Source organism: Strigops habroptila, chromosome 1 (assembly GCF_004027225.2).
Source record: "Strigops habroptila isolate Jane chromosome 1, bStrHab1.2.pri, whole genome shotgun sequence".
NCBI classification, from domain to species: Eukaryota; Metazoa; Chordata; class Aves; order Psittaciformes; family Psittacidae; genus Strigops; species Strigops habroptila.
The window spans coordinates 20,855,355-20,977,250 of NC_044277.2; the positions used below are offsets into that span (position 1 = coordinate 20,855,355).

Sequence of the window (121,896 nt, forward strand, 5' to 3'; positions counted from 1 at the left end):
TCTTTTCGGAGAGATTTCCTGGTATGGTCCTGCCATTGTTTCTAGCGCTGACCACATTTTACACCTGAGGCATCATCTCCCACTGTAACATCCACCTGTCTCAGCGCTCCCTCTCACTTCTTCTTTACATCATTGTGATCCTCAGTTTTGGGTCCAAAAGCTGTTAGGGGTTGGTAAAAATAAAGAAACTCATCAATTCCTTGACTGCACTGAAACAGCAATGCTGATCACCAGAACAGAAATGACTTTCCAAACACAATTAACTGCTGTGTGTTGGCCATGCTGTTGGCAGAGCGGTGGAGGTTCGTGCAGTGCTGGCCAGAATTGAAGTGACTGTAGCAAACTTTGCTTTTAATCAGTTTCTAAATTGTTTCACCTCAGAGTGTCAGGGCTCTGTTCTAAGGCTGTCTGCTATTAACAATGCCTGCCTGGGGCTGGAGGAGGTTTCCATCACCACCACATTCGCATGATGACAAAAACCACTGAGGAGCTGCAAAATGACAAACCCAGGGGCTGCAGTTCCTTCCCTGGGGCTTTGTCCTCTCCTGCCCCTGCCTTGCTCTTCATCATCACTGCTGTGGTGGCCAAACCCTGCAGCCCCCAGTGCCTTCTCCAGAGGTAACCCCATGCCCCCGGTGTGCTCATCATGCTGCTGAGCACTGCAGAGGCTGCAGCTCGGGGCTGAGATGTTACCAAAGCTCCTTTGAAACTGTCCACAGATACCTGGTCCCTCTGTGCCCATCACAGCACTGCCTTATTAGGATTGACAAAATCCAGCTCCCCTCCAGTGCATCTGCCTTGGGGCTGGGGCCTTTTCTGTTTGTAGCTGATGACTGGAAGAGCTAACTAACACATCTGGGGCTCTGCTGCCCTCTCAGCTCAGGTCACAGGCTTTTTACACTACTCTCTTTTCACCCCAGAAACATTTTACAGGTCTCACAGGTTGAGAAGTTTCACACTGTGTTGGTCAAAGTTTTATGGCCAGGGATTGGAATAGGTAGTCAGTGATTTCTGCCACCAGTAGGATTGTAAGTCTTTCTGGAAACATACTTAAGACAAGGGTTGGCTAGGTGAGATCATTAGACCTTAAAAATGTGTAAGAGACAAGTCCTGGTGGAATTTTCCAGTGATCCTTTGTTAGATCTCTTACTCAGTGCATCCCAGTGCTCATGTTTGCAGAGGGAACGCCCTTGGGGTGACCCTGAGGCAAGGTGGGGTGATGGAACATTTCCTTGTTTGCAGTATAGAGGAAGTGTAACCTGTGGTGGGATGTAAACCTGGAGGCAAAGGGGAAGATGACTTTGGGGGTTTGTTGTCTGCAGTGAGTACCTTTCGTTTCCATCTTACAGACTACTCACTTCTACCTGAAAAGAAATTGAAATCACATAATTGAAGAACTGGTTGCTAACTAGGTGAAGTCTTTATGCTTGTCACCTCTGAAGAAATAAATCTGATTAAAAAAACTAAAGCTGAAATGTTCTGGGACAAATTATATTGTCAAAACTCATATATTCCTTTAGGAGCCATTTTTTAATAACATGGAGTTGAAAATAATTTAAATGAAGGTCTGATTTGTGAGGTGACAGTGAGGATTTGCAGCAGCAGTTTAATCCTGCAAACTAAAAAATGACACTTGCAAAAAGCCCCCAGTCTGAAGCAAGGAAGTATATAAGGAGGACAGATAATGGCTGGGATAAAAATCAGATTTCACATTTGATGACATCTTTAGAATTCTATCTTCTTCAGGAAAGAAGAGACTAATGAGGGCAATAGCAACTGGTACCTCTCTTCTGGCCATTTTAAAGTATTGTTTAGCTTGGAAGCTCTTAAATGAGATATATTACATCTGCCAGAGTAATGTACAATGGATCCTCTGCTGAGGCTTTAAGTGTCTGTGGTCTTCAGTGGAATATTTCTTCAGTTACATGGTCATCAAATTGTTTACAGAGACAAAATGCTACCCAGTCAAAGCAAACACTTTAAACTAGCTTAGCTGTTGTTGAGAGATTTATTTGAAAACATGTAATTTATCACTTGGGGACTGTTTTGTTTTGGGCGATTTAGCATGAACAGCATGATTCCTGATTCAGCAGGAATATCAGTATCAGGATCTCATTTTGGAAAACAGATCAGGTAAAGGGGTAGTCCTCATTTTTAAGCAGAAATTGCAAATATAGTGGAGGTTAATGTGACCAAGTACTGGATGCTGCTCTAAAAATGAGGAATTTGGGCTAAAGATATATCTCATCAGAGCTTTGGGATACATTGAGAGAATTATGTTGTTGTTTCAAGAGTTGCCAAATACTTTTCCAACAAATGCTGAAATTCTCAAGAGCCCTGTTGCACTCTTATAATTTCAAACACTGAAACTGCATATTGCAGAGTTGAAGGTGCCTTCAATCTGATAAGCATCAGCTCTCTGGCTTTGTTTGATCTAAAAATAGCCTGGCTGGGGCCCCAGCACCCATTGCAGTGCTGCTGCATCTCCTTGCTGGAAGGAGGAAGATACACAACAGGGCTCGGAAAGAGGGAAAACCTCTTTCTGCCTAGAAAGTGGACAACATCAACTTGCAGCTCAGCCCTTCTCCCCTCCATAGGGAAATCCAGCACCAGCTTTAGGTCACATCAGTAGTTGGTGTCAGAAGGTGCTTTTTGTGGTATTGCAAGATCCCAGCTTAGTGTTGTGAAGAGTCATTTCCCAAAAGAGGCCTCAGGTTTGAGCAGAAATATAGAAAGTCTTCAGTAATGCATTTCTGATGTGAATGGATAGGGCTGAGGGCAATCCTTCTCACAAGGAGGCTCCCCAGGCACCCTCTGTGGGAGCGCCCAGGTCCCAGCCAGGCTGTGCAACCCCTGGCAGCAGATTCCACAAACATCACTCTGTCCTCTCCTGGGCCATGAGGAATAGTAACAAGCAGAAGGTAACACAAGACATAAGAAATACTTTTCATGGGTGCCTGGAGTCAGAGCAAGGTTTCCTACTGTATTTAAGCTCTATGCCATGAGGAACCCATCACGTGCAACCTGCAGCATTTGCCAAGTAATGTACATATTGATTAGTGAGGAAGACAGCTTCTGGGCTAGGGTGGACTTAACTGAAATGCTGAAACTTTGCTGCATTGATTTATCTTTGCGGGCTAGAAAATATCAGGAACTTTTTTAATGATTTTTCTTGGTTATTACAAGTTTAGTGACAGATCCAACAGTCCCAGTAACAAACCAGGTCACAGATCTCGTAACCTCACAGCAGCTGGTCCACAAGCCTTGCATTTTTTCCCTGTAGGTAAAACACCTGAACTGATTTCCACTATACATTGTGTTCTGACAAGGAGATTTCCATGACCATCGAGTCTTCCTGTGGATGGCTTTTTTTTTTTCAACAAGTCAGATTTTGTTCTCAGATCACTGTTAAAATTGTTGATGATGATGGAAGTTTACATTAAAGCAATTTGCAAAGAACAGCAGCCCGGCTATACGTCAGCATGTGGGTGTCAAGGCATTTATTCCTGATCATATCCTGCCATGTAAGACTTGTGCTTGGGACTGTATCTTCCAACATCTGTGAATGTTGTTTTCCTTGACATCTTCAGTAAGTGGACCAGAACATTGTGTAGACTTAGAAGAAATCTGTATGAAGTAATTTTCCTCCTTGTGTCAGCTTCACTTAAAGCACTGACAAGAGAGAACTTCATTATTATTCCTTTGATGGCAGCTGCTAATGCTGCAATAAAATAATAGTTAAAAAAGAAAGATTAATTACTGTTGTAGTTGTTATCTTGGTGCATGCGAGTTATGACAGAAACCTGGTTTGGAATGCATGCCATTAATTTAATGGCACAGTACAGCACCACTGCTCTTTCCACTGCTATTTCATCCCTGTGAAACTCTCAAAGGTTTTTTCTTCAACTTTTTGGTAATTTAAGATGTCACTACTGTTTTTTTATCTAGTCAGGTGTGTCCTTTTTATTTCCACCAATATGTCTGACAAGACACACACGTAAACAGGTCAATTTGCTTCATGTGTTTCTGCTATGCATTTCAGCTCTGATAGATGCCTGACAGTTGCATAGGTGTGGGCGTACAGCCTCCTGGGCCCTCTGCTAAGTATGAGGCTGGCATGTCTCAGTCACATCGCAAGAGTTGCTCTTGGAATCAGGATGCTTTCCTGTTGAGATGTTTATATTGGTGCTCATGGCATGCTAAGTGCTCATTTTCAATAAAATTTATTTTAATATCATAACTTTTATTATGATACAATGCTTGGAACAGATAATCCCCTTTTTTTTTTTAAATTATATTTGTGGATGATATGGTTGTGTTCCCCCAGTTTATTAAATACATTAATTACAGTTGATGTCATTCAATTATCTCTGCTCTTAAGCTTTTGTCTTTAAAAAGAGCAAACACATCTTCTTCAAGCATTAACTAAATGTGAAACATTTTGCCCCAAAGGATGAGCATCACAAGTCAGGGTTAAATAGGACCAGAGCTGTACAACAAAAACTGTTAAGCACCATAAAAATCATGAATGCCATATACTATCTGCTTTGGGTCAGGACTCTAACAACTCAGAGAAGTTGTGCCTGACCCTCCTGGCAGAGCTGAATTTGTCTCTTGTCACTGAGTTGTCTGCTCTTCATCAGCTGAGAGCCAGTGGGTCTACAGGGTCTATCTACACTTTGAGTTAAAAAGCCACAACCTGCTCTGCCTCATGCAAACAGCCACAGCAGGAGCAGGCTCCTGCCTGATGCACTAGCATGCAGATCCTGCTAAGCGAGGTGTCTATGGCCTGGCCTCTCATAAATGTTATTTTACCAATTTATTGCATTTGGAGGGATATATGAGTCTTGACTGGAGAGATGTGAGGCCCCTTATCACTTCTGTTTGACTTGTTGTGGCAGTAAAGAGCTGAAGCAGTTATCTCCAGGCTGAAATGATTGACTAGAAGTGATTTTTCACCAGGTGACATTTGCAATAATTATATGGTGCTTTACTTGCTTGGGAGGAAATAATCAGCACAACCTTCAAAAGGCTCTGTGGAAAGTGGCTCTTGTAAAAACAATTATTTGAACCTCCTACTATGACTGCTCTCAGTACAGCTAGGAAATGAGGGGAGTGCACTGTGCATACGGTAACTGCCACTGGGTGATCAAAAGACAAGCGGAGCCAGGCAGGAGAAGGGGTAAACTCGAGGGAAATCAGATTTCCCTCTGAAATCCTGCATGTTCTCAGCATCTGCTTCTCTCTACCAGGCTGCAGGTGGTGGAAAAATCAAAACAAGTGGCTGGGGGATCAGCTCTACTGCACAGGCTGGAGCAAGGCTGGAGGTCTGACCCCCTGCTCCAGCCTCTGGGAGAAAGCCTATTGGGTACCACCTCATCCAGGATTCTACAGAGGCACGTGAGACAAGTAATTAGCTTTCTTACCCAAGGGCAGGACTTTCCCCGTGCTCTCCTCATGCTGTGGCCCTGATAAATGACCCATTTTTATAATGGCAAGGCTGGGAAGCTTTCTGTGGAGCTAGGGGTAGGTGACCAGTGCTGGGCCAGCATCTCCCATCATGTCCTGGGACACAGCCTGGTCACTGGGGAGCAGTATCCCCACTATAGCCTGCAGTAATGTGTTGGACCCACTGTGTGTTTCCTCCCTTCTTCCATGCCAGTGACCCTGGGTGCCATGGGACAGCCAAGGTTCCCAGCAGGTGAAGGGGTTGGGGTGGGAGGAAAACTCCTTGAGGTCCCCCGAAGCCTTGCAGCCTCATGGTGCAGCTCAGGACCCTCCTGCCATCCCATGCAGTGCCCGGCATGCAGAGCATGGGGTGTGCTGCTCTGACCCCCAAATAGAGTGTGTGGCAGGCATCTTCCTGCCACCGTGCCCTTCTAGTGCCAGGTTAGCAGGGCCATCGCCATGCCTCAGCCATCAGTTTCCATAGCACAACGTTACTTTCCTGCACTTCAGTGCAGCATTGAAACCTTTCCCTTGCAAGGCAAGTGCTAGGCAGGAGACTACTTTCCTGCAGCTGTCTTCAAGGGCTGTGCTTTTGCAATCATGGCCATGAACCTTTGCTCCATCAGAGCTACAGACCCAGAACAAAGCCTCCAGTGCATCTCCTCTCCCTGTGCTTATGGTGATCCTGGCTGAAAACTAAGCCTAGGTTGTCTGTCGAGGTGCCAGTTTTCCGGGCCACTTGGTTGGAATTTCGATAGGGTGTTGGCTGCCTAAACACCCTGTAAATGACGGATCCTAGGTGACTTTTAATCCTATCTGCTTAACCTGACCACTGTCCCTATGCCTGTTGTGAAAAGCATCCCCATGCCAGGGGTGACTCTTCTGCCTATGGACACAGATATTGCTCCTCAAGTGCTGGGTCCAAAGAGACCTGCTTCAATCGCAGCTAAGCTGCAGTGTACCCCAGCCCAGGTTTCAACTGTCTGAACTCCAAGCTTTTTCACATAGGGTAACATCATCTAAAAATAGCAGCCTATAGCTAACTGATGTATTGAACAGTCTAGCAGAAACAGCTAGCACAAAGTTATCCAATATAAATAATTTTTCTGACATTCCCACACCCACCTTCTTGCTGTCAAGCTGAGACCAGCCTGAAATACTTAAAATGGGACTTTTTTTTCAGTGAAACTGTCCTTATTCTTTTATAATAATAATAATTAAAAAAATCTGAACAGACTTCAAATCAACAAATCATAAATAATCATTCCCAAGCTGAGAGAAAGCTGGGAAAATGGCTCATTTTTGGGTGATCCTGAAAAGGAAGCCAGAAGTCCTGTCTCCTGTTCCAGCCAGCAAAACATGCTGTCTCATCAGAGAAAACTAACTTTTTATTCAAAAAGGAGATGGCTAGACATGTGAGCATGGCACCAGGGCAGTCTGCTGCTGTCCCAGGTTCCTCTGGCCTGCGGGACAGGTCCCAGCCTTTGCCTCCCAGAGGAGGTGCTGGGAAGGCAGCCCATGGTGCATCACTCGACAGGGAGAGGACATCATTTTGCTTCGTCAGCTGTTGGAAAGAGAGCAGACTGCTGCTTTGGGCCACCTCTGGGTTTACACGTGCTGTGGACACCCCTGGTGCTGGCATGGGGCTGTGCAATGCAGCAGGAGCTGCTGCTGGGTCACTGAACTGCGCCCACACCTTGTTTTGCCACACTCAGCCACATCACCATGTCACCCTGGCTAAGGGCAGCTGAGGGGTGCTGGATTAGAGATTTGTCTGAGGCACGTTGTTATTTCCACAGCACCCATCCCTGGAGGCAACCTGGCTCCTGGCTGGGGGAGAGCCAGCCACTCGGGTGTGGAGTTATAGCCACATTTCTGTCTCTTCTTGTCTTCTCAGCCACACTGGGACAAAGTCCTGCACAGTACTGGAGGTCTCTCTGTTTGCTCAGCTCCTTAGAGAGCACTGGCTGTGTTTGCTTATAGCTGCCTTATGCAAACGTTGGCTGCACTCCAGCGGGAGTCCCCGAGCTGAGCCCAGGATGTGCCTTCTTTGTTGCTCAGGATTTCCCCCCCCTTCCTCTGGACTGTGCAGACTTTCTTCCACTTCAGGGTCTGCTTCAGTGAAGAGACCCCGAGGGACAGCAGAGTTGCTTTTACCTGCCCTACAGGTGATGCAAAGCCTATGTTGTTGCCCCCCTGATACCCAGTGTCCCCATTAGTAATCTATTGCCCATTGTTTTCCAAGGGGTGCACCCTTGTAAGGCGATGGATGAGATCTGTGAGCATGCCGATTCTTGGGGTTAAACTCCCCGCGCCTTCTGAACTGGAGCCCAACCATCTGCTGTACAACTGTGGATTGGTCAGAAAGCTGCTGGTGACTCAGTAGGGGAAGCTGAGGCATGGGCGGTCTATTTTTAGCTGTCAGTAAATGTACTAAAGTGGCTTACTGCTGAGTTGAAAAAAGGACGGACAATCCCTGCTTGCCCTATTTAGGGAATAAATGTGAAATACTTACATCCATTTCTAGGGTTTAAATTATAGGTGCTGCTGGGGAAAAGGCTGTTGGAGAGGAGAAATCTTTGGCCATCCTTCTGCATGGCTCAGGACAGCCTTTCCTTTGCTGCTGCAGCAGCAATCCAAAAGGCAACCAGCACGTTTGCAGAAAGACAAGCAGAGGACGAATGTGGGCACTCACCTGGACACATGCTGCAGCTACCCTGTGGTACTCAAGTCTGCTCAGCCCTTCTTGAAAAAGATGCAAATAAGTAATGGGTAGCAATGAGCCCAAGGGAACTGGTAAGCTCTTGTTTTATAAAGGGGAGCAGTAAGAAAAAAACTTATAAAACAAATCTTCTACTTTTATATATAATATATAATAAACCTGTATAAAATAATAATATATGTATACTATATGTCTGTAAAAAAGCTTCTGTTCACCTTTTATCAGAATACAAAAAGATATTGCAGGAAATAGTTTGTAGATTCACAGCCAACAAAGACATTTTACTCACCCAGCAGAGAATTAGCCTGCAGATACAGCAAACATCAAGAGCATAGTAAGGTTGCAAGAAGGATGAGCCATTAATGTGTATGAAAGGACACACAGAGAGATGTTAGTAATTTTTAACAAATCCCATTTCTGCCTGAAATGTCTTCTGTTACTGTCAACAGTAACTCTGGCTGAAAAGGAGAAGAAAAAAGTCACTTTTCTTTGCGTGTGGCCTTGCCTGTGCCACTCTGACACAGTTCCTTCTCTGGTCTTTGTTTGCAAGGCTTCCGCACAAGAGAGAGTGAGGAGCCTTTCAGATGGGGTAAGAGCTGACATCTCGAGGGGGGAAAGTTGGTAGGCATGAAGTGCTGTCCCCACAACTGCCATAAAGCTGCTTTGTGAAATGGGCTGGCCAGGGCTGTTGCTAGGATAAGATTACATGAAGGAGTGACCAGACCAGTATGGGAAATAAGCCAGATGTTAGGAAAGGCAGCAAACAGGTCTTGGTAGGGCACCAGAGTGAGGGTGGCTGGGGCTGAACCAAACTGAGATCTTCCTTCAGCAGGAGCTTGTCTGATGGGAACTGCAGCAGAAACTGGGTGGAGGCATTTGGATTTGGTCTCTGGATTGTTGCTGCCATCGCATCTGTTCTCTAAAAAGAAACTAAGAAAGCCTATTTCACCTCCATCTGTCAGTGGCAGTGGGAAAGGCTGCTTTGCCGCAGGCACTGCTGCTCCTTAAAAGCTTCCAAATGCTCCTCCACTGAGATGTTGCTGAGGTTTATTTCCTTGTGGTGGCTGCGGTCAGAGCAGCGTGATGGGCTCACAGCGGTAGGAGGCAGAGCATCTGTACTGAAACAACTGCAGAACTGTAAAATGAGTCAATACACCTAAAAAAAGAAAGCTGGTGGAGAACGGAAAGGAGGAAGGGCCCCTAAAATTGAAAAGGAAGAGGTTAAATAGCCTTTTGGGTTTTATTCTTTATTTTCTAAACATTAGCAGTGAGCAGTGGAGATCTAGGGGGATCCGTGCAGTGATCAGTATTCGAGGAGGGGGTGTGCTAATGACAAAAAAAGGCACTGTTATGTTCTGGAGCTGTAGGAATGGCCTGCTGGCTCTCCAAGACTATTCACACACAGTCATTTGCAGATCAATTGCTTGTGGCTTTGCCTAGCAGGTACTTGTGACCCAGCCTTGAGAGCGTCCTCACCTGCACTGAGGTGTAAAGAGCTGGTGCTGCCACCCTGTCTGTGCCTGAAGCTGTGTCTGAGGGCAGTGCTGCAGGCAGCTGTGAAACAGCCACTTCCAACCCCATGCTGCACCCTGGGACTTGCACCACTGACATTCAGCGTGGCATCCTCATGCTCACCTGCCTGCCACTGATCACCTGTGTGGCTGGAAGAACAGGGCTTTTTCTGCTGCAGCAGAGGAAGACGCAGACGGAGAAATCACACTTTGTGTTTTCCTTATTCAATTAGTGGTGTAATTTTTCAGTGAGAAACTGAAGACTGAATGTTTAAAATCATACTCTGCATGGGAAGCATTAGAGCTTGCATGGATTTGGTGGGTGAACCACCTGACAATAATCTCTTTAACTTGCTGGGCCAGGAGGAGACATCTCCTGTCACATCTCTTGGAACATCACATGATAAAAAAGTCAATATTAAAGTTCATGTTCTTAACAATATTCCCTGCAGAGAGTCTGTCTGGACTTGTGTTTCCTTGTGGTTGGTCTTTAAGTATGAGATGTTCCTCATGGAGATCTGCAGCTTGTGCTCGGTCTGTGTTTCCAAAGCACCAGCCCAAGACTGGTGAGGTGAGGCATCAGCACCAAGGAACCTTGTGCTGGTGCAAACCCCTATATTTACAGTGCGCTGATTCCTTCTTTTCAGAACCAGCCTTGCCAGTCTTTTCAAAAGAGCCTCTTCTTTCAGGCTGTAAAAGACACTGTGTGTCTGGATGTGAGCTGCTGTGCCAAGCCTGGTGCTCCCGGCTATGCGTGACTGGAGGCAGTAGGGCCAGCGCAGGCTCACAGCACCCAATGTCTATGGTCATCTCAGAGGCATCGCTCCCTTCCCTCCTGCATGTTCTGGGAATTTGGGTCTCAAGGTGTTCGGGGCTGCTTTGCAGCAGACTCTGACTGATCTTCCTGGTGGCTGCCCAAAACAGGATTGTTTGAATGTTTGCATTTTCATGGGCTGGTTTCAATCCTCAGCTCTGACTGTCTATGCTCATTATTTATTGCTGGATCCTGAATCTGAAATAATTTCCTCTTCATTTTGTATTGGAAGAAATTGAACTTTGATAGGAGCAGTGATTCCGGTCGGTGAAGATGGAGGAGATGTTCTCTCCTGCTGCTGCATCTCTCCTGGCTTCGCTCCAGTTTCCATCTGTGCAAAATCAGAGAGAGGACTGTGAAACACCCCAGCACACAGCGGTGGAAATGTCTTCCTTTCTGGGGCTTCGGCAACTTTGGGTGGAAAACTTGGGTAATTCCAGTGCTGGATATTGCACAGTCTGCCTTATCTCTGCTGCAATTTCAGTTTGTGTCTGAGACCTAACAAGATCATCACATTGCCCCTGCAACCTGTCTGAGACCCAACAAGATCATCACATTGCCCCCGCAACCTGTCTTGAGGGGCATTTCTGACTTTGAATCATTCAGTTGTATAATTTGACCCTTCTCTTGTACTTGTCATGAAGTTGCATAGTCCAGGGACTCTTGCACTGTGAGCTTTTCACTGATTTTTTCCTCTTGTTTTTGTTTTGCACAGTTTTACTTATAAAATCCTTCATGAAGCTGCATGCTACTGCAGACAACAATTGTTCTTGTGTGTATGGATGCTGCTTGCCAGGCTACAGAAATTCCCATTGGCTCCAAGCATACCTGTTTAGTATTAAAATAAGGAGTTCGGCTCTTTTTGGCAGTTACCTTGTAGTGGTCTTTACTGTGGAGAAAGGCTCAGTTATGTGACTGCTGACTTTGTAGGCGATGTGTCCCTGTCTTAGACCTGGATGTTCTGTTGCAAAGTGGTTGCTTGTGGATTTGTATTTTACCATTGCCACTTTTTTACCAGTGCTCCACTCTTTAGACATTCATTTCCTTCTATAGTTCTAAAAAGAAGCATTTTATTTATTTTTCTTCTGTTATGTGGGAAAACACTTTTTTGTCTGTCCGACCACTTGCACTTCGAAACGCAAGGTTCTATCTATCTTGGCTGAGCTGGCGTGGCTCATCCCTCAGCTTTAACTGGTGAGAAAGCACAGGGTGTGTTCGCTTTTCCCTGAAAACCATTTTCTGCTCCATAACAAAATTTAAAGGCCAATAAAACGCATTAATAGCCTGCCCGAATGCAGCTGGTGCTGAGGAGAGCTGGGTGCAGTGCAGCCTGCCCCACGGCAGGGCAGCGGGGAGCTTCCTCCCACTCTCTAAAGGCACTGTGTGTGGGATTTGGGGCTGGAAACACTCGATGAGTAACCCAGTGAGCAGCTGATCCTCTGCCTACCAGTGGGATTTCTGCTTGGGAAAGGAGGTAGAGTATCTCCAGGAGTGGGTACAAGCTGCCTTTGCTCTGGCAGCCCCTCCACAGCTCCCACCACAGGGATGGGAAACCAGCAGGGCTGCCTGGAGGGGAGCAGGAGCTGCCTGGGTGAAGCCGGCAGAGAGACAGCATGATTTCAGCCCTCCTGGGGTTTAAAGGAACAGAATTCGACTGGGTTTTTTATTTAGCTGTAGCTGAGCCCCCAGTGCTCCTGGTTGTGCCCATGCTGCAACTAAACAGCCACAAACTGCTTATTAAAGCTGCTCAGTTAGGCGATGGTGGCTTTGTTCCTCACCCCCAGATGGGTTTCTGCAGCCCTGTGAGCCGCCATAAGCGTGCTCGGGTTGTATCTGGACTGGGCTGTGCACAGGGCCACAAATCAGGGGCTGTGGGAAAGAGGGGAGAAATGCCCTCTGGGGAAGAAGTTGGTGTTTGCCTTGTAGCAGAGATGGTGCCCATTGTTTGAGCCTTTCTGCTGAATATGGACTATGGATGAGCACCTTCAGCAGCTTTGGTGTTGCCTGTTCTGGTCTGAACCCTCTTTTGTAGCCCCGTCCTGCCCCCGAATGACCAGAGCTCCTCCCTTCCTGTCGACTGATTTCTTTCCATAAATGTTTACATTCAGATATTAAAGTTGTAGTGAGTGGAAATGTCAGTGCCTTTAATGCTGTCCTCTGGGATGCTGCTGAAGAAATGCTTCAGCCCCTACGCGTCTTCCCCTCCACCACGAGAAAGACCTGCAGTTTTCCCAGGCAGGACTACAGCAGACTCTTAGTGCTTCCTTACTGATTTGTCCTGGCACCAGAGTCTTCCTTATCTTTTTGAACATTCTGTCTTCTCAGGGACCTTCAGGACTCTTGGTTACAAATTTGTTTCAGAAGTATTAATTTGTTCTGATTGTTAAACTGAAAATAGCAAAGCAAAGTTGACTCTCTCATTGTTGCATTTCCTAAGTGCGACTTGCAGGAATAATACCACGGAAAGGCTCATGTGCTCACAGCTGTGACCCAGGCTGGCCAGCTTTCTCAGCCCTGGAGGTGGATGCAATGGGTCTGCAGAGTGGCGCAAGTGAGCAAGCATAGGGCTAAGGACCAAGGTGAGTTTAGCTGCATCAGGAAGGGGACAGAGAGAAGCCCCTGCCTGGCTGGCTGTGGCTGCTGGGCCACCAGCGGGATGGCCCAGGTGCAATGGAGCTGAAAGCAGATACATACTTTGGGAGGAGATCAGCTGCGAAAGCCTGAGCTGTCCTTATACACTCCTTGCAGAAGGGCAGGTCCACTTGAAGGAGTCACAGCTGCTGTCTGTTCTGCAGCTCATAGAGCAAGGTGTTCATCATCACCATAATGAACACCCACATCTCCTGCTCTGCTGGAAGCCCAGGTGCACGGTAGCTCAGCATTCATGTTCACTAAGTGGCAGTCACAATTAATATCCCTCTGTGTAATTACAGCACAGCACCTGGCCATGTCTATGAGGCTGGAGCAGAAGCCAGGCTGGTGGGTGGAGAGTTCCCCAGAGGCCTGATGAACGCAGGGTTGGGCGATGCATTGATTACAGCTGTGTATAAGTGGGTTAAAAATAACTCTCCAACGTTCCGGAGGAATGTGTTTGTTATGGAGTCATTGAAAGGCTGTAGTAAGAGACCCGGGAGCAAGCTGCCACTGGGAGCAAGCCAAGAGACAGAACTTCTGGGCAGGGTGCTCCCTGGAAAGGCAGGCTGGGCTGCTGAGCAAGGAACCTGCTCCTGTTTGTTTGCTCTCTGTGTTCAGGGAAACAAGACTCTGTGTACATTATGTATGATAAATAAACATCCATGCACCAAGGAAATAAGCTTGACTCTCACCATCCATTGTATTGTAGTTGAAGCAACCTGGCAAGACTAATCCTCAGGCGAGATAGAGGTAACAGTATGTTTAAAATGTTAATTAACTACTTCATTACATATCTAATTTTCTGTTTTTAAACAAATTGCTAAGAAGACTTGTTTAACAAATACAGTTACTAGTACATCCTGTTCATCACATGAGATCTCAGCAAAATTGTTAGCTTGGGGGTAACAGCAGAGCTAATCACTAACATGCTCAAAACAGAGCTAAAAAACTGCAAACAAAGAGCATGGCAGGGAATTGAAGTAAGGGACACACGCACCATTATTCTGCAACGAAGACAGTGCTCTGAGGTTTCCACATAGTGATCATAATTAACTTTTCATGACAGTGATGCATTAGGATGAGAGGGGACTTCCATGAGTGTGGGATTCATGCACAGATTCAGGTGAGTGTTTTCCCAAAGGAGTTCCCTAAAATATATCCCCAGTGTGCAATGGATGGAAAGGAAGGAAACAGTGACATTCAGGTTGGTTAGAGCAGAAAACCTGTTTGGCTTCAATGGAAAGGGATTGCGATCCCTTAGGAAGGAACAAACTAGGAGCAAGGGTTATGCTGAGACAAAAAAAGGGATGTAACTGGTGTACAGAAACGGGAGAAACTGTGAAGGCCAAGCCAGAGGGGGTTTTGGTAGAGCACCCATGCAGGATTTTGTAATCTCAGGGCCATGATAAATTCCAGTAAGTATAGACTTAGAAGCATAGAGGAGCAGAAACAGCAGCTGTGTGTGCAATTAAAGGTAATTTAGTCCTAATAGGAGCTAGCTTAGAGGGAGGAGAGTTGGTTCAGATCTGCAGTTTACCCTGCATAATCTGTATTGTATAGGTTCACACCGCTCTGTGTGAAAGATCTGTTTGGGCCTTGGAGGCATTTGTTGTACAAGTGGTTGCTTTTTATTTCAGGTTTGAGTGTTCAGGGGTGGTCACAAGGAAAATAACTTTAACTTGCAAGCAGTAGACATTTGCCTGAGTGTCTCCAAAAGATAAGAGCTCTTCTGGCAAGCACTTGAACACGGGTTTGCAAATGATAATCTCATCCTTTGTCCAGATGCATGCTGCCAATTTGCCTGAAGAGTTACACTGTTGAGGGAATGGCAGAGTCATGCTCCTTCATTGAGATATATATATATATCTCTCACTATATTGACTAGATGCAAGCAAGGTGTCAGGATGTCTGAAGTCCCCATGCTATAAACTGCCCATCCTTCCTGTGGCACCAGCCTGGAGCTTTTATTTAGTCTTGCATATCTAGGCAGCAGATTTGCCCACTGCGATGAGACATGTGGAGGAAAGGGTTTCTCATAGTTACAAGAAAATTATGTTTGTCAAACGGCTTCCAAACCTGCTCTAAGGAGAAGTCAATCTGTAAGGCACATCCTTCCAAAGAAGAGATGATTTCTGAGTCTTGTATGATCAACTAGTACAGAGACATGGCTGTTTCTTCTCAGGTTAAGCCTTGGCTCCTATTTTCTGGAATAAGTGCATACATGGAGGTCTGAGTGCTTCGAACTTGATGACGTCACTTTTTAGGCTATAAATCAGAATTTTTGTCAGCACAGTGAAAACTTTGTTTTGAGAAGAGCCTTTGAGTTGTTTCAGAGCTGTACAAACATTGCAGAAGCATTATTTCATTTTTCTTGTTTCAAAATGCACTTTTTAACATTTGCTGCATCAAAACCAGTTTGAAGTTTAAGACTGCAGTGGGACATGTTTCTCCCTTTCATGGCTTTCTCTACCATCACCCCATAGCTTGGTAGTTGTAGGGGAGCATGAACACAGCCTTGGGGTGTGTTTGCTCCCATGAATAGTGCCGAGCACCCAGCATTATTTAGTGAACAAGAACCCCTGGAGCACCCCTAACCATCTGTCCTCTTCTCCTTGTCCTTGAGCACCCTCAAGAACATGTGGGAAGCATACCCAGGTGAACAGAGAAGCAAAATAGTGCAAGATGTAATTTTAAGAAATGGGTTAGGCAGTCACAGGCTGTTAACCCACCCTGCATCTTCCTACACAATGGCCCTCAGAACCAGCCTGTTGATCACACATGGCACGTTATACAGCACAGCTCTCTCTAACATGAAAATAGTGGTGATAACAGGGAAAAAAGAATAGGAAGGACAAACAGCAAATTTACTTTGAGTGTATCAGTGACTAGGCATGGCATATGTTGGAAGCATTGCAGCAAGATGAGCTTTGAGGAGTTTGAAGGCACATGTGATAGCTGCTGGGTGTGTTTTTCTGGAGTATCCTTCATCTTATTCTTTTTTTAGGGGGGAAAAAAAGTAAAAATGGAAATACAGAGAGATTTTACATTGGCTAAGCAGCATTGTGTTGCTTCAGAACCCTGAAAGGGCTGGAAGAGAAAAACCTGTACAGCAGAAATGTTGCTTGAAAAATAATTCCTTCCATGATATTTCACATAATTTGAATGAATTTTTCCATTGCTGCCTTTAGTTACATAGAGGCCTTTCATACACCCAGGTCGGTTGATCTCTGATAAAATTGCACAAAGGAGGCAGCTCATTAACTCTCATTCTGCGCTGAGCATGTTTTGATGTGCAGATCGCTGACAGCACAAGAAATCCTTTCTGGCTGTGTAGGTAGGGATAATAGCAGTATTGACAGTGTATACCTGCTGCAGGCAAAACAGAGGGGATCCTCCATCACCTTGGCATTTCATCTGAGGAGTAATGACCAGGGAAGGTGAAGAGTGATTGTGGAGCTGCACCTAGTACAAAATGCTCCTGTGACACCCTCTTACCAGAATGATGATACAGTTCCAGTATGTAGTACAGATTCAACACCCATTACAGTGTCTCAAGTCAGAACCTTGATAAAAACAGTAACTTATAAAAATTCCTGCCACTACCAGCTAGTCATTGATTAAAATAATCATACCTTTATAAAGGTTTTCAAGCTCTGTTGGGTACAGAAGGCTTCTCAAACGTTTAATAATTCCAGGCATGAAACAGTTTATCTGAACATTTTACTTCCAACATTGGAAGCTACAAAGAAAGCACTGTTGTGTTAGTGTGGGGAGGCAGACAGCAAAACTGAAATACTTCTGTTATCTAAGCTGGCTGGAATTAAACAGCATAAATGAGAAGAAAGTTACATTTAATGTACAATTTTTATAACTAAAGGATGCTAGACATCCAAGGTGGGATCTTTTAAAAGAGAAATTGTTGGCAGCACTCGTGTGCATGATGGGCATGCAACTTCATGGCTTTGCTTTGATTTCTTTCTCTCTGCTCTGAAATCATAAAGGATCATGGAGAGAGGCAAAATGACTCCATTAGAGTTGAATGCTGGTGTTACTAATAGAACAAAGATAAAAAGCAAACAACACATGCCTTACTATGATGGCTTGGGTGCTTCATCATCTTAGCTACTCCCCTTCTCTTTCCCTAAACTAGGAGAAGATGGTTTCAGGCCCAGTTTAAGGTGGGATCAGTCTTGCCTTTGTAGATAAAAACATGATGGCTGTGTACTGGCATGCAGAGATAGAGGGTGGCTGTGCAGGTTTGGGGTGGCTGTTGCTGTGCCAGAGCTAAACCATCACACCAGATCCACTGAGCCAGCAGAGCCCATGGTTATCCCCTCCTTTCTTCCCCTCAGTGCCCCAAAACCACATGAATACCTGTCCCAGCACTGTGTGTCCTGAGGAGTGCGGTGAGGAGGCACACCTGCAGGCAGCGATCCTGGTGAGTGACATCCCCTATACCAGGGACTCAGTGAGCGCACAGGAACCTCCCCAAGTCCCTGAACATCATGGAGCTGTGACTGGTGACACAGCTCTCCAAACTCAGCATGGGAACAAGCTGCTTTGCTCCTGCTCACAGCTCTTGCCAGTGCCCAGGCACTTGCTCCAGGCTGGCACAGCCCTGACGCACCCACAGCAGCTTGTGGAGATGGGCAGCAATGGTCTGCATCTGCATGGCTCAAGTTCCAGGCTGGATCAGTCCAATAAATTTTGTCTCTCAATAAATGGTGTCTGAAATTAGACCTGAAGAAAGTTCATATTTAATGTCAAGTGGCACTGTTTCATTATGCAGATTCTACAAAGCTGCAGCCAAATCAGTTCAGTGCTTCTTAATTGCTTAATATGATAAGTCGTGGCTTTTGCCAACTGCTTGCCTAATTATGTATTTTATTCATTGTAAACATCAGCTCTGAGAAGATGGAAGGGTGGCTGTGCTGTGTTTCCACAGCTGATCTGATGGGCTGGAGTACAGCAGCCAGCTCTGAAACTATATTTAACTTGCTCTCATTAATGTGACTGAAATGGACTTCCAAGAAGTTATCTTTTATACCACATCTTCAAAATGAGGACCTTCTTCACCATTTCTTCAGGGAAAATGTGTTTCTGAATATATTATAAAAGGTTATTTGTATCATCTCCTGAGGACTTGCATATTTTCACAAAACGTCATTTGGCCTCTTTCTGTGTTTTCAGTCCACTGTTTCATAGGTCAGGCCAGCTTTTGGCAAGACTTGGGAGACTCCTCTCCATCTTAACTCCTGCTGCCTCATCCCAAGATTTTTTTTTGTGTGTGTATTATACTCAGAACCAAGCAATTCTTAAAAACTGGAAAAAATATTGTTTCTGAAGCCACCAAAAGCTAAATTTCAGGTATGAGCAAATTTAACTTTTTTAAGCTGGAAATTAAGGTATAGGTCAAAGGTGGCAGGCACGTGATGGTGCTAAGCGCTGTAGAGCCCAGAAAGGCAGAAGCCCTCTGCCCTTGGGAACTAACAATCTGATGGATGTGAGCAGGGGGTGCTGTCTGTGCAGGGTATACAGGAGGAAACGGCAGGCAGTAGATGGGATAGGCATGATCTTAGCCCATCACCAAACCCACTCCTCATGTGAGGGTAGCTGATCCAGAGCAGCACTGGTGGAAGAATCAGCACCAAGTGTATTCCCACCACTGCCCAGCCACAGGGGGTTTGCTTGCACAACATCAAAAACACTTCCATCCTGCATTGCCTTATAAACAGAACACTGCTTTCATTTATTGAGGTTCATACATATTAATGTTCATATACTGACTGCTCTTTCTGATCTGCTTCAATCAAAAGATAAGCTGAATTTTTTATCTTGTTCTTCTGCAGTAGGAGTTGAATTTTGAAGCAGTATATTTTCCTGCTGTGTTCCAACTACATTTGAATTAAACATGGTCATAATAGTGGAGAAAGCATCAATCTCTATATAATATGCATTTGTACTGAGGGTGGTGTATGATACAGCACTTTAAAGTGATGATCATTAGAAATAACTACTTTGGACATTCTAGTTGAGGAGAAGAGCATTCAAGCTATCCATATTAGCACAGTAAAATATAAATATCTCTTCCTTGTTTATAAACTGCTGAAAATGAAAGTCGTTTAACTTCAGGGGATTTAATATCACTTTAGAATTGTTTTCCCTCTGGTAGCACATAAGATGAACCATGCCTGTTTGAGTTTTGAGATTATGGTTCCCCTTTTGCAGATACAATGTACTTTGTTCAGAGAGAGCAGATTAGAGAAATGAAGACAAGAGGTCCGCTTACAGAAGTACGTATACAAGATGTGATCACAATGGCAGAAATTACTATTAGAGTTGCACATGGCAGTTGAAATACGCTGCACACAATTAGATAAATGGACAATTCCCCTGGCCAGCAGCTGCACGATGGATGTCTGCAGCTCACTGCACTGCAGCTGCACGGGCATCTTTGGTATCCTTTTTGTGCACATTTGTTTCATGTGAACCGAGGCCACACTTCCTGTGCTGAAAACTACTTGAAAATTTATTTCCATAGGAATTCCTAAAGTTATTAGATTTTTTTCTTGTATGTTGTGAGCAATGCCTAGGTACTTCCTGGCTTTTTTCTCCTTTTTCTCCCTTTTTCTGGAGGAGCTGAATAATTCATCATAGAGATTTTAATTTTTTGTTTTAGTAAAACAGTACTTCAAAGCAAGCACTGTCAGGGTTTTGCTCATTGTGGCTCAGATTTATGGAAAAGGCACTGCAAAGTCTCTGGGCTCTTATTTTGGTATGGCCATATCCTCCTCATTTGTAGGTCTACTCTCAGCCTTGTGTTTTCTCAGTATAATCTTTAAAAAAACATCCTCAAATTCAGAGAATTCTGTCAGTACAATCTCTGGATACCTCAACTGAAAAACATCTTCACATTATGGATTTTCATTCTCTGGTCAAAGCAGAAGTTTTTGAAAAGAACAAGGCTATGTATTGGAAATCCATACTGTTTCTTGGCTTTCTTTTTTTGTTGTTGTTGTTTTTCTTTTTTTTATGTTAACCTCATGCAGAATAACTTGGTAAGTTTCATCAAAGTCATCTGAAAATTCTACAATTGAGAAAATTTTGCATTTTTGGAGATATTTTTAACAATAAAACTGCTGATGCAAGATTCAAAAGCTTTACCTTGTTGATCTCAGTCTGAGTTAAAAAGCGAACTGTTCGTAGAAGAAGTTTAAGAGTTTCATAATTCTGAGTTTATAAAGTTGGCAATTGAGTACTTCTCATTAGACCCACGTCAAAAGCAAGTGCATCATCTTCAGAGTGAAGGCATTGGTTGGCATGGATTGAGTTTGAAGTGCTCTTCACTGCTGGTGACCTTTAGTGCTTAAATCTGTCTGACACTTGAGGTTCCCAGTAACCTGCCGTAAACCCATAAACCACTTGGAAAGTGTAAACACAGAGGGTCCCTTGCAAAATGTAAATCTTGTGCTTCTGACAGCACTGGCTGGAGTGAAAGGGTCTAGGGGAGTGAGGGGCTGTGTCCTGCAGATGTGCTGCAGCTCCGCTGACCACACAGGCTCCTGGCAAAGTTTGTAAATTCAGGTGAAGTAGATGGCAAATCTGTTCAGAAAGGCAGGATAAGGATGTGTTAGTTTCACAGCACTTGAGAAATACCTGTGCTGTTGAGGCCTCCAGTTTGAACATGCCATCCTTTCCCAGTGACTTAGGATGACAGAGTGGTCAGCAACCAAACCGGAGCATGGCCACCCTGCCCTGTGGACGACATGCCTCCGAGCAGCCCTAGACTCATGGAGTATGAGCAATTATCAGTAACTTGTTCGCTTCTGAACAGCAGCAGGGTCTTAACCCAGCTTTTCCAGAGAGGTTTCCCTCCTGTTTGCCCATGCCAGTCTAGTACTGCTCTTAATACCTTCAGAAATTAGATCACAGTCTTGGAGCCTGTGTTGTGTAGTTCTTCAAGACAAAGTGTCAGACCCATGAAGAGGTCCGAAATAATCTCTCTGCAGTAGTAAAAAACCATTACTTCTAATTTTGCAGTCTGTAAGTTATGGAATGTTAAGCACACGGCATGCTTTTGGCAGGGAGAGGTTGTTATCTCCAGATCTCTCACAGCGTCTTGGCAAATCCAGACCTGAAGGGGACCACTTCATAGTCACAGGGTAGCTTTGTCTGGTTTTTGGCTCTGATGTTCTCAGGTATGTACAATGCATACTCAGGTACTCAGTGCACATCTCCGATACCCACTCGGTTTTGAGTATTTACTTTTTAAACCGTGCTGTTTAAATACCTGTTTTTTCTCAGAAAGGTTAGTAAATCCTCCTCGCCTCCTGTGTCTTTGGGCGTCACTGGCATTTGTCAGGGGATCTGACAGACTCAAGTGTGTAGCTCTTCAAGGCGCAGAGATATGGCTTTCCACCAAGAGCTATTATTTAGGGCTCAATTAATCTTTTGTCCATGCTTTGCCTTCAGCGGCTGAGTGAAGCTCCTCACAGCATGCACTGTGCCTTGCGGTGGGTTGTTGCAAGGACTGTGCTGGCCTTTGTCTAACACGCCACTTGTCTCACTGTTTCTTGGATTATCTTCTGGCCCGGCGGTTCTTACCCAGCCATAGCTGCCCCCAGGATTTCTCCACCCCAGCAGTGCATATGGTGTTTATATAGGCTCAGAGGGGAACTTTCAGTTGCAAGTGAGTAGGGGTTGACAGGGCCCTTTGTGTCTTCCTTATGCTTTGCATGTGAATTTTGTATTGTTTCCAGACAGAGTGAAGCTCAGTTGTGTGTGGTGTCTGTCTGGAGACCACTACATATTTTTATTTTCTTTCTCTTAGAATTACAAAGTTGAAGAATGGTGTTATGCTCTTTTTAGAAGAAGCTGAGCTGATTTATCTGAGTTCAGTAGCCTTACACAGGCACTGAATGGAGCCCCTTGTGCTTGCAGAGCTGCGGAGGGTTAGATGAAGAGCTGCAGGCTTAAGCCAAAGGCCAGCTGTGACCAACTCAGGTTTTTCTTACTCAAACTCTCCATCTACAACAGCTAAGGATGTTTTTTAATGGGAAACTGCCTTTTTTTTCTGTGAAGTTCATTGGTACTTTTAGGGGATGGCCCTTATGGCCTTAAGGAACAACTGAAGCACATTTTGAGGCAAATACACCTCAGTGAAGTGCCCGCAGTACTGCAGGACATGAGGGAAGATACTTCAAAAATGTAAACTTGGTTTGTTAAATTTTTGTTTGGTGTGGCTCTTACTTTAAGAATTAAAAAAAAAAAAATCAAGGCTATGCGGGTGGTGCTCAAAAATGTATTTCAATAACTTTTAAAGCCTTGTAAATTTTTCCTTGTAGTAGTAGATCCCTCATTTGCATCCAGGCTGGGGTGGAAGCTGGGTTGCCCTGAGCCATGGGTGGCAGCTGAGCAGGTCTGCATGCCACTTGTCAACTGGTGCCACCAGCACAGCCCAGTGCATTGCTTCTCAGGGGAGCGAGGCTGGGGTTTGTGCTCACCTCTTGCATAAGAAGCAAATCAGTTAAATATTTAGTCTTTGTGATTGTGGCAAGCTCTCGAGTTGTTCTCATGAGGTTTTTTATGACCAATTCTGTGTATTAGGCAACATTTAGAAGTGTTTTGATTCGATACAGCAATGATGAGTGTCTTTCCTCATGCAGCATCCACTTATGTCTGAGACAATTAGCTCTTCCCTTACAAGCTGTCAGCCTTCTCTATAGAAATAAATGCCTGAGAGAGAAGGAGGGAGGCAAGGGGCAGAAAAATGTTTACATGGAGATACACACGCTTAGGAGTGCCTTTGAGGCAGGGAAACATGCAATTTTTGAATACCATTCCTTCTGCTCCCTTACTTGTGGCTTGTTTCCTCCTATTTCTGTGAAGCACAGAGCCTAAAATGCAGACTGAAATCAGCAGAATGGGACAGAGAAGCCAAAAATTGAAGAGAAAGTTAGTCCAGCTTGGGATGCCCTTGGGAAATCTGTATGACAGGAAAGCTGATCCTTTCTTTCCTCCCACTTTCTAGTTGCAAACGTTGGCCTCATCCTTCAACTCCTTTATTCTCAGTTTGCCTGACAGACAAAAGAGCAGGTCCTGCTCCCCAAGAAGGTTCTGGCACTCTGGCCAAGCCAGATTTTTGAGGGCTTTGCCTCCAGTTGGGCACTGAGTAGGAGTGCTCAGGAAATGGAATTCCCATCTGGGGTACCTGAGAGAGCACACACGTGGCTGGGAACCAGTCCTGAGCTGAGGGTCAAATAGGATTTCCAATTGTCCTGAGGGCACGTGCATTACCTATGCAGCAACATCCAGGAATGATGCAAAATACAGAATATTGGTAACATATACGTGGTGTGTGCGAAAGAAAATAATGTGCTCCCTGGCTTGGGAGTGGAGGTTTCCAACCTCTGTGGTTGCGTTTGATACTACCAAGAGCTACCCAGGCATAAGATTAAATGATCTCTCTCGCCTCTCAAGTGTTTGTGATTAAAAAAGAGGGCAAGAGGCAAGACAGAGACTCCTGGAGAAGCACACAGAGTAAGGACGTACTTGTGCTTCCAAGGTACCACAGCCTTGTTCTCATGTGTATTCTCAATTCAAGGAGGTGTCTTGGTAAAGGGCGGCTCTGCATGGTCAAGGCTGAAGTTTACTTCTCATTTTGAATCTGATGTGAATGCCTTCCCCTGTCCAAAGAAAACCCTGCTCCCTTGAGAAATCCCATAAATACAAGGAGATATTTACTTTTTCCTGGTGCAAACCCTGCAGCTGGACACAAGATGGAAAAGAATGATGACTTTTCTTACCTTGCCACCATGGGCTTAAGAACCAATGCATTTTGACTCTTAAAGGTCTGGTAAGAGACACTGCCTCTGACTAATCAGGGTGGTCTTCCAGCCATGAGGCTCACTATCCCAGGAGCACCCTGTGGGATGGACATCAGCCTGGTGGGATGAGACATGTCCCTAGGGATGGAGGTGATCCCCTCCACTTGGCTTACCACAGGCAGTAGTGCTAGGGAATGTAGGGAAGGATGCAGCCTAAAACAAACACAAGTTTCCCCAGCACTATCCCCTCTCTTAAACACCAGCACCAGCCCAGGCCCTCGTGAGATGTATGTGATGGACCAAACAAGGCTCTGCCCAGAGGAACCCTTCCCTACCAGGAACTCCTCTCCTCATGTTAAATAGAAGTCCATGAGACCTGTGCAATGCTTTTTGTGTCTGCTGTTGTGGTTCTTTGGTTTCATACTTAAGTGAGCTGACAAATACTTTGACCTGTTTGATTTTTCTGTTTCCTTGCTACAGCACTGTTTTCTCCCTTTTTCAAAGCTCTGGTAATCTTCTGTATTACTTAGTCCCCTGAGCAACTGCTCATTTCATCTCCCAAAGGAAATTAATTTAGCAGTGTTTTCTTAATTCTCACTCTGTGCCCAATAATGTGAATAACATGCACTACTAAAGCCATATGTAATTAGTCCATTGTGCTACTAAACAAAATCTTAGCACTCAGGGTTTTGATAACGTCAGGTAGGAAGGCTTTTGCTACTGTTTTTTTCCGCGCTTCATTTTTTTTGTCATATATGCTCTTTATCTCTTGTACTGTTTGACTGGTAGATAGTTTTCATTTCTAATGAAGAAAATCACTCTGTGAATCTGTGATAACCAAAGGCCTCACATAAGTGAATTTCACTGGGTCATTAAATCATAATAACGCTAACAAAATAAAATAAAAGAAATACAAATATACTCACTGTCAATCATGAGGTAGTGGCTGGTTGGCTGGATATCTTAGCCTCCAAGAGTGCCTCCGTTTTGCTAACAAACCCTTGGGATCTGGCTGATTATTTTAAATGTTCTGATTTTTTCTCTGGAGTTCATAAAAGTGTGCCAGTCATCTTAAAGATATTTACTGGTCACTTTCTGTGTTTGTTCTTTCACTGGTCTGGATTCTGACATCAAGATACTTCTGCACGGATGGTCTAAGGTCTTCTTCTGCAGCCTGCTCCTGCCATTATCCCAGCAAGGGAAAAGGCACTGAGAAGCCTTTGCTGATAAATCCAAAGCCATTTACACTTCCAGAATGGCCTTCTCAGTTCCGAGAGAGAGCAATAACTATTTTAGCTACATGGTCCATTAGCCCAGTTATGGTTATGAACCACACTAAGGATAACAGCTTCAGTTAATAAAATGCACAGTTTGAGCCTCAGGAATATTTCTAAGTAGCGAAAAAAATATGAATATTTATTAGGGGCCAGATTTAGCTCTTCTTAAAAGGAGGAAAAAAAAAAAAAAGGGTTAACTATGTACCTGAGGTAAAACACTGACCTAAATGACAGGTTTTTACCCTGACTTTTTTGCCTTGTGTTTATTTTTCGTTCCCAAACCACAATGAATAAGGAGGATGCTAAACACAGGGCTGCACGCATGGTTTTCAAAGTGCCCTGTGGTATCACACATCGAGCTCCTGCCCTTCTGATCTGCCTGCATCGGGGGGCTTGACCTTGTCTGGTGAACAGCACAGCACTGCCAGCCACTTCAGAAAGGAGGTGTTCAATTGCTAAAGTATTCGTCCTGCTGCAAAAGCAGCCTGCATCCACACTGCCCTTCGGGACAGCATGTTTTAAATTAGTTGTGAGAGGCTAAGCAGGGAGAGGGAAGGGTTCTAGAAAGTTGTGGGCCAGCTGGGCACATTTTCTCTCTCTCCCCTTTGACATCTGGTAGCATTAAGTTTCCATCCCCCGATCAGATATGCCGGCTGGTTAATAAACTCAGGTGCAGGGCAGCAGCTTGCCTGATGAAAATGAGTAATTACATTTCACTTTCCCTGACTGGAATTCTGATTGTCACAGACATGACGAATAGGATTTTGTCTTACTATTGCTTAAAGAAAGCGGTAAGCCCCAGGAAATTATTTAGTATATGGGAAATGTAAACAGGCTTTAAATCATTGGCAAAGATGAGCGATAGCGAATGACTGAGGGAGAGGCATCATAAGAGAAGGTCTGACATTTTATAAATGTCTTGGTGAATAAGCTGGGGGGAAAGGAAGCAAACAGGACACACAGCACTGCATCATGTGGAGGTGCAAGGCATGGAGACCAGCCAGAGGAATGTGGAGAGAACTGGGAAACAAAATCAGACCTGAGATATCTTGGAGGAAGTAATACCACCCTTCCTCTCATCAGCAGAAAGCACAAGTTAACATGAGCCAGATGTTCATGTTAATTTATTAAATAATTTTATTACAACAATCAAATACAGTTGAACAAACCATAGCTGAGTGTTGATATGCCAAGCATGAAGGAATTGCACTGGGTTCTCAGAAAGCACTTTTCAAAAACAAGCGTTTTTTCTTCTTCATGTTTGAGATTTCTAATGTTCAGTTTTGAACTGGCACTGTGGAAAGAAGCAGGACTGAAGGGTAAAAAGGAAGGGGAGTATGGTTGCCATCAACATGAATAGCTGTGCAGCTTTCCCATGCACAACATGCTGCATGTGGTGAAGCCTGTGTTAGCACAAACAAACCCACTCGCTCTGGAGCTATCCAAGCTTGGGCTTTCTGACCACTCGGAGGGCTTGGGCCTTGTGGCCACTTGACTTTGGTGACCAGGAAAGGGCTAACTTTTTAGGAGCTTCTCCTGCACTGGGGACACCCATGGGTGTGCTATGTCAGTCCAGAGTTTGAATCCTGCCTACAGTTAAACCCTGAATCACTGGGAGATCTCCTGTGGGGAGCAGGCAGCATGGGGGCTGGCAAGGAGTTTTGCCCTGCTGGCTGCTAGCTCAGACCTCCTGCCTGCATCAGGGCATTTGCCAATCTCCCGTCACCCTCCCTTCATTAAGTTTGCCTCAGTACATCTGCTGTTATGCTTACAGTATTCCTTTTTTTATCTCAAACAGTATCTTCTCCTTATCTCTTGGCAAGGCAGATGAGGAGTTGTGGGTCAGCGTATTCAGTGCCCTCGTCACTTGTGCCTGGCAGGCAAAATTTCTCTTTACCAACACAAGGAAAAGCCAGCAGTTTGTCTTCTCTCTAGTGCAAGTCTCTTTTTAGAAACCAGTCCTTCTGGTACATATTGGCGGTCCTTCCTCATTGATCTGCCTCTCCTGCCACCCCTCTCTGAATTCCAGGCTTCCTCATCAGCCTGCTCACTTCCTTTGCTGTCCCCATCTCCAGCCACTTTCTTGCATCCCTCTGCCCAGGTGGTGCAAACAGGTCACTTCTCTCCCCTTCCACTCCCTTCATCTGGCCCTTGCTCCTCCTCAGTTGCAGCCATACAGGATCATTCTTCAGGAGCTCTTGTGTCATTGAAAAGATGGCAAAAAGAGACTCCTTGTTCCCATTTTTGGAGCTTGACTCCAGCCCAGTGGGGCTTGGCTGTTCCTGGGGTGCCTGGTTTCCTCAGGGCAGGCAGAAGTGCTCCAAGAGAGGTCACTGATATCTGCATCTGACCAGGATGGGAAGCAGTCAGGAGCAGGCACATGCCCAGATAGGACAGGTTCCCGGGAAAGCTTTAGCTGTTGAGACCTTGCAGCTTTCCCTCAGGATGTGCAAGTGTGGTTTTTCAGGCACCATGGGTTTGCAGCTCTGCATAGGTGGGAAGCAGCCCAGATCTGATGGGGTTGGTGTCAGCCCCTGCAGCAGGGCAGGAGGGGCAAGATTACTTGGAAAAGGGAAGTCACTTGTGAATGTTCAAGCTGAGTTAGGCACATGAAATGATACGAGAGGGTTTTCTACTCATTAATAACATTATTCTTCCAACTTCAGTTATAATGGCTCCATGATGCCTCCAAGACATTTCTCTGAGTTTCCTCTGCCAGAAAAAACATTGCTGATAAAATATCAGACTGTGTGGGGGAGCACTTCAAAAATATCTATGTAAGGACAGAAACAAAGTAATTCAGTCAAGAAAAGAACTTTCTTTACCTTTTATCATTGGGTAGATGGAGGTAGCTGGCAAGGTGTGTGTGCGGGTGTGCAGGGGCAATGAATGTGACTGAGGGAACTGGAACAGTTACAAAGAGGTTTGGAAAAGACGCAATTAAGAATCAGTTGCATTTCTGCAACCTGTGTGTGCTTCCTGTGCTAGGGCAGACAAGAACCCTTTATCACTGTGCCCTTCCAAGTAGGGGTCAGGTCTGCTTGACTAGAATAGTTCTGGAAATGCAGAATTCTTCTGAAATGTACTATGCATTCAGGAAGCAACCACAGTCAGCAGAGCTCCAGAGATATGTTGCAAAAGTCCTGCAGAACTTAATTCTTCTGAAGACATTTGTCATTATTTGGTATTAATATATGTCTTAAAGAGCTTTTTGAGTATCCTGTTAAGTTACCAAAATACAGAAATGAGGGATGAGTAGATAAAAAATGTTGATGATCAATGCTATGGGAAAGTCAAATGTACTAAAATACTCTCAGCTGAAATGCATCATCCAAAATTCTTACCAGTTTGAGCTCTGCTGAATGACCCTATGTAATGATTTTTTTTAATCACTCCTTGCATGTTGAGCTATAAATTAGTATTTTTTCTGGAGCCATCATGCAAACCTCACAGTAAATAGAAATTGCAATACATCAGGATAACAGGCAGCAGCTAGAACACCACACTGCACATTGCCTGGTTTTGAAGGAAAACTCCTGCAACCCAGGTTTTGAGGGGAGGTTTAAGAATTTCTGCATATTAGGTTAATTATTTTGAATCACATGCTGCTCCACTTTTCTGAGGAGCTCTTGTGGGAATAGAGTAGACTGCACTTGGCTTTTTGTCGTGGTTTAAGCTAAAGTGAGTTGTTGCTCTGAATGACTTGTGCCTGCCACACCAGACAGTCAAGGGTTTTCAGCTTTAATGACTCTGGGAAGGGGAGCATGGCACAGCTCTCCAGGGTCTGCTCGTCAGTCTGCAGCTGGTGTAGAGATGACAACCCAAGGGGCTTGGGGCTGTGTACGTCAGTACACAAATAAGCCATTAAAGCTGTGACAAAAGATGTTTGTGCTCCAAATGTACTTACGCTTTTTGGGTTTAGTACATCATATCTGTCTCCTTCAAAACAAGAATAGTCCTGAAGCTACACGCAAGGGAGGAAGGTTTGTTCATCTTCTTCTGGGAAACCACTTGAATGTTTGTATACATGAGAACAGCTAATACAGAGCAAAGCAATCATTCTCCAGAAGGACTGAAAGCCGGTAGTTCCTGTTATGGGTACCAGATGTGCCCTGAGTGTTTCTGTGTAAAACCAGCCATCAGTCCAGGGCTGCATCACCGCTTTGCCTTTGCAAACAGACCTAAATCTGTGGGTCCAGCTGGCTGTGTCTTCCACCACGTGAATTCAGAAGACAGAAGAAGAGAAAGTCTCACCTGTAAAGGGGTTTCTGCCTTGCTCTGGGCTATTTTACCCTTCTGATAGCTCCCTTCCCAAACCCTTTCACTGTGCAACTATCTGAATGAGATTAGTGAGGTTCATGCATTCAATTCCTGTGCTCCCTTGCCTGTCTTCAGAGAGAAGACCATGTTTGTGTGGAGCCTACATATAGACTGAGGAGGGCAGGGTGTTGTCTTGCCTTGCAGGTACTACTAATGAACAACTAATCACACATGGTTAGGACCAAGTCAGCCCAGCAAGTCAGTTACTGATAAATCAGACAAAGGTTAGTTTCATTAGCTAGCTCATCAGTATATGGCATTGCGTTTGGAAGATGCTTAAAAATGTTCATTTTCTTATTTGTGGTACATGGGGACAATTATTTTCCTGCAACTCAAAGAAATAATCCATGCACAAACTGTATCACAGTTTGTGAATCAAAAATATGGCCAGAGCCTAGTCTAAAGAGAAATGCATCTGTCATATCAAAGGGAAGTGAAAAGATTTCAGGAAAGACATATTTTTCTGCAGGCTCTCAGCATTTTGACTCTCTCTGATTCTACTGTAGGGTTTTCCCCACATCAGCATCTTCTGAGTTAGTCCTGCCATCTAATCCAACTCCCCTTTGTTCCTTATCAAGGTGGAAGAGAGCTTTCATTTCCTTGGAAAATTAACTTTCTTCCTGCTGATGATTATGTAATCTCAAAATATGACTCCTTGAGCTTTTCTCTCCCCAGATTCACAAGCTCTGTCCATGCTGAGAGAAGAGACCCTGAAAAGGACAGAAATGGTTGTGCCTTTGCTCCTGACATGTGACTGATGCAGACTGCCTCCCTCACCATGGTGCATTTCGATACTCAGGGTCTGGCGCATCTGGTTGCTGTCTGCCATGATAAGTCTGGTTTTGAAGGTGGCCTTTTCTCTGTGTGGCTGGTGGAGATACACTGGCTCCAGGGACCACTGCTGAGTGACATGTCTTGTATGGATGTGGCCCTTGAAAGCTTTTTCCTTGGCTGATACATACAAATCTGCATTTCTACTTCAAACCTGCTTGCTCTACAAGTAGCAGTATCTATCCTCTAGCCATCAACACAAATTCAGGATCCCTAAAACAGAGACCTTGGTCTTCCTCCTAAGCTGCATCTTCCTCATATATTGGGCAAACACCTTCATCTTTGCACTTGCAGTCTGCCCAGGTTGGATGTCTCTGCAGGTCCTCGCATCCAGGTGATGACCAATGCCCACATGTTGCAGATTCTTTTGGTGCAATTTCTTCACATTTCTGTCTGTCTTTTCTCCCTCCTAAAATCGCTACCCAGATTTTCAAATGTCTCAATTATTGCAAGGTTACTGCCCTACCAATATCCGCCCAGATCTTGCTACAAAGCATGTTTTCCTAGCTTGCTGTTTTGAATATGCCAGCTCTCTTTATCCACCCCACCATCAGTTTCCCTCCTCTCTTACAGTGATATTCCATTCCTTTCCCAGGCATAATCTCCCATTTACTGTCAAAACATCAGTGCTTGTCCCAGCAGGATCGCCTCCCACCTTCTCTCCCACCATTACTCGCATGTTCAGTTTTGTTGCAAACACTTATGTATTGCTTGTGCTGGAAGAAGTTCCTTGCAGGCATCAAAAATACTTCTTTCTCATCCCTGAAACCTTTCTGAGCAAACTTTTTCACTCTGACATCTGTAACCAGGTCAGGCTTAGGCTTTTTATGAACCAAACACTTTCTAAAGTACTTTAGCTGGGGAAATAAAAAAAAAAAAAAGGGCATGACTAGATGGAGAAAATAGTCAAATAGCCTCCTTTCTTTTTAAAAATTCACCCAGACTTAATGTTTGTTAATACTAATAGTATGTATTAATAAATGGTCAAGTGTTGGATGCTTGAACAAAGTGCCTCTAAGAACATAGTATTGTAAATCTTAATTTCAAAAATTTTTTAAAATACTTCATTTATTTATGTCTGCATAGCTCTATAGTGTATTATTACATCTGGGTCATTTCTCAATCATCACAAAGCACCACTCAAACACCAGCCACCGTCATGCTGGGCTACTGCTCTGAAGGTCCATGTGGACCCCTGGACAGAGCTGTGTGGAGCGGTCTGCTCCATTTTTCACAGTAACTCTTCTAAAACACCTCTTTCCCCATAGTTTGAGCAGTCCCTGCTTTTAGCACTACCAGGGAAGGTGACACCCTTGGACCGAAGTAGCAAGCCCAACTCCTCTGAGCCATTGTGGTCATAGGGCGCATGACTCAGCAGTGACCAAAACCCCAGCTCTCCTGAGCTCTGGTCCTGATATTTCAGTGCTGGTCTGAGCACCGCAGCTCCCTGTGGCATTCTGCAGTGCTCCTTAAATGCTCCACATAAAAGAGAAAAAATCATGATTAGCAAAAGGCATGCTCATCGTATAAATGGCTTACTTATCTTGATTAGTCCCAACTGCTCACCCTGCGGTGCCTGGCAATGCAGCTAGGCACGTCTGGATCGGATGTCAGGGAATAGGGTGTAAGGGCTCCATGAAGGAGTTTGTATCAGGTATATGTGGAGTCAGAGGTACTTGCATTGGGGGCATGAAATGACATCTTTGTGGGAGGGACTGAGCTGATCTGGGCTCATCAGTTTGGAAATGGGATGACAGTGGGGCATATGATGCTGCATAATACTCTGGTGAACTGTGCGAAGGATGGGAAGGGATCAATCACTCCTAAAAATCCTGAGTCAAATTTTCATGGGCAGCAAGTTAAAAACAAACAAACGACATTTAAGCCAAAGATCCCAGTGCCACAGGGTCTTCTGAGACCATTTAATACTGTGTGCAGGAAAGTTCTGCAGGTGGCCATTTAACACAGTGAACCAGATGTGATCCATGGCTCAGAAAAACTGACCTGCTGGTTGCTGGAAGCTAGAAGGCTCCCCCAGAGGATCCAGGACTTGCTGATTATCTGGACTTTTTACTTTACGCTCAGCATTTCCTGGTTACTCTGGAGACAAGAGTCTCCAGATGGTGGGTTGTAGGGACCTCTGCTCTGACCTACTGTAGCTGTTCTTACACACTAACAGCTGCAGTTGGCTTAGAAACTGATGCTAGTGAAATCTCGGTGCCTTTGAGACCATACCCTTGATGTCGGGTCCTTTTCTTTCCTACAACTTCTTCAAAATGCAGGAGGAAAAACAAAAGGTATGAGAACTTAAAAAGCAAAAACTAACAAAAAGCTTTAATTTTTTAAATGTTTTGTGTATTTCTGCTCTATTCAGGGAAGTTTAGAACACCTCCTCCTTAGGTAATATTAAAACAAAAAATCACATCAAACATCTGATCATTTAGATGCCGGATTTGGATTTGGGTTTGCATGCCTCAAACTCCCTCCCATTTTCACCCTGCAGGCACGACTGGTGACTTTAGGAGGGATTTCTCCATTGACATTCTAAAAATAGAACCCAGAAATACAAGTAATGTCTCTTTTAAGGGAATATTGCCGAGGACAATGGAGCTTGATAAAACAAGACAGGGTGTATGGCTTGTGTTGGAATATCAATGTAGTTTTAATATATATACAGAGATTTTCTTGCTACTTTGCCCTCTTACAGCAAAGGAGTCCTTCTTGCTGTGCTCACCCACACACTTTCTATGGCTCCAGGAAATCAAACACGCAGCAGGTTTTGATGTATTTTGTCTTGGAATGGAAATTTATTCCTAGAATTAATCATTCTTCTAATCTGAAGCTAGTGAAGTTGGTCCTGAATTTCTGAGCATCCCTCGGTGCCACATGAACTTTGAATATATTGCTGTATAAATTACAGTCTCGTATTGTACTTCTTGGCAATTGACACACAAAGGAAAGAGAACACAGTCTAATACCAATGTAAAAATTGCTTTATATAGCTTAAAGCTGTCTTTTGAAGCATATTTTATTTTTAACATCGCATCTATTATCTCCAAATATAGACTGCGATGAGATGCAAACAGGGGAGAGAGGAACGAGCCCGCGCATGTGGCTTTCCTGCTCCTGTGCCACGTTGGTGTTGCTGGGAGCTGGGTGCCTGTCCTGCAGCTCCTCTGGTCACCAGCTAGCCGCTCCCATGCTCTCCTCTCCTTTCCAAAGACAGGGATTAGACCTGCCCTGTGCTGGGCCCATACTATGCCCACATGCAGGAGGTTGCAATGCGGCACAGATGCTGGTGGGGCCGGGAGGAGGAGTGTGTGGCACGGCGCTGGTGATATTTTGGCACAGAAGCTGGTGAATCAGAGATGCAGCGAGATGCAATGCTCCTCCTGCCCAGACACCAGTGGGTCCCACCCTGCTTTGCGCAGGACCTGTGGCAGGACAGGGTCACCCTGAACGACTTCACAGGCAACACAGACTTGGACTCTGGCTACAGTCACAGCAACCTTTGCCCCTCCTTGGGAAGGACCAGCCATTTGCACATTCTCCTGCTTTCTCTTGCCTTACCTTGCCTCCACAGCTGCTCATCTCGTCCCCTGGCCCTGCAGCCCTCAAACCTACAGCTCCATTGCTGGGACACCCGGGTGCAATGCTTGGGGCAGGGGTCCCCCTGCACCCCATACCATTGCCCAGTGGGAGGGAGCACATGACCTGTCTGCAGGCTGGAGCAGGACCTGTTCCTCAGCAGGAAGGGATGGGAGGTGTACAGGACCTGAGGAAGAAGATGCTTCGGCAGTGCAGAGATGAAGACGCTACCCTGAGGGAGGGAAACCCTCATGTGAGTTTCTTCACTAGCGCGCACAGCTTCAACAAGAGCACTGGAGGGCATTTCTTCTCCTTTGCTTATCCATAAACTGGTGCTGGTCACCTTTTGGGGAAATGAGCTTTCAGCTTTGCCATCCAGGTGGCTTTTTTGCACCAGGGATGAAGGCTCTGCCTGGGGATGTGGCAAACCTCTGCCTGTGTCCCTGCTGCTGGAGAGCCAAGATACTGCGCTAGATGGACAGCAACAAGCTTCGCTTCAAACCTGGGCTTCTTCTAGTATGGGTACCACAGGGACTTGAAACTGAATTTCCTTCAGCCTCATAACCATTTGGCCATGCAATATCATAGCCTGCTTCTCTCACACATTTTTGTCTCCTCTTCATGCTGGGAGCGCTGTGTGGGCTTGTGAACCAGCTAGCCAAAAAAGCAGCACCATATAAGCTGCAGTCCCTGGCCCTGGCTCAGGGGAGGCAGGCAGCACTGCTCGGTATGCTCTGTGGTACACCAAGCAGTGGCTGCTGTTTCCATCAGACATGGGTGGGAGGCCCAGGAGAACTGAAAGCTGCTGGGGGAATCATAAGGAGGACTCTTATTAGCCATGTCATCCGATGACAGCTGCACTTCAGGTGTCCACCCACATCATTTCCTACTCCTTTGAACCAGCTGCTCAGCTTGGGTCTGTGGGGAAATGCTCAGACAGAAGCTCATAGTCCTTATCTGACTCCTCAGTGTAAAATTATACCACTGCTGGAGCAAGGAGGAAGGCACAGCTCGTGCCTGGGCTTGGTGGTATGATGGTGAGGAAGGGCTCCCCATGCCCAGGACAGAAGGGCTCCGGGGAAGTCAGTGAAGTGGCGGCTTTGCTAGACACCCATCACAGCAAAGTCATTGCTGAGCTTCTTGTCTCTTCCTCCCCTCTGATTTCAGCCCACTTTGCTTTTCTGACTCTCCTACATTTAAGCTTCTGTTCAACCTCGCATGTACCTCTAGGAATTCCTCAGCATCTGGGCTGACATTCAGGATAGCTCTTTTTGTTTGCAAATTGGTTAAGTCACCTCTTGCGTTCTTAGCACAGGTGCTTTGTGTTGCCCAGCAATGTTAAATCACACATGGGTTCTGCCAGAGAAATTAGAAATAGATGAGAAATTGGATGTATTTCAGTACTCTCCCCACAGAAAGCCTGGGCTATCAAGAGTACTGAGGATTTCCCAGCAGCCTAGTAACACAGATTAAAGAGTAAGTAAATATGCATAATTAAGCTTTCCTAGAGCTATCCTTGTAATGGTGTTGGTGCCCCTAATGCTGCAGGCAGGTGTCTCTGAGGGAATTCTTCTGTTTCTTAAAACCTCAGCCCTGCGTGCCTTGTCACCTGGCTGTGTTCTGTGACATCACACTCATCTTCTGGAATTCTCTGAGACACAGAGGGTGAGAGTCCAGGGGCATGAGATAATACAGGAATTTTCCAGCCCTTATCTATGGAGAAAAGGGGCTTGACCCCATCCTGAGCAGCCAGACAACACCCCAGGATATGGTCTCATGAGCTGCACCCACGCTGCTATGCACCACGAGGACATGAGGGCAGCAGAAGTCCCTTCCTCCATTCTCCTGTCTCTTGTGTCAAACCTGCTCAGCTGGCTGTTTAAATGGTAGTACTTAGCAGCAAGCTGCTTGCTTGTCATTATGCTCCATGTGCCACGTTCCTGGAGGATCACAGCCATATCTCACCCATGAGCAGGATGGTTTTGGGGACCTCCCCCTGCAAAGGTCAACATGTGGTTTGCATCTGCTCTCCCTGCAGCAACTGCTGCTCTCCTGGCTCCTGGGGAAATGGTGTTTTCACCCCTGAGAAGGGTTTAACAACCCAAGCTGGACTTAGTGATTGAACTTTTATAATCTATGAAGTATTTTATAGATTTTACAGTAATTTGGTTTTATAAGGTAAGTCTAGGCAAGAAAAAAGAGCTCTACCACCAAGCCCAGGCTGCCCTGGGGTTTTGTTTGCTGCTGGGAGGTGGCGTCAGTTCAGCTCTTTGGAGCAGGAGGAAGGACACCTGCTGAGCATCAGCCTCTGGTTAAGCTGCTACTGAGAGGTAGGCACGGTAAAGCAGTCCTTCCCCCAGCATCTCAACAGCCCTCTCCTCAAACTTCCCTCCAAGGTGATCCTCCCATGGAGAGAGAGGGTTACTTATCTGCTGGTGAGTTACAGCAAAGACTTAAGAGATTTTTAAATGATCTTGCCACTGAGCAGCTGCTTCATTCAAGCAGGAAATAAATTTTCCTACTCATTATTAACAGTTTGTCACTTGGCACAGAAAGCCTAACTGCAGGTTCAGATCTCTCTGTATAGCCTGGATCTTGATCTGACTTCTGTAGCCTTGCAGTTCTTATAAAAGGCATTTTCTTCTTCATGCATGGGGCTGTGCCAAGCCAGAGGATGACACCTCCATTTTAACCGCATGGTGCAGGAGCTCTTAAGTGCAAGGTGTGCCTTCAAGCAAGAAGGCAAAGGTGGCGGTAGGTGGATGGGAGTGGACAGCACGCTGGTGGTGGGGGCCAAGGATGGGTCACCCTCTGCATGCTGAAGATGCCCATGAGCTGGTGGAAGGAAAAACAGAGTACCTGGTGTGCCTCACCCCAATCTTAGCTTGACCTGGTTCAAAGAAATCCTCTGCCAGGGATTGTCTTCCCTGCTGATGTAAACAGCAACATCTTCATTAACCTAAGCCTTCCCTTGAGCCTTGTGGCTGCTCTCTCTCTGCCCAGCCTTTTCTGTAACCCCTGTCTCAGACTGACAGTCCAATCCTTCCTACACCTGCGCTGGTGCTAAGGGCTGCAGACCCACGGAGATGGTTTACAGCCCTGGCGTGTGGTCCATGTGCTGCAGAGGTAGATCCTAGGAGAATTTCTCCAGTGGTCTTCACAGAGCAGCAGAGAGCTGCTTGAGTCCCCTCTGCCCTAGCCCATTCCTCTGTCATCCCCAGTGCATCCTTCTATCCCCCTTCCCTCTGCCTAATAACATGGAATTCCCCCACGGAAACCTGTGCTGCAAAGAGCCTGGGCAGCAGGGTGTCCAGGGAGCTGCCTGGGTGCCAGGGAGCAAGGGGTGATGTTCTCTGGGACAAGTGACAGTGAATCTCTGGTTTTTGCTGGGAACTGCCCCAGATACACAATGATCCCAGCAGCTTCAGATATAGGACCTGATGTAAGGGTGAAAAGCACGTCCACTGGCACCCAGAGGTGTCACAACCTGCTCCCAAGACTCTGTATTTATTTCATCCAAAGAATGAATAAACTATTGAAAATATGTAATCCTAGCCTTGAAACTGGCCCAGATACCCTTCCGCCCTGCTTATCCCTCCAGACTGATTCTCCATGTATGGGTGGCCAGGTGAATGAGCTGGGTCAAGTGTGAGGTGCTTCACCACTATGGTGTCTTGTACTTCAGGGGTGATTTCAGCCCTCATCAGGCAGGTCATGAAAAATCCCATCACTATGTGTGTGATCTTACCCAGGCCCTGGGAACAGGGTGTACTGCCACTGTGTTTTGTAAAGCCATTTTCAGTGTTAAGAACTGCAGCGGATGACAGCCCTATCTCACCCTCTGGGGTTTTAGGGAGGGAGGGAAATGGTCCTCACTCTTGCATGCACAGCCTGTTAGCCAACACCAGCAGGCAGAAATGTGGAGCCATGAACTGCCCCCACCATCTCCACATGACCTCTGAGAAGGGTCCTGCAACTGCCCAAGCACTAAAAGAAAGCTTGGATGACCGCCAGTGAATGCACAGCAAAGGATGAACCCTACAGCTCCCTTCTGTGAAGGAGAAGCCAAATTTCAGCATGACAATGACAGTTCATATCCTCACAGAGGTCTGAGCTACAGCGTTTGTATCTCTGCTAAACTGCCAAATAACCTCTCAGCATACAGACCCACCTGCTGAGCAGTAAGTGCTGTAGGAATGGAATAATTTAATTCCTCTATTTGCTGGAGTCAAGCAAAGTAACAAACAGCCCATTCATCTCTTTCATAAAACCTTTCCTCCTTTTTGTAATCAATATGGGTCAGATCTCTTTTATGGAACACAAGGCTCTAATTCAGCTGAGTAAAAAATATAATGTAATTCTGAGAATCTATAAATGCTCTAAATGTGGTGAATTTAAGAATGTCAATTGGCTAGCTAGGAATCAGAAAAAATACTTCTATGACCATTAGAGATTTACTACCTACTATTTTACTATTTACTATTCCAGAGCAAACAGAGGTAATTTTATCCCACATATATTGGCAAATTCATTACCTTCTGACAGTGGAGAACACATGTTTCCTAACCCTTTACGATGTTGAAATAGCCTTTGAAAAATAACTTTTGAGATGAGGAGTGATCTGGTTCTTTCTGTTCTTCAAATGCACTCACTCCCGGCACTGCTCAGTAGGCTAACCTGATCTTCAACAAATGCTTCATACATTTTTCATAGTTATCAAAAGCCCAGTTTCAAGACCAGAGAGCATTTCACTCCTAAAGCATAGCAAATTAGCCAGGAAAGCGTGAAAGCAACTCCGGGCAATCTCTCTTTCGTAGGATAATTTACTTTCAAATAAGCAAAGAGAGGTATTAATGGACTCCGCACCATCCCTGCTGGCTCAGTGACAGACTCTCAGTTCACCCAAGCTCCAGCCAACAATTCAGTCTCCTCCTGAGGGCTGCTCAAACTGGTTGGAGAGTGGGAGATACCATAGCTCTGGGCAACCCCCTGGAGCCAACCATGACTGGGCCTGCTTCTCCCTCCCAGTTCCTTCTGCATGCCACATGCAGGGCACCAGCAGCACCCTGAGAATCTGCAAATCCTGGGCAAGATTGACCCAACTTAGCCTATTCCCCAGCATTGCAATACAATTGGGGTTTGCAAGCAAAAAACAGGCACAATTCCCATCTTGAGTCCAAGCTGCAGTTTGTTTCCTTTTTCCTGAACTCAACCATGGCCAGAGAAATGGAGATAAACTGCAGAGTTACTCTCAGGACAGGAGCTGCCAGCACCAGCACTGCAGAGATGGGCCAGAGAAGAGGCTAAAGCCTTTCACTCCACACCTTAGAGCAGACTTCATCCTCTAATTTTCTTTCCTTTATAGTTATTCACACATCCATGGAAAATGGATGCTTCAGCAGACAGGGCTGCCAAATGGCCCCTGTGTGACTGAAGAGCTGCCCAGTGCTGCAGGCAGTACCTGCCTGAGGCTGCTGGCCAATGGGACACCACATCTTGGCAAGAAGGCAAATGACACCCCATCATACATCTTATTGTGAGGGGATTGCTAAGTGGAGGTAATTATGGAGCGTGTCTGGAGCTTGACATCTAAACACATGCTTGATACTTTCTCCTAGAATTAGAACAGACTTACACTACTTTCCATTCTGATTAATTCTTTTAGCCTGCAACTGACTTCAGATTTGCATAAGCAGTGTAGTTCATGCTTTCTGCTACCAAAAGCCAAAAAGCAGGATATTTTTCAGTATTATTTTGCTTTCAGTATTTCAGCTAATTTCCACAGTGCATTTGTCATTGTTCAAAGACAGCTCTGTCATTAATGCCAGCTCAATAGAATAACATTAGGATTATGATGCCTTGTTTATTTGAATTTCAGCTTTTCTGGTAAAAATAAAAAACCCTGAGCCCTGTCTGTAATGTTTTCTGACCCTGCATGTTGCTCTCTGCCCTAAGGATGCATGGTTCATCCTGTGAAAATAGATTTATGGTCCTCTCCCATGAGTGGGGGTGCTCAGTTCTGAGCCTGTTGCTGGCATGTTCAGTGCTCTTGGTTTTAAGCCTGTTTACCCAAACCAGAAGCTTGCTGCTCCCATAAGAGAAGCACCACAACATTATAATGCAAGGGCTTGAAGGTGGAGGTAATGCTCTCTGCAGAGTCTCATGGGATGCTCTGGAGTACGTGCATCTGCCTGTCACTGTCTGTCAGCTAAGCAGGGTAGAAACAAAAGCACAGGCAAATTAACTAGGGAAAAGAAAGACCTTCTTTCTGCCTTCTAACTCAAGCTCCTTGGCTAGAAGAAGGAGCCTCTTTTATTTACCCCAGCTCCTGGTTCATGGAGTGCTTCTCCTTTCTGCCCTACAACACACACACCGCTCTTCGTGATTCTGTTACCTACCAATAAATCCCCCCAGAAGGGGATATTTTCTTCATTTTGGAAGTGTGATTAACCATCCTTGATTTAAAGTCACATTTCCATATGAAACTTTTGTGCTTGTAACAAGTAGCCCTTTCACCCAGGTGGGCCGATAAACCTTTACCTGCTGGGGAGGAACAAGGGAAGCATTGCATGTTTTTCTGCTGGAGGAAAGATGCTTCCCTGTAAACAACAATGGGCAGCCAAATGCAGACCCCTGACTGTTCAGACTGCTGCGTCTCTGTGAATGTTGAAGGATGACCTTACGCTCCGGGATGCTATAGTTGGTATTTCAGCACCAGTTTAAGTGCCACTGCTCTGGGTTCTGCGCAGTCCCCCTGCCCCCATGCGCAGGATCACCTCATCAGTGCAGGACTTGTGATGGAGATGAGGTATCTCCTGGTTTTCCCATGTGTTGCAGCTTGAGATTCTCCAACTGCAGTCTCCTGCCACTGGTGACAGTGGCAAACCTCCCCGTGTGCCCAGATAGGTATATGAAAAGTAAGTCTTACCAATAATTTCATTGTTTACAAGGAAAGGCAGATTCAGGTCATCAGTAAAACAAAGCTTTCTTGCTGTAGGGCTTGTCCTAGAGATCAGCAGTGCAGGGCTGCAAGGCATCAATGTGAAGGCAAATTGGAGAGCATGGTTCCTGCACTGCACTCCCCAGTGCCAAGCCTGGAGGAGCACTGGACAGCCCAGCAAAACTTTTTTTGTCATTGAAGAAAAACTTGCAAACAGCAAGCTAGGTACTTAGCTGCTTTGCAAATCAAACCCTGAAATTTGGAAAGAAGCAGGACACTATGGCCAGCAGCACTCTGAGGGCAGGGAACCAGGGAGCTGGAGAGCAGAGATACATGTGGTTCTGCAGGTCCAATAAAGGCGGTGGAAGTGGTAGGGAGGGGAGAATGTGACAGAAAGCTGAGGTGGTCTGGAGGATGTGAATCAGTGGAAAAGGATGCTCCTTTAGGGAATGGAGCACAAAGGAAAAAGTGTGTTTGAGAATGAGGAAGAACAGTGTCAAAACAGGAGCCACATGAAACTCCTCAAAAGCCAGAGCTCCCTCTAAGCTCAGTGCATGCACTGGATAAAAATAGACACCAAGCTCCTGTGCTCAGGAGGTGTCAGCAGGCTCACTGTGGCACTGAGGTTTTGCTGGTCACATGCCCAGTGTGGATACTCAGGTCCACACCAGTGCTGTCATGGTGTTATAGACCTCTTGCTGGGCTGCACATCAACTGGCAAAGGCAAACCTCAATTGGCCTCCCTATTGCCTCTTTAAGTTTGGACTGGAGTGAATAGTAAAGAAGCCCAAGTGGAGGTTTATCCAGAAGCTCACACTGATGTTTCTATCCCATTACAGTCACATACACACTCAAACAGCCCAAACACATCAGGCCAAAGGGCACCAAAAGAATTCAAACAGTTTCAGTCTCCTCTGCAGCTGCTTGGCCATATTATATCTCAGTGCCCTCACAGAATATGCAAGTCAAATTCAGACACAAAAGCTGTTTCTCCCCACTCCTCCCTTGATTAAGCTGCATGACCACATTAAAATGTGGTAATTTCCGTGAGTGAATGTCAACCATTCCTGAAGAGCAGTGGGAAGCTGCTGGGGTGTGCTTTCAGATGCCTACTTGCTGAGCTCTGAATTTACAGTACTGTTTATCAGATTTCTCAATATTTACACTCACTTTCCATTCCAGTAAACAGATGACATATTATATGATACTACTGTTCAAAAACCCCAAGGAAATGAAAACCAGAAACTCTCTGCAGCAGAAACCCACAGATGCAAAAGATGCTGAACTTAGGTTCCTTCCAATGCCTTTTTACTCTATGCCTTATTTATAGGCAACACAGTTCATTTGTATTTAAAGCAGCCATGAGCACTGCTGGTAGATAGGCATCGCTCAACGGGGTCAGGCTCTCAGTATTTTTCACTCAGAACCTGTCTCCAACAGTGACAATTTCCAGATGCTCTAGAAGAAAGATTTCTGTAAGGGATGATAATAGGAAAGCTGGTCCCTAAATCAAATTCTTCTTTACTGAAGGAACTCAGCTTGTGACAAGGAGCCTGAGGAATACACTCTGCATTTTTTGAAACTCAGTTGATTGGAGAATGAGAGCATGTCCGTGTTTGTACATCAGTGCCTGACTCTGACTGAATCCTGTGTGACTCTGGCACTCTCTGGCATCCTGGCGCAGGTTGCCCAGGTGAGTGCCTTTCAAAGATTGAACTTGAGATCTTTCTTCTTTTACCAGAGTATGGTACCAGCAGTGCCTTTCATTTTACTTCATATATTTTTTGCAATGTTTTTGTTTATCTCTGTTGACAGGCAAGCCTACAGTGCTTGGTGATGCCATTGCACACACACTGGAAGGTGGCTTATCTGCCCTCTGCGCAGTAAAGCCCTTTGGTAACAGCCGAAGACAAAAGCTCTTCCTTAGAGGGTATTTTGTCTGCATTTTAAAAGCAAGGAGGACAATCCATGAAATAAGGAGGTGTTTCCAAATCTGTGCTGCCTCAGGATGGACAGGCTGTGGATGCCCCAGGGGGGTCCGTGAACCACACAGGATAACTCTGGTGGAAGCAGCTTCAGAGAGGACAGTGGCTGAGAAAGCAAACAAGTCCCTGGCTAAGACAGGCCTGTGGTATGTGGCTTTTACCCTAGAAAGGGAAAATTCCTCTTGCTTAATTGCGGGGAAGCTGTTGTTACTTTTGTATTGCACTCTCCTGTCCTTAATTAAATGGAATAATTTTACATAATAAATAGAGCAGTGCACCTGCAGTATGCAATGTAGATGGGGAAGAATGTTCATTTTAATTACACTAAGTTTATTCAACCATGTTAATGCCAAAAACTCCATCTGGCTGGAGGAGCAAGCACAGTTTGGCATTTATTTCCAGGTATACTAAGCTTTAGTTTCTGTAAACTGAAAAGAGATGAGCCATCAAAGGGAATTTGATTGCAATGTTTGATTTAGCAAATTAATCTTGAGCTTTGAGAACATGACAATAGCAAATAAAGCCGTATCAACTTCACCTGCCTTACAGTTATATGGGGACATTTCCTATATATAAATCAGCTTAATACGGAATCAGTTTTGGCAATTGCTCTGATTCGGTAATCCACACATCAAAGAGTTAAACAAATGAGGGCATTTTAAGTATTAGATTTGATTGAATATTAATGTGATACTTTTCATAATACAGAATAGCTGCTAAAGAATTCTCTTCAAAGACCAGTTTTGAGCTCAGCCATGATGAGGTGCAGTGTGTGCCATTTTGTAATGGGGGACAACCTCCCCTAACAAGCTGTATTCAGTGTTTGTAAACTTCATTTTAAAATATCTCTATGTAAAGTAATTTTAGTAGAGGATCTGCTCTGATATACTTTAGCAAGAGGCTGACACTCCTTATATTTCCATGGTGAACCAACCCAGACCCTTTCTGCTGCTGTTATTCTTGTGTTTCTTGGTTTGTATGCATTTATTTTTTGTTAAGAGCAGAAGTTTTCTTCTTTCCTGGTGCACAGAAGAAGATAACCCATCCAAAGACAAGCACATTTATGGAGGTGACAAAGCCATCGGTATGAGCTCATTCATTCTGCATCTAGACTTTGAAGCATCTGCACAGCAATGAGGGCCCTATCTGAAAGAGCTGTGTGTTACTTTTTAAGGGAATGAGCAAATGTACAGCCTCATTAACATGAGTTACTGTTGTTAAATAGCCAGGAGATACGAAAAGAAGAAGCAGGTTGGCAAGCCCTTGTGGTTTGCGTGCCAAATGAGTATGGAATTGAAGAGGTTACCATGAAAAGGAAACTTCTTCCACTAGTGATTTATACTAGTGCAAGAAACACAAGTGATTTATAGTGTGAGTGCCTAAGCATAAACCAGAAATACTTTAGGGGTTAGGAAAGACTGAGATTTAATAAGTATTTCTGTGATGATAAAGTAAATTCTTCCTTTTTAATAGCATCATCTGTAAAGCTTCCTTTTAAAGAGGTCAGTCCACTAGATATACAGTAGATATGGGATATGGAAAGCTTGGCTTTCTAAAAGCCACTGCAGATGTAGTCCCTAGCCCTGGTATCTGTCGCTAATCTCACAAGTATTCACATAGACTCTGCCCAAGACACATGATTTACAATATAAACCATAACACAAAACAGCCTCTTTATCAGCTGTCTGCTGCAGTCTGAGGTCTACCCAAATAAGAATGGCTATGGTGCTTTGTTCTCAGATGATTTTGTGGAAAACAGACAACTTATCCACTCCTCATCTTAAGGTCCACCGTATTCCATGACAAAGCTCCTACACCTTTGTTAGAGAGCCCCAGTGCATGAGAAGCAAGAGCTGAATTCCGATCATTTATGGGACATAGCTACAAGGCAAACAAATCCCCTCTGTCAACCAGGCTCTCCTGTGCGAGGTGTTGTTCATACGTATGCAGGACGGGACTGTTCTGTTCCAAGGAACTCAATAGACTTGGGAAATGAAAAATAATAGGTGACTGCTAAGAAATGGTAAACAGAAGGATGCGTACATTGCATGGCCAGTGCTCGGCCAGGGCTCAGCTTCACTGCGAAATGATAACCCTAAAGGAAATACCACTAAAGAGGAAAATGGTGGAAAAATAGTTAGTGCTAATGGCAGCTCAGTAAATTACACTTGCATACTCAATTACCTGGTACTCCCATCTTTGTGGGGGCTGTGAGGATCCCTAGACTGTCAGATAAATGGGTCTGGAGCATTCATTCACCAGCTGGTGCTTGAGTTGAAGAATGGAGACACAAGTCCCACCATCATAGCAAACGTGTTCATGGTCCCAGGGCATCCTTTAGACATGTGTTTTGGATACTGGCTTGTAGGTCAGTGTGGTGGATTGGACCTGGCTGGGTGACAGATGCCCACCAAGCCACTATTTTTACTCCTCTCCTCAACTGGACAGGGGAAAGAAAATATAACAAAAGGCTGATGGGTCGAGATAATGACAGGGAGAGATCACTCACCAATTACTGTTACTGGCAAAACAGACTTGACTTGGGGAAAAACATTAGTTTATAACCAATCAAATCAGAGTGGGATAATGAGAAATAAAGCCAAATCTTAAAAAAAAATCCCCACAAAAACACCTTTCCCCCACCCTTCCCTTCTTCCCGGGCTTAACTTGGTCAGTTCATCACACGTTGACTCTGCTGCTCCTTCCTCCTCAGGGGAGGACTCCTCACACTCTTTCCCTGCTCCAGCCTGGGTCCCTTCCACAGGGTGCAGTCCTTCAGGAACAGGCTGCTCCAGCATGGGTCCCCCGCGGGGTCACAAGTCCTGCAGCAAACCTGCTCCAGCGCAGGCTTCTCGCTCCATGGGGCCACAGGTCTTGCCAGGAGCCCGCTCCAGTGCGGGCTTCCCATTGGGACACAGCTTCCTTCAGGCTCCATCGTGGACTTCCATGGGCTGCACCACGGGCTGCAGGGAATCTCTGCCCTGGTGCATGTTGCCCCTTCTCCCCTCCTTCTGCACTGACCTTGGTGTCTGCAGAGCTGTTGCTTTCACATTCTCCTCGCTTCAGCTGCAATTGCTGTTGTGCTTTCCCCCCCTCTCCTTCTTAAATATGTTATTCTAGAGGTGCTACCACCATCGCTGATGGATCAGGAGCGGGTCTGTCTTGGAGCTGGCTGGTATTGGCTCTATCAGACAAGAGGGAAGCTTCTAGCAGCTTCTCACAGAAGCCACCCCTGTAGGCCCCTGCTACCAAAACCTTTCCCCACAAACCCAGTACAGTGAAGGACCGGGGAGAGAATTTCTCATCGCATGCTATGTCTTTGAAGGAGCATGGAGGGATGGAGGATGATGCAGAGGCTGAGCTGCATCTCTGGATTGGGATTGGGTGAAGCATCATAAGGGACAGGGGGAGCAGGCTGCATATTGCTCTCTGTCCTTGGAGAGGGCAGACTCTGTCCTTCAGTGCAACATGGGGCACATGCTGGAAAAAAACTTGAGAGGAAAGCAGGGGTCTGGTTTGGATCATTGCTGTGGCAAAGTCTGCAGAATAGGGTTGACATTGTGCTGGAGGACAAAACGTAATAAAGCCCCGTTTGTCAGCCTCTGCAGAGCACAGAGAGATGGTGGGAGCTGGGCTGCTGCCCAGGCCTAGCGTGCCCCTGCAGTGCCCTGCATTCAGACCCAGATCATCCCAGAAAGGACAAGCACTTTCCCATCTGCTCATGGTGGTGGCTGTGCAAACGCATCCCAAGACACACAGCAGCCCTGGCAGGGCACTGGGGGCAAACAGACACCTGGGGCAAAGCGCTTCTGGTTTTATTGACTGTCACAGGAGCTGTGATGGACTGTTTGAGTCTGTCCGACTTGTCCTTTCCCTTGTGGGACCCCTGTTCCTCATTTCAGTGGGTATCTCTCTCTGCCTGCTGCTGTCTGCAGGGTGCACTCTGGGTGCTGTGGCTTTGCTGGCGGCAGCCCTGGCCCCAGCAGCAGCTCCACTCCCCAGCAAGGGGCCTCCTCGCGGGGTCGGTGCCCTCGTGGCCGCGCAGGGACGTCATGCCCCTTCACTCGATACGCGTTTTCCACAGCAGCTTTATTTATAGGAGAAGATGCAGGAAAAGGGAAGCTGAGCGTTTCTGGTGGCCTTGGGCCAGTGGCTGGCTGCTGAGGCATTCCTATACCTTGGTGCTTATTTTTGTTTAATATATTGCCCTTCTGTGTTTATTTTGCAGGTGTTTATTTTGGAAAGGACTCTGTTTACATTTCTGTTTTTACGTGGAGCGCACATATGGTGATATTTGCTTTGCTGGGACTTAGCATTCCTCCTCCTCCCCTTCCACGCAGCCCTCACTCCAGCTGAGCTGCTGGTTACAGCCAGCAAGTGAAAGGCTCCTTTTGCTTTCAGCCTGGGTTCCCACACACCAGCCCTCATCCCCCTCACACAGGCAGCTCAGACAAAGCACATTCGTGCTAGGAAGTCTTTTGAAGCGGGGCTGGTGTCGGCACTCCCCACCCTCTCCACTCCCTGGTACGCCAGAGGGGGACAGATGTGACGTTCTTCACACGTAAAGCATCTGAGTTATGTCACTGCAAAAGGCCTTTCTCCCTCCTCACCTGGGCTCAGCATGGAGCCTCAAATACACCCTGGGATGTGCCTGCACAAACCTGGCTGCGGCTTTTAACCTGATTTGTGCTGAGGTGGTGGAAAACAAGATAAATCAGCTCTTCTTCTAACTGTGAAGTTAGGCAGATGGAGATTAACTATCTCTTCAGTGGGAAAGAAGCCACTGAAGTCCTTGTACATGAGGTTTCCCCCTCCATGCCAGCTAAAAAAGCAGAATGAGGATCTGCTACACACCAGCCGTGCTCTCCTTTATATCATCTTTCTCACCAAACCCCACAGTTGAAGTTTCTAGGAAATGGGGACTAATACTCACTCACCCTTCACTTGTGAATGAGCTCACTTTTTTCTCCAATTTCTGTTTGCAGCAGGCTCCTGGCAGTGGTACCGTTTCACTGGTGGCTGCTTTGCATTTCTGTTCTCAGAAGTTTTGGGTTCTTGACCCCTTGCCCAATATGTGGGCTTTGCTCTGCAGTCCCTCTCTGACATTAGGCCACCATCCCTTGCCCTTGTACAGCAGTTTCTATTGGGTTCACTAGAGCTCTAAGGATGGGAAATCCAGCCAGTCACTTGAGGGCATTGCAGACCTCTTCAGAGCAAACCTTGTAGTGATGCTGAGGAAGGGCTTTGTAAAGTTTGCAAGTCCCTTTCTGTCTGAGAGTACATAGGTGCTGAGACCTCCTGGCTCAGGAGCTTTCCAACCATGAGGGGATCCCTTCTCTCCTGGGCCTGCTCCACTTTGCCTAGCTCTCCCACAGCTCTGCTTATGCAGGAGCAGTTCGAGGTCCTGGGAAAACTGGTGACTGGGGGTTTCACTTATGAACCCTCAGCACCAAGCCTAGGAACTGTAGAAAATATATATTAACTAAACATTATAGATAATTTATGTATTTTATGCCCAGCTAATCTTTAAATACTCCTAGGTCGGGGGCATCCTTAGAACTGGCTATTTGCAGAGGTCTGTGACAAGCACATTAAAATTCTTCATTTAATCTTGCCACTGAGCTCATGAAAAAAACAGGAGCAAATTTGCATTCATCTCCCTCCTGTCCTTGTCTGCTCAGAAGAATGAAGTACAGGGAAGCTAATATCTAGGAAATACAAGACTAGCAAGATCAGGATTTGAAAGCTATATGGGAGTTCAGAAATGAGAGCTAGAGCTTCCATTCCTGACATGCTTGCTTCATTCACACAGCGTTACGAAGTGGACGACAGTGTTAGTCATCTCAATTTTTTGTGAAGGGTTCATATGTCTCCACTGCCCAGCAAAGATACTGCTGATAGCCAGATGCTGCAGGACTGCTCACGGTGTAAGTCAGAGTCCTAAAAATGGTCCCCAGCTGCTTTTCAGACTGTAGTATCAGCACAGAAGCAAAGTGGGGAGGGCTCTCAAGTACAAAAGATATGGTGCCTGCTCAGCTATAAAGACCAGTGGAAACACAGCCATAATCTCTGATCTTTTATGAAAACACCCTGATTAGAAAAACAACTTCCATGAGAAGCATGAAGTCCAGTGCAAAGATACGCTAATGGCTGGAAGCCTGCAGCTCTTTCACTTAGTGCTGTGGCATCCTGCATGAGCATGTGTCCCTCTGCCAAGCCTGCAGCCCAGACCACATCAGCAGCCCCTTCTGCCCCAGCAACCTCCTTGCAGCTCTGCACAAGTGCTGTTTAGGAGGATCCCCCTGTCCCCTGTCTCCTGGGAGACCCCAGGTCTCAGGAATCCTGCTGGGCCCCAGCAATTCAGGGATGGCTCCTCCCTCGTCCCAGCCCTCATCTCCCCCATGGCCACCAGACCCCTCGGTTTGCTGCTCAGCAGCAGACAGATGGTCGCACTCATTGCAAGGGAACAGGGGGTCACTGTGGAGACCCTGGTGACTTCATACGAGTTTCTGTGGGGTTTGTGACAGACATGGGACACAGATGTCAAAATGCCTTTAACTGCACCAGGAAGAGACAAATTGCTCTCTGCAGGTGCCTGTCTCCCCTCTGTGACTGTGGCAGGGGCTAGGCATCATGCCTAGCCTTTGGAGATGGGCTTCAAGGGCAGTGATTAAGCATACCTACCTTATACATAGTTATACACTCATACAGTTAAAACTCATTTCAGACCATTATTGGCGAGCTCTGACACTTGAAGAGCATGAAAATATCCCCTGAGTTATCCTGGTTCCAGACTGAAGGGATGCCCAATTTAGGATTTTTAATAGGATTTCTCATTACATGTTCTCTGACTTCGTATAACCTCTGCTGTGTTCACATCAATTGATGTCTTTTTACCTGAATTTATTTTCAGAAACACTTGCTCCCCTTTCTCTGCATGCCCCACTTGTGTTCAGATGATAAGCTTTTTTGGCTCAGAAATGTACAGTTTTGGTTCTTTGCTTTCAGACTCAGCATGTTTCCAAAACACTTAATGACAATAGACATATTTTAAAGTTAATTACTGAAGAGAGATTGAATGGAGTTTTTTTCATATTCCTGCAAATATGCCCCACGCCTCTATTTCAAATATTGTACTTGTTAGTCACTCAGGCCTTTATCCAACAACTTTTAATGTCAGTGGAAAGGATGACGCTGGCTGCAGGGACTGTTGGATTAGGCTTTACAGTGCAATAGCACTGACACCTGCAAGATTTTTTAAGCTGCTCTTACTCTCATTATCCCAAGTTGTGGGGCTGGCCGTGTCCCCAGCTCCTTGTGTAAGAGTGGAACAGCTTAGGGGGGACCGCTGGCACTATGGTCCTCACTGCCATCCAGTTTCCCAACTTCTCACTTTACATTAATTGAGATGTTTGGTCCTCATTGCTCCAGCACGGGCTGTTCCCAACCAACAAAATGATATAAAATAAGCAGGCATGAGGCCGGACCATCTTTCAGGGCAGCTGACAGAGGTTGGAAAACCTTTGTAAAGGCTCCTGCCACTCACCTCCCAAACACTCCTGTAAGTCAGTGATTAAGTGCTCAGACGGCAGATTAGGGAGGCTGCTGGGGACAGCTCTCACGAGCCACTGCTGGCAGCATGGGCAGAGGCGCGAACAGGCATACGCAGCAGCATGTGTCTCCTGAAGGGCTGCAAATGTGTGAAACAAGGCTCTCAAATCATCATGTCAGTGCCCGAACATGCCAGAGATGTGTTTTTGTTCCAACACAGGCTGGGTGAAAAGAAAACTGCAGCCAGGTCTTGAGCCAGTTTTTGGAAAACACCCCAGCCAGGCGCTGCCTCTGATGCCATCATACCTGCTGCAGCAGGTCTCTCCTTAGCAAACATGCATCATCCTCTTCCTCTTTTTCCTCCTCTCCCTCCTCTTTCTTCTCCTCCTGGCTGCCCATCCAGGGCATCCAAACTCCCAGCGCTCAGCCACAGCCCGGTTGTACATTCCCGTCCCTAGAGCCAGCTGATATTGGCAGTACATCCCTGCTCCTGCTTGTTATTAAGCTGCTACTAATATAGAAAACGTTCCTAGAATTTAGCTGAAATCTTAACATTTTGCATTTAAAGAGGACTCACTGTTCCACAAAGCAGCTAAAAGGCTGTGCAGAAGCCCTTTTACACAGAAGTTGATCCAGGCTGTGGGACCTCCTTGGGGTGCAGTAAGCCATTCTTCATGTTTAGGCACTGGCGTCTGGGTGAAGGGACAGGCTGGTCAGAGACCTGGGCAGGGGAACACACGAGTGATCATTTTCCATCACTGTGTTTGCAATGGTGGTGGGTGCTGAGCCATGTTTGTGTCCCACATGCTCTTGGACTGCACAGGTTACAAGTGTGCTGGTCATTTCTCATTCTTCTTGCGCTCCTGCTGCTGTGACAGCTGCTGACACCTTTTCCTCCTGAGATGTATTGCTCGAGGGCGGCTTCTCATTGAAAGGGGTACAGGTTCACTTCTGATTAGCACTCGAAATAATTTGCAATGCTCTGTCTAGGCAGGGTTTTAAAAGGGAGAGTGGGAGGATTAGAAACAGACATATATGGACACCCATTGCTTTGCAGTGTAGGTAAACTTTCAGCCGGGAGTGAGGCCGCTGGGAGGGGGATGCCGAACATGCCTGTCCTGCCGTGTCTGTGATGTCTGCAGTGCTGGGCACACAAATGCTGAAAACAAGCCCCAGTCTCCAGAACTGGTTAAATATGTCAGCAGAGTGGAGCTGGGCTGAAACACCTTTAACAGTCTGATTCTGGATACATTTCCACCCTTCTTGGTCCAAAATCTGTCTTTAGCTATGGTGAGCTAAGTAATATGTGTCTGAAAAAACAAATCGTTTCCAAATGTTTCAGGGTTGTTCATAAACACTGTCCATATAAAGAAGTCTCTCATAAATGTCACTGAGACTTTACTACTAACCTCTGATATAATTCATTTACTGAAATCAGGGTCTGACTTGCAGCTGTAACTCTGTACCCTGAATCACTGAAGATGTAAACAGTATTTAGATGGAGCTACATCTTTCTTGCATTTCTTGAGGTGCTCTCTCAGGGCTGTTTTCAGCTTTGGGTACTGGCATGAATCCCTTCAGATACTCAATGTGCCCACCGCAGTGGCTGTGTTCCAGTCCCACAGTCTTTCATCCTGCTATTGATTACATCTGAACAAGTTCCACTGGGCAGGAAAACCCAGTAAGAGAAGGAATTAACTCTGCATGTCAAAGGCTCTGGCAGAAGGATCTGCATCGCAGTTACGTTGCATTTCTGTAATGGGGTGTCTGGTGGTACCACTAATGAAAATAACTACCCTATTTAATGCTTCAGTACATTCTCCCCTCTTCCATGGTAAAAGTCATTCATATCAAGTCAATTTGGAGGGAGCAGAAACCTTCAGGCTGCCCAAACTCCACTGGTTTTAGTCCCGTTCAGCCCCGGCTCCATGTGATGCAGCTTGAGCCCATCCTGGATGCGGCTGCTCTTTGGTACTCCAGGGAACCTCCAGTGATCTGGGCAGAGTTACTCCTCACTTACACCCACGTAAGTAGGAATGGGAATGCAGATGATATGTTTACATTTTTTTTTAAGCTAACTGAGTAACAGAGCCAGAAACAGAGACAGCTTTGATTACAGTGAAACACAGTTTTAACCCACAAGCCCTAACTTCTGGAGTGTCACTAGACCTCCTGTTTAGTAAGACACAACAGGAGCTAATCTCAGTGCACAGATGACAGGCACGAATTCACCCCAACCCAGGCCCCTGTGCTGGTGTTGGTTTACCTGGGCTCCTGTCTGGGAGCACTGACTCACAGTGCCAGGCTAGGGGATGAACAGGAACAGATAACAGTGAGGTCCATTTCAGCAGGTTTGCAGGTCTGTTATCTGTCCTGTGGCCCAATTATATTGGGTTTTACATTATTTGGAGAGAAACTAGAAGGACCTACTAAGCTTTAAGTTCAAGACTAAGAGGATGGAGCAGCATCTGGCACCTCAGCACAAGCTCCACTCGCATTGCCCAGGAGAGCTTTGCACAGCAAACCCTCCTGAGAAGAGAGGCTTCAGCTGGAGATGCAAGTAGCAACCAAACTGAGGAAGGTCATTTGCATGAAAAGCTGTAAAAATTACTAACAACCTGTCCATTTACATTGTCTCTTGGAGTAGAAGGTTGAACAACCAGCTTGTGCAAGATGATAAGGTGCTGTAGCTCTTCTTGATTGCAGCAAAATCACCTGAAACTTCAGGGCTTCACTTTGGAGAGTGCTCCAAACAACATGGGAAATGTTTCTCCATACTTGATAGAGGCGTGAGGTACTTCCTGGGAGTATGGTTTGTGCCAGAGGATGCCCAGGGATGTGCAGCAGGCTGTGAGCCCCAGTGGATTCAGTCCCAGTTCCAGCGTGGTTGTACTGGGTCTGATGGGGATGGAGTTAACTTCCTCATATCAATCCACCACAACAGTTAGTAACAGGCTTTGGAGTTGCTGTGCACAGGGGAGCAAATTAGGCCAATATCTTTCCCAGTGTGCAAAATACTCCAGGATGTAGGGGGCTATTCTAAAAGCCTCTGCCTTTGTGGTTTTACCCTGGTGTTGAAAATGCTGTAGCTGGCTGGAAGATTCATTTTTTTTCTTGCCAACTTGCCAGTTTCAATAATTTTGACACCTTGTGGTTTGTTTCACAGAACCCTTAGATTATGTGAGCTCCAGTAGGCCTCCTAGCATGAGTAAGGCTGAAGGAGAGGAGCGTGACTTGCTCAGTTACCCTCTGCAATGGTAGTACACCAGGCTGGGAAATGCCTCCAGGATCTGCTGTACTGCATATTAGCAAGAACGGAGGATTGCTCCCTTTGCCCTACTTGCCAATCAAAATGGGATTTCTTTGAGCATGCTGTCTCTCTGAGCATGTCTTCATCTTTTGCCTTGCTTCCCCCTCCACCTTCCAAATAGATTTTGAAACCACTGCCCAAATCCAGACTGGCAGATGGGTAGAAATTTCAAGAACAAGTTCTTCTGTATTTTGTGAAAACTGGTAGCTTAGTAAAAGAAACCAGAATTAACAATATCCCACCCAAGGACACACAGAGAGACTCCAGGCCTTCTGTACGCAGTTTAATCTGCTAAGACATACTGCTAGACCAGTCCTGTAGTATGTGATGAGGTCCACCATTGCTACCAGCATCATTTGTGGTCCATCTAACTTGTCCAAAACTGTTCACATGGAGTAACAGGGGGGCAAAGACAGAGCATGGCTGGCCTATGGACCCTGCGGATGAGCTGGGCACCCTATGGAGGCAGACTGAAAACAGCAGGGAAGAACTGGAAGGATTTTGGAGCTGTCTGCAGATGTGGGGAAGACTTGGGGGCCTTGCAGTGAAGATTCATATGGATATGGAGCGCATCTGAAGTCACTGTGGTGGGGGCAGTAGTGACCATATGATGTGACTCTAGACGAATCTGAGTTTCACTCTAGGCTCTTGGAAATAACACTTTTCCAATAATCAGATAATAGTGAGTTTGCTTTGGCACTGTAGGGAGGAAAAAAAAAGGTTTTTTTCATTTGCTTTGCCCCTGTTCATAGTAAAATGGATTTATTCCAACCAGTAGTGGGAATCAGTTCCTACTCATCCTGGGTGCTTCCACTGTTGCCTGTACTAGCATTATTTTCATTTTAAAGATGCATTTCTAATGGCTTATCTGCTTTGCTGGCTGTTTTAAAAATCGAAGGCAAGGATCACGATAAGATGAGGCAATGACTTTTTCCCCTTCATTTTGTCCTACGCCCCTTCTTTGTACCGACTACATTGATCTAGTCATTGCCTGTCAGTGTGAGGGTGGCACTGACTTCTCTGTTGTGTAGATGCCATTTACTGTGTACCCCCAGCTTAACTACTTTATGTTCTCTACGTTTATTGCTGCTAACCCACCAAAGGCCTTAAAATCCAATAAAATTTGCCCCTTGGCAATGTGAAAATCTCCTTCATCCAATTCATTTTCCGACACAGAATTTCCAGAAGATAAATCCAGGCTCATTTTATATTGTTTTTGTTTTTGTATTGCCTAGTTATGAAATGTTGCATGACAACAGCTTTAAACAGTGACTAATTACCAGCATAGTGGAACATGCTTCTTTTGCCTTTTAGGAATGATTTCTGCCTTTTTCCAGGACAGAAGTACCTTTTGGTAAAACAATTCAAAAGAGACAAATATGCAGACAGTTAACAGAAGTCAAATATTTGAACTGCTTTCCCCCTTCATCGTGGACTGTAGTTACAAGGAATCAGTGCTCTTTGCCAAACACTTAACTTATCTTGAAAAGGAAAGTTTTGAGTCCAAGTCACAGAATCATAGAACCATAGAATGGTTTGGGTTGGAAAGGAGCTTAAGATCATCTAGTTCCAACCCCCCTACCATGGACAAGGGCACCTCACACTAAACCATGTCGCCCAAGGCTCTGTCCAACCTGGCCTTGAACACTGCCAGGGATGGAGCATTTACCACTTCTTTGGGCAATCTGTTCCAGTGTCTCACCACACTCACAGTAAAGAACTTCTTCCTTACATCTAACAGGAACTTCCCCTGATTTAGTTTAAACCCATTACCCCTTGTCCTGTTGCTGCAGTCCCTGATGAAGAATCCCTCTCTGGCATCCAACCCAGCAGTAGGGTGAATGGGGAGATGTGTCGTCGCCTGCCTTGTGTCCTCAGGGCAATGCCAGTAGGACAAGCTGGATGTATTTGGGATCAGTGATGGCCACTGTTCCATATCCTCATGCCTTCTTTGAAAATGCTTTTTAGCTCCACCAGTCTGACTGGAACTGAAGAGAATGACGTTAAGTACTGGCATTGTTTCCTCCAGTCAGGTAGGCTTCCCATCCCAGGCATCTTCATCCCTTCCTAGTTTGAGTTTGTCCATCCAGCTCTTCCTCTTTGGCACTGTGACCATCTCCCATGTTGGCACCAGATTCCACCATCAAAATGCTGGAGTTTGTGCCACATTAAATTAGAGCACTCCTAAGCCTAAGTCTTTTAGGAGCTCTGCAGTGTACATTTGCCAGCCCCCTCCAGGCTCAGCAAGTTGTTGCCTGCTGGCCAATTCCTTCTCACCTCCTGATTCTTGTATTAGCTTGCATCATTTCCATTTCCACTAATATCCCATATTGTGCCATGTTGGGTGGTTTAGTGGAGTCTAGGTATATCTCATTTCTTTTGACCAGTAAAATCCTTTTCTCAAAAATAGATATGGGCTGAGCTGAACACATCTGTTTGATAAAAGTATGGACTTGTATTCTCTTCCTCTCTGTTTGTTCTCCCCTTAAAAGTTTGCCTTATGCTTTGCATGCTACATAGTCCAGATAAAGTGGCCCATATCTGTGCATCTTACTTACAGTTCTTTTATTAGAGACTGCCTGAACTACTGAGAAGTAGAAATATTTGTTAGAAATACTTGCTGCCAGATTTACCATTTCATTTGCCAGCTCTTTCACTATTCTGTGATTCTTAAATATCAATCATCTGGTCTTTTGATTCAGGCACATTAAAACTCTTCAAATTTTATTCTATTTCAGGGTCGGTAATTTTCATCCCCATATTCTTAGTCTAACATATGTTTTTGCCATGTGTTCATTGTCCTCTCTTAATGCAAACCAAGATGAAAGGTTAAGTTTGTTTTGAGACCATACCTAGATCACCTTTAATTTGGATTTTACTCTGTCTGCATAATAACTTCTTGTCTTTCTGGGCTAGCTCACTACTACCAAGTAGCATTTAACTACTTGAGTGAATTTCGTTTGCAAAGCTAATACTGTTTTGGTGCAGCTCTGAATCGACCCATTTCAAAATTTTCAATCTCTTGTTCATCAGTTTTGGGTAACAATTCATCAAATTCAGCATTAATAAAATATCACTCTCTTACTTTAATCTTCCTGAAGCAGATAAAATGCACAGCCGTAACACCTTGCACAGCTCTGGAGAAGAGATTGCAGGGCTCTGCTCTCTGGCCATGTGATGAGGCTCCAGGGAGCAAGGCAGGGAAGGAGCAGGGCAAGGAAGGAGCAGGGCAGGGAAGGACCAGGCTGCTCTCAATCCCTTGGTGCCACTCAATCCTTTGGAGGATCTGTGATCTCCCTGGGAGCAGGTGGCTGAGCAGGACTGGGTGGCAGCAGTGCTCAGGCTCCGTGGGTCAGGAGCACAGGTTCTTGCATCTGTCCATATTTGTCGTCTCTTTGCATCTTCTTAAAAAGTTAATGCATTTATAACCTAGAAGCCATCCTCAAACAGATGGGTGGCATTCACCCTTTGAAGTTAAAAAACCAGGGTATGCCAGCTGGAAAATGATGCTCTGGCCCACAGTGCAAAGGCAATGGAGTCAAGGGCTTGATACACAGCATCCAGCCATGGCTGGCCATCTGGCTCACCGAAGCCATGTCCCTCTCATTATGGTGACAGCTTCATGTTTGCTCCGGTTTGTTTTGTTTTGCTGAGTTCGGTTGCTGGGATTTAGCACAGCTGGGCGACTTGCATTATCCCACTCAGAGATAACGTGGGAAAACAGCCTTAGCTTTCACTTGCTACAAGGATGCTGGGGACATCTGTTGTGGCTGGATAGGGTCATCTCAGCAAAGGACGGAAAGGTACTTCATGCAGTGAGTCCTCTCACTTGAAGGATGATATAGTTCTTGATTCCTGTTAAAGACAGACTAGAGCACTAAACACAGCAGGTATTGGTCACTGGATCTTACAGAATTTGGCTGTTCCTAGCTTGCATTCATTTATTCTTGGGGTATTTCTGCATGTTTTTGGCAGGCAGTTGTTGGCTTAATCTTGCATGTGCTCTACATCAACTAAACATTGAGTGTGGTTATGTTCTTCCTTGGTTTTAGTAGGGTTTTTTTCCATGTAAGCCACACTTACGAGGCTTCCAGTCAATTCAAACCAGAGACAGAGTGAGCTCATACCTGCCTGCAAAACACTATGTGTCCACACCCGTGGAGACAACCAGGTCAGCAGAAAGACTGATAGATTGGATGGATTTGTGAGAGTCTGCCTTTATGTTCAGATTCACATAAACCACTGCTGGGCTCGGAGCACAGCCAGCATGTGCCTGTCTGTTTACTGGGTGGGAGCCAGCCATGAAGTTGCCTGATGTGCAGAGTTGCTTTTATAAATGGGCACCTTGGGAGTGCAAGCTGTGATGCCAGGTCTGGTTTCAGGGAAGAGCGGTCAGGAGAGACACAAAGCACCAAGTGGTGCCTGAAAAGGTCTAAAACATTTGGCGTGGTGTCTGGGGTCCTAACAGGGTCCGTGTTTGTCATCGCCTGTGGGGAAGGGGTGGGAGATGACTAGGGAGGGGCTGTTTTGCTCTTCTCTCCTCAGAGATCATCAGCTTTTGGTTTTGTTGCTACCACAGATGCCTGGCAGTGCAGTGATTGCTTCCGCTGCTTCATGCCCACTTCCTGTTGCAGTGCCAGGCTGTGCCAGGCCTGCAGAGCCTGCAGTATGAAAACAGCTCATGCATTTGCCTTTGTTCAAGTGCTGTGAGCTTGCACTGCAGGTATGTGACTAACTGCTGTCCACACATCCATCCTTCTCAGACCAAGGTCAGGGACACAGGCAAGCACCAGCAGTGAAGGCTCTGGGGCTGGAGAGATGGCAGCAGCGGGTGCTGGAAAAGGTGAAAGGGAGAAGTGGGATGTGAAGGGATGCAGTCAGCTGGGCTGCTGCCAGAGTCAGTGCTCAGCCATGACTGTGTCCTCCCGAATAGCTTGGGAAGAGCTGCTGCTGAAGGAGCAGGGATCTTCTCATGTCCCAGCACGATACACCGTCCAGCTACTACTTCTGTGTTTAGGAAATTAATGACAAATTTATCACCATTTACCTCTTGGGTATCAAAGGGAGAAAGGGGAAAATTGCTTGCTATCAAGGAAAGGGTAAAGACGCCTGGTGTAAGCCAGAAAACACATGCCAAAAATGCTTTCATTCCTATCTATGTCCTCAGCAGCTACTGACAGTAGGAAAACTTTCTCTATTATCTGTGGAGGATGGAGTTAAGGAAGTGCCTGCCAGAAACACTGTATAACGATGCATGCAAGGACAGTGAGTTCCACTCCCAAGAGCAAAACTCCAGGGCTTTCTTCTGAACTGACCTTTTTGTTTTGCTCCAGACCCTGCCTGGCCACTGATAAAAAGCCAAGCAAGGCTTTACCCACCTAGTGTTGAGGAGCAGAGATTAGCTGCTGGGATGTGCTGGGAGATTGGGAAGGACATGGACGTGTCCTGGTCAGGACTGGTGAGGAATTGAAGCAGAGTCAGTTTTTTATTGTGGACAAATTCATTATCTGGCCCAGATGAGATTTTCCTTGTGGCCAGATAACGGCTGGGTGGCAAGCTGGGGCTGGGTGAGGGGGAGGCTGTGTCCAGCACAGCCTGAAGACTCCCCTGGGATTCCTTTAGGGACAAGGTGCAGGAAACAGCCTTCTTTGCAGGGATGTGCACACAGGGACTAGCTGCGCTCCCTGGAGTGGGCTACAAAACACCACCGCAGAGGAAAACAGGTCTCCAGTGCCAAGAGCTGACCTGCCTCCAAGCTCCTTGGAGCCATGGGAAGTGTTGGGATGGTGATGTCTCCATGAAGGAAGGATAATGTCATGCTCTCGTTCCTGAGTGTGGGCAGTGAAACACCATGTCAAAGGTTCATTTTTTTAATAAATGGGGCTATTCACACACTGGTATATTTCACAGGAGTGTGATATAGTATTTCCGTTGAGTGTGCAGGCTGGTGATTTGTTACTACAAATTAAATACTAGCAGCTACTTGGATAAGATAAGCTGCACAGAAGTGGATAGCAGCAGCTCCAGGAAGGGGAAAGAAAAAGAGGGAGTGGAAGCACAGGAGAAGAAAAATAAGAAAAAAGCAAAAACATTTGAAATTTGCCAAGTGTGATAAACACCGCAAACACTTTCTGAAAAACTGGAAATGTTCTTTTTTCATATAGGTGGGACTAAAATACAGATGACTGAATTCCTGTTACTGATTTCTGTTCCTTTCTCCTTAGTGGAGAAAGATTTATTTGGGAGCAAAAGGGTATTTCTATCTTGTTTCTTTGTTTTTCTGCACTCACTATCGCTGTGTGCATGGTTGGTTTCCATGATGGTGTCAGGCACATGGGCTCTGATCCAGCAAATACTTAAGCACACGTGTAACATCCCAGCCGGCGTAAGGTTATCCATGTGCCTAGATGACTTTGGGTCAGGATCTTAATATCTCTGCAGCTCAGATGTGACTTCCGCACAGCAAGAAGGAGACACAGAAGAGTCAGACAATTAGAAAATGTTATCGTGAAACCACAGAGATCCTCACAAGAGGGCTAGGGGATAAATTGCTACCTGAAGTATTGTTTTGGTCTGGAGGAAAAAATTGGTAAATTGATTCTTCTCCAGAGACTGCTGCTTTCAGCCACTGGAAGCAATCAGCTCAGTCCAAATGAGACAGGTTAGGTTAAACTACTGTGCAAATAGCAGAGTTTGGGAGGAGAAGGTGGGCTGTGCTTCCTGGCCAGGCAGTCACCAAGAACAGGGGAGGGAGACTGCTTGTGGGGCAAGCAACGGTGACCCCTCCTGCTCACACAGGTCTTTGCTGAAGTCCCACTGCAGATGAGGACCTTTGTTTCCAAATAACCTTGGTTTGTTTTGAAAGTGCCCCAAACATTTTCTTTGATCCCAAGCGCATTTCTTTTTCCCTGGATGCTGCCAAGAAATCAATTCCTGTTTGATCCAAATGACTTTTCCCTATTTTCTTTCAGTTTGGCCCCCAGATAAGTGCACACAACTCAAGTGCATCAATTAACAGAAAGCATCCACATTCAGCAGTGAAGTCTTCTGGCTGGTCCCTCAGGAGGTACTGCTCATGATTGCTAGATGATGGGAACTTTTTCCAGCTAAGAGTATTTCCATTCCCATCTGGTTTCTTAAGTTTCTGAGCTGGTCTCCTGGTGCTTCAGTGCCACTGAGGTGGGATTCCTGCAAGGGTGATTCGCATCCAGCACACTTGCTGCTGCCTGGAGGTTACATGTTTGACATGGTGGCCAACCTCAACTCCTCTTGCTCTCCCAGCCGTGGTCTGGAGGACAGCACAAGCCTGAGGTCCTTCCTAACAGGCAGGAAAGGATGAGGCCACCCTATTGGGAGAGAGACTTGGAACTGCAGGCTTCAGTGGCATTCTGACACCAAGTCTCTGGGCCAGGGAGTGGATCCTGGCTCCTTTAGCTGTCAGAGTAGATGTAGTCCTGGAAGATGTGCAAAGTGGCAGAAAGTGAGTTCCATCTTACTTGTGGCTCGAGATGCTTTTCCCATCTAACCAACAAGAAGTGCAGAGTGAGGCTGAGAACAAGGGCATTGCAAGGGAAATCCAGGAGAATGGTCAGAGAAAGGAGATGATGTAGAGACACTGGCATAAGGGAGGAGATGCAGAAGAGGTGCACCAACCCCAAAAGTGATCAGCTTCTATGAGGAGGCAGGTGCAAGCGGAAGTTTTATAAGACCATGTGAAAAGCAATTGCATATCTCAATGCAATACTGCCTAAGGATAGATGATGGCATTATTTGGGCTCAAATGCCAGAAAAAGTGTTGCAGAAAAAGTGATCCTTTCTGCAATATATATCACAAAAATCCAACTCATGGTGCAAGAGCACCTCCACCACCCCTCAGCAGCACCCATCAGATGTCTTTGCTTGGGAACGGGTCCTCTCTGCTGATGCTCACACCCTTCCAGCACTCCAGTCCAGTGGCTAAAATGGGTGCTGGGGGAATCCACAAAGCTGCTGGTGCTATACAGCAACCCAAAGGTATTGCTTCTGAAAAGGGAATAATTCACACTTCCTGGGAGCAGGAATTAGTGGCACTAAAGAGCCATGACAGATATATGGGGAAGTTAAGATTTTCTTACATTGCTGCATTCCTGGGAAACCATCTTCCACCTGATTTGACTCTAACAATAATTCTTTCACTGAGCCACCGTCAGTGAACAGAACGGGCTGAACCACTTTCCCTTCTTGTTTCTATTTCAACCCCCCTGTGCTGGTAGCGCCATGTTAGCTGTATGAAAACTAAAATGTCTTTTCCTGTGGGTTTTTTTCCACCCTGTTTTTCTACAAGAGAAAAAGTCAACGTAACAACATTTTGCTGAGCCCTGTTTCTGTCTCTTTTTTATCTATGTAACTGATGCCAATGGAAACATTAGCCACTCTTTCAAATAGCAAGCTGCAGAGGCCAGCAAAATACATGTGGGTTTTTATATATATATATAAAATATTAAAATAATGCCTACTTGCTTTTTTCCTTCATTTTATTTTTAAAAACAGAAAAGAAGTCATGGGTGTTTGAGGGAAGATTTCAAGATGAAGCACTTTTCTAAGTGTTGTTTTGGTAAGAGGGAAACCAAGAGTAGATTCTCAGCTGCTTACATGGATGTGGCTGCTTTCTGAGAGCGAGGACTGATACCAGGGAAGATCTAGTCTTTTGTGGGTTCAAAGATCAACCCATATAGAGTTTCTGCTCCCTGCATGTCTTCCATTTTATGGGCAAACAAATGTTATCTATTGTTAGCTCTGCAGAGCCAAAAGAAGTAGGGGAGGAAATGCTGGATTGTGTCCCACCTTGTAACACTGTATTTGTGTGTAAGTTACTATATAGGTCCCAATACACATATTTTATAGGCAGGTTTAGGTATTAGATATATCTATGCGTATGTTATGATATATACATATTGATAGAGAGATATATATAAAACACACATTACTGCAGTCAGTGAAGCTCTGGCAGACTGTCCATCACACTAAGGGTGAGGGAACTAACTCATGTCCCCGGTAGTGCCCGCCACAGGCCCCAGATATGGAGGGTTTGGAAGGCAGAGGACAGAGGCCTTTCCCCATGAGGCGTTGCATCTTTGTAGCAGGAGGAGGAGCGTGAGTCTTTGTGCAATGGTCCCAGGTGGATGCAAGGCATTTGTTTCTCAGCAGGCTTCAGCCTTTAAATATCTTTTATATATTTTTCCAGTCAGTGCCCGTGTCTCATTGCTTTGAGCTCACTTGGTTGATTGACACTACAAAAGAGACTGGTTTGATGTTGGGGGCTTTATTGTGGAGAAGTTAAGCTTATTCAGGGAATATAGGCTTTTCTGCCACGTTTAGCAGGATTTGGCTTTCCAAGGGATGGATGCTGTTGCTTTAATTTCTGCGTCCATCATCTGTGTGGTTTAAGGTCTCCCTTGCCCCTAGTCCTGGGAAGCTTTGTGAGTTACAGCAAGTGCTGGGGAGAAGCAGAGATTTCAGTCAGAAATTCAGAAAATCTCCCTCTGGAGGACTCATCTCCAGCCACCATCTGTGGGGAGGCACAGCAGGACCTCTGACCAGCCCTGGGAACTGGGAACAGCACACTTCAGACTGCCATTATCATATGTTTTTCAGAGCATTGGTCTTTTTTGTTGGGTTTTTTTTCCACTTAACATCTTTCAACTGGCTGAAAATTACAACCTTCACAACATATAATTAGTGCATCCTTATAAACACTATGCATGGTTTAAAAACTCCTCTGGGCTCTTGTCCTGCAGCAGAAATAACCCATGAAAGAGAGTGAAAGGGTTATTTTTATGCTGGAAGACAGAGATGCTCTGCACACCCATGTGCTTGTAGGTGTGGGGGACCAGACTTAATGGGGAGCAGGGCAGGCACGGGCCCCTGGGCGGCTGCTGGGGGGAGCTCCGGGGGGACCCTGCCCGGACTCCTCCATCAACCCTTTAAAGCATCAGCAAAATGGCTATTGAAATGTTTTGTGACCATTAAAATGCATGTCTTGTGTGGTCCACTTTTGTGAAAGAGACTTTAGAAGACTAAAACCCTTTAAAATCTCTCCCAGGTGCACACACTTTTGACAGACTAATAGGAAGTAATGCACTAGGCATCGTTGAGGGATATATTTTTTAACTGCAATCCCCAACTTTCTGTTGTATTGTGTAAACATTGCCATTAAGTGAAAAAAAACCCCATCTGTATGTTATGGTACAATTTTACTGGTGGGTATGGACATGAAGTTTCAGCCTTCTATACTGGATTAATATGTGTAATTATATGTAACCTAGTAATCAGTGGAGCTTTTTAAATTCATTGCATTATTCTGTTAAAGAGTCACAGGTCTCCCAGCTACTTATTAATATTTTTAAGGCATGTATTTTAGACACTGAGGCTGCCTTATTCTGTTGTAAAACTCCTTGAGCCCTCTTCACTGCTTTCGCACCAAGGCCTGGGGTGCAGCTCAGGATCCCAGAGGCCTTTTCCCCCTCATATGAAAGGCTCCAGGAAGCCCCAGCATGGTGGAGGTGCTGGGAAGGTGGTTTGTAAGCCGTGTTGCAGAGAGAGATGCACATCTCACTAAATGCTACATAAACCAGCACTGGCTGTTAGTGTTGAGCTAAATGTCCCAAGCGCCTGCTGCTGTCACACTGGAGAGGGAGGCAGAGGAGGGCAATGAGGATCAGTGGTCCCCGCACTGCCCACCAGTTCCATGTCCCCACCACCCTCCCTCTGCCTTGGATGGGGGAAGCCATCCCCAGCACCCCGTCACCATCCCAGGTTGTCTTTTCCTTTTTAATACTTTCTCTTTTGCCTGTTGCAGAAGCGCCAAAGTCAACTTCAGCTGCGGATGCCCCAGTGTTTACATTTGCAGACCCCATGTGGCTTTCCATCTGCTTCTACTTTCACTAGAGCCATCTACTGCAGTTTGTTCCTGGTATTTCATACCCAGACACTGGTCAGTAACTACCACCAACTCAGATAAGTACAAGAGCATTTTCTTGTTGCTGACACTTTGCCTTTCCTCCCTGCTTCTTGCAGGTGAATGTCGTTCTCTCCTCCTGGCCTTTCCCACGTTCTGCCCCTGGTGTGTGCATGTGCTGCGGGGCTCTGCTAAGGCGGTGTGCAGAGAAGAAAAAAGGAAATTTGGGGGAAGAAGTGGATTTCAGCTAGAGTAACAAAGAAATCTGAGACACTGGTGTCATGTTTCTGTCAGCAGGATAATGCTGCAGAGGTGAGTCGGAGCCAGGTGGAGGCAGGCACTGCTTTGTCCCCTTCCTGGGATGTTTTGACAGGAGCAGCAGGAGAAGCATTGCAGGCAGGTGAGCAGGAGGGGCTGGTGGCCAAGGTTCATGGACTTGAGGCCAAGCTGGCCAGGGACCTGGGGGGTTGGCCCGCAGCCCCGCACGGCTACTGCCCCGCACCACTTCAGCAAGGACCGCTGCTGCCTTGCCCCAAACCTGGGCAGAAATGCTGGTGGCCAAATACGCATCTCTGTGACTATGAACAAAACTCCAGCTGTGTGTCATTTTGAAAGACCCTAATTTTAGCTAGCCAGTACAGTGCCCAGCTGTGCATCACTGAGGTGCCCAGGCACACAAGGAGGGCAGTGCTTTCACCCCTTTGCTTGGGCAAACCAGGCATAGAAGGGGTTCTTTTCTGGCAGGGGCTGGGGATGCAGTAAGAAGAGGAAGACGGAGGCACATTTTCTTATGGGGACAGGGTTAAGAGAGTGCCGGCAATGGGACCGTCCCCCAGAGCCGCCAGCTCCAGCAAGCGCTGGGTGTTTGGGTTGTCCGGGCGCCCGCGATGGTTCCAGTGTGCGCGCAGTATGACAGATGACCTATTGAAATAATTTCGGAGCAGTGCTGGGGTTGCCAGGACAACCCGTGCTCCCTGGGCCTGCGCCTGGCCATGTGACAGCCGCCTTGACGTCAGCTGGAGGCAGAGCCTGCGGTTTCGGCCGCGCAGTCAAAGCCTTGTGAGAACCCGGTGGATGCTGGATTTATCCCTGCCGCCACCGCCGCTGCCGCCGCTGCCGTTTCTCAGGGGCTGCCAGAGCATGGACTATTAAAAACTTGCATTTCTGCAGTGTGAGGTAACCATTTGCTTTATGTTCTCATCAGGTATTTCTTTTTTTTTTTTTTTTCCTTTAAAAGAAAAATAGAATAGAAAGCAGCTTATCGGGACTGATATTTTTTCACTTGTTTGTTTTGGCTGGAAGTTTGCCTTGATGAACAAGCCCGGCACTATCAGATAAATGCAAAGCAGCTTCCAGTTACTAATTCTGTGTGCAGACTGCAAAGCGGACTTAAATTTAAATTAATGATCCATGAAAGGAGAAGAAAATGATATTATTCTCATTTGACACTTTAGGAATACAAATGAACACGGGTAATCCTAGGCTAATGCATTCAGGAGTTAAAAGAAATTCTGTTTAGGTATTGTGTTGATTTGGGCATCTCTACAGCTTTATAGCTCTGTTGGAACTTGTAGGTTTCTAATGCTGCCTAATTCAGATGGGTTTGTACCCAACGTGTTCGGTGAGGGGGAAGCCAGCAGCCGATGCAGCTAGGAACAGCTTGAAATCCAGCTCTCAAAGTTTGAGTCTTTAAACCATCTTTGTTCACACAGAGTCCCCGCACGCTCCCTGGGTTTTCTGTCCCTCTCCTGGGGCACGCGGCACTCTTGACCGTATAGTGTTTACAGAGGGAAGGATCAAGAGCTTCCTGAAAAATTATCTGAAATATGCCCAGAGAGCAGCGTTGCTGTAACACCGGCTTTTACCCTTTTCCTCGCATGCACACACACGGCTTGGGTTTTGCTTTTTATTTTTTTCTCTGTTGTGGATTGAAAGCGGTTAGAATAGCCAAAAAAAGAACTGCAGCATGAACAGCATCACAGTAATTGAAAAATGAAATGCTATTTGGGTCTTTTTGTAAAAAGAAGAGTGGGTTTGGGTCTGTTTCTGTATTACACTTACTCCAAGGGGGCTGTTGTGGGGAAGGAGATCACAGGGCTCCTGAAGTTTAGTGCCACAGCCTGAGTTTGTTTGTGTGGGAACATATAGATTCATTTTAAGAACAGATTACAGCTGAAGCATTGCGTGCATTGTTTCCTGGAAAAGTATGCTAGATCATTCTTATCTTCTCTAATTATATGCTCCTGTTCCCTTCCTCCCAAAGTTCAAAGGGTTTATTGATAATGGTAATGATTTTCTACAGCAGCTGCCACTCTGAAACAATCACAGAGTTACAAAACAATTTGAAACACAGAGCAATAAAAGATAAAAAAATTCTATAAAAATTATTCTAATGCAGCAGAAGCAATTGTTTCAGAAAGGGAGCCAAGGCAGAGATTAAAACTGAAAGCACTTCTGTAAGGAAAGTTATGGCTGTGGATTTCACTGCATTTGGCATTCTTAACAGAGCAACAAGGATAAATGCATGTGAAACCTCTAAACCATTCCACTTACCATTATCTCATATGTTCTTTCCAATTCAACTCTTGTGCCTAGAATATCAATGTTTAGGGAGACTGGAATATTTTTAATTCATTTCCTTTATTAAATTTTTTACCTGATGCCAATGCATTAGTGCATGAGGAATCTTGACCGGCTCCTCATAGGTGAGTTTAACCAAGGTTTACAGGAGCCTTGCAGCTTCACTGTGGAGGTGCTAGCACCCTGTGTGCAGCCTTCACAGAGGGAGTGCGGCTCTTGGTGTCCTCTCCCGGGATGAACTGGGCATAGCTGCTCCCCAGCCACCATGGGGAGTGTTTTGGTTGATGGTGGTCCATGCCCCTCACCTGCATGTGGGTCTCCCTGGAATCTGGGCAGTGGGGTAGGAGGGGAAGGCAGGGGGGGTTAGTCGATGTGACCCACCAGCCTCTGAGGTCTGCTTGTTCACCAGCTTACACCGGTGGGGTAAGTCCAGTGAAGGACTGAGGCATAGAGTTTGGGGATGGATTCTTGCTGAGCAGCACCTGCCATTCAAGAAAAGTCATTAACTTCAAGTCTGGAGGATTTGGCTCCATGTATAATTGCAGTTGCCTGCCAGGTTTGAGTCATCGGTGTGGCAATGATGCTTGGTGAGGGTTGGGGCTTCACCTTATTCATTTAGGCTCAAATACAGTGTCCTGTATCATTTGATGCCTTGAAAACACCTGCAAGGGCAAAAATAATTGATGCAACTTTTGCACAAGAGCTATTAATTAGAAATATTTATAAATAGGTTCCTCATCTCCAGATGGAATGGACATAGCTTGCATTAGTGATACTGAGCAAGTCTTCAAAAGGCTCTAGCTTGACCTGAGGGAGGAGGATGATAAATTTCTTCACGTTTTACCAGGAGGGTCCCAGCCATGTTGTGGCAGGAGGCAGCTGGTGAGTGCTGCTGAGGTTTCACAGGGATGTGTCCTGCTTGGAAGAGTGACCGACTCTGTCCCCTCTCTTTGAGCCTCTGCAGGTTTTGGGAATCCCATCAGCCCAGGCTCCTTTGAGCTCCGGAGGTGGGGATGGCCAAGATGTGGCCAGGCAGGCAGCTTGCAGGCAGTGCCAGAGTGTGCAGCTGGAGGAAAAGGAACAGGTCCCTCCTCAGGGGAAGGGCAGGGGACAGTGTGTGAGAGTTGTCCTGGGGCTGTGTGCCTCTGCTCAGTGATTTCATGCTCTCCTTGTCGCTGGTCAGCTGTGTACCAAATCCGTTTGACAAACACTTGATTTTACCTTGGGAGTGTGTGAAGTTGCCAGGCAATGTAATGCTAAGCATCCCGGAATCTCTGCTCTGCCATGATTTCACCCACCACGAGAAAAGAACAAACAGCCTGTAGGTTCCTTCCTGCCACTGAGAGAGGGGGAAGGTGGCTGGCGCCCATCCCTCATCTTCTGCCCAACACCACAACCGTGGCACTGCCAGCTTACTTGGACTTGAAATCCTCTGACATAAAGAGAAAAATATACGACTGCACATGGGCTTGCTGAGAAACCACCTTCTTCTGGGGTGGACAGATTGACCCTCATACCTCCCATCAGCCTTCATATCATTTACAAATGTCACCCCCCGTTGCACGCACACAAGGAGGAGATGATCTCTCATCGACAGCCTCCTTGTCCATGGAGGAGGGTGAGGAGACCAGCAATTCCTGAAGAATTCAAGCATTTCACCTTAGGAGAGATCTTGGCTAAAAACAGGACTAAGATCTCCCTAAGTCACTTCTCACACAACTGGATACAAACAGGGAAATTTAAAAAAGACATGATCTGTTGATGCCTCTAGCCTAGTAATAATTACACATTCAAGCCTTTCGTGTGCTCTACCTTGTTCTGGTTGAGTTGATGGGCAATGACAATCTAAATTTAGGTTAGAAGCATAATAAAACCTAAAACAACCTTGCAATGCAGAATGCTGACTCCTTGCATTTTTCAAACAGAATGAGATTTCTGCTGTCTTTTTAAAGGTCCTAGTTATTACTCAAGGCAATAATTCAGGGGGAATAAAATCCCCTGTACAGGGGGAAGGAATTGTCAGACAGTGGGATCTGATGTAGGAGTATGGTATGGAGTTTCAGGCTCTTAAATTACATATTGCAGAAGTTGGTTTCCACCCTGCTAAAAATCATTACATTGTGCTAATTTAATGTCCTGCATCAACATTAGCAACAACTGGTTTAAATGATAACTGAGCTGCAGTACAGATTTGGTATTTTAATCAACAGTTGCTTTTCCAATTAAATGCAGATGCCATGCGTATGGTACTCTGAATGCAAAATAAAAAAGTTGACCTGATTGTTGGTTCCAAGCTAAAGCAACAAAAATCCTAACTCTGGAATGTTTTTGGTAGTCGTATTTTACAAATAATCTTCCATGGTGAGCCAAAATCTATGCAGACAGTTATAGTCAGATAACAGTTAAAAAAATAGACAATGTTTTGGCTGTACTTTCACTGCTGTTAAATTTATCTTCTCAAATAGCAGGGAGTATGAGTTGAGGTTTGAGAAACAGTAATTTTGTAATTATTTTACATGGATCGAATTATTCTGTCATCAAATTTGCATTTCAGACAGCATTACAGTATGAAAATATAATTAGAAACTGTAATTCAGGAATAGCTGAATGTGGTATTTCCCAGGGGGAGCACTGCGAAGAAGCTGCCCTCACTACAACTTTAGTAAATGTCAAAATCCTATAGGTGGAAAATGTGAAGGCTGAGTTGTAAGATTCTTCTCCCTTCTGCGGCCTGCACTCACTGTCAACTTTCTGCCGAACTTCATTTTTCTGTAAGATTAATTTCCACAGAAACATCTAATCATGAAGAGCTGAAGTGCTCAGATCCTGTTCGGATGAATTTCAGTCTGGCTGTGCTGAGAGTTGCTGAATTGCTTTCAGCCACAAAATGACACTGAGATAATATAAGGATCTGATTTACACACAGGAAAGCCAAGAAGCTTGTTCTTTGGGCTGAAATGCTGGCTTTAATTTGCCCAGAGCCCAGAATTCCCAGCAATGCCTCCTCTCACAGGACAGAGCAGAGGATGGGTCTCAGTTTAGCTGTGTTTCTCTTCTTTTGTAATTCAAGACTTTTTGCTGCACATATTCACAGTGATGTGGAAAGTTTTAGCTGTGTAAATCTCATTGATGTCAATCAATTTTTTTTACTATTCTTGTTATGATCTTTGGCTTATCATAGACACATTAGCTGGAAATGAGCATATCTTTTCTTTTTAGTTGTGTTGATAAATTCTGTCCAATTTTGTCTTTGACACACACTTCTTTGGAGAGCATCATGGCCAGTTTTTCTGACCACCTTGTTGGGATGTTGGGCAGGACCATATGTGGAGCAAAGCCTGTGATGCACAAAGCAAAGCTGGCATTGGGAGGAGGTAGAAGCTGACTGTGGGGCATGTTTGATGCTTTGATGTCCCCATGCATCTCTCAGTCCTGCTGAGACACAGTCCCAGTGCTGTTCCAGATGAAATGCCAGGGCCAGGCAGGAAAAGGAGCAGTGTGGACCTGTGAACTCAGGACTGCATGGATAATTGGGCTGGCTGGTTCCCAGTGACTCAGGGACACAGTTGCTCCCAACATGCTCTGTGGAACAAGACCACGTGCCTCCCGAGGCCACCTTCCTGCACTCACCTACAGCCAGCCCTGGTGCTTTGCATGGGCGCAGGGGGGACATCTGCCCCATTGGTCACACTTTGTGTGATGCACGCCTTGCAGCCTGGATCAGGAATTTGCAATGTGAGCAAAGGGCAGGATCTGCAGGGTGTCACTGCTGATGACCTGAGAAGGTATTTTTGTTATGGAGGGTACAATAAGCCAGGTTTGCTCTTTATGGGTAAGTGGCCTTGCCTGGGGAGCCCTGTGTGAATGCTGGTTTACAGGTGTGGCATGAGCAGCTCCTGAGCATCACACCCATAGTTTTGCAAATTTCATAGAATCATAGTCATAAAGTCATGGAATTATGGAACGGCTTGGATTGGAAGGGACCTTACGTATCATCTAGTTCCAATCCCCCTGCCATGGGCAGGGACACCTTCCACTAGACCAGGTTGCTCAAAGCCCCATCCAACCTGGCCTTGAACACTGCCAGGGATGGGGCAACCGCAGCTTCTCTGGGCAACCTCTGCCGGTACCTCACTGCCCTCACAGTAAAGAACTTCTTCCTTATATCTAATCTCAATCTACTTAGAACTCCAGAGGAGTGGGAGGCTTTCAGCCGGCTTTGTCTGTGTACATAAGCAGGTGGACACTGGGGCTGAAAGCTTTGAGACAGGTTTATACCTGCCACATTTGTCACAAAGCCTCTTAGCAGTGTGCTGAATTTCACTGTCAAGAGAATGGGGCCCCGGGAGCGTGCCAGAGCCACGCTGACTCTGTTGAACCAGGTGGGACAGGGCAAGTGGGGGAAGGAGGGCCCTGGGCAAGGCTAAGTGACCAGACGAGAGAACTGGGTTTGTCTAGCTTAAAGAAAAGAAGGCTCAGGGGAGACCTTATCGCCATGTTCCAGTAGTTAAAGGGTGGCTACAAAGAAGATGGAGACTCCCTTTTTACAAGGAGTCACATGGAAAAGACATCGGGTAATGGGCACAAGTTACTCCTGGGGAGATTCCAACTGGACACGAGAGAAAAAAAAAATCACAATGAGAACAATCAGCCACTCTAATAATCTCCCCAGGGAAGTGGTGGGCTACTGAACATCCCCACTTTTAAGATTCAGCCAGACAGGGCACTGGGACATCTAGTCTAGGTCATGCTTTGTCTAGAAATGTTGGATAGGATGATCCTTCAGGTCCCTTCCAACCTGGCATTCTATAATTCTATGATGATTGAGGTGATAGTGGGATGAGGCCAGGGGCAGCCTTGCCACTTCTTGGCTGTTCTGCTGTCACTGTTCCTGCACTGCTGCGTTTTCCCCAGCAGGGACCTCTGGTAGCGTTGCCCAATGTCCCTGAGCATCTGCAGTACAGGCCAGCACTCGTGTGAAATGGGACTGTCTGAGGGAGTTAGGAAAACTAAATGCTTCCTCTTAATAGTGATGCTCTGTCATTTTGATGTCATCTGATGTGGCTAAAAGGGCTGTGGTCTCTGCTCAACAGTGGGTACAAAATAGGGCTGGAGAAACATGGCACAGTCAACCCTCGCACAGTAGGTGCTACTAGAGGACATAGGTTTGGGTTTTTTTAGCTTTAAGAGCTTCATGCTTGTTCTCATATTATAGATCAGATTTTGGAGAGAGCCAAGATTACACGTACAGAGATTTTATTAGACAAGCAGATCAGGTAGTTTATAGGGTTTCACTTCAGAGAAGACAAGTTAAAGGCGAAGAAGGTCAAAGTTAGCTTCTTTCCTTGCCAAATTCCCTCGCTCCTAGAGCAGGCAGATGCCCTGATTGTGCCTCACATAGTCTTTCTGCGTTTCCTCCAGGACTGCAAAAACACAATGGATCCAGCTCATTTGAAGTGTCTAAGTTTGGCTGAATAATACTCAGAGACTTCAGCCATGAAGCAATTCAGCCCCAGAACCTTTAACTCTAAAAAAAATATTCTGCTCATGTTGTGCGCATGTTCCTAATGGCAAATCCAAGAGACCAAGGGAAAGCGAGCACAAAGCCGTTGATTATTTCCACAACTGCTATATGCTTCCTATCACAACACTATTCTTTTGTGCAGAATGGCAGCATGATTGCAGAGTCCTCTTTAACTTCACCATTTTAGCAAGCCCAGGTCCAATTAGAGCAATTATATCTCAGCAGAAACACTGTCTGTTGTTCTCTGGACTTGTCTGTGAAGGGTCCTATTCATAGCTGTTTATCTTTTGTGAGGTTTTTCATGTAAAGTCGTTCTGACCCTACTAAAACAGCCTCATCTGAAGGGTAGCCTGCATTTTTTGTATACTTATTTCACAGGCTGATGTGAACAAGAAGAAGCTGGCCAAGGACACATCTTTCAGTCTAACCACAGCCTCCTCTTGCTTGAACATTATTGTTGATTTGACATAGCATACAGATTTCACTTTCAATTATTTCACTTCACCCTTCACTTTCAATTGGTTTACTGATAAAAATTGAGAACGCTGTCAAAATTTGCAGTTCTTCCTTGCCACATTGGAGGGTTTCCTTAATCAAAATCCCCAGCATGAGTTGCAAGGCATGTAATGTTTTATGGCATGTGATGTTAAACCACTTACAGCTCTGAGATCTGTGTGAGACTATCTAGTCGAGCCTCTGGGTGCTTCTGCAGAAAAACTATCTACGTTCTGCTTTACCTCTGCTGTCTGAGCCTGGCAAAGGGGCTGAGTGACTCCTGCCAAGGAAGTCCCCGTTGTCCCCACGAAGGTAAAAGCTGAGAAGCAGAGCTCAGTGAAAGGCAGAAGTGCTGGGACTTGGGAAGGTGAGGGGCATTGGAAAGAGGAACCCTTCTCTTCCTGAACAAAAAATAGATTTTTATTTTCTCATACTTCTCCTAGAACTGAAAATCCAGTATCTGGAGTCATCTACCTGAAACAAGATGAGCTCTTCTCTGACAATTCAGAAATGAGATTGACTGTGAGAGAGCAGCCCCCATCCCTGCCACTGGCTTCATGACATCCATGGGAGTCCCAGCCAACATGTTCATCAGAGCAGCATCACTTTAGGAACTGAAAACACTAGCCCAGACCTCTGTTCTGCTAGATTTTAGCCCACGAGGGAAGGTGGCTGGTTGCTTTTGCCAGGAGGACCTGCAGAGCCACCTGCAGTGGTGGCCCAGATGTCACTAGTGCCTTCCCTTGGTGCAGGATGCTGCAAGCAGGAGAGCCATGCCAGTGCTGACCGGGAATGCAAGGGTACCTTGCAGACTTGGTCACAACAGTGGCAAGGGTGAATGAGAGCTGACAAAACAGCAGTATAACGTGCTCCTCACCAGCTCCATGGGGGTCTTGATGAATTTGTTAAGATAAGTTTATGTTTACCTGGATTTATGGCCTTGGAGATTCAGTTTCTTTTCTTGCAGCAGTGATGGCCTTTTCTGTGTGAACCATTGACAGTGGGCTGCTGTGCAGGACTAGACCCCCCCAGTCACTGTGTCCACATAATCCTTGCAGTGCCCCAATTATAAAAGTACAATTCTTTCAGAGGTGACAAAAGGTGACAGAAGTGGTAGTAAGGCGACTGCTTGCTCAACTTTCACTATTTTATTAGACACTGGGACCCGTGCAGAACCCCCACCTGACTTAATTCAAAGTGTCTGATTAAAAATTGGGGTGTATTTCACTATCAGTTCACCCCATGTCAGTTACCAGTCCACTGTGGTGTTGCTCCCGTACTGAGACTCTGTAGCAAAACACACCTTTGCTGCATGTGACTCCTACAGTGCTTGCGGATAACACTCAGGGCAGGGCATTGCAGAGGCAGCCACAGGAGAAGGGGTTAAAACAAGCCACGGTTACCAGTTTGAGGCATTTTCAAAAATAGCAGCTTTTCTTTTGTTTGTTGAATGCCCCGTGCTTTTCCAGTACTGTTCCCATTATTCATTTCTTTCCCAAAATAACATTTTTAAGCAGAGGAATGGCTTTAGTGGGGAGAGAAGGGGATCTGCAGCCTGAGACAGACAGCTGCACGTGCTCCCGTGTCTGTACCAAGGGGGCTCGGAGCTGCCCTTGGATGCTAATGGCAAACTACTAGGAAGGTGGCAATGCCAGTATTTCAGGCCATTTCACCTCCTCAGCATCAAGCCTGACAATTCCTTCCTGACAGCCCTCAGCAGTGCTTCTTCAGGGCAAGCTTTGGGTTTGCACAGCTTGCAGCTGCCCTTGCAGAGGAGCGTTTATTATTCTTCTTTCAAAGGGGAAGCCTGAACATGTCAGAATGGCTTCCAGCTACACCGGGGACATGCTCATGGCCAGCACAGTGGGAAGGTGCCCTGGCAGGTGGCGTGCTTCTCCCAACCAGGCTCTCTGTAGCCTAACTTGACCAGAAGCATCTCTTGCTGGTGGATGCTCCTTTGAAGAAGAAGGGGGGGAAGCCTCTGGGAAAATAAGCCTGAGGGAGCCTGGCCCCAGGACAGATGATGCAGGCAGATCCCTCTGAGCCGGGATGCAGCTGCAGCCCTTGGGGTGTCCCGTCAGTGAATGCTGACCTGGGAAAGCAGCTGCTCTGGAGGGGCCTCTGGCAGCACCACCAGGGCTGTCTGGGGACACCCCTCTTTCATCCTTCACGGTCAGGCATGCAGCCAAACAGCCCCAGAAACAGGTGCTGGCAGCCTTCCCCTGGGGGTGCTGGGAGATGGTGGAAAAGAAGCCCTGAGAACAATTAAAAATTAAATGCTCATGGCAGTGCTTGCTGTCACCGCATCCAGCAGTTCACCTCACTGTGGCTGGCTGGCACCCAAGTGACGAGCAGGAGGAGAGGAGCATCCCACCCTTGCTGTGCTTGCTGGAGACCAGCCAGGCCTCCTGTGGCCCTGATGGGGGGATGGAGAGGAGCTGCCCCATGCTGTGTGAGGGACCCCCAGCTCTGCCCCACCGGAGCCAGCAGTGGTGGCCTCTCTGTGGAAATCCCCAGAGTCATAGTGAAAGGCACCACGTGAGGAGGTGGCCAGACCCAGATGAGTCACACACCGCTTGGATAGATGCTGCTGCTAAATACGGGGTGCTGGAGAGCCGGACCGGCCGTACCACAGCCCTCTGTGTGGTCTGAGGTCTGGAATAACCCCAATAATGGGCTTGCGTAGTGCGGGCAGAAGCTGAGCCTACTGGCGTTGGGATTTGGGTGCAAGGGTCAAGCCTACCAAGGTTGGTATTAGTGGGTACAATGTCTGAGCTTCAGTGGGGCTGGCATTCAGTGGTTCCACTGACACATATGTGAAAAGTGGTGTCCATTGTGGTGGAGAGCAGGACCCACATATATGTAAGCATGGGAGCAAGGCTCTAGGCTCTGTGTTGCTGTCAGCAGAGGGCTGCCAAAATCAGGCAGAAGCCTGATCATGGGTGCAGAGCTGCGATGGAGATGTGCTGACCCCTGCCTGCCTGTATCACCAGAGAGCACGAGCACCTGGCAACATCATCCCCCAGTGATCTCCTCCTTCCCAGCAGGGGCTGCCACTGGTCACCCCACCTCCGCCGGCCCTTCCCACTGGCATTTTTCCCCTGTGCCCACCAGCGGTGCATTTGGCCTTCCTTGGTGTGCCAGTCAAGCTCTTTCGTCTGCAAATGCCCTGAAATCCCTTCAGAGCTCCAGAAAGCCCATCAAAGAGCCCATTGCCACTTGCAGACCGTGTACCAGATGATTTAGACCTTGGGTCTAGTTCATAATTCCTTCTTAATACCCCTTTCCCAGTAGGTAGGCTTGCTCCTCACAAGCCTTGACATTTCTTATTTTATTACTAACATTCCAGTAGGTAACAGCCTATCCGGCTTCCTGAGATAATGGATGTACTATGGATGCTGGTTATGTCCCTACTGCATGAAATAGGGAGCATCTCCAGCACTGGAGCTCAGTGTTTGAAACTGCTCTCCACTCAGAGCTGCTCCTACTCCAGTTTTTCTTCCCACCAATTCATATCCTCCCAGGTGGTGCCCAGCCCCAGTCTGGGACTCAGTCTATGCCACTGGGACCACCCGATGGGGCAGATGGCATGCAGTCACTCTTCAGGAGTGTGCAAATTGAGCTAGCATGGATGAGGGAACTTCTGCACCAGTTGGTCCCCATGCTGGGGAATGAACCCAGATGCATTTGTTTTGTAGTCACAGGTGATGTGGTAAATGTCATCATGCGTAACTGGGTGGGAATCCTTGGAAAAAAGAACCTTAAAAATAGAAATGTGTGTTTTTGTGAAGCCCAAGGCTGGGAAGAGCTCATGAGCCACATGCTCTTGCCACGGCCACCAGCAGGAAACCAGCCCACTGGAGCATGACAAAAAAGCTGACAGCTCCAGTCTGTCAAACAAAGCAGTGGGGTTTTAATAGGACCAAAGCAAAAGAAGTGAGGAACATGCCTAGAAGGAAGTATAAAGAAAAACCTTTGGTCTACAGAGAAATAGGCTCTTTACTCAGCCATCTGTATAAAGGGACATTATCACATACACTGCTGACCCGACTCTGTACAGAGGTTTCTTTCCCCTATGTGTGGGTTTGATGACGATTTCCTTGGTACACACTCTTTATCCTGCCTGGTTCAGTTATAATTCTTTTCTAGTTTACAATCCTTTTATTTTAAAGATGTGAAAATTGCAGAGGTGAATATCCAGTACTGTACCCCTTCTTGCTCCATAGTTTCTCCAGAATGACTGAACTGTTATCAACTGTTTTAACCTTCTCAAGGAGAGACTGACATGATCCACTTTTCTAATGCTGTGTTGTGCCTAGTATTTGTTTTCTAAGCCCCCCTTGCCTGAAGCAAGGACTGTGCTCTACATAATGCCGCTGCAGCTCCCCAGCTGCCACAGCCCCGCGCAGCACTGCGTCTGCTGTGCAGCGCACTCAAGTATTTTGTATTTCGCTCTGCAAGAGGAAAGTGATGTCCAGCGGCTCTCTTTGTCAAACTTCAGAGCTGAAAGAGGTAAAAAGCAAATGAGATTTCTGAAAGCAGTTTTCTGACAGTGCTTCTGTTCCTGTTGAATTCAACCTTTACCTTTTTGACCCTGGATAATGCCAGTGGGGTTTGAGAGAGCCAGGGGAGCATTTACCTATCTCCTTGCCTATAGCTTTTCAGTCAGGTTTGGTTATTTGTATTACTTCCTCTATTAGGCATGGAGTGTTTTCCACTTTCCCCGGATTTTACACTGTGCCCGTGCCTCTGTTCTGGTGCAGCAGCCTCCTGTCCCTGGGGACATTGTTGGCTGTGCAGCCACTGGGACAGGACTCGTCTTCCACCTTGCTGCATGCTGGAATTGCAGCTCATTTATGAGATGCTGAGCAGAAGTAGGCGATGTCACTTGGTAGAGGGCAAAATCTGTCACTCTAGGACTCTTTAGGCCGGGGTCCTCATTTAAACCTCTTCATGGACTGACTTGTAACCCTAGGCAAATCACTTAATGTCAGTGGCTGTCCCAGTCAGATGAACATGACCATGACTATGACGTCTTGGCAGGTCCTTTCATTCTTTCATTGCATGGCATGCTGATTTTATTTGCAGCTTTACATCAAAGCCCGGCAGAGCAAGAGGGTATAGGCTGGGGTTTTTGAACAGTGGGGTTTAGTAAGGCAGGACCCAGCTTTTAGTAAAGCAGGACATGGCCATGATGGTTTGAAAGTGTCAAGTTTTCACCTTTCACTTGCAAACAGAAGGTACTGTGCTCATATTGCTCCAAATAATACAGGGGATTTAGGAAGACTAGTATTAAGACATTTTTCAGAGTCACTGAATATGTTTTAATCCTTATTAGCCTTGAGCAAACTCACGGAAGGATAGGTATGATTAAAGATCTGTCCTGTGCAGCCTGCCATGCATTTTTAGCTACACAACTGCTCTCCCTGGTGAAACAGAAATATGTCTTTCTAAAGGAAAGGTCAACAAGAGGAAATATTTCTTTCACAAAACTGAACACAAGTGTTTCTTCCAAGCATCATTAGGTAATGGCAAAATCTTTCTTAAGTTCCTAGTTCCACTAAGCACCTGGCTCTAATGTACAATGTTCATTTTTTAACCAAAATGTGATCCTATTTTAAAGCACAGTTGTTTCATCTGGTAATAAAAGCCTATTCAAACATCTGTGTGTTTCATCAGTGTTTGCATTCCTTATTCTGTATCATATTTTGCATTGTGCTTCAATCTTTCCACTGAAGCATCGATGTTGTCCAAATTGCCACTGCTCAACTGGACATAACTCCCTATTCCTTTCTACTTTAAGCTTGTTATATAATTCTGCTGGTGGGTAATTTTGGTCAAGATTTTGCACCATGCTACATTTCTCCATGAAGACAATATAGAGACAGGCTTTTCTCCCATCCATTGCTGAAATCACCCAGCCCACCCCCTGCAGAGATTTATGATTGCTGCCTCTCAGGCATCTGGCACAAATGGAAGCAGCACCATTTTGTGACATGCTCACTACTTCAGGCATTAGTCTTGAGAAGTGCTGGGTAATTGGATGGTTTGTCATGTCTGTTTAAGCACATTATTCCTGAAACTGCTCCTCCTTCAATCAATAAAAGACTCCATAAAATTGTTTAAACATATTAAGAAAAATGTGATGTACTCCAGGAATCTTTATTGCATTTCATTATAAGCCACTGAATCTAATATATAAAGATCACTTTAATTATAAGTGGGCAAAAGGAAGATCTATGCTACATTCTCACTAAGCAACTATCAACAATATGTACCTTCTCCATCTAATGCAGTTACATAAACTAATTAAGTTTGGTGTTTCTAATGGGAATAGTGGTTAACTATACTACACAGCCCCTGAGAGAAACTGGTATCAGATGAATTTGTTAGGTATTGTGGTATCTGTTCTTAGCTATATTTTCCTGCCCTAAGGAAACTCATGAGATAGATAGTCAAAATGTGGGCAGAGAGTTCAGATGATGGGCTGCCGATCTCCCTGTCTCATCTAGAATCAGTTTTACTGCTCTCAGTGCTGCCCTCTGGAAGCTCATGGGATAGCAGAGGACTGTGGTATTCCTCTCTGCTTGCAGACCCATGCACAGCTAGTTTTTGTCTACAAGGTGAAGTGCCTTTGTGTCATTCACTACTACTTTGTTCTGTATTTCTACTTCAAATCCTGGACAGACAATTTTGGAGGAGGTAAAGAGAAGACTTAGTCCAAGGTGGTGTCCCTTCCACCTATGCTCTTCCCATTATGTGTACAGTTGACAACTTTCTTGACATTTTGCATATAAGCACCTGACAGATAAACAGCAGAATCCAACATTTCCTGTACTCTGCAGCATCGAAAGGGTCTGTGTTAGTTGCTGCAGGAGCAGCCCTCCTTAAAACCGTCATTCATAGTGTTTGCAACATAAAGAAGATAGATACATCAAAGGGTGAATACTATGTTATTTTGTTATATATGTTTCTAGCTGTGAATATCTGGGGGTCATTTTTCTCCCTGTGGAGGAATGTGTGTACTGAGAGTCGTGAGGAAAGAAGGAGGCCCAGCAGCAGAGTAATACATGATGCAACACCGCGAAGAGAAGGCTGCATGGAGACCTCATAGCAGCCTTCCAGTATCTGAAGGGTCTATAAGGATGCTGGGGAGGGACTCTTCCTTAGGGACTGTAGTGGTAGGACAAGGGGTAATGGCTTCGAACTTAAACAGGGGATTAGATATTAGGAAGAAGTTCTTTACAGTGAGGGTGGTGAAGCACTGGAACGGGTTGCCCAGGGAGGTTGTGAATGCCCCATCCCTAGTGGTGTTCAAGGCCAGGTTGGACAGAGCCTTGGATGACATGGTTTAGTGCAAGGTGTCCCTGCCCATGGCAGAGGGGTTGGAATTAGATGATCTTAAGGTCCTTTCCAACCCTAACTGTTCTGTGATTCTATGAATGTGGGATTGGAAGCACAGGGATTCGGGAGTACAAAGCCTGTGCAATGAAGCAGCAGCTTGTGGCTGTGGGAGCAGCCCCCTGCGTTCAGGGTGCTGCTGTGTGAAGATGATAAGTGGTTCCTCCATGTCTGTCATGGAGTGGCCTGGGAGGAGCATAGGGCAAGGTCCCTCCCCACCATCACAGCCGAGACAGTCCTGGACATACCCTGTAGCAGAAGGATGGCCGTCAGGAGGTTTAAGTGCTTCTGCACCCTGAGGTTCCCCTGTGAGTCGCCGCCAACCCAGGAACTTTGAAAGCTAACCCCAAGTGGTCCAGGAGCACAAGACCAGTCAACACTGAAATGCAGCTGTCACGCAGTAATCTTTGTGAAGTGGACAGATGAAAAAGCTAAATGGTATTAATATGTTATTGTGTTCCCTATAGAAGACAAAGGGATCACATTAAGGAAGAAAAATTTTGTAGAAAACATGTATTGCTCCATGATTACTGAATAGAAACCGGGCACATGATTCACTTTCGAAGAAAATGAAAAAATTACTCTGTCACAGTTTTGGACAACATATTCTGCCAATCTTCTTGACTCCAAGGTTAAGCCCAACCAGCTGTGAATTTTATTGAGGTTACTTGTAAATCTTAATTTCAATTAAATTTTTTGCAATAATCGTATTGCTCTTCCCAGTGCTCTCTGATGTTTGAATTGACAGAGCTGGCTGGCTCTCCTCACCTGTCTGCTGCATCCTGGCACTCGCTCCTCTGCTTATATAACCCTCCACTCACATTCCTGCTGCTCCGCATTCTGGTGCGTGATATTAGGAGATTGCATACGGCAGAGGAAGACAGAGATATTGTGGACGTGTTTACTTAACATTACTGCCTTTTTCTCTCCTCTTGGTGATCCTTCATGCCAGAAAGACTCTGTCCTCTGTAAGAAGCGCTCTTGGTTTTTAGGATGCTGTTTCTCTTCCAGAGGAAGGCAGGACAGGAGGGGACCTCCTCACTCATCCAGCCCACTGCAGGTATCTAACACCATATAGAGCCTACCTGTGATTTTTTGAACTCCATTTTGACATGGACTAGGCCATTTGTCTTGTGATCTTCAGAAAAGGCTATTCCACAGACTTCACTGCTCTAGTGGTTAGAGATCTGCTCTCATTCCCAGCCAAAATTAATTCATGGCTAGTTTCTACCCATTTGTTCCCGTGCCAGCATTGTCCTTCAGTTTAAATAGCTTTTCTCCTTCCCTAGTGTTTACCGCCTCTGATGTATTTATAGACTACAACCATATCCCCTCTTGGCCTTTCTTTAGCTAGGCTAAACAGCCGAGCGACTCTGGTCTCCTCTGAGAGCACAGGCTTTCCATTCCCTTATTTGGCTTAACATCCCTGCTCTGCAGCCACTGCGGGCCAAATTCCCTTTTCCTGAGCATGCTTTCTTGGCCACATATTACAGTAACCCAGGTGAACCCTCATATCTCCAAGCCCTTGTACAACCTGCTGTGTTTCCGTTAATAGCATTGGTACTTCCGCCTCCCCAGACTTACCAGATCAGTCTCAGCAGGTTCATTAGGAAGCACCGTTTGTCTCCTGCAGGTCATATCAGTTCGGTGTTTTCCAGTTATCTTACAGCTATGTAAGATCTTCAGCTCTTCCTTTTGCTCCATCATTTCCAGTTAAAGCATCAATTCTTTCTACTAGCTCCTCAGAAAGTGAACTTTGTAATAAAGAAATTCATCTCATTGTACTGTTTCAGTGCTAAGATCTTCCCATTCTTTTTGTGCGGTAGCCTGGCTGTCCAGCAGTGCCTGTCACCTTGGTGTCATCGGCAACTGCACTGCTTTGGATGAAACAAAAATGTTAAATAAGAGCCATCCTGAGACTCATCTTTGAAGAACTCTGCTGTAACCACCTTCCACTTGAGATTTCCTCTTTCATTTCAACTCATGACCCTTAAAGAGGAAACATCTGTCTGACTCTGTCCAGCACATCCTCCAGCAGGAATGAGTTACTCTGATTTTACCTAACTGGTTTTGAATTGACCTTTCTATGTACATCTATATATTTGTTAGAAATGAAACTGATGTGCTGGTCTGAAAGCCAGTGCAGGCAGACCTTCTAAGGGGTTTCCATATAAGGTCTGCTCTGTCAAGAAATCAGTTCTAACCTCTAACATTTCTACAACTTCAGTCTGAGATGTCTCTTCAGCAGAACTTGCCAATTGTGGTTCTAAAGTCCGGGTGTTAGCAGACACATTTTGCTCTGCTTTGGTCTCCCAGTGGGTTATGAAGCCAAATTCATGATTCAAATGACTAACCTCATTATTTAGGCTTAGTACACTTTTTTATGTGAATTTGGAATGGGGTGAAAATTCTTTTGTGCTCTGGCCTGTGTTCCTCAAATCTTGGCCTGCAGAGGAATAGCAAAAATTATATTTATACCCTTTACATTCAAAATGGGTGAGACTATAAATATCTTGTAGTCCTAAAACAACATTTCTGCTAGTTCTTCAATAAAGACTGAAAGACTTCTCCTCCAACATCTCTGTACAATTCCTCACAAAGATCTGACTGTCTTCTTTTGTTCTTTGTGCCAAAGGGTTTAGAGACTTTCGGAGGAGTTAGTGGTGACATCCCATACACCAAAGAACAGAGCTACTTCTGTTTGAGGCTCATATAAAGCAAAAGAGGAGAAATTACTGAATATTTGGCTGCCCTTTTGATGACAGGAAAAGCAGTCCTTACCTTCCTTCCCTTGAACAGTTCAGGTTTTGGATATCTCTCAATGTTATCATCTAGTTCTTCTGAATGTGCTGTATAAATGAGAACTGAATGATTCTCCTGTTAAAAAGATGAAAAAGCCTTCAGAAATCTCGTATCAGTCTAGTCAAGCCCGTTCCCTGCATTATAATTTAGCTGGTTTTATTAACATTAGAGCATTCTGTGATCAGAAGAATAAGGTTTCACCTTTGCATGTTGAGGTTTGGCTGACAAGCCTTCACCTTGTGCATACATCTGAGATGTTGTAAAGCCAAGGACCAGATACTCCAATGATACTCCAGACTTCATCTTGCTTGGTGGACAGTTATCCTGCCTGCATCTCTAAGAGTAATTGATTTGAGTATTGATTACTGAGCAATGGGGCAGAAAAGGCTTTAATTTGGCATGAGGCTGCATTTTCCAGCTCTTTTTGCTAAAATGAAGGAATTCCACAGCAACAAATTATATAATTCGATTTGACATTGGATGTTGAGCAAACTGAGACTGTCAAGCAGTTTTGTGAAACTAGCCTTCAATATTTCTGTTTCTGCCTGAAATCAGCCCAAGAACTGGAGTTTGCTCAGTCACTGTCTAGACTCCAGAGATGGTAGTGACTAGATTTCCACAGTCAATATTGCTGGAGACAGCAAAATTTAGGTTTCTGAATCAGTAGTTTGATGCCCCCTTCTTTCTGTAGGCAAGTAATGTGACAATTTGATATTAAAATTATCACCTCCTGAGCTGCTGTCAAAGGATGTAACTTGGAAAATGTTGTTTCTAGATTCAAAGCATTGAGTGTGTACCTGCACACGTGCTCTGACCCGGTCCAGCCCCCTTGCTCTGTTCCAGCAACACTGGGGGCTCTGGCTGTGAATTTCCAGCAGTGGATCCCTGCCACCAAGGAAACTCCCTGCTGATGTGAACCTAGCAAGGAGAACACTTTTGCTGGTCTCTGCCTCTCCTGTCAATAGAAGACACAGGCTGAAGATGAGCAGAGCCAGGCAGCTGGGTCCCCAACACATACAGAGCTCGTGGTATCAGTCGGAGATGTCCCTGGGAGCTGCAGGCCCCAAACCACTGCACCAGCTAGTGCAGAGTCATAGTGTGCAGCAAGGTGCCTGGAGCCAAATTTCTCCCCCTCTCCTTTTCCGCTTTCCCAGAGAATCATCTGTTGGTGAGAAAACTTGGATGTAGGAAGCATCTGAACCACAAGCATAGGGAGGGCATTGGACCAGCGTGCAGCTGCTTAGCATCTCAAAGGGAAAACTGAATTCCTTGTATCTGGCAATTGAGATACAGACAGTCACATTATTGACAGAATTAGTTCATATTCCAGTCCATCATGGGTACAGATAATGCACTCTGGGATTAAGCTACTGTAGCAATAAATTTGCTAACCTAATTTTAAAAGATAAAAGCTTCAATGAAGCGTGGCTTCATGCCACACTCCATTCCACTCAATTTCCAACACTTCAGAGGAGCAGGCAAGAAAGCCCTCCCTCAGGTAGCTGGCCCATGCCTCCAACCTCCTCCAAAAGCAAATCTTCTGGGGAAGGAAATAGAGCAGCACTAAAACTCTCCTCCCTCTGGGTACCAGCATCTGCTGTCACTCTTTGCAGCTCATGTAAAAGGTCATACAGAGCAGGACTTGGAGAAGCCCATTGAGGAAAATAAGGAGGAGTGCTGTTCTGCATCAGAAGACCTCCCTCTTCTCACCCCATCCTCCCCATTTCTGCAGCAGTCCCTGACTACCCTTTTGTCCCCATGAGTTTCAATAGCTGTGTGCACTGCCAGCCCAGCCCCTGGATCTCTTACTAGTCTGGAAACGGGCAGCTTCTGAGTACTGATGGCACAGGAGATGCTGATTCTCACAGGCTGTTGCAGCTCAGCAGCAAGAAGTGGCACACAAGGAGGAAGGATTGAGTAGCCTGTCTCAGGGTGGAGCTGGGCAGACACCTCGGGGCTGTACATGTACATGTTTCGGGATAGGGATGGCTGAGCACGCTGGGCATTGCATGAGGTTGGATGATGTCTGGGCATTGCTCTGTACCTGCAGGCCTCCTGAGGCAGCAATTCAGGGATAGATATTGCAGCTGTTATGGAAGCCCCAAGAGCTGGGTGTTTCAAGCTGGATGGCAGCTCAGACATCAGCAGAGCAACTGCTGAACTTGTCGGTCTCTGCAGCCTCAGAGGTGGGAATGGCTCTACCACAGTGTGGCCAAGACCTAGGGAAGAGGTATCTGCCTGTGCATGGGACAGCTGTGCAAAAGGCAGTTAGGTGTTTTGTGTTCCCCAAGGCATCTCAACTCTTAACAGGTCATTGATTTTCACTCATGATTGAGCTGCCTGGCGTTGCTAGTGGGACCAGAGTTTCTTACACAATTTAGCTGACTTAAATCTCTCATCTGGCCACACTGCAAGGATGGCATTGTCAGAAACCACAGGCATGAAGCCCATGTAATGTTGGTGGCAGTAGCTTTATTTCTCTTGGCCATGCTGGGGGAGTTTGCAAGCTACTCCAAACTTTCCCTGGCATTTGCTTGTCTTCACATTTGAAAAGGCAGTATTTACTATTTACACTGCAGGTTCTAGCAGAGCGCTCGGTATGTGCTAGTTTAACATCATTTTAAGTAATTGATCAGGACAAAAAGAAATCCTTGTGTTGGTATATTTTCTTCATTTATGAAGGCTCAAATGTATGATGCTCCAAATGGTGTGCTAAAAGCACCTGCAGTGAGGTGATGGTTGCACACAGGTGCATAAAACACTGAGCTCAGAGAAGCCCTTTCCTTCACTGCTGGCTCTTGGTGCAAGCAGTTTCAGTCATCCTGCACAGCTCCTGGAGCTGGTTATCAGCTCTGTGTGCAGCAAATCCATATTATCGCCTACCACCTCTGTCTCAGCTTGTCCCCTCTCTGCTGTGATTTTTGTTTTGTTGGGCTTCATTTGACTAATGACCACCTCCTTCTCCACTTGTATGTGCCAGAGTAGCTCCAGTGCCTGGTGGGATGCGAGGTAGTGGACTACTCAAACCACGGCCCCAGGCAGGACAGTGTTATTGGAGACACTGGAGGCAGTGAACAGGGTTTGATGAGGGCAGGTGTTTTTGAGGAGTCTCGTCAGTTTCTGTCAGTTCTCCCTTGGCCGAGACAGGGAGGTCTCCAGGCTCAGCTCTTTGGGATCCTCCAGGAATGCTGCTTGTAGCTGCTGGGATTCACCCTGGTATAAGCTGCTATCACTTCACTGGTGTGAGGGAGGGAGACAGCTGAATGTTAGGGGAAGATATGGGCCCCTTTCATCGTGCTACATGATCATTTCCACAGAAGCATTTAACAGCAATTGCTCTAGCCCATTGCCAAAAAAGAACATTTTTTCTTCCTTCAAATAAGAGTGAATACAGCACTTGAGTCACACCATGTTCTTGTAAATGGTAGTTTCTCACAACAAATGTGCTACATGCATAGGAAGAAATCATAATAGAGGACCAGTACACACGTCAAGGCTTTGATTGTAAACTTCCAGCTCTGGGAAGGAGATGAGCAATCTTTATGTTGAATTATAACTGCAGATATTTCCTTTTTCCTAAGCTAGTGTCTGTTACCATGGCCACAACCTTCAGAATTTTCTGGCTATTTACACTCATTAATAGGAGTGAAAGAGCAGATGTTTAATTACATTCTTATTCCATTCACTAGCGTACAGCTGACATTTTAGGAGTCTTCAGTAAAAATAAATCAATTTTTACTGTTTATCATTTTCCTAAAGAAAAATAGCAGAGGTTAATTAATATATGCCAGCATACACTTCATCTACAACTTCTAAGTAGAGGTGAAGAAACCAGTGTCTTGACATGTTAAAGACTGAATATTAGACTGGTATTAGCAGCAGTCAGGGGCAGACGAAAACCATGCTGTAGAAAACAGACCAGGAGCTTCCAATTCTTGTCCTGGCCACTAACAGTCTCAAAGGGCTAAACATGTCCTTCGAACTCTCTGGTTTCCACCGAAAGAAATGCTGTTGAGGCAAGGGCCCCTCTCTCTATGTATCTGCACATCACCAGCAGAGTCCTGCACGGGCCCTGCAGGACCTCCTGGTGAGCTGCCGGGAGTCATGACTGTACATTCTCAGTATCACCGCTGTGCTGAACCCCACTCTGGGATTTCTTAAAACACGAGACCTTGCAAGAAGCTCCTCTACCACATTGTGGCACTTCCAGTTTGCAATAAGAGACAATAATTACCCAGGAGACTGCTTAGTCAACAGGACTGCAGTGCATGCAGTCCACTAAGTCTCTCATGGACTGTTCATGGTCTGTTGCTTGTTACTTAGACAATGTTACCTCATGTATTACAATATAGATCTCTCCATTAAAGCTTTTTGGACAGAGAAACTCAAATATAGGGTTGCTTAAGTTTAACATTTTATCTTTAAATGGTGGTGACCCAAACATATCATGAGAGACTTGGCGTCTCCCTGTGCACGTGTCCCCACTAGACTCTCTCTGGGCAAAAGAGCACCTAGTTTCTGGTTCACAAGAAAGATCAAGTGTGAGGTAGGTGCTGAGTCCTACTGAGACTGGTATGTAATTTTGCTTATACTGAGAAATGTGATAAGAAGGCAAAATCTGATTTCCGCACACTTCAAGGGACAAATAGCTGCAGAGGAAGGACTTCTGGCTGTTCGGCTCGAGCATGTTTGGACAGAGGAGCCCTAATCCTCACCTCACACTTACTTTCTGTGCCTAAGCTTATTTGGATTTATGTCTTGTTGCTCTGTGCCTGAGCTCTTTACCAAAGGCTTCCTTGATGGGCTGAAGTGCTGGGGAGGTGAATGCCCTAGAAGAGTGGCTCCCAAGATGTGAAATCAGTTCTGCATATACAGGCTGCTCTCCCATTCGCTTCTAAAGACTGTTGCTCTAGTCCAATGCTGTTTAAGTCCATCGTTAGTATTTTCTTGACTCGGAGCTGCTAGGTATCACCTTTTTGATGTGTTATAAGATGTCATTGTTTTGCTGTTGTTTGCCCAGCTCCTCTTGAGCTAGTACCACTTTCTAACTGGAAGCTATTCATGTACTAAATTGACCATAATCTCAGCAGCAATTACATTGATGAACACTGATTTAAAGATTTTGCAAACCAGGGCAAAGGACAGTTCTGTTTTGCACTCAAAAGCAGAGCACAGGCTATGGAGGGAGATCCAGCATGGGATTCTCACTGAAACCCCAAATGGAAACAAAGACGTTAAAAGAGGGATTTTAGGTCAGGATCAATGACTGCAGAAAGTTCCACAATGAGAGATGTAGTCAGTGTGTAGCTGCTTCTCACAATCCCTGCTACTACATAGTGCTTACAGCATGTCCACCACACTGCTGCCTCTAGACAGGCAGGGGAATAGCTGACTGATGATGGATGTGCCTCTCAGCCGTGACGGGGAGCAGGCTGGCTGCCCAACACTCCCTTTTCCTTTGATCATGCACAGGTTGGCTGCCATGGTTTTGCATTTATTTTTGGCTATGCAATTATTTTGTTAAGTTGCAATCCATTTTGATGCTGTAAAAACTTGCTTTTGTCTATGTAATCCCTGTAATTAAATGTGTCCATTATTTCATGCCTTCAGGGTACTGTTGGCTATCTAAAACTCTCATTTTCCTACACTTTTTCCCATTCACCTGTTTCTCAGAGGTAGCATCATTTCCCTGGTGGCAGTGAGTCCAGCTGATAGAGGGCTTGAGCATTCGGCTTTAGGAATGGATTCTTTCTACAACAGTAGTAATGCTATGGACATATCCTAAATAACTTGGTGAAAACCTAATACCGTGATACCTAGCCTGGCGGAGTTGGTGAAGGACAGAAATAATGTTACCCACATGGAGCAGAAACATAACCTCCCTGGAGCAAGAGAAGAAGCAGGAGAGGGTCCGTTTAGTAGGCAGCACATTTTTAGGCAATCCCTTACTTAAGGCACATTTTTAGTTTGCAGTAGTGGAAAAAGCAAGTGCCCGGCTTCCAAAATCTGCTTCACACTCCATGCTTGACTGGTCACATCTCTCACTGCAGCAGCTCAACAGGCCTGCAGCACCAAGGTCACACAAAGGTGCAGTCAGTCCTGTGCAAAGCAGCTCTGATGGCTGACCTCAGGTCTGTCGCGTCTAGCACATTTGAAGAAGCCGTTTGGTTCTGTCCTCAAGTCATTCACAGTTCAGTCTGGCATTCCACCTCTGCAGCCTGATCCACACTCTTGTTTATACTAACCTATCTGGTAACCTAATCAGGGGGTCTCTTGTTTTGTCCTCTTGAAAGTGTCCATCTTTCTATATTATTTAAGCTAATGCTATATATATATACACACACATATGCACACATATATATACATATATACTGTATATACATAGTTCATACATGTACATATACATAGATTACATCAAAAGATACAGCTGAATTTTCAAAGTCAAATACTTGGAAAAGTTGAAATTTCAGTGATCTGTGCTTTCATCTCTCAATTCTTCTAGCTTGCTCCTATTTCGATATAATTAGAACATATATATTATTGCAGCAAGATCTGCCTTTCCTTTATGTCTCATGTTGGTGACACACCTTAGAAACTAGTTGCAGAAGTTCAAGTGCAGGATCTCTTTGTGAGTAAGGAAGATCTCTTTGGAGATAGGGAATTTACTTTTAATTCCAAAGCTGCGCACCCCTGAGCCTTTTATTCAGTGCTTCTTCAAATGTAGAGAGTCTTTACCTACAAACTGGTGGAACCTCCCCTGCATTGCACCACAACTCTCCCCTTGCAAAATAGTTTGAGTGTTTCTGTGTGTGAGCATATAAGGGGACTTACACATATTATCATTCCATCAAGTGCAACTTTGCACATTTACTTGAGTATGGGTCTGTGAATATCTATCTCACACAGTAAATATGTGGAGCGTTTCCTATTTGAACAATCCAATCTATGAGTCTTTCTCAGAAATAATAAGATTTATCCAGACATCCTTGTTCCGTGGTGATTATGATACACCTTTCAGTAGGGTCTTGGTGGGTTTCTAGAAGATCATCTCATTGAGGAGCCATAGTTTGTGAATGAGATATTCTAGACATTTTTCAGTCAAATTTTAATTAAATACGCTTTCGATCTCTGCTAGCGTTGTAAATGAATAGATTTGGAATATATAAGAGCTACAGAACTCCCAGATGAAAAATGTCGTTTCCTAAGTGGCTATTCAATGAAGACAAGAGTGGTAATCTACTGAGATAGACTTCTGCAGAAATAAAAACCCAATAGAATAAGGCTTTTTTGTTTGAGACAACTTTCAAAGTTCACGTATTTCATTTTCTAGGAAACAGCATACTGTTGATTTCAGTGATGATATTTTTATCCCTCTTTGCACCAATTAATTGCTTTGCTTAAATCTGGGTGTTAGATCTGGCAACAGTACTGGAGAAAACAGCCTGTGCTTTATGTATAATGTGTGTATTTGTAACACAGGAAGATTAAACAAATTTAAATAAACTGTTTTTTCACTTCTGTGACTATTAGTATCTTGCTAATTCAGCAGTTATATATAGAATGAGTCAAAAATGAAAGATGGAATCATCCTAGGGTTTTATCAAACCTCTATCAGATGTAGGACTTTTTTGTTTTCAAAATGTAGCTCCTTTCACCTTTTCTCCAGCCCAGCTACTCCATACAGAGGCTACTTTGAGCATCACATGTGTATTCTGAAGAACAAATAATTTAATGATAAACCTGAACTGCCCAATCTTTCCTGAATCTTTCCTTTTTTACTTTGGGCCCACTTTAAAGCTGTGCCTAAGACGACTGACATTTATTTAAAAAAGAGTAAAATTAGATTCTAAGTGAAATGTGTAAAATGCTAGGATGTCTGGATAAATGCTCATGAGTCCAAGGGGAGCTGGACAGCTCATGCTCTGCCCAGTGTAAGGCCCTATGTGCTACCGGGTGCAGAGGGCATTTGGAGGTACGTCCTCAAGTTGCTGCTATGTGTTTGGCTTGGTCAGTCCAGTTCTGCCTTCTGTCTTGGGCAGAAGGAAAAAGATCCCCTGCATGTGTGCATAGATGGACAACTCAAACCTCTTAACTGATAAGATGCTGGAAAAACTCAGCATCTGCTTGGCTGTGAGATGTCTGTGTGTAGATCTGTTACAACATTCAGGAGTTGCCTTCTCTGTTTCTTCATGCTATACTTTATTGTCATCAATCAAGAATTAGACAAGTCAATACACGTGTGCATGAATATACCTGCCCATATAGTGTGACACAGGTACTATCACTACGATGGTTTAAGAGTGTGAGAGATTTATAAGGGAGAAAATACTTGTATTAGCTTATATACTGTGAAAAAGCAGAATGTACCTTTGGCTTATACTGGTTAGTTTTACATGCTGGTATCTACATGTAGAAATCATTACAGAATTTCAGCCTGGGCTGGTCACACCTGGAAATAAGTTTTTTCTTGAGGTCTTCCACTTACTTTCAAGTAGCGTCCAACCTCACCCAGTTCATCAGCAGAAGTCAATTATCCCAAGAACCAAGAAGCATCAGGTGAAATCAGATCTAGCCAAAGCCCCCAAGGTCTTCAAAATCAGCGGGTTTCATGCATGTTTGTCACCAGGTATCTTCTAATCATAGAATCATAGAATCATAGAATTGTTAGGGTTGGAAAGGACCTTAAGATCATCTAGTTCCAACACCCTTGCCATGGGCAGGGACACCTCGTACTAAACCATAATCCATCATCTGCTGCCTTTATAATGAAGAAGATGAAGCTGCATAAGGTCTGCCAGTCAGTATCAGCTCACATGCACAACTGAGAACTACAAAGACGTATAATCATGATTAGGAAAATGTTCTTTTGTAAAATGGCCAGTCTAATACCAGCCTTGAAGTCCTGATCCTAAAGAGAAGGCCTATATAAAATCTTTAAAATGAGCTTGAGGTGTCTAAACCAGTCTCAGGTTTGGTACAATTTATGGCCCAGTGCAATACACCTTTCACCACATTTGCTTATCCACTGTTTTTCGGGTACTGACTGCCTGCCTGTCACCTGCTCCATGGAGGTTAATGGTCACCTCCCCCTCCACTAATATCCCTCTTTGCTCCAGACATGCTAATTACCCTTTTCTGTCTTGTTTGTAGTGCATTTACACTGATTAATTTTCAGGCAACCTGTTTCTCTCTTGCATTTAGCTTGGACCTCACTGCTTTGTCTGATCCACTAAGGTACCTGTGAGAGTCCACTTATTTTTACCTCACTAGGTGGTCAAATAAAAGATTTGTGAAAACCTTTCTTCACAAATACAGCTTCTTAGCAGTGTTTTTCAAGCATTCTCATGCAGTTCTGCTCTGTGTATCATTTTCTGTTTATATCGTGCAAAAGAGGGTGAGGACACAAGGATTGTGACATTGAGGACTACCTACACTGCAAATGGACAGCATGTGGTGCCTTCCAGGAATGCTAATATAGACCTCCAGTCAGAAAGCAAACCCATTATTTGATTTACAGATGCATATCTAAGCAGTGGGTGGAGATGGGTATGCAAAACTTGTTTCAAAAAACCATTTTTTTTCCCTGCATAAGCAACAGGAAAATCTAAGCAATAAGACTTGCATCATTTTACGGCAGATCCCCAACGTCCAGCTTCATGCTTGAGGTGACTACAACATCTGTTGTGCCAGGACTCAAGCAGATCATGTCACTGCCAGAGCAGATCCTCACCTTTTGGCCAATATAGGTGTTTTACCACTCACTAGCCACATGCAAAAGTTCTTTATGGCTCAGCCACCACCATGAAGCATGGATTGTCCTCCATGCACCCATGTTCCTGTTAGAGGCCCTAATATGCCCATGTCCCAGGCACCTTTGGAAGGACATACAGATACGTGGTCAAGAAGACTTCTTCCAGGTCTCTGTGAGATAAATCAGGATTTATGCAGGGACTGGGAATTGGGGATCACCAGAGGATATCCACACACACACATAGCACTGATGCACACTTGTTTCTGAGCACATATAAAACTCAAGAATATAGTATTTAAGTAAAGTACGTGTTAGATGAACTTTGACCTTTACTGCTTTGACTACAGCAGAAAACAAGGGTCTAAAAATAGGGAAATGTTTGCCTCTTGGAAATTTTCTGAGCAATTAATCTAAGAATTATTGATGTTTCTAATTTTGTCAGCACAGGGAGGACCATCAGTCATGCTCAGAAATGCCAGCTCTTTACTGATAACTCATAAAGTGGAATGGCTTTTTAATGAAGTTGCCAGAAGAAGGGTTTGCTGCCAAAATCGAGGATATTGCTCTATCCCACTCCTACTCCTTCATCAAGGAAACTTCCAAGAAAACTCTGGCTTTCTCCCAAAGTTGTTGTGGGGGGGTTTCTTTTTTTTTTTTCTTTTTTTTTTTTTTTTTGAGCGCCTGAAAGCCAATTCCAAAGCCAACTTTACTGCCAACCTTTTAAAAATCAGAGGAATGACAAGACATGTTGATAGGAGGTTTCACAAATCAGTATGAGATCACTGAAACCAGTTCCCATCTGATCACAAATGAATGAACGATGTGTGGGTTTGAACTGTGTTCATGTTATGATGATCGCTACATCTTTCATTTAGATTGAGATCAAATTAATCCTACCAAGTGCTGGGTGGTAAACTGTTGATAAGTGACTGGTTTATCACCCTGTGGAGACTAATGTGGAAACATCCTTATTTTAATTTAACTGAGTGATAGATGTTAGAGCACCTTACAATGAAATATATAGTTTCTTCATGAATGGCTCCCTTTCCTAAAACATTCATTAAAAAGCAGCAAGAGTCATGGAGAACATCCTTCTTTTAATAAAGAAAAATCAAATAGGAAATCAGAGAGTTTACATATATATATTTGCATAGTTATCAACTTTTTAATCTTTCTTGGAGGATTCCTTTGGCAATTCACAGGAAGATCCCTGTGTTGCTCACTGATTTAAGTGACTTTCCAGTGAATCATGACAACATTAAAATGTGAGACGTTTCGTGTCACAGGATGTGCTTTTATTATTGAATAAGTGATTTGTATGGTGATTTTATATGGCACTTTACAAAGAGTGGGCTGATTCTTCAGTGTTCATCCTGTTTCTAAGCAGTGGAGTGTCACTGGTTTTCATATCATCAGTAGCAGAAGAGAGGAGTAGGAAATATTTGATGCATGAAGTGAGAGGAAGCGTGGAGTGTCCAGGGAGTGGGTTGGGACAGAACTTACTGGTGAAGATGATGTGGAAGACAGAATTGTCAGTTGAAAATATTTTAAGGACATTTTAAGAGCTACAAGTAGCAAGCAGTGAGAGGGAGACATTTCAAGTACCAGGCCTTTATTTTTATAAGGCATGATACTGAGATTGCAAGAGGTTAAGTTTACTGTAGAGCAAATGGGGTATATGGGGTGCACAGAGTAAGAAAATTAGTTGGAACAGATAATGCCAGAAATACAGATCTAATGGTGAGATTATGATTACATAAAAGTCTACATTGCTGAATGGATCTGAAATATTTGTCATCATGTAATTGGTGAATCTTCCATTAGCCGCAGGCAAAAAATCTGATTAGAGTCAGCATTTCACACACTCACATACATTTCTATTCCTTTCCGTGTCTGATAAGTATTGTTTCCCAGGAAAAGGAATCAGTTCATCAAAATCTGAATTTCTAATCAAACGTTGGTGATGATACTGTTCGGAGTTCAGAAACTGCTCCTAGTAACAGCAGCACTGCTACTCTACCATTAAGACAAAAGCAGCAAGGCAAAAAATATGGTGTATGAAATGGTAATCATTTGCTAGGAATTAGATACAGAATAAGTCTTCCCTACCCATTTCTGTTGGATGATTTAACTGGGGAAAGAGACACAGAGATTAAGCCATAGATGGTCTCCTTCCAAGGTTCCTAAAATCTGCTGCATCGGTCATAATATATTTCATTGTTAGGATACTGTTTTAACACAGTGCATGGTGTGGGAAACACCAATATTTGGAAATGCTAATTGTGGGAACACAAATACAGAAATACAGAAAAATTTTAGAGAAATTATATGGCATGGACTTTTTCAAAGACAATAAAAGGGTAAGAAAGATGGTGTTTGTTCTAGGGAGCTCAGAAATAGTAGTGAAAAGTAAGAGGTGAGGAAAAAAGAGAAAGAAAATATTGAAGAAATAACAAGATTTTATGCAATAACACAAAAAATAAATTTCCTAGGAAGAGAAAAATGGGGAGAGGCACTAAAAGTCTTATACAAGAAGTCTCAGAGAAACTGATATCTTGAGAACAGCAAAGAGGCAAAAGTAAACTGGCCTAAAATGTAACAGAATCAGCATATCTATTTATTTACAGTCATTAGGAAGTGATGAAAAGTGGTATTTTATTCCATGATGGATAAAATCTGATTTTCCTAAAGTTAAACTTTGGAAAGAAGATTTCTGGTTCTGCCACTTCTACTTTTCTACAACAATAAAACAAATTGTTTGTTGTTCACATGAGGAAAAAATTGTTTGTCTGAAAACAGTTGTCTGATGAACTTTGTTTACTTCCTCCTCGGATGTTAATAGTGAAGGCAGAAATGCTGTTAACCCCTTAATTTGTGAAGGAGATCATCTTAGTTGAATTTACAGAAATTTTTTTGTGATGGCAGAAAAGTTTGCAAACTGATAATTAAGATTTTTCAGTCTAGATTCAGTCCTAGGCTTTCTACAGTGTTTCTCATTGCAGTCTGTGTAATGGTATGAGCATGTAAATAATTTTTGTTGACTTCATGCAAACAATTTAATTTTTTTACTACAGTCTCTATTATGGCTATAGATGCCATTACAAAGGTTCCTTTGTAAAACAGTACTGTTTATATGAGTGGCTTCTATCTACACTTAATATTAAGTAATAGTAAGAACATGAAGATTATTCAAGCGTTTGTTTATATGTGTGTGAGAGACGGACAGAGAAACCCAGCAAATTATTTTTGCACTTAATTTGTAAAATGTTTTTCTATGCCTCTTAAGGGAGTTTGCTTACCGACCTTTACCATGTTGTTCAAACTCCCAAATTCATTCCTGTTGAGTAATTTCTAAAATCAGGCAGCACACTGTGTTATGCATGAAATAGCAGCCGGGTAAGACACAGGGCTGTGTTTTTCATGGCGGGCTGTCAGGACTGGATGTCATTCTGACTTTCAAAATGAATACAAATCAAAATCTTCTTCCAGTAACCTTGTAGATAATATCGAAGGGAAGTTTTCCATCAGGTTAGTACACAAGTTGTGCTCAGAGTGAACAGAAAGTAGCATCTCCACATTAAACACCTGATGTACACTCTGAGATCCAGCCCTCTCAGGTCAGCTGCCCACACAGAGTGGGGAGAAGCAGGTACCCTGAGGTGGCTTGAGTAATCATCAGATTGTTAAGAAGAAGAGGAGACACTGTCCTCGCCAAAGGTAAAACTGCATTCTTGTCCACAGGAAACTTTTCAGGGGGCTCTGCAAGGTGCCTGAACTGGGGTCTCCAGCTGAGCTTAGCAAGCAAACTGGATCGCTGGACCAGCTTGGGGGCAATTATGTGGTTTTCCTACACCTTGCCTGCAACATGAGGACTGTATCTGTGAATTTAAAGAAGAGTTTTTAGGAAAAATAGCAAAGACATTGTCTTGAACTAGAATTAAAACCAGATTTAAACCATAATTAAAAGGTTGCTTTGGTTTGTTGGTGCTAAATGTCAATATGTTGGTCCATGTCAATATGACTTCTCAAATAGAATTCAAATTATGACTCATCTGGATGAAGTTATCTTTTGAAAACAAATAGATTTATCTTCCTATTAATGTTCAAAAATAGACATTTAGCATGGAACAAATATTTAAATTATGAATTAAAAACCTTTGTAAAATGAAAGTAGCTTACTGCACTGTAATTTGGGAATTACAGGTTCCCTTCAGATGTAGGGGCTGTAGGCTGTGCCATATGTCACTGGGAGGATGTTTTCTCATACATTCGCAGGAAAATCTTGGGTTTGAATGATGAATTCTGTGAATTTGGCAAGACAGCATGAAGAATGAAATAAAAGTGGCTAGCGTCAAACTTCCCTAGACAACTAGGAGCTAGAAACTTGCCATATGTCATTGACTTCATAAGCAATACTGAACAGTAGAATATCACCCTGTTCTGCAGCATTACATACTGCCCTAAGTCATTAATACAAAACAGATGGCTTTGTTGTTGATTAGAGCTGGTTAGAATCTGAAATCCCCATTCCAAAGGAAATTTTGACATTTATATTTATTTTCGCTGCAAATTGGAACAAAACATTGAAATTTCCCAGTGGGATGGAAGTTAAAAATGATCTGGAAATACCGAGGTGTTTCACTTCATTGGCAATGAATTGTTTTCTCAATAATGTCAAAACCACTGTAATGCTAAAATTAACATCCAATATAAATGCCAAAACAAAATTAAGAAAAAGATAAAGTCACACTGATACGTTTTGCTTTATTAAATGGAAAAGATAAAGATGAAATTACAAATTCTAACATTTTTCTAGAATTTGTTTTCCATTTACACAAAACATTCTCATTTCAGTTAAGCCACACCACCTGATGGAAACAGATTCTACTGTAAAAAATTTCACCCAGTGCTGTTCTTCCAGGGCCAGTAATTCAGACTCATGTTGTAAGTTCAAGGACATAAAGAATCTGAGAAATAAGACACTCACAAAGAGAAAATTAACACTTTATCTGCAGTTCAGAAACTTCTTTGAAAACTTCTTTAAAAAATTCCTACAACTCACAAAATTCCTTTAGGCAACCATGTCATCTCTTACATTAGATCCCTTGTGTTCAGGCACACTCAACAGTGCTAGGTGCTGGACAGATCATCCCTGGCATGGACCTTCATCTTTATGAACTTGTAAAACTCTGACATTATTTCAGTGCATCTTGTTTCCATCTTCTTAGCAAAATTCTGGTCCTAGCTGCCAGGACCTCCCACTCCCACTTTCCTGTTGCCTACTTTCCCAGAGAAAGTTCCACTGAATTTCTTCAATACGGAACAAAACCCCACAGTTACTCTCCAGGTAGGAACCTCCACTATCATTCCTTTTCCCATTACAAGAACATCAATAAAATTATCTAGTTTGCCAGTTAATGGCTCCATTTTTTCCCAATGTCATGTTTTCATTTTATCTGTCAACACCAATTCTCTGCTGTGGGATAAGAGACCATCTGTTAACAATTTTTTTAAGGGTAGAGTAAGCACAAATATCACTCTTTGGGAGTCACATGCTATTTATTTACAAAGATAAAAAAAATCAAGATCATGAATTCACATCAGCTTCTCGCGTTACTTTGTGCAACAGTAGCTTTCTGCTTGAGTTTCCACTACTCTCCACCAAGGTATTGCATATATGGTTACATAAAAGGACCAAACAAGATGTAGGACAGATTAGAAACCTGATAAAGTTGCTGCTAGATGAGTTTGATGACTGGTGCGCTTGGGTGCATTGGGGAAGATTACATTACTACCAATGAATGCCTTACACAAAAGAGAAGCACTTCGGAAGAAAGGAGAATAAACTGAGTTTGATGTGGCTGGAGATGTGAATATCAGGATAAAGACAAATTGCAGTGGCACAGGTGTGTAGGAAAGCTGGCTTTTCTAAAGTGCTCAGGCCCTCGTTAAGTACCAAAATAAGTGATCCTATTTTCTGGGAGGTCTCAGTTTACCAGCTACAGATGCTTTTTGGGAAGCTGCTTATTACACAGGTGCCCAAAAGGAAGATGTGCCTCTTTTGAGAAGCCCGAGTTTGATTGTAGGTAGTGAGGACTTGGGAAATGGATCCTTGAGCACTTTAGGAAATGTGGTCTAGAAAGGCATGGTTAAACAAAGAGACTTCAGGTTCACAAGTTGCTCTCATGATAGGAGACACAATAACTGCAGAAAATGTCTGTCATTTGGATCTTGAAATATGGTTTCCTTTTGAAAGGATGCCACTAGATAAAGTCACCTCCAGCTGGAAAGGGGTTGAGAGATTTTGCCAGCTCCCCTGCTGTTAGCTTAACACTCGTGTTTATAAATACTGCAAATGTCCTGTGCTTAGTGAAGCAGTTGAATGTGGTAAAATCTGGGAAAGCAGCCTCCTGAGAGGGTGGATGTCCTAATGCACGCTGTTAGCAAAGTCTCTCTTGCCCTTTATCATACAAAATTAGGCAAAGGCAAACATACTGTTACAAAAATATTATTTCCACAGAGTTTGAAGAAATCAAATATAGAAATATATGTCTAATTCCCAAAAGAGTCATCTGAAGTCAGCCAAGACAAAGAGTTACTTATTTTAAAGACTTAGATGGTTCTACCCAGGATTAACAAACAAAAGTTTTCTCTTACAAAGCATATGGTAAACTGTTGTTCCTCAACTCTTCACAAAAAAATGATTATGAACATAAAAGCACATGAATATTGACATGATTTTTCTTGTAATTGCTTAAAGAATGAAGAATAAATTAAAGTAACTGGTGAGACCCCTTGGGAGTGTGAGAAGAGGGCTTAACCAAAGCAGTGTGAGTTTTCCCCCTTTTGTCTGTTTTCCGTTTTCTGCTTCCTTACTTCTCATAAGCAGGGCACACATTACTTTCAAGCTGTTCTGGGTGGGTGAAGACTTTCCTGGCCAGCCCTGGGGAATGACTGACCAATGCTTAATGCATCCTTTTTCACACTGCTCATAGGGTGGTGAATATCACTTCCCAAAGTGAGCCAGACTCCCCTCCATGTGCACTGAGGAGCACAGAGCTCCCATTTACACCCACTTACACCTTGAAGAGTCACTGTAGGACTTGGGAACACTGACTATATTTTCTCATACCACACACTCACCCTTACAGGAAACACTTGGAAACAGACACCTTGTCTGGAAAGCCAAAATGATGCTGAAACTGATGCAGAGTTAAGGAGGTGTGAGGGCATCACCCCTTTCCCTGCTCAAGGCCAAACCACCACTTGCTGGTCTCACAACAATTTCAGCCAAGACCATGAGCATTGCTGAGAATAACGTGATAAGCACTAGGCTGTTACCTAGTTTACCCATTGATGCTGAAGACCCTGATGGTAATGTACTGGTATTTACTGACAGGGGCATTGCCTTTCTGCTGCTTCTCCCTCCTCTACCCCCACACCAGCCTTCATTGCTAAAATGCACAAAGGAGTTATGATAAAGAGAAACAGGAGACAGCATGGGGCAGCCGTAGCATTTCTCTGCCAGGGCAAATCCGAAGGGATAAGAGCCTGGGCTTTTGATGTTCGATATCCATAAGCGCCTCCAAGTTTGAAACACATGAACTCTGTGCAGCTGCTCCTGCTTGTACTGCCCAGCTCAGCTAAAACAGAGCTATGAAGGTTTTACTTTTATTTCCTGTCTTGAGTTTCTCCTGAGGGCTGTAGCAGGAAAGCACGGAACAAATACTGTCAAAGGAGCACTTAGGGGCACCTTTTGTAGGGGAAGGATCCCCAGTAAGGGGGCTGGAGGAGTAGTAAGGTGACACAAAACAGAACAGTGACTTGAAGCAGTGAAAATATCAGGATCCTGGAATCACGCTAAGAGCCTAATACAAAATGAGTGAAATTTATTGTGAGAAATAGGTTATGCAGTACCAGCGGGTACCTGGATGGCACGTGTCCCCTAGTGCCTAATGCTTCTAATGACAAAGCATAAATATTGAATTATGATCCCATCCACACCTTCTGCTCTACTTTTTCCCTCTTCATTTCTTCATTAGTCTTCCTTCCTGCTCTTTAACATCAGCTATAATTTTAGCCAGAAGTTTTACTCCATAGTATATGTTTCAGGCATTGGGTACTTGTTATCCTGCCCTATTTACTGCTCTTCCTCATGAGTATTGATAACAATGTCAGATTTTTTTAATGAATCTTGCTTATGAATTTTATCCATTTTCTGCTGTTTGCCAATAAAAGCAGATTAATTGAGGATGGCAAGGCTCAAAATTTTATTTTGCATGTATTTATTTTCTTGCTAAGTCCCTCTGTGATTTTTAATAAGTTTGGTTTTCTTTCAAAAATATGTTCAAAGATGTTGATTTTTAAAAAATTAAATAAAAGCCTTTTTTGGCAAGCATTACCACACTGGTTACTCAAATGAACATGTGAAAACAGACTAGAAATGGCCACAAGGAAACACTGTGGCTGCTTCCAAGAACATGTGGCATAGTTAACTGTGGGACTAAGAGGACAAAATCTCTTGACCAGGTAGCACTTGTGCTTCACAATTATTCTTCCCAGCACTGCTGCTGCTGTAACCAAAAGCACTTTGTCCAACAAGTGGGATCCTGCACTGGCACTGGAATTTCCAGTGGAAAAGTGGAGAGTAGCCCTGGAGGTGGCTCTGAGGTTGTGAACATCAGAAGGGCAAAATCACAGCAATGCAAAGAAGAGTGTTCTGCCCGATGTGCTCCTCAGGAGTTCAGTGCACAATTACGAGTTTCCCAGTGCTGGGGCACATCAGAGATCACTGAACACACGTTCTTGTCTTGCTCACCTGCAAAAAGACAGACAGTGCATTGCCTACATTTATTGTCGGGTTTGCGTTCATGATCAGGCCATGGCAACACTGGTGCTCTAGCCACAGGGAAAAAGCACACACAGATGGGAAAAGAATGTGTCATTCAAGATAGCTGCTGCTTTGAAGCTACTTATTACATAGCTCGTCCAACAGTTAGAGGTATTACAGCCTGAAGGAATAACTGTCCTTATGAAGGAAACTTGGCTTTTATACCAGAATATGTTCACCAAGGCCTTGGCTTTTGTAACGGACATAGCTTCCCCCATTCTGCAAGGGCATGGACAAAGAGGAACCAGACATATATCTGGAAATGTCTGTGCACTGGATTAGAAATTACAGCAGATTTTGCAGAGACTGCCATGTGCTGTAATTGGTGAATTGGTACTTGGTATCTGAAGCTTACCAAGCAATAACAGCAGTTGGCAGAGGAGAAGGAATAGAGTAGCTATAACTCCTGTTATAGCTCCTGTGAAGTGTTGAGAATAGGGCCCTGGGGACACATCCCCAGCCAAAGTCCCATGCTCTGAGATGTGCTGCATTCTTCCACTCACATCTCCCCCTTATCACAGGGTGAGGGGATGCTGTTCTGCAAGGTTTGGTGAACCATAGGTTTGGTCAACCAGTACAGAACAGCACCCCTTCTTTAAGCTTGTGACAGAGTGGAGCTGCACAGTGACAGGCAGAGAAGTAACTGGAAGGAGTGGCAGAAAGTAATGAGTCCACCTATCACTTCTCCAGGTTTTTAGTAAAGATCGGCATTTATGCTGGGTGAAAAGCAGCAGTGGTGATGGTGAGTGGAGAACCACAGGGTCCACACAAAGCACTCACGCTACAGACAAGTCATTAGGCATTGCCACAGGGGACTGGCTCATGCTGCAGCGCTACTTTCCAGGGCTGTCAGGTAGCAATGCTGGCTCAGAGTGCTTCTGCTGTCCTGCTCAGCCACTGGTTCATTCCAGCGGCTGTCAGGAACTTCTTCAGCTGCTTGGCAGAGATTGAAATCCTGTGATTGCTAGTCTAGGGAAATTCTCTAATTATGTGTTAGAAATGTTAGACAGCATTGCCCCCACAAGTGGACTATTTCTTGGAAACAGGTCAGACTGGGTATGTAAGAAACCAAGAAACAGCCATTTTTGAAAATAAACAATAATGAGTTTTTTCATCCATGTTTTCTGCAATATTACAGAGCCACATTACTACTCAAGCAAGCTGGTACTGGTATGTCCATCAACCACCTGTCTCTTAGCTATGATGGAGAACTGTCTCCATCAGTGGTGTGGTGTGTTACTGCAACTTTCTCCATCAGTGTCCCAGAATTACATCTGTGTGCATCCTGTGGCTTTAGGACTGTATAAACCTCTGTGTACAAGGCTTCCTGCACTGGCCAGTGTTATCTCTCTGCCACCAAAGGTCATGTTTTGTTATCTAGTGCTTTCTAATTTAAAATTGTGGAATAGCACTGAAATCACAAAATGGATGTTTCATTGCTTCTTTCTGAAAAGTTTTCTGCCTTCATTTTCACACAGTTGGTCTCTGTAGCCAAGCCTATGGTGTAATTTACCTTACTATCCCCACTGGAGCTATATCAGGCAGGATTTGTCTTTAAACTGATTCTTTATACCTTCCAGGTGTTTTGTATCTTGTAAGGTGTGAAGTACCCAATATTCTAAATTCTCCACTTCTAGAGCAACATTTCCCAGGACAAGTGTCCCTTTCTCATTATACTTTTTCCCAGCATAGAATTTTCCTTCAGATTTAAGCCTAAATCAAAATTAAGATGTTTTGTCTTTGGCAGACTGAGCTCAATCGAAAAAAACAAAAAAAGGAGGGGGGTTGGGGAGAGTTGTCTTTATATGATGGGTCTCAAGTTTGAAAAACAAAAGTGGTGTTAGAAATGTGTTGCGAGCACTTGCTTGTTATAGTGAACCCCCAGCAGAAAAAATAAATTTGATTTCTTATAAGGAAATATGTTTAGATGCTTCATTGCATTCACACATCCATGGGTTAGCTGCATGCTCTTGGCTGCTGCAGCTTCCCAGCTCCTGTGAGGCTGTTGCTTAAGCGGGCAATATGTTTGTCTTACCCTGAGGTTTCAGATCAAGGTGAAAATTGCAAATGAGCAGCAGCAAAGTGCTGACAAGGGACATGTAATAGAATAAGTCTTTGTTACCTTCCTGTCCAGTCAGCTCTCCCTGTTTGAGGAGAAGGGTGTAACAGCATTGATGTCCTGTCTGCACACAACATACTGCATGGCAGAAAAGTCAGTCAGTGTGGCGTCAGTCACTACTTGACTTATTTATTCTCTTAGACGCTGAATTGCCACAGCCTGTCAAATAGCTCTATCTTCAGTCCCATCTTAAAAGCTCCGCACCTAGACCTGACTAGAGCAAGCTCTAAGTATTTACTTTATGGAGTGGCACCGGTGACATTTCCTACAATAACCAATGAAGAGAGATTCTTTCCATAGCAACCACACAGCAGCGATGCTTTTCCTTCTGATCTTCTATAGTTGTTGGCTGAAATAGTATCAACCCTTCAAGACATAAACATTCTTTTACTAAACAAAATTGTCTTCAGAATTGAGACCTTAATATTTTTGTATGTTATGTTGTCTCATATATGTTATATCTAACACCATTTTATCAGAGGAAGAAATTGTAGAAATGCAATTAAACATAATCATTAAACACTTAATGTGTCCTTGTTTTGTATACCTCCAACATCTGTTCCTCAGTATTGTCAATGTTTTACTTTGCCACTGGGATTGCCATTCACTATTTACTTGCTGTATTTTTAACATTTAATCATTCATTAGAAATTTTAAAGACCTACAGAGATGATAGAGTGTGAAAAGATGCCTAAAATCAGATTGAATTTTATTTCATTCTGTGCATTTATTGCTGTCATTGTTAGCTGAGATTCCCTTGGCTCACTATACTCTGCCCATAATCTAATCTATCCTGAAGAGGCAGGCAGCAGTGTATGAAGTGATTGTAAGTGTCTTCAAGGATTTTCCGTACTTGGACTAAAAAAGCATTTTGCTCTGTGTTGATAGAATGGGCACAATAAATCCAATTGTTACAGTTCCTAGAACACCACCTATTAATAAGGAACAATCTAGAGGGAAAAGAACATGATACAAATTCATCACAAATGGACTCAGAAATAATCCTATTGGTTTTGACTGTGTTGCCTGGCATCACAGCGGCTGTGAATTTCAACCCTTTGCTGCAAGTCAGATATGGTTAGCTCTCCCTCCTGCCTGGAGAACATGGATTTTTCTGACTGTAATGATTTGCAATGCAGTGCTTTCTGCTATTTTCTGTTTTTTTATTATTTGGTAAAAATATGTTGCACCTGCAGCCATATGCAGCTATAAAGCCATATTTTTTGGACTGGAACACATTCTTATTGGCTACCTCTTAAAGACCATTGCCTGCGCGTTACCTCATTACTTTATTTGTCACAAGACTCTGGAAGTGTGCAAACTGAGTTTTGCATTTTCAAATGTTTGAGATATTAAAAAGCAGCAAGGGATTATATCAGTACTGCCAGCTCATTCTTACTGCAGCTGGCTTGTATGTTAGTCAGAGATCTTCCCTTTCTACTCTAATGGTCTGAAAAGTGTGCATCCCCTCGGGCCATGGACTAGCTGCCCATGTGGGTGTGGGTAGCTGCTACCTACTCGGGGGATTTTACTGGTTTGTTTTGTATTAAACTGGTGCTGCTCTAAGCTAAGCCTGGCCACTTCACTTGTCCAGTTGCTTTTCCATCCTGCTGGCAGACCCTGCTCATGTTGTTTTGCCTGATATAAACCCGTCTGGCTGCCCTAATGTAATCCGTTCACTCGGCTAATTCCCAGGTTGTTTATTATGGACCCTGTCCAACGCCTGCTGAAGACAACGCAACCTTCAGCTACCTCGGCAGCTGTCGGACCAGGCCTATAAAACAGGGATTTTTTTTTTTGCTATTTTCAAGGTATTAAGAGCTTGGGTTACTTAAAAACTGTACAATATGTTTTGATCAGGATGAAAGGATGAAAGGTAACAGAAAAAAATTGCCTTTGAGGTGGCACCTTCCATTTTCCAAGTGTTTTGTAGACACTTTGGAGGAAAAGACATTGTTTGGATCAAGGTAGTCACCCAGACCCCTGAAATGGTCAGGAAATGGAGATGCTCCCACCAGGCAGGACTCCTCACTCCTTTCAGCCTCTTCTTTGTAAACAGGGAAGCCTATTGTCCATCAACTGTGTAGGCAACAAGTTTAGACTAGACATCTATTTTACCAGACAGCCACCAGTGGATTGTGTGAAAACACAGGAAGATCTAGGATGGATCCCACCATTTTACCATTGAGAAACAAAATTTTTTGGTTATTTTGATACAAGAACACAGGAGGTGAAGGAGATGATAGTCCTTGGGTGCCTTGGGGAGTTTGAATTCACCTTGGGGAGAACGGCAGCTTCTCACCGCAGGAAACACTTAGCATCAACTGGGGGGAGCATCAATTGCTCCTTCCCAGTTCCAAAGAGGAGAGACAGTAGATTGGCTTCAAATGGTGGTATATTTCTCACTAGCTGCTTCTGACATCATGTAATGATACTGTATTATTCTTCATTTTTTAAAAGTATTACTCTGGTCTGGAACAGACATTTTATTGAACGCTCATTAGACACTCCAGGCAGCATTCATAAATCCATCTCTGTAGCCCAGAGACTCTATTCTGACAATGGTGTGGAAGTCTTGTATAAATTATTTGCAATTCTACTTAAGTTATCCATACATCACATTTTAGTTGTGACTGTCATTCGCATGACAAATTCTCAGGCAGGTTTGTTGATAAGAATAGCTTCCCACAATTCAGGTATAATGCTAAGCTTCCAGTGAAACTGATGATGTTGCCTTTTGGAGCCAACACACTCAAGCTCCAAAACTTAAACCCAAAGGGCATCAGTCATTAGTAAATCTGCTGCACAACGTGGTATGCAGCAGCTTGCCTTAAATAAAATACAATTAAGGTGATTTACCATAAGCTGTATCCAATAATATTTCTTAATGGTTCATTTAAGGCAAACGAATTGCCAATTTTATTGTCTGGGCACTTTTTTTTCTCTTCCCTTTTTTTTTTTTTTTTTTGTTTAAGAGGTTTTTTTTTTTGCAAAGAGCTGTGACCACCCAGATTACTACTACTTAGTAAGAGATCCAATTTCTGGCTAAAAGGAAAATTAAAACCACAGCAGTAGTTTGGGTAAGGGAATCCATCTTTGGTAAAATCTTCTCAGATTTTATCTGCATTTTGAACTAAACTAGAAATTGGTCCTTACCAAACAAGAGGCAACTTCTGGGTTGCTCTGATTCTGGCTACAAAGATATATCTAGAAGGGCTTTGGAGCTCCTGGTTTCAGTGTACACTGCAGATGCTCCGTGATCCTGTTTTAGAGCAAGACAAAGTCAACACAGCCCTTTGTAGCAACCTGGTGTCCACCAGAGGTACAAATAAATCTATCTATCTATCTATCTATCTATCTATCTCATTCAGGTCAGGTCCTTGAGATGGTTGGGTGACTGGGATGGAGGGTATGCTGCAACACACAGCTATCGGTCAGCTACACCTTGCAGCTTACCTCATGGTTTCAAAGGCAAAGCAGGATGCCAATAAATGCAATGTAATTACAGTTTTCCAGACCATGAAAAGACAATGCAATCAACATGTAGATAAGGCTTGTTAGTTTTTTCAGAGTATACATGTAGTAGTGGATGCTGCCCAAAGTTTCAATTGATTCCCAGGAGTGAACTATCATCAGAAAACTCGGAATCCAGCACACTGCTCTACAGCCTCCAAGCTAATAGTTAGTAATTACTAATAATTAAAATAATAATTCATATGTGTTCGGTTTTGCAGGTAATATTTTGGCACCAACATGGGAAAGCAAAACAGCAAACTACGCCCTGAAGTCATGCAGGATTTGCTAGAAAGTACAGACTTTACAGAACACGAGATCCAGGAGTGGTACAAAGGCTTCTTGAGAGACTGTCCAAGTGGACATTTATCTATGGAGGAGTTTAAAAAAATATATGGGAACTTTTTCCCTTATGGGGACGCTTCTAAGTTTGCGGAACACGTATTCCGCACTTTTGACGCCAATGGAGATGGAACAATAGATTTCAGAGAATTCATCATAGCCTTGAGCGTAACGTCAAGAGGGAAACTGGAGCAAAAGCTGAAGTGGGCATTCAGCATGTATGACCTGGACGGGAATGGCTACATCAGCAAGGCAGAGATGCTGGAAATCGTGCAGGTATGTGCTGCTTAGAGGCACCTCTTGGCCTCCCTCCTTGCAAGCAAACTATGAAGTAATGCTGCCATGAGACACTGAACAAAAAACTCCAGCAGCATTTGGGGGTTTATGATCTTGGTTATAACTGCTTCAATATAAAATGTTATTTCACTTGGCAAAGATCATCTCACAATTCAAATTACAGCATTTGATATCCATTGCAAGTTGTTTCCTGGGAAACACGCTGCATAGGAAGTTGTCCCTTGGGAGCTCTGCTGGGCTGGAGCACAGCAACTAACCTGCTGATAAATGTGATTCTGTCCTCTGGGAAATCACTGACAATTAATTACTATTACTTACAGTGGACCAAGTAGGCATCCTAGATCAACCAGGTAGCGTACTTTTAAGGAAGGCTCCTTACACAGTAAGGAACAAATCTAATTTGAAATCATGCTGTTATGTAGAACCAGCTCACATATTTTAAAAGGTGTCTGTCTGCCTAATTCCAGTAAGGTCTGCATGCTTAGTATCATACTAGCTGTCTTTGTATTAAGTGCCAGGATAGATAAACCTTATCTGGGTAGACAATGATTCCACACACAGCTTCTCAAGATGTATTTTCTTGTGGTGCTAGTAGGAGTCTCACCTCATTTTGGCTTCCTCTAACATGTTTTCATCCTTGAGGCACATCACTCTACTGAAAGCTTTAAAACATTATTGATATGGTAGTATATTTACACCGCTTGGATCTGTATAATACAGCCCTGTTAAAAAAAGAAAAGAAAAGAAAAGAAAAGAAAAGAAAAGAAAAGAAAAGAAAAGAAAAGAAAAGAAAAGAAAAGAAAAGAAAAGAAAGAAAAGAAAAGAAAAGAAAAGAAAAGAAAAGAAAAGAAAAGAAAAGAAAAGAAAAGAAAAGAAAAGAAAAGAAAAGAAAAGAAAAGAAAAGAAAAGAAAAGAAAAGAAAAAAAGAAGTCTGTTATCAAGATCCTTTCTTTCCATGGAAATTTTGAAGTGCTGACTGTGGACTGTATTATTCAGACTTCTAGTTGTGCTGGAAATCAAGGGAAAGGAGTGTTCACAAATTACAGGCTGTGATGGCAAACTGCACATACAGAGTCAGTCTAATGCATGGTGCCCTTGTCTTTCTACCAGAGCTCTTCTCATGTCCTCTAAACAGCAGCTAACAACAGCACTTGCACTGCTTCAGCAAGACCAGATACAATTCTCAGCTGCAAATGTAGGGTTGTGTCTTTCACTTACTCTGTTTTGCATTACTGTGTCTGAGTAAAAGAGCAAATAGTGTTCAGATGCAGAGACCTCCCTGCCTCTGTGCCATGACAAGCTCCATGGAATATTTGCATTAGAAGAGAGTCTGTTCCATACAAATCTTCCTCTCCCCTGGGTAAGGTAAACAGGTTGTCAATTATTGTTTTTTTAGCTGTATTTCTCCTCTTGAGAAAACAAAGAGAATCACAAAAGGACTAGTAAAGTACAAAGCAAGCATAAAGAGCCAGACCTGAGCAAGCTCCTGCTCCTCAGGAGGAGATGCCTCAAGGACCACAGGACTCCTAGCTGCTGTTGAGCAGCCCGGGAAGGACTCAGTGCTGAAGGGCAGCACAAACCCCCAGACCAGAAGATTTACAAACAGGGAGAACAATAAACACATCAATGGCTGGAGTCTCTGTAGCAAGCCAAGTGGGGACCAGCAAAGCTGGCAGCATAGTCCAGTTACCCCAGATCTGCTCATCAGCATGTTTAGAGGCTGAAATGCTCTGCCTCCTCTTCATATTCATGTTAGTATCAAATTGTATCATTGCCCTTTACAGCCATGATGCCATCATCAAATGAACTTGCAGCTTAGGGGTCAGTGTAGAGCGACATTTTGCCTGTTTGTACATCCAACCCAAAGCAACACTTAGACAGCCCTCAGCCTCGCACTCCAGCTCTCTCACTTCACTTCTTGGGAGATTTGGCTCTCTCCTCCTTTCAGATTGCAACAGAATGATGCTTTCTCTCATTTGCTCTCACCCCACATTTTGAGGGACTACACAGAAAGCAATTACAGAGGTAAACAGCCAAATTTGCTTGAGCAACAGTGATTTCTGTACCATGAACCACCAATAGTTTTCCAAACAGCAAAGCTGCCCTTTCTGTGATGGAGCTTCCTCTGAGGCAATGTGCTTGTAGGCCTCACCCTGTTCTCTTCTTCCAGTTTTTATGGTCACAGTGATCTCCCTGTATTGCACTGGTCACCTGCAGCTCCTCCTGGTGGGTTACGGTGTGTTGTGTAGTCTCCGGAAGCATGCTCGGACGATATGTGAAACTGAAGTATAAGAGCACATTTTCTGGCTTTATTGAGTGATTAGGCTTAAAAAAACACCAGCTAACAACTATCACTTTCATTTGCAGAAGATGATTGTTTTTTAATATGGAAAGACAGGATTCTGTATCAAATGTCTTCCTGGAGGGCCTCAGCCATCACAGTCTTTCTATAGTGAAAAACAAAACTCTCTTACATTTCTGATATATGTCTCAGAGGAATCTATTACAAGTCCCTTATCTAGCATTCATTTGCATATTGGTATAGCAGGATTTATTATGTTTTCATTGGGATTTTGCATGAGACAATACATCAACATGAATGCTAAAAGAAACAGCATCAATCTAAAAGTCTTAGTTTCACAGAAAAATACTGCCCCTGTTACTGTGGGATTACTGTATCTTAAATAACATAGTGGCAAGGCATGCTTTTCTTCTTTTTCAGTATGCTTTTTTTTGTGCTTTGAAAGTCCTTTCTCTGTAGTGATTTTCACTAGTATGCTAAGGGTCACTTGTGTTGCCTTTCTCATGCTCTGGCTTAATCTGACACTACTGCAGGCAATACTGGCATTGAAGTCTTGATCAACATTGCAAGAAGGTGCTTGTGGTAACAGCGGTAGCAGCAGCAGCACTGAAAAAGCAGAGCTACTACAGGATAAAATGGCTCATGCTCCACAGGAGCCCTAGTAACAGGTCAGCTGCCGAGGAGATGAACATGAACAGTGCATAATTTTTTTCTGAAGCCTATTTTCTCTGCAAAGGATGAGACAGAGGGCAAAGCACCTCCATTCTGCTAAACTCTGTTTACCTGCAGTGCTGTTACCCATGTCTGCATGACCTACCACAGACTCATCATGCCTGTCCACGCCCTTAGACCAGCCTCCCAAAAGCCCTGCTTAAAGCTGACTGCACAGTTTGGAGGATCATATAACATGAAGGACTTCAGTGGTTGGTTGATGATTGCAGAGCCTAATGAAAGAAGGTCCACGGGATACTGCTCCACCTACCAGGCATAGTACATCTGCCAAGTACTGTGGGAAGATGCTTCATAGCCTGCCCTCTTGACAGACCTCAGATTCTCCTGCTCTAGAAATGTTTTTCATGTCTCCTGTATGTTTACCTATAATCTAAATAGCCCAATCCACTCAAAAATAGCTGCAAACCAACTAGAATATTTGTGTTTGTTCCCCTTGCTGAAATGGGACATATTTAGTGAGTCTCTTAAAATAAGAATTCAAACAAGAGATGGAAACCTTGTTCTAACGATATGTTTTTTCCGCCATACGGAGTCATAAGGCATCTTAAGAATACTAAGCTGAGAGACGAGAATAACACTTCCAGTTTAATACAGAGCACACATTTCATTTGCTGGGCTAGCTTATTTGTAAGCCAGGAAGAAACAGAAGCTGATATGGGAAGAAACAAAAGCTGATTTGGCTCTCAGTGAAGACAGTGTCAAAAATCCTTATAAGATTGAGAGAAAAGCAATTATTTCAGGCTGATTATTCATTTAATGAGACTTTTAACTGTCAAAATTTATTTCAACAGAGTAAAAAGGATCGACTGAAAATTTGTGCCATCATTGCTGCCATCATTGTAAGTTGCTCTTTGACACTTTGCCAACTATAGCAGGAAAGTGCAGCCCCCACAAAGGTTTCTGGGTGGCAGCCAGTGACTAGGAGCCAAACCTGTGAGCATGGGCACAGGGGTGAGATTTTCCCTAAATCACCCCTCGCTGCTCATCCACATGCAGGTGGGAAATCCAAGGGGAGAGCTCAGGAGGGAACCAACCAGTTCAGATGAAGCTGGAGCCTGTGCTCGCTCCAGCGATGTGCACAGGGGTCTGGAGGCACAAGTTCTTGGTGGCATTCGGGGCAGGCAGGCAGCTGTGAGGAGCCCTCCTGAAAGAAAGTTGCCCTGGCTCAGGTGGCTGCTGCTAGATAACAACCTCCAAACCTCCTCCTGCTGAATACCACCGATGGCTTTTGTTCAGCCCAAGTGCTGCAAGGCTGAGGAGTCGTGCTCCACATAGAGTGGAAGCCCTGCAGCCTTTCAGTCCCAGGTTACAGCACAGGGTTAGTACAGCCCAGCTACACGTAATTACCACATGAAACCAGCTTCCTTTCAAAGCTTGCTCTTTCAGACATGCAATAAAGAGCTCTGTGTAGCTTCTCTGAATTAATATGGGGCAAGGCTCAAGATTCTTAAGCAGATTTAGCTGGCTTTTACTTTGGGAAAACTTCCCACTGAACTTCTGAGTAAGGACACAAGAATTTGTCCAGAGTAACCATTTTCAGCATGAAAGGAACGCTTACTATGTTATTCCCATCTGGCTTTCCTAGAATATCTCATCTGCTATTCCCTTCACACGCCTCTGTGAAAAGGACCCTGTAGGATGAAGTCATCCTGAAGTGCTTTTTTTTGTCCTAAAAATCTGCATATTCTTACTATGGTTGCTTTGATCAGGGTAAACACGCCTGCGCTCCTGGTCCGGGCATTCCTCCCACACTTTCAATGCAGATTCTCTGCTTCGCCATCCTCTCACCCAGAGTGAGAGAATGACCCCTCTACTTCTCTTCCTACCCCAGACAAAAGCCAGACAGCTTAAGATGCTAAACATTGGCAGATTTACAAGCCTCATCTCTGCTGTGACCCCTGCAAGCCTTGCATGCTGATGAGAATGAGGAAGGTGTAAATTTTTACTGTCCACCCTCTTTTTCTTCCCCTATTGCCTCCTTCCCCCAGCTCCCTCATCTCCATGTTCATGTGCTTGCATGTTCATCCTTCTGTTTCCCTGGTTATGAGATGATCAGGGTTGTGTGGACAGCATCCCAGCCTGTACTGAGGCTCTGCCCAGTATTCTGGCACCTTAATTCTCTTGAGAGCCTTTAGGCACTCCCTCAGTACAAATCATGATGATCTTGATGATGATTAAAAGGATGCCCACCACTTTTCCATTTAGCCAGCAGCTGTTCATGCTGAAATGTTCTTCTCCATTCCCCTGGTTGCATCCATAGCCAGCATTGTGGACTTACCAGAGGGCAGACCAGGAAATCCAGTCACAGTGTTGGTGACGTAACTGAGGAGCAGATGTTTGATTGCACTGAGCATAAGGCATGAATAATCAATTAAACAGAAAAATGCCTTTCTCAGGGTGTAACTCTTCAAGTTATTTAAAGGCCAGGAGCCTGAAAGGTGAGCTGCTGGCAGAGAAGAAGCCAGCAAGATGGCCAAGGAAGCGGGTGCTCCCTAGTGGGGGTGTCAATGTCTGTGCTGCTTAGCGGCATCCTCCAGCTGGTGAATTTGTGCTGTTACGTTCCTGAAGCCAGCCCTCAGGGACTCTGGGCCAGATGATGGGAGTGTGCTAGGCAGAGTGCCTTAAAGAATGGGAAAAGGGGAGAAGGGAGATGCAGCAAACAATCTTGGGCTTGCATCAACGACCCTCCCTCCCAGATCAGGAGGAAGCGGAGAACAAAAAGCTGAAGAAATCATGTCCTACAGCAATCACGTCTGCCCTAAGTTATCAACTGATGGCTGCAGGCACCGTGTTGTGGGGGGAACGAGAATTTGAATCTGTGAAAGAAAGTGATCCACATCTACAGAACAGGGCTGGAGGGCAAAATAACTGCCTAGTGCAGCACCCATCAACCAGAACTGCAACTGAAAGCAGAAGGAGCTGGTCAGACCAGGGCAAATCTGCCTTGGTCTGGGATGTGCTGACTCTCCAAGTGGCCGGGGAGGCTCCCCCAAGGCCACCACCCTGAAGTCATCTGTCTGCTGCTGTTCTCACAGCTGTGTGGCACCACAAAGGTAGCTGGTGCAAAACCCCCTTGGTTACTGGTACTGCATGCTCACATGTGCAGGCAACATTTGGATGACCAGTTCAGAGACAACTACTCATCCTTGGTTTAAAATTAACATTACTTCTCATTTAGGGGCAGCTAGTACCATCCGTGACTAATGGATTTGTCTGTGCAGAGAATAGCAATGGGTAGCACCAGTGCCATGTAGGATTAGACACCTGCTCTCTGTGAAATGAATTGTGAATGGGGTTTTGAGCTGTGCACGCATGCCAATCCCTGAGGAAAAGGCCACCTCCTTGCTGGTCAAGTCTTCATTATCTGTGAGACATGGCAAATGCAGGAGTGAGCCACTGCCCTCCCTGTGGGCAGGATGCTGACCAAGACGGGAGAGACAGGAGACGGGGGAAGCAAAGACAGGGTGAGGGGGATGGGGTTGTGAGGATGGAGCCTGGGTGGCTGAAGCGCAGAGACACATCACAGCATGGAACAAGACCTCAGTGGTCTCACCGTTCCCCAGGCTCTGGGAGCTGCCAGTGTCTAATGTGCTGTGCAAGTGATAAATTCATCTGAAGACTGGTTTAATAAGGAAAAATGTAACCTCGGTCCAAACCCAGATCGTGTTCAACCGTGACTAAATAAGGAAACACAGTATTCCATAAATGAGCGTCCCACTGAAGAGGGCAGCTGCATGTACTGGTGCCACCTGACTCCCTTCAGCATCCAGAGAGGAGGTCCCAGCTGATGTTCCCGGGATATTTTCTGCCTATTTCTGTCACCAGGAGATAATCTGCAATAAGATAATGTGTTTCTTACCAGCTCTTTGCTCCTGTCATATCACACAGGCGATCTATAAGATGGTTTCATCTGTAATGAAGATGCCGGAAGATGAGTCGACACCAGAGAAGAGGACAGAGAAGATCTTCCGCCAGATGGACACCAACCGTGATGGTAGGCACCCTCCAGATGCCTCTGCCCCCATGCTGGGTGGCTGGGTTGTCCTGCCCTTGCGGGTGACCCCTCAAACCCACCACTCCTCCTTCGGGTCCCCAGGCGAAGCCACTACCACGCACAGACAGTGGGGTGCAGGCAAGGCAGGGCTTTGCCTTCCAGGGTTGCTTTTCCCTTGAGCTCCCCCCAGCTTCCTTCCACCATGCTTCTCCAAAGGGTTGACACCTGTGCTGCGACCCACCACATGTGCTAAGCAAACATGTTTCTTTTCTAGGAAAGCTTTCTCTGGAGGAGTTCATTCGAGGCGCCAAGAGCGATCCATCCATAGTCCGTCTCCTGCAGTGTGATCCCAGCAGCGCCGGGCAGTTCTGAACACATTTTTGGATGAATTCTGTATCTGCTTTCTTTTTCCTTGCCAAACAACATTCATGGTAGTGTTGCCTCTGTATGGCCAATTATGCCTTCATTTGTGGCATCTTATAGCTTCTTTTGTTGTGGATTAATTATAAGAATGCTGAATTGCTCTTAACAAGTTGTCCAGAGCACGGGCAGTACTGTTTTAAACAGATATTGTGGTGTTATAATTGTTTTAAAGATTTCATTTTGGTTTTTTGTTTTAACGTGTCTGTTTTGGAAAGTACACGTTGAGAAGGAGTAAACCAACAACAAAGCCCTTGGCAGCAAGACACACTGACAGATTTTAGATTCCTGCTTTAGTCACTAAGTATTCACCTGCAGGACCCGAAAGCATAGTAGAGGTTGAACCAAAGGGGTTGTGATGGGTTGGGTAGGATTCACCTGGAACCTCCTCCTCTCCTGTTCAGGAGGTACCAGTTGAGGTCAAAGACAGGATCAGGAGGAAGTACGAAAGTGCAAATCATGTGCGAGGTGTATCGCCTGCAACCCTGCTCCAATGCCTCGTTTCAATGCTGTGAACATTTTCCAGGTTGTGAAGGAGAAGGGGCAAAAACAAAGGTTGACTTTTGTTTTACTAGGTTTACAGTGGTTGATTTCACACGGCTTTATCTGAAAATTCAGCAATCTGCAATCCTGATCCCCAAATCCACAACTGATGATACCTCTTGCCGTTTGGGATCAGCAAAGGCAGACACACAATACAGAAAACTGGGTCTTGACAATGAATTTAAGGGAGATACATGTTGAATGTGAAATTTTCAGGTTAGTAATAAAGCAGTTTCTACTAAGGAGAGTTGGCATTCATGTGAGGAAGTCACAGACACCTGCAAGCAGATGCAGCTGAGGCACATCTGCTGTCCTGAATGCTCTTGCATAGTATGAAGTTTTGGGGGTGTTTTTGTCTCTCTCCATGTAGCTAATAGAGTTTCTGGGCCTGCTCTTAGGGGAAGGCTGTCATCAAAACTTATTTTAAACATAAAATTGTAACATTTATATTTCATTTATTTAGTAAAGTTCAAAACATCTGTACTGAAACAAGGAAATGGTACGCTTTATGGTATATTTATATATATAAAATTAAAACAAAAAATAGATCAGCTCTTGAGAGAAATGTTGAATGTTTATCTTTTCGCCTAGATGCAGGAGTCCTGAAATTTGCTGCTGCAAAACTTTATCCTTTCGTCAAAGTTGCTGTATGCAAAGCTAGTACACATACGTGGGATTTCTTAGGGGCCATATCAGCACTGCTGCAACGGAAAAGCTTTAGCTACAGGAGGCATTATGCTGACTAAATTGGCATTAATCTGTCATTAGCTAAAGTCTGCTCTGTGATCCTGTTGGAGAGGTATCCATGTTGGCAGTGCACAGCGCTGGGAATTCGTGAGCTCGTTAGAGTAACCCTTTGTCTGATCGGCAAGGTTGGCCCTTTGTCAAGTGACCTTGTAGATGCTAATCCCCAGTAGCCTTAATTTAAAATAAACTAAGTAAAATAAGTCTGCTTTGCAGATGATGATTAGCTAAGTACTAATTAGAAGTCATGAATAAGTAGCCGAGTATGAAGAATTTTTTGTTGAACACTAGCTAGCATGTACAATAACTGAGAGAAAAAAATCCTAGGCTTAACTTTTACCTACCATTTGCTTTGCCAGGTGTGAAGTGCAGAGCATATTAAAATAAAATAAAACATAAATTAAAAATAACATTGCTAATCAGTTGTACTAAAACTATTATGAGTGGCTAATTACACTCAATAAATGTCTTCAGGCACACACCTTTGTCTCAAATGATGTGTGTAGGAAAATGAGAAAGCATCAAAGGCCCAGCCACAAACACAAACAGATTTCAATACCTAGGATTTTTAGCTGTTACAAGCATCCCTGGCAAATTTTGCACCAGTTCTTCCAACTGATGGAAATCTTCTCTATATCTTTCTCCTTAATATTAATTAGACATCCTGTTCACAAATCTAACCCTTCAAAGGACAGCCTGTGCCTACCTTCTTCAAGGTAATTTTCAGATTTATCTGGAGAGGGTCTGGCCTGTGTCCACCTCCCATATCTATCACCTCATGTATATTGAAAGCCATGTTCTCTCTTGAGTGATTTGAGGGCAGTTTTCCAGCAGGACGAGCTGGACCAGCCTGCTGGGAGTGCTGCACGAAGGTCAGTGGGCATGCACTGAGCAGCACCCACTCTACCAGACAGGAACAACCAGTCCCGTTGTCCCTGCCGCTCCCAGGCACTCCATCGCCAGTGCTGCACGGGCAGGAGTAGGTGACACTAGTGGAACCCTGCTGAACTCCTAACTTACTGGCTCAGTGCAGGCAGCCACATCCAAAGCAGCCCAGACCTACAGAACCCGACATTTACTGAAGGTGAACTGGGATACCTTTTACAGTTCCATCTTCTTCTTAATGTTGTGAAATGCATGTGACTGAAACTTTTAAACCCTTGCCTTTTATTTAAGTGACTGCATTCCATCTCTTTTTATTTTAGAAGATATTTCTGGCCCAGAACCTAATCTCTCCGTTTGTTTTTGCTCAGTAGTTTTGGGGCTTTAGGGCCAGGTCTGCTTCATGTGTTAATACTGTACAACACATGTTTGAAAACAAAACCTGTGATATAACCCCAGGCCAGTGGAGATGTAATTCTTCCCCCAGTTCACAAAATCTGGAAGAATAAGAATTAGCCTACAGCTGCAGAGGATGTAGCTGGAGATAAGACTATTGTGTAAACATTTACAGAGTGAACTAAGGTTATTCTTTTACCTAACTACCGCTGATGTTTATATTATTAGCTATCCCTTTATTTCTCTGCCTCTGCATGTACTTTAAAAGTGATCGATAGCTGGAGTTCTGATAGGAGCATCTGCAGACCTCAGTCAGCAGGACAGCAGTAGTGTGCTCCACCTTGAATAGAATTTTCTGCTTTGCTGCCATTCCCATTTGCAATCATAACTGCCATCATAAACATAAAGACAAAATTACCTATCCTGTATAAAATAGCACAGCAAGTCAGACACTTTAAGCAATCAGTTAGCAGTATTGCCACACAGGAATGATGGCAGGCAGCACATACTGTTTCACATCACTTCTCAGTTTTGTAAATGCATTCTCCAGTATTAATGCATGTAAAAGAGGTAACATTCACGCATATGTTGTCCAAAGGATTTAATTAGTACATCCTGCATGTAGACTGAATCCATAGAAAATGCCAGTCCCATTTATTCAGCAGCTTGCCAAACTCTGGGCCAGAAAATGTGAAGACTATGGCTTGTGTGATCTGCAGCAGCCTGATTTGGTTTAGGGTGCTTTGGGAAGGGAAAAGGGAACACAACGCTTGCAAAACCAGCATACACATGTTTTCGTGAGCACTTATGGTTTGAGAGGGACTTGAAGAAAGGTCTGTGTTTCAAGATTATTTGAAGCCCTGTAAGTTCACAGCAGTGGATGTTCCCGAGGTACATGGGGCTGTGCTGTTCCTCTTGCTGTCCTTAGGAGCTTGTAGGATTTTTATCTCATTTATATATTGCTGGGCCATTTTGTCCTTTGTTGCCCTCTGTTATAAAGCATGACCTCCACATTTTCTAGACACTGCTGTTTAAAACAGTAAGCCAAAAGCATGTAACTTCTGTAGCTGGATGAGGTCTATGTGCAGAAGTATTGCACACCAGCACAAGAAATGGTCACACATGACCAAGTCCTCATGCCCCTGGGGCTGAGCCCCAGCACTTCTCAGTATGTGCTCTGTTCACTGATGGCAAACATGCAATAATGCAGCTTAGCTTAATTTTCTTTCACTGCAGACCAGGCTAAGTCGCATTACCTTGCCTTTGCTGTGGGCTGAAGTGCACACATGGGCAGAAACCTCAGCTCAGCTGACTCATGGAAACTTGGTGAACTGTGGTAACTGATGTTGAGCCCTAATCCGCAGACTAATCTGAGAATGTGGCCATGGCCGAGCATCCCTCAGTCCATGTGAATCAGGGAACACAGTGATAACTGGCAGGTTCCTGGGGACACATGGTGGTGGGGAGAGAATCTCCTGCCTCAGAATGAATGCTCTGAGCTCAGCTGCCCCCCTCCTTTTAAAACTTTCTCTGTTTTTTTTAGCAGCACTGTTGAAAATGCAACACAACAGCAGTATAGCACAGTCAGGGTACAGGAGGCATACCTCAAGAGAGTTTCTTTTTGAAGCCTGGTGTACAAGCGCCAAGTGAAACACGTGTATGGGAAGGATGGACAAACCTCCTGAACACCCACTATACCAGCACCTCCCTTTGTCTTTCTCATGGTGCCCCCTCAGTTTCCTGGCAAGGTGGTCCTTGGGCTTGGAGTTGGGTGTCAGGTAACTGGTGCAAGACCAGTGGAGAACACTATTTCACCTGCCCTTTGCACAACCATTTGGATGCATTCTTTGCTCTGTGTCTTACTGGGTGGGATCTCATGTAGGAGTCTTATAGTGGGGGAAGTCGGTTTCCTTGGTATCATGGGCAGAGCTTGTGCTTAGAAATGCAGAGACACTTGGCAAGCACAGACAGCCAGTGCTCAGAGCTGCATGCAGAGTTTTCCATTGACTGTGCAGTAGGCAGATAAGATACAAAGCAGTGATATGTCAGTCTTATGGTGTGATGTGCTCTGAGATACGGATAGACCAGAAATGGCATCTTCTAGCTGAGCAGCTCTGTCTGCTGTGTATTCAGGCAGAGGCACTGACAAAATGTGCTTTTGAATACCTTCAGCATGAACGTGCAGCTGCAGGAATAGAATAGCTCTGCTCTTTCTTATATATAAGCAACATTGTTGTTCGCCAGGCACAGGTTAGGAGTTCAACAAACAGCTCCTGGGAGGAGCATAAGGCATTTCCTAAGTGTATTTGAGGGCAAAACATTGCCTGTAGGAGCTTTCTTCCTGGTTTGGTAAGCAACAAGGGAAAGCTGTTTGACTCTCAAAGCCCAGGTGCCATTTTGCAGGCTGGGGAAGGGCTGTGTTTTAAGCACAGGGAGGGAAAAAGCAGCAGGTTTGTAAATTGGCATGGAAAGCAGTGACACTAGAAATCAGAACCATCATTGAGGGGCTGCAGAAGACATCAGGTGCCTCTGGCATTCAGAGCAGTAGAATGATCTGTTGCATATAAAGTCAATCTCCTTGTTCCTTGCAGAAACCAACCCTGGCTACCTTGGGTGTCTCAGTTAGCAGCACCTCTTACTCCAGCCCGGCTTTTGCTGCTGTTGCTTCCAAATCATCCATACTGAGAAGTTGTTCCAGGGGTGGAGATTTTCACAGGATAAGATATAAAGCCTTTCAGATATAGTCTCCATATCTTAACAAGTAACAGCTGAAGGGCCAGGTGTGAGGGGCTTCTTGCAATGTACCGAGTTGATTTCCTTATTACTCCCACAGGTCGAAAGTTATTTTAATGTGTATAGTTGGGATTAAGCTATCAAGTGTAAAATGCTGACTAAGGCACAATAAACAAGACAAAAAAGAGCTTGGGGTGTAGTGAACAATGTGAAAAGGCTAGAGAAATGAAACACTGTAAGAGACATCACTGCCTTTAGATCAGAGGCTGAATTTGCAAGGTGAAACCCCTTAGCAATAGTCAGCACAGAATAGCTCCTCTGCACTAGCCCAGTCCGTGGGACCTCCTGGGCTGCTCCATTCCCATGTCACCGTGTGATGAGGATGGGGAGTTGGTCATACCACATCTGAGGTCATTGTTCAACCTGCTGAGTGCTTCCCAGATCTCAAGGCACACAACAGTCACCCTCTCAGTAGCATTCTCTTACTGTGCAGCTGAGACATGTCTTAGATCTTCCGTTCTTGCCCTGACCTTATACCAAAGATGTTCTCACCTTACCGGGGCAGGTGCTCAGGGTGTCTGGCTTTGCTCCCATCTCCTGTTTGGCACCCCCACCCTCCATGTGAATGGATAACAAACACCAGCCCTTGATACCTGGAGGAGCCAGGCTTGATGCACTTAGATGGAACAGCTTCTGGTTTGGTTCCCAGCCTTTGGCCCTCCTGTGTGTACCTTGCCAACCAC

At 44.7% G+C, this 121,896-nt stretch overlaps 1 protein-coding gene across 2 annotated transcripts; it reads left to right on the top strand.

Annotated features, from left to right (window-relative positions):
- Positions 1 to 65,685: 65,685 nt before the first annotated feature.
- Positions 65,686 to 116,944, top strand: NCALD (neurocalcin delta). 2 transcript variants are annotated; one of them, XM_030481776.1, is made up of 4 exons: positions 65,686 to 65,897; positions 107,990 to 108,386; positions 115,330 to 115,435; positions 115,710 to 116,944. In XM_030481776.1, exons 2-4 carry the CDS (start codon positions 108,009 to 108,011, stop codon positions 115,805 to 115,807), a joined length of 582 nt encoding a protein of 193 aa, XP_030337636.1. In that variant the 5' UTR covers positions 65,686 to 65,897; positions 107,990 to 108,008; the 3' UTR covers positions 115,808 to 116,944. The 2 variants fall into 2 exon arrangements, with proteins under 2 accessions (XP_030337636.1, XP_030337629.1); XM_030481769.1 differs by having other exon boundaries at positions 65,701 to 65,869.
- The last annotated feature ends 4,952 nt before the right edge of the window (positions 116,945 to 121,896 follow it).

Excerpts from the sequence above, each read along its gene's own strand:
- NCALD (XM_030481776.1), top strand. The coding sequence starts at position 108,009 with ATGGGAAAGCAAAACAGCAAACTACGCCCTGAAGTCATGCAGGATTTG. Across the intron at positions 108,387-115,329 it reads AGATGCTGGAAATCGTGCAG|GCGATCTATAAGATGGTTTC; the intron begins GTATGTGCTGCT and ends CATATCACACAG. Across the intron at positions 115,436-115,709 it reads GATGGACACCAACCGTGATG|GAAAGCTTTCTCTGGAGGAG; the intron begins GTAGGCACCCTC and ends TTTCTTTTCTAG.